Below are 144,179 nucleotides of genomic sequence, written 5' to 3' on the forward strand. Positions count from 1 at the left end.
TGCCATGTCTGGCACACTCGCCCCTCTAGCCCAATTCGCCCTGCTGGGGGCCCGCAGCCGCTCCGCCCGGCCCCCGCCTTCCCCGCCCCCGCCGGTGGGTGGGAGGTCCGGGAGGCGGGGCGAGGGGCGGGGCAGAAGCCCCCGCGGGTCAGGACCCCGGCGCGCTGGCCCGCCAGGCCCCGCCCCGGCCCCGCCCCCTCACCCAGGATGCACCTGGTTGAAAACAAAGTCCCACGTGACTGGATGTGCTCTCGGGCCATCATGGCGTCTCCCAGTGGGAAGGGAGCCCGGGCGCCGGAGGCTCCCAGCTACGGCTACCGGCAGCTCGCCCGAGACTTCGAGGACTCGGTGGACGACGCGGAGGGGCTATACGTGGCCGTCGAGCGCTGTCCGCTGTGCAACACCACCCGCCGCCGGCTGACCTGCGCCAAGTGCGTCCAGAACGGCGACTTCGTCTACTTCGACGGCCGCGACCGGGAGAGGTACGGCGGCCGCCGCGGCCCCATTGTTTCTCGCTCGGGGGCTCCTCTGGCCGGGAGACCCGAGGCTGGAGCCGGAGGCACCTGTTCGGCCCCCGGATGCCGAGCGGGGAGGGGGGGGGTGGCTGCTTGCGCTGGCACTCTGCTTCCAGAGGAAGGGGCGCGGGCGGGTGGAGGAAGGTCGCGGCTTCGCCCATTGCCTCCCTGGAGGAGTCTACTCACCCCTCGGTACTTCTCGATGGTCCCGAAAAGGGAGTAGTCCTCCCAGTTGTTGTCATGAGCGGATGGCGACCAGATCTTTGCAGCTCCCTCATTCTAAAGCTTGATTTAACCTATGCCTCCGAAGGCACTCTTAGTCCTTCTAGAGGAGAGACCAGAACTAATCAGTTACGAGGGATTCCGGTCTGGCGCTTTTGTCACAGGTGTACGTGATTATCTGACAGGCTGACTAACGTGTGATGAAGTATGATCAGCCTTTTTTAACCCCCTTCGCCCTCTTGGATGTTTAGAGTCGTGTTTTGATTTCAAAGCTCAGACCGGGTACAACAGCGTAGTTCTCACTCGCTGCCATCGAGTTTGTCTTGTAGTGACGCCCCTATGCGTTTCCAAGGCTGTTACTGTGTACGGGAGTAGAAAGCCAAGGCCAGCCTTTCTCCCGCGGAACTGCAGGTGGTTTCGAACGTCCGACCATGTGGATCTCAGCCCAACGCGTAACCATTACATCACCCGGGCAAGATCTTAGCATGGAATTTAGAAACGTATTTTGAAACCCAAAGAAACATACAAACCCCTGGTATAGAGATTTGAAAGCAGTGTGGCTAGCTGCAGGGCCTCCCAACTTTTCTTTCAAGAATTCACAAGTTAATGATAGTAGGATCATATTTTTGTTTCCGCAAAAGTTCAAAGCACCTCTAGTATTCATTCATGAGCAACAACCCAGTGAGTTAGTATCCCCGGTTTACTACGAAGGAAACTGCACAGTCAGCCCCTTGCCCAAGATCAAACAGTAAGTGGGGCTACCAGAAACAATCTAGGCTTTCTGGATTCATATACCAAGGCGCGTAACCACTACACTATACAGTCTCGGTATTTGGGGATGTTTTCAGTTCTTTGTATTACTGTGATCATGGATAGGATTCATTCTTCCTTTCTCTTTTGAGATTTGTCTGATGCAATATTTTTAGTTCATTTCAGTATGACATAGAAGTGCCTAAGGAGAATTTAGCAAGGATTCCGGTCTGGCTCCTCTGCCTCTGCTAGGTTCTTTCCCACAATTTAAATTCCATCTCAGTGCCCAATTTAAGATTTCCAACCCAGACCTTTCAAAATGCAGAAAACACAAACCTACCTAACTCAATCCTAAATTTATAATGGATATCTCCAGTTTAACTTGGCTAAAAAAAGCAAAACTACTACCATCGAGTCGATGGCAACTCTGTAGGACAGGGTAGAATTGTCCCACAGAGCAGCTCAATCTACAGGAGCAGAAAGCCTCATCTTACTCTCGAAGTGGCTGGTGGTTTCGAACTGCTGACCTTGGAGTTAACAAGCCAACGGGTAACCACTGTGCCACCAGGGCTCCTTTAACTTGGCAAAAAGAACTATTCTTTTCCTCACAGATCTCTTCATGCCAAACCCCACCTCAGGGTAGAGCACCTCCTGTGGGTGTCTGAGATGGTAAATCTTGGGAGTAAAAAGCCTCATCTTTCTCCAGCAGAGCTGATAGTTTCCAACCATTGACCTTGAGGTTATCAGCCCAAGGAGTTGCTCATGACTCCACCTACTAACTGGCTACCTCTTCCTTTGCCTCAGGTCGAAAAACCCCTCCTGGTCACTCACCCTAGAGTGCTCTTTGTTAAAAACAATTCTATCAGCTCCTCCAAAACTCATATTCCAAACTTGACTCTTGACCCGCCACTGCTAGCTTCCATCCCAGGATTATTGTCTCTGAGCTCTCAGTTTTCACCTCTGTGCATTTTTTTAGTGTACTGGTCACTCCTCCATTCTTCAGTTCTCAACTCCCCTGGGGTTTCTCTTTAGCTAAAGTCCTATAGTCTTCCAACTCAGACTATTCCCGTGCTTATTTTTCTTAATCTGTCCAGGCCTTGGTGCCTATTTGCATTTATCTAGAGTGCGGTGGCCCAAGAACCTTTGCAATTTATTAGGACTGCCCGGAACTCAGTTTCCTGTGAAATCCTCAGGGTTATCTCCTTTGTTTCTATTAGGCCTCTGTTCACACTTTAGATTCTTTGACCATTCAATTAAAATAATAACTTCCTTAAATCTGTTTTATTGCACATCAAAGCACTTATCACCATATTAATGTGTTTAATTGGCACCACCCTCCCAAGATCTAAACTCTATGAAGGCAAGACTTAGTATTTGTTTTATACTCTGCTATACCTTCACATAATAGAAGCTCAGTGAAAATTTATTGAAGGATTTAATCCATCCAACCTTTCTACCCTTAGTATTTTCCTGGACTATTTCAATATCACTCATCATGACCCACTTCTTACTAAAGCCACAAACCAAGGAATTAGCCTGGACTTTCCCCACCCCCCACCGCCACCACTGCTCCCCACCCTTATTCTCCCTATTTAAGTCATTGGCAAACCTTATTTGATCTGACCCCCAAATATTTCTTGAGTCTGCCCACTTTTAGTCCAAATTGTCATCATCTGGTAACTACATGGTCAGGCATTCAAACTAGATGAGCTGTCTGCTCACCTGGTTCACAGCCTCAGACCTTCTACTTCAGGTTGCTGTGAGTCAGTATACACTTGATGGCAATGGGTTTGTTTGCTTTTGATGATTAGACAGTTTAACTCTGAATCCAAATCTTTAATGTCCCACTCAGCAAAACAAAAGCAAGCATGTACCTGGAGGGCCCTGCCTTAGGGAAAGAGTCTTTTTTTTTTCAAGCTCACTTCCTTTTTATTTATTTATTTATTTTTTAAACAATTTATTAGGGGCTCATACAACTCCTTTTTTTTGGGGGGGCTCATACAACTCTTATCACAGTTCATACATATACATACATCAATTGTATAAAGCACATCTGTACAGTCTTTGCCCTAATCATTTTTTTCTCCTCTTTTCTTTTTTTACATTTTATTAGGGACTCATACAACTCTTATCACAATCCATACATATACATACATCAATTGTATAAAGCACATCCATACATTTCCTGTCCCAATCATTCTCAAAGCATTTGCTCTCCACTTAAGCCCCTTGCATCAGGTCCTCTTTTTTTCCCCTCCCTCCCCGCTCCCCCCTCCCTCATGTGCCCTTGGTAATCCATACATCGTTATTTTGTCATATCTTGCCCTATCCGGAGTCTCCTTTCCCCCCCTTCTCTGCCGTCCCTCTCCCAGGGAAGAGGTCACATGTGGATCCTTGTAATCAGTTCCCCCTTTCCAACCCACCCACCCTCCACTCTCCCAGCATCGCCCCTCACACCCCTGGTCCTGAAGGTATCATCCACCCTGGATTCCCTGTTTCTCCAGCCCTCATATGTACCAGTGTATAGCCTCTGCCCTATCCAGCCCTGCAAGGTAGAATTCGGATCATGGTAGTTGGGGGGAGGAAGCATCCAGGATCTGGGGGAAAGCTGTGTTCTTCATCGGTACTACCTCGCACCCTAATTAACCCATCTCCTCTCCTGAACCCCTCTATGAGGGGATCTCCATTGGCCGACACTTGGGCCTTGGGTCTCCACTCTGCACTTCCCCCTTCATTTAGGGAGTCTTATCATTATCCCGGGCCATGGCGTTAACTCCCATCCTTGTACGTAGTTTCACCCAAATGTGTGTGTAGTGGGATGGATGGATTCTACTGCTAAGCAATATCACTGTTTTCAACCAGAATTGCTGGTGATACTCTCATTGTGTTTTTCCAAATTTATAAAAGGTGTTCACATTTATATCATTTGACCGTTCTCAGAATCCCATTAGCTATTTGCATGTTGAAGAATGAAGAAACCCAGAGTAGTTGAGGCTTCTTACCCCACAGAAACTTCTTTGTTACTGACACAGAAAGAAGTACGGTGACAAAGAAAACCTTACTCACCTGAAGCACCTAAGGTCTCCCTGAGTCCAAATGGAACAGGGATGTGTCAGTTCTAATTACATTCAGCTCCAGGTCTGAATAGTATGTGTGCATTGTGTGTGTGTGTGAGGGAAGGAGTCCTGTTGGCACAATGAATAAGCGAAGATCGGCAGTCCAGACCCACCCAGGGCTCCGTAGGAGAAAGACCAGGCAATTTGCTTCCATCAGGGTTATAGTCTTAAGAAAATTCTTTGGGACATTTCCCCCCCCACACACACACACTCACTCTGTCTTTGGGACATTGAAGACCAGTATTAGAAAAGAGAAACAGCCCAGCCAGTGACCCCTGCCCTGCATACTGTCACCTTGTGAAGCCGTCCACAGCTTCGGGCTCCTGCTGTTTCCTGGTTTGTCAGATTCTACTACTAATCGCCAAACCAAAAAACCGTTGAGTCAGTACTGACTCACAGCGCCCCCCCCCCCCCCCCCCCGGCCCCCGGGGATTTCCAAGAGTATTACTATTGTGGGAGTAGAAAGTCCAGTCTTCTCCGTGGAGCTGCTGGGGGATCCAACTGCCAACTATGTGGCTCGAAGTCCAACTACACTGCCAGGGCTGCTCCTGGTAATTGCAGTGCCCACGACATCCACACCAGATGCATGCAAAGCTTGGCAGAGTCCAAAAGCTGTTACGATCTCTAAAGACTTAAATTCATGACAAAGAAAATGTCGCCATAAAAATCATGTGGCATCTGCCATTTTCTGTTGAGAAGAGAGGGTCTGCAAAGGGGCCTGCACAGCAAATGTGCAAAGCGGCTGCACGAAGACTGGGAGCAGTGGTTCTCTCGCTTCCTGAAGTTTCCAGAAAGCAGCATGATGCATTTGGAAGCAGGCCTGTGGGAAAGGTGTTCTGTGAGATTGCAATGAGAGCTCTGCTAGGGAGGGTTGATCTGGTTTCTTCCAGCAGAGCCGCAGAGCCAGGTGCAAGTCTCCAGCCCTGCTGTGGTCCTTTAAGGTAATTTTCAGATGACTGGGTAGTTGTCTTAAAAGAGAAGTTTCCTCTGAGTCATCAAAGTCTATTTGAGGCAGGTCCTTGTGAGCAGCTCTGGCACTGACCAGCTCAAGTAAACAGCTTCATCCCAGAAGCCCAGGAGGTTACTTCTGTGGGCGCTTTAGTAGGAATGCAGTAATTGTCAGTGACTATCTCTTCCTCTGAAACTTAAAATAATTTTTTTGGATATTTTTCTTTGAATAAGATAGAGTTGAATTTAAGTATTTGAATTTTTGTGTGGATGAAAACCAGATATTAAAAGAGCATTTTTTTTTTGCTCCTTAAAAATCACCGCAGTCTTTGACATCAAGATTTTAAAAGATTGGTCCAAATTCTATAGAAATGCAGAGTCTCTCACAACCTCCCCAGGGAGGTACTTCTGTTAGAGATGGAGTGTAGTTTTCAGTTATTTTTTAAAGTTACTCCAGGGTGGAAAAAGGGATTATATAACTCTTCCTTTCACTTAGGATTTGGGGGATAAGAAATGGAGTTTTCTATCTATGCATAAATTTATCCTCATATTCCTTTATTTGGTGTCTTTGTGGAGCATTCTCACTGGTGGGCTTGAACTGCGGACCTTTGGGTTATCAACCCAATACCTAATCTATTGCATTACCAGTGCTCCTTATTTTAATGTAGAGTTAGCAGTAAATTGGGATTAACTAACTGCACACTTTTCATACATACAGAAGTGGCAAATGTGAACTAAATGTCAGACCTCAGACATGTAGAGGAATGCCTTTCGGGTGTGGGGGGGGATAGAAAAGTCAAGCATAACAAATAGGGGAGGTTTTAGAACACAGCTGAATTAATTTAAGGGAATACTCTTTTAGGGGAAAAAGCAAGTAACAAATATGGAGGAATTTCACAAATAATAAAAATGCATGTTCAGATTGGGAAATATAGGAAATGGTATGGTATCATGGGGTGTGTGCTGCAAGGCGACAGGCAGATTTCTGCCCCAAAAGGACACACAAACTAGATTATTAAACAAAAATTTAGTAAATGTAAACTTGGAAAGTTCTGTAGAAGTGTGACGTAAGTAGCCAGAAAGTAAATTGAGGGAAGATAGTTGTGAGAGATATTAAAGAAGAATAGCTCATTTCCCTAATACTCCTAAATGGAGCAAAATAACCCAGCACAAAAATGGACAAAGGGCACGGCAGGTAAATAACAAAAATAAGTGGCCAGGAAAATACAAAAGTTACTATACATTTCTAATAGTGAGGGGAAGTAAAACAGTACTTGTAATAAATAATAGGGGCGTTTGGAAGTCATAGCAATGCCCTGCGGTCCGGGTGTTCTAAATTACTTGATGTCTGTCTGTTCGGTGACATGCGGTGTGCCTGTTACAGACAGTGGGCTGCATCTAAATGTTGTCATGGATGAAGATACTTTATGTGACAAACCCAATTTGCCAAATAGGGTGTAGAAAACTTTTGCTTTTGAAGATGAGGTTTTGTCTCCCTGATTCTGGTTAAATGTGCTAATGAACAGTATGGACCACCTCCCTACCTCTTGGGAATCGTACTGCAGGGGCCCGTTTCAGGGTGAGCTCTTGTCTTTGCACGAGGGGCGGCTTGGGGAATGCAGAGAAAGGCTGAGCGCGGTGCGGTTGAAATGCTGCCTCTGACACATTCCTTGACATCATCTGCTGTTTAGCGTCTTTCTTTTTTGTTTGTTTTGTTGTTGTTTAGCTTCTTTCACACCACCTATTTTTAATTTCCTTCTTGAAGAATAACTTGTCTGTGTGCTTGACTCAGTATTTCACAGGGCCTCGATAGCTTCTGTTTCAGATTCCTGCTGTATTGTTGGGGTTTGGGGTTTGGCTTTTTGAAAGCAGATCCCAACCTGCTCAATCAGCTAGATTAAACCTGGACAGAGTTGTCTCTCATCGCGATTTGTTTCAGTGTAAACTCATTTTTATAACAAATAACAAAGAGGGGGGCTTTTATAGCCTGTATAAAAGCAAAATCTTCCCCTGCACGTCGGCCCTTTGATGAGTCTCATATGTTTGCCGTTTCCTTCTTGTGATCTGAGCACACATCAACACACTGCCACTGTTAGTGGAAGTAGACACCACATTAATTTCTCATTTTCATATAATGAGATGGAAGCTGCAATTCACAACACCAAGGAGATGAAACCAACATAAGTGCAGATCAGTGGAAGAAGGGATAAAGAAACGGGTACCTACACACACTTAAGTGTTGCTAAAAGACAGTGTACCTCTTGTCAGGGACAGTCCTGGAGAACATTATGCTGAGCAAGATTAGTCACTAACAGAATATTATGGGTGGCGGGGGACTTAAAAAAAAAAACTAAAACCAACAGATGCTCATTTGATTTTTTTAATGTGAGGGTTAGTGTATTTGGAGTTCATTCCAGCAGGTCAGCCTGTTAATCAAACTTTCTATTTAGAGATTCTGAAAGATTATATAATAGTGTGTAACTAAAATGGCCTGATTTGTGGCAGACAAGGGACTGGTTTTGCCACCAAGACAAGGCACTTGCTCATGCAGCCATCTCAGTGTGACTGCCAGTTTTTGGCAAAAAGAGCATGTCTCTCTTGCCCTGTGCACCTGGTACACCTGACCTTGTTCCATGAGACTTTTTTGTTTCCGTGAATGAAGAGGGACATGGAAGATGGTGATTTGACAGTGCAGAAGAGATGAAGGAAAAAAAGATGCAGGTCAGCCATCCAAACAGTTTAAAAAAAGGTTTCCAAGAATGCAATCGCAGATTTCACAAATGTGTTCAGTGTGATGGAGAGGACTTTGAAGATGATAAGGTTGTTTTGTAAAAAAATAAAATAAATAAATAAATGTAAACACATAGCTTGGAGTGGGGGGTGAGGATTCTGGTTTCTTTTGGGTACCCCCTTGTATATGAGACCACTGTTATAAGGGAGAGAGAAAGACAAAAAACCCAAGATAATAGCTCTCACACCAAAGGGAGCAGGCTTTGTAGACTGCCAAGGATAAGGAAGGAGGAAGGTAAAGCAATAGATTAGAGTCAGCGGTTCTCAACATGTGGGTCGCGACCCCTTTGGGGAGTTTGAACCGCCCTTTCACAGGGGTCGCCTGATCCATAACATTAGCAAAATTATAGTTATAAAGTTGCAACAAAAATAATATTATGGTTGGGGGTCACCACCACATGAGGAACTGTATTAAAGGGTCACGGCACTAGGAAGGTTGAGAACCGCTGCATTAGACTGTTGACAGATGTTAACTTGGGTGGAAGATAGTCCAGAAGAGGAAGAAGGAAAGCCGAGAGTCGGTGAAGGGTAAACCAGTGGGGAGTTTGATTAGTAGTTTAAACTGTTGAATACAGAGTTGATGATCTGAAATGTAGACTCCCACCTAACTTAAATTTTACGAAGTTACTATTAAGCGGTAGATGCACACAGCTATTATGTGATGGGTTCAAGAATACTTGCGTGCTGGTTGCTGGGCTGTCTCGACCATTTCAGGCAGCTGTCATCTGGCTGGACTCTGCGACACCAGCCAGGAGATGGAGGTGCTTCTTTATCCACGCTGGCCAGCACGGCGGCCACCAGCTAAGGGGAAGGTTGAAATGGGCTTATGTGCCCGTGGAGCTGAGTGTTTAACCGAATTTAAATTTTAAGTAGTCCCGTTTTATAAGTATGTAATTGTCATATCCGATATATGTAGCCTTGCATGCATAACGATGCTAATGTCATTTTTGGCCTAAGACCCTCTTAAAGTACTTTGTCCCCCGCCTGCATTTACTCCTCCCCCCCCCCAAGTGGATTCTGACTCCTAGCCACCTTGTATCAGGTTTCATTCCCTCCCCCCCCCAAGGAGCGGTTCGTGGGTTTGAACTGCTTACCTTGTGGTTAACAGTTCAACCCTTACCTGACAGTGCTATCAGGGCTCCTTAAGCACTGTGCACTTTCCGTGACTAACCCTTAGCCGGTAAGGTCATGATAGATAACTTTATCCCTAGCTTTTCAGGATGTTTCAAACATAAGGTTATACCAACCAAATCTACTCACTACTTAGTAGATTTCAAATCATAGCAACCCTACAGGACAGAGTAGAATTGCCCCTTTGTGTTTCCAAAACTTTACATCTCTACAGGAGCACATTGCCTCATCTAAGGTGTTGCTGATGAATTCGAACTTCTGACCTTGCAGTGGCATGCCCATGGACAACCTACTATATCACCATAGGGTTGTATAAATGTATGCCTTAGGAAGACTCTTGCTTGGATTCTTTTAAGGAAAGTGTTTGTAGGGCTGTTGCGATTCTGTGAAATCATTTAGGCTAGGACATTAGGAGATTCTGGTTACTATATGAGTGTGTCTTGGTCGGGAATGCGCTCTGGTGGCATAATAGTTTATGTGCTGGGCTGCCAGCCGCTCCACAGGAGAAAGGCAGCGCTTTCTGCCCCTGTAAAGATTTACTGCCTGGGAAACCTGAGCAGGACGTTTCCATCCTGTCCTACTGGGTCACTGTGAGTGAGCGTTGACTCACTGGCAGTGAGTATTATCCATGCCCCTGTCACTCCCACCAAATGATTGGGAGGAACTATGCAAATAGGGCGTGTGCAACTCTAATAGAGGGGATTGGTCCCTTTTAGCTGCCACTCCCCTGGTTATAAGGATGAGCCATCTCAGAAGCAGGAACAGAGAACTCCTGGGCCATCAAGGAAGAAGAGCGATTGGAGGAGCAAGTTTGAGATCCCTCCCTGCTTGCAGTCGTAGTGGAGGCAGGAGAGGCTGTGGCACACTAAGTGAGACCAGAGGCTGAGGCAAGGAGAGCAGCTTTTGGACCAGCGCAGTGGTTCTCAGCCTTCCTAATGCCACGACCCTGTAATACAGTTCCTCATGTTGTGACCCTGTATGTGGGTGTATCTGCATGTGGACAGACGCGCCTGGAGACAGACAGAGGAGTAGTGTCTCGGTTGGTTCCTAAGACCATCAGAAATACGTGTTTTCTGATGGTCTTAGGCGACCCCTGTGAAAGGTTCATTCAACCCTCAAAGGAGTCGTGACACGCAGGTTGAGAACTGCTGATTTAATAAGCTTGTGAGGCAGAGCAGTGGGCAGGCTTCCTGGCCCATGGAGACTCCAGGCCAGAGAGACTTAGCTGCTGGCTGGGGAGAGGCACTGTTGTGGACCAGTGACTATCCTTACTGTTACTGGTCCTGACTTGTAACTGATTTACTTCCCTAATATACCCCATAGCTGAGTTTTGTCTGCCCATAACAATGAATTATCGAGCCCGGCAGAACAGTAGAGTGTTGCATTGGGAGCAACAGTAGGTGTCAGGTAGGGTGAAGAAGGATGCGGGGTGGAGGCATGTCTGACCTCCACCATGTAGCACTTGGCCTTGGATTTGGTGTGGAGTTAGATTTTCCTTCCTGTGTAGTTAGAGGAGGTCAGATGTGGCCTCCACAAGCCTTACATAATAGGTTAGAGACTAGGTTCTATCATATGCTAGTTTCATATGTGTGGATTTATAAAATTTTTGTGGTATTTATTTTTTAAGAATTTGGTAGCATAGTAGATACTTTTAAGATAAACAGCTCTGGCTGTTTTCACATGGCTGTGTTCACAAGAAGAGTGGTTGGAGTTTTTCGTTTTTCTTGATGTACCTAATCATTCCCCCCTTGACATCTTCAGGCGTAAACCCCGGCTTTCAGCTCCTAATTGCCTTGCTATTCACAGTCTCCTTTCTATTTGTCAGTTGGGCAAACACATTGCCATTCATATTTCTTCCAACCTAAATCTCTGCTAAATTTCATCATCTCTTAGATTGTCTACCTATGTGTATACACAGCTGTCAGCAGTCACCTCCTCTGTGCGTGGTCTGAGTGGTGGCTCGGAGGAAGGCCCCGGCTTCTTGTTTCCCTCGGGGTTTGCGTCTTCCCTTATTCACTCATGTCTCATTGCACAAATGGCGCTTGTGATGAAGGAGGAGACTTGCTTGCTAGAAGTATGAAATGGAAAGAGCCCAGCTGGTGTGGGGTTTAGAGAAAGATTTTCCCTTGAGGAAGTTACATTTGAGTTTGGTTGATGAGCATATGCAGGAATTTAACTAGGTAAAGTCTGCAGAGGGTTTATGCTGGGCTGTGGACAGAGGATAAATGAGGCTGAATTCTGGGACTGGGAGAAGGACTGGGTGCTGGGATTTAAGGATAGTGGTTTCCGTTCGTGGCACTGAGAAGAGGGTAAGCCCAGGAGACGAGTGGGAGTAGCGTGGATAAATAAGGAGAAGGCTATTTATTTCTTTGAGGCATGCAATGCATCAAGCCGCTGCTGACCACAGCGGACCTCTTGAGGGTTTCCGAAAGTAACTGTTGACAGGAGCGGAAAGCCCAGCCTTCTCCCGAGGAGCTGCTGGTGAGCTCGAGTTGCTGCCCATACGGATCGCAGTCCAATGCATAACCACTGTGCCACTAGGGCTCCTACGGAGAACTAGATGGGGAAGATAGGAAAGACGAGTAAAGGAAGACAAACTACAGGAAGCGTGTATGGAAACTTTCAGTAGCTTATGATTTTTGTTAGGTTCAACCGAGTTGTTTCTGACCCATACAACACTGCGCACTGCCAGCCCTACCCCGTGCTCACAGTTGTTAGGGTGGGGCTTCTTGTTAGGACAACTAGGCCAGTCCATGCGATGGAGCGGCGCTCTCTGATGACCCTCTGCTCTACCAAGCATGGTGTCCTTCCCAGGGACTGGTGCCTCCTGATGGCGTGTCCAAAGCACTTGAGATGAGGAGCATGCTGGCTCTACTGCTTCCATCCAGCACAGATTTGCTTGTTCTTCTGCTAGTACGTGGCGTATTTAATAGTTTCCCTATCATCACAATTTGTCCAAAATTGAAAATATAGTGACCTGGGTCACATGCACTTTAGTCTTCCACGTGCCAACTTTCCTTTTTCAGCAAAAATCATTTGCAGGTTTTCCCAAAGCAATATGTCTCTTAACTCTAGGATAACCGATAGGCATTGATTGTAGGTGCAAACAAAACGGAAATTCTTTTTAATTTCAATCCTTTCTCAGTTTATCTTTTATTGCATGTTGAGGTATAATCCATACTGAAGACTGTAGCTTTTCTATTCTTTGTTATTAAGTGTTTAATGCTTAGCATATCTGTAGAGTAGGAAATGATATCCACGCCTCTTTTACAGATGATGAAAACTGAGGCTTTACTGTCCAATAATTCAGCTTTGATAAGTTTCAGGACCTAAATGTGTCAACTCCAAAATTTGTATAGCTACATCATAAGTGCTTATGCACATAACACTATGTTTATGCATTTTATTTTGTTAAATTAATATATATCATCTTCCATAGTTCAGTCACGTCAAGCAGAATTGTACAATTGCCACCACAGTTTGAAAACATTCTTTTTCTACATGGACCCTATATACAATTTTGAGAGGCATGGACAACCCAAAGCCCCGTTGTGGTACTCTCTACCACGTACTGTTTGGCATTGCTCTTTTGTCTTGAGCACAGTGTGCGGGCATTGTTAGTGTCAATTTAGAATCGATTTTATGATGTTAGTCACCTGCTGGTGGAGCACAATTCAAAACAAGAAGAAACAGCTGCAAGCATCCATTAGTGATTGGGCCTGGAATGTGTGAAGGATGAACCTTGGAAATCTGGAAGTTGTCAGATGAAATGGAACACAACAAGATAGATATCCTTGGCATCAGAGAGCAGAAAGGGATTGGCATTGGCCATTTTGAATTGGAAAATCATGTAGTTTACTATAAAGAGAAATGGTATTGCATTCATTGTCATATAGAATGTTTCACGATCTACCTAGAACTACACTGCTGCCTGTGATAGGATAATAGGTATATCCCTACAAGAAAGTTCTGTGTTTATATAATTGTTATTCAAATTTAAGATCCAACCACAAAAACTGAAGATGAGGGGCCGGCCCTAATCCCAACTATGTAGACAGCTGCCTCTCCCCCCAGAAGAATTTATTTCAAGAGGACAGCACTGAAGTTACAGCTCAGGGAGAGGGACATGTCTGATCAGAGCACACGGGAGCAAATGAAGGGGGAGGAGGAGAGAGTGGAACTCATTCTGGCCCACCAAGCCTTGATGATGATATTCCTGCTCAGAGCACCAATCCACAGAGAAGACCATATGACCGGCCCCACTATGAGACATGACATTCATCCCTCACTGACCTATAGGGGACAACACTGGAGACACAGTGTGGGAATTGCGCCTGATCTGATCCCACCACAGCAAGACAAAACACTTAGGGCGTGCAACAGAACAGAGCAACGAAGTCCCCAGGGAATACCAAAAATAGACTGGGGCCAGAGCTTGATTGAGGCCCCATCAGACTTGACTGGAAAACACTCCGAAGGCCAACAAACTTGAACTAACTACAAGCTTTTCTTTTTTGGTGCTAGTTTTGTGTGTGTGTTTTTTGTTACTGGCTTTTTGTTGTTTTGTTTTCTTCTGTTGCTTGGTTTTGCTCTGTGTTGTTTTTGTGCATATTAGTATCTGCACAGGTCTGTCTAAATAAGATAGGCTGGGTGAACAATCTGGAGGAGAAAACAATGGAACCGACAGTTCTTGGGGGACATGGGAGAGGGGGAGGTGGGGGAAAGATAGTGGTGTTAACAAACCCAGGGACAAGGGAATAAGTGATCCAAATGGTGGTGAGAGTGTAGGAGGTCTGATCGGGCGTGATGAAGGGCAGTGTAACTGAGAGGAATTACTGTAACCCAAATGAAGGCTAAGCATGATAGTGGGACAAGAGGAAAGTCAAAGGAAATAGAGGAAGGAGCTAGGGGGCAAAGGGCATTTATAGAGGTCTAAATACAGGCATGTACATATGTAAATAAATTTTTTATCTATGAGGTGGGGGAATAGATTTGTATGCACTTAAAAGGTTTAGTGTTAAGGTAGCAGATGTACCTTGTCCCTCTACTCAAGTACTCCCTCAATGCAAGAATACTTTGTTCTGTTAAATTGGCATTCCATGATGCTCACTTTTCTGGCACGATTGCTGAAGACAAAGTGGGTGCACAAGCAAATGTGAAGAAAGCTGATGGTGCCCGGCTATCAAAAGATAATAGGGTCTGGGGTCTTAAAGACTTGAAGGTAAACAAGTGGTTATCTAGCTGAGAAGCAATAAAGCCCACATGTAAGAAGCACTCCAATCTGTGTGCTCACGAAATGTCAAAGGGATAAGGTATCAGGCATCAAAGAACAAAAAAATCATCATTGTGAATGAGGGGGAATGCGGAGTGGGGACCTGTAGGCAACTGGACATCCCCTTACAGAAGGGCTGCTGGAAGGAGACGAGCCAGTCAGGGTGCAGTGTAGCAACAATAAAACATACAACAACTTTCCTCTAGTTCCTTAATGCTTCTTCCTCCCCCCCCCCCACTATCATGTACACATAGGAACTGGAAACAGGGAATCCAGGATGGATGATCCCTTCAGGACCAGTGGTGAAAGTGGCAATACCAGGAGGGTGGAGGGAGAGTGGGGTAGAGAGGAAGAATCAATTAAGGATCTACATATAACCTCCTCCCTGGGGGACAGACAACAGAAAAGTGGGTGAAGGGAGATGTCGGACAGGGCAAGATATGACAAAGTAATAATTTATAAATTACCCATGGTTCGTGAGGGAGGGCGTAGGAGGGAGGGAAGGAGAAAAATGAGCTGATGCCAGGGTCTTAAGTGGAGAGCAAATGTTTTGAGAATGATGAGGGTAACGAATGTACAAATTGCTTTATACAATTGATGCATGTATGGATTATTATAAGAGTTGTATGAGCCCCCAATAAAATGATTTTAAAAATGAAGAGCTGGCCAACGTCAGAAATTTATCAAACATACATATTCAATATATACCATGATGATTACTGATTTGGAATATGAAAGTTGAAAATAGGAAAGATCAGTAGTTGGAAAGTACAGAAGATAACTTTTTTTTTTAAATATGGAACGCTTCACGAATTTGTGTGTCATCCTTGCGCAGGGGCCATGCTAATCTTTTCTGTATCGTTCCAATTTTAGTATATGTGCTGCCGAAGCGAGCACCAGAAGATTAAAATAATTACAGTTGTACATCAATAGGAAGCTGCCAGGCATTCAGACTGGATTCAGAATACGATGTGGCACAAAGGCTATCAATGACGATGTTAGGTGGATCTTGAGTGAAAAGCAGTAATTACCTGAGAGTTGTTTACTTGTGTGTTTTTGAGTATGAAAAGGAAATCACTGTGTTTATCATTACAAACCATGGATAACATGGAGAAGAATGGGGACTCCAGATGGCCCGGTGGTGAAAAGCAGGGGTTACTTAGATAACTAAGAAAGGTATGCTTAGCCCAAGCCTCATATACTTGTGCACGTTGGACATCGAATAAGGAAGATTGAAGAACTGTTGCATTTGAATTATGATGTTGGTGGAGAATGTTGACAGGACCATGGATTTCCAAAAGGAACAAACCAGATCTGTCTCAGAAGTACAGCCAGAATGATCAGCAGAGGCAAAGATGTCAAGGTTTTATCTCACGGAGGAGGGGAGGAAGAGGGAATTGATCAGGAGTGTGGGAGGGAAGGAAAAAAGGAGCTGATACCCTGGGATCAAGTACAAAGAAAATGTTTTGAAAATGAGGATGGCAACAAATGTACAAATGTGCTGGATACAATTGATGTATGGATTGTTATAAGAGCTCCCAATAAAATCTTTAAAAAATTTTTTTATCTCACATACTTTGGACATGTTACCAGAAGAGATCAGTCCTTGGAGCAAGATATAATGCTTGGTAATATAGATGGGCAGCAAACAAAAAAGGCTGGGGGGGCGGGGGGAAGGCCCTCACCAATGGACTGACCCAGTGGCACGCACCCTGGGTTCAAGGAGAAGACCAGTTGTGAGGGTGGCGCAGGACTGGGCGCGTCTCTGTTACTCACAGGGGCACTAGGACTAACACAGGAACAACATCTTAGAGGGAACCGTAGGACTTGATGTCAGCAAGTCAGCAGTTTAAACCCACCATTAAATCTACCCTAGAAGTACGTGGCAGTGTTTGGCGGTGAAGATTGCCTAGTGACCCAGTTGGGGCAGTGTTACTCTGTCTGATAGGGTCACTGTGAGTTAGAATCAACATGTTAGAATGGGCTTGTTTTTTACGTCTGTATTAAAAAGAAACAAAGGTTTACATTTGATCATCTATTTTTGCATTTCAAACTACAGAAGGAACAAACTAAACCCAAAATACGGAGTCCAAAAGCTTGCCACCATCAAGTCAGTTCTGGCTGAGAGGGGCCCTGTAGGACAGAGGAAGACTGCCTCTGTACATTTCCAAAGCTGTAGATCTTTAAGGGAGTAGAAAGCCTCCTACTTGATGGTCTTGAACTGCTGACCCTGAAGTTTGTAGCCCAGAGCATGACACACTACACTACCCAAAAAAAGAAACACTGGAAAGAGAAAATGATAATGGTGAGAAAGATCCCCGGGGCATCACAAAGGGTTGTGTTCAGCCACTAACAGAAACGTCTCATAGCGCCTCCAAGGCAAGGTCTGGCAACCTGCTTCTGTACAGTTTACAGCCTAGAACCCCGTGGCGCTCATCTCGACCTCAGCACCTGGGGCACCAGGAGTTGGAATAGGCTCAGCCGCCACAGATTTAAAGGGTTCACCAAGAGACCAATTGAACATCGGTATGCAGTACTCTTTGCTTTGATTTGTTTTACTAAATAATCTGCTAACACGTAATAACTAACAATAAACTTAAGAAAAAATATTTTTAAAAGACAACCAGGAACCAATTTATAGGTGAGAGCAGGATTAAATTAAGCTTAGTAATTACATTCTTTTTAATATATATAATGAGGTTTCGATTTCTTTCCCTTCAACTCTGTGTTTGCTTTCTTGTGTGCCTCTTTTAAACAATGATTCAACCTTGGGTTAAATATCTGTAGACATGTGTAAAGCCCATGAAAACATTTTAAATTGAGGATTTGAAGTTAAGCTTAAAATGATAAGCAGCTGTGTGCATCGCATTGTGAAGACAAGCATTTACTCATGACTGGTATCCAGATGAATCTGCAGAAGCGACCAACTCAAATATGTATAATCTCATTGCACTGAAAAAAGAATGAGCATTTATACATTTTTTTCTTCCTCAGGTTTATTGACAAGAAGGAAAGGTTAATCCGACTTAAGAGCAAACAAGAAGAATTTCAAAAAGAGTGAGTTGAGTTTTGTTTTTAAATATGTGGAGGTTATTTGGTTTAATTCAGAGCTGAGCCATGCAGGCAGGTGTGCAGGTCTCATTCGTTCATGGTTTCATTGACGTGGGCGAGCTGCAGAGAGCAGTGCGTTTGAGAGAAGTAGAAGAGCAACGACCATCTTGTTTCTAGAACGCATTGAGTTCATACCTGGTACTTGTCTACAGTTGGCACCCGCTGAAGGCTTGTCTGAGTGAATGGAACCCAGGGGCCTGATCACTGATTTGTGGGAAATGGGTCCTGAAGAATGGGTGTGGTTAGACAAGTTAGTGGTGCTGACTTCTCTCTTTGGATCAGTGCTTTAGAATTCATTGAGATGATGATAATGGGTCCTGAGTCGAGAATGGGCTGCACATCTACTGACAACTACAGCCAAACCAAACTCGCCGCCAGGCAGTCCACTCTGCTAGTGACCCTGTAGGTCCAGGTAGAACTGCCCCAGCGGGTTTCCTAGAGAAATTCTCCACTGGAGTAGAAAGCCTCATCTTCCTCCCATGGAACAGCTGGCGGATTTGAACTGTTGACCTTATTGTTAGCAGCCCAACATGTTTCCAACTGTGTCACCAGGACTCCTGGATAATTACAACAGTGGTTTCAAAAGCAGATTCTTGAACTTCAACCTGGATACAGTAGGTTTGGAGTGAGGCTTGAGAATCTGCATTTTAAAAAACCAAAGCCCCACCCCTCTGAGATAGACTTTAAACCTCAAATGTTCTCTGCCCTCTTAAACCAAAGTTTAGCTTAACTTGCGGGGACCACACGCCTTGAGCTCTGTGTGTGCTTCTACGAGGTGTCTCTGGGGTGAAGCCGACAATGGCATCTCTACAGATTAGACAGGAAGTTGAGCACGTTTATGTTCATGGGAATTGCTGCACAGTTTAAAGGAGGTATTCATTATCTCAGAACTCTACATGTGGAAACTGTTGAACTGGTGTCTGCCCTGTGTACATTCTCAACAACAAAAATGTAATTGATTTAAAATGAAAGTGTCCCTACACCAACCAGCCACATTTTAAGTAATCAATAGGCTTTAGCACTGGGTGCTGATAGCAGTTGTAAAATCTATTGTGGAGGCTTAGGACGTGCATTTTTAAGCCCCACCCATCTTGATGTTTCCAACAGCACTTTGCAAGAACTCATTACTTAATAAATGCCTTTTAAGAGCTTCTTTTCTCTTGTCTCTTCTTACAGAGTACTCCGAGCTTTGGAAGGAAAATGGATAACAGATCAGCTGGTAAGTTGTGAGAAGCATTGACATTAATATACCTGGTACACGCTTGAGCTCTTCCACTTGTGTGACACTTTGTCATCTGGTGGCCTGTGTGCTGCTGTGATACTGGAAACTGTGCCACAGGAACTTCAGATCCCATGGGGTCCCCCATCACGGACAGCCTCAATGCTGTTTCCATACGGAGGCAGACAGGAAGCACAACCTGGCGATGTGCTTTTGAAAAAGACTGGCCAGTGAAAATCTTAGGCTGAATGTGGAGCTATGGCTGAATTATGTAGCTCTTATTTGATATGAACTCTGTCGGAGAGGTTGCTGGACCACTATTGTTATGCGACTAGCAGAGTCTTTAGAATACTTGGTGCTGATGGGGAATCGGTGTGTTGGTAGAGAAGAGCTTATGAGCTAGGCAGTAGTCTCTCACCCCATCCTTCCACCGCATTTCCCTTTCCAGGGGGAATCACTCCAGTTGTGCGTTTCATGTTTTTTCTGGTAACAATCCTACTATTTGTCAAGTGAGCTTGTTGTGTGGCTTGTGAGTTACTGTGATGCTGGAAGCTGAGTCAGATAGTAGGCAGGTTTCAGTGGGGGCTTTCACATAGACTATGAAGAAAGACCAGGTCATCTCCTTGTTTAAGAATTAATCAATGAAAATTCTGTGATTCGCAGTGGGGTGTTGTTTGATTACTGCCACAAAACGAGCCCCTCAGGTTGGGACACAGGCAGAATTCTTTTGGGGAACAGTGATTTCAATTTAGTCCACTTTATGTGGATGGTATAAAGCTTTTGGGACCTTGATCTGCCAGTGGTGGACAACATAAAATAAGAGCTACAAAGATGTATTCGTGATTGGCGCATACAATGTACAAAGCACATTGGAAAATCAGGAGCCACTGAAAAGGAAGGGGAACACAAAGATTATTATTGTAGGGTGTTAGTGAATGCCATTTTGAATCCCTCAGGGTTAACTGCAGGGAACAACAGAGGTGGGATGAGAACCACACTCAATCATCAAAGAGTGTTTCAAGATGTATCCTGAAATGTAGCTGGCTCAGTGACCGGATAAGGTCCACAGACTTACATGGAATACCAGTTCGTATTACTGTTCTTAAAATTTATGCACCAACCACTGATACCAAAGGTGAAGAAGTGGAGGTTTTATCAATAATGAATGCAGCCTGAAATTGATTGTTCACTCAAGATTGTTGATTACTGGTGACTGGAATGTGAAAATCGGAAGTAAGAAGGTTAAGGAGGTGGAAAGTATCACCTTGGTGAAAGAAATCTAGACACTAGGAATCGAATAAGACATTTAGCAAGACTTTTTCTCAGCAACACTGGAATGGATGGGATACCAATTGAAAATCATGTTTTCCTTCAATGTGCTTGTTAATATTAGGGTATCTCAGAGGGGTCCTGTTCCTGGAGGTCACCCTCTTGAAGCTGTGTTAATTAGTTTCTCGGTACATGACACGCAGGATTGATTAACGTATAGGGACAGCCAGCATCAGGGGTTTGGTAGGAGGGGCGGAGGGTGGGGGGGGGGTGAAAGGGAGCTGACGTCAAGGAGTCCAGGTGGAAGGAGAATGTGTTTGGAGACTGATTATGGCAGCAATTACACATTCTACTTGACGCGATCGAAATGTGGAGTGGTATGATAAGCATTAAATCCCAACTAATGAAAAAAGGAAAAGTCTTGTTTTAACAAGGTGATGCTGTCTGTGCCAAGACATTGGAAGATAGCTACCTGGCCAGCTGGTAGCTGCTCATGCCGAAGAAAGATGAGCCAACAGAGTGCAGAAATTATATAAAAGTAAATCAATACCACATGCAAATAAAATTTTTCTCCGGATAATTTTGTAAGTAGTTGCAGTGGGGCATAGCCAGAAATCCCGGCAACATGTGGAATGAATGGTAGGGGATGTCCTTACTGCTGTCACATGAATCTTGGCTGGAAGCAGAGAATACTAGAAAAATGTTTGCTTGAATTTTCTGGACTATGTGGGTCAAAACAGATTAAAGATACAGGGATTGCCTGTGGGACCTGTATGTAGACCAAGAGACGGTCACGTGAAAAGAAAACTTGGGATAGTGCATGTAGTATGTAGGGAAGTACGCATTTAGAGTGTATCCCTTCAGTTTGTGGATTCCGTCTGTGTGCTAACTGATGATGTCAGGGATTTCCTTTGCTTCCCCTTGACCAGTGTCCATGGAAGCAGCTGTCAAGAAACCAAGGGATGCATTGCTGCGGGTAAATGTGATACAGCAGATCTCATGTGGTGGGCAAAGGTGACCGAGGGCGCCGTAGGATGTTAGCACATTACATTTCGAGAACTAACGTCCAGCGAAGAAGGGCTGACGAGGAATTGGTGCCTCTTAGAGTGTGACAGTGGCTAAGAATTTGGGTGGACTGTGGACTGCTGAAAGAACAAAGCAGTACAGCCACAATGCTCCTGACCAGAGGTTGGGGAAGCTTTGGCTCCTGGACATTGGATCAATTATCAGGAGAGACCAGTGCCTGGAAGCTTCACCAGGGCAGGTTGTCAGGTCTTTTAGCCTGAAGGACAAGTATTGCGAACAATATTTTCCTTATACTACGGCATCACTTCAGGAATTTTCTTGAAAAAGTTCTCTCTAGATTCCATTTTCCACCTTTTGAAGCCTCTCATAACTGACATAATGCAATGACAACAGTATCATTGCCTCTTGAGCCACCATGACCAACTGTTCAGAGCAGCTCTTCCAGAGAACCGCGGTTCCCGTTAGCCACAAGTGACCATTGATCTCCGCGTGCGCTGGTTTGCAGAACCGACTTCTTTTATTTTACGCTCTTCTCATGGAGGGCCGAGTAGACGGCAAGTTTAGAAAATATCAACAAGTTTTCTCTGAGCTCATTGACACAAAGAACTGTGTGTCATTCTCTTTCCTTCCTTTGTATGCTGATTCTGAATGATACTGAATTTTCTTCTTGTTAATCCATAGAGCTATGAAGGCTGGGGGAAGTATAATTATATTGGTCTTCATGTTTTCTAAGATGTGCCCGAGATGAGATGTAGTGATCCAAGGCAGACAGACCGTATTGTCCCCAGGCTATACGTTTTGTGATATTGATCGCATGCTTTGTTCCAGAGGTGGAAAATAATGTCCTGCAAAATGAGGATTGAACAGCTGAAACAAACAATCTGCAAAGGAAATGAAGAAATGAAAAAAAGTAAGTGATTTCCAGTCCTACCCCAAGGAGCCCAAACGAGACAATCAACAGGAGCCCCAGTAAGAGGCTCATGCTGGGGATTCAAGGAGGTCCATAGCAGGAGGAGACGAAGGAAAGGGGTGAGGTGAGCACAAAGGCAATCTCCTCATGGAGAGGAGCCTAGCTTACAGTGTCGCCAGGAGGTTTTTCTGGAAAAACAGTGAGCTTGGTTTTGAATTTGTGTTGTGTCTCCTCTTAGTTCTTAGGAGCCCTAGTGGTACAATGATTAAAGCAGGTATCTAGCCAGAAGGTTGATGGTTCCAACCCACCAGCGGCTCCATAGGAGAATGACTGCTTCTATAAACCCAGGGCGCTCAGTCCAATCAGCTCCAGGGCAGTGAGCTTGCTTGTTTTCTTTTGAAGTGGTGTGGAGATCTCTGTTGTTGCTACACTAGCTAAATTATGCTACAGCCCAATAACTAGTAGCTCCTGGGGTCCAGAACTTGAAGGATCTCCTCAGAAAAGGACCCACGTCTTTTCAGCCTTGAGTGGGTCTCTTTCCTGGTGGGTGGCGAGTCCTTGCAGTGTGGACTGCACAGCAGATGCGCACCAGGTTAAAATCCCACGGTTCTTGCCTCGTGGGCTCGTGATGGCGCTGTATGTACTGAGATCCTGCTTCTACTTAGTGGAAGGGCCTCAGCGGCCTGCACAGACTACGCATAGAGGTGATTGTTGACTGTGATTTATTCTAGATTCTGAAGGCCTCCTCAAAACCAGGGACAAGAACCAGAAGCTCTACAGTCGGGCGCAGCGGCACCAGGAGAAGAAAGAGAAGATTCAGAGGCACAATCACAAGTTGGGCGACCTGGTGGAGAAGAAAAGCATCGACTTACAAAGTCATTATGAGCGTCTGGCCAAATTCCGGCGCTCTCACGTATTCGAGCTCACCTCTGTCATTTTCCCCCTGGAGGAAGTCCGGACTGGTGGGAGGTACTGTGAGCAAACCCTTTCCCTCTGAGTGCACCGTGGCCAAGGGGCATATTCCTGTTGGCCAAAACCTCACCGATGGACGGGGCCCCTCTTCCTGGAGTTGTTTGTGTCCCTGGGAATGAACGGAAAGTTTTAGCTGCAAACAGTCCACGCAGGATTAAGGTGGGGGTGCAGCTGTGATGGAAGGCGGGCGTCTGGGGTAGGGCCCAGCTCCACGGGTGCTTACTGAACTTCTGTAGGGGAAGCTGGTGCAGGACTGCTTGGTGGTATGCTTTCAATCTGGGTTGGGTGTTTATTAGTTGTGTGAGTGGGTTGTGATCAAGGTCAGGCATGTACTAGTGTCGTGTCAGGCAGGCTGTGACCCTTGGGTCTGATTTTCGTGTCCCTTCACTGGGGATAATTATGAGCTAACGCATAAGAAACTGCTTGGGGTGGGGGAGGGAGTCTCTCCCCTGATGTGGCCTATATACGAAGGCGCACCATCACCCCCAATAGAATTTTTTCCCAAAGCTGTATATTTACATGTTTTTACAAAAAACAGTATCACTTTCAAAGCACTCCCTGTTACACATAATATATTTGTCAATCTGCAGTTCCATACTTGGAAACATTTTTCAAATTCATTTGTTTGGATGGCTTGACAGTACATCCCTCTTTTTTTTCCTTCACCTCTTCTGCGTCTTCAAATCTGTCCTTTCATGCCTCTCATTCGCAGAAACAAAAAGTCACGGAATAGGTCAGGTGAGTCAGGTGCATGGGGCAAGAGGGGCATGCTGTTTTTTTGCCAAAAAACTGACACACTGAGATGGCTAGGTGAGCAGGTGCCTTGTCTTGCTGGCAAGACCAGTCCCTATCTGCCACAAATCAGGCCATTTTAGTCACACACTGTTATATAATCTTTCAGAGCCTCTAAGTAAAAAGTTTGATGAACAGTCTGACCTGGTGGAACAAACTCCAAATGCGCTCTTGCCCTCACATCAGCAGAGCTTTGCATCCCTGGGGGATACCAACTGTAAACGTGGTTGCAATCTACCCAGGAGTGCCTGGGCCAGCTCGGCCAGCTCCCCGGCTGTTGCAAACCCTATGGGGCTCAGTTCTAGACTGACCCGCATGGGGTTGCCGAGATGAGAATCTGCTTGACCGCAATGGGAGCACTCTGGTTTGAGTTGAATCCTGTCTCCAAGAAGTGGCTTTCGAGCACCAACTACCATGACTTTGGCCGCAGTCACCTCAGGAGTCTCCGGCGACAAGTCAGTGGTTCTCTCTTAGCTGAGGAGAGAACCTTAGGAAAAAGCAAGGTCCCAGGGCCACCTGCCAGCCTTCCGTCTTGTGGCATGTGCTTTACACCTCCTCCGAGGTGTGTGAACAGGTTTGGAAACTGGCCCGGGAGGGTGGAGTTGCTTTCCCACTGCCAGCTGCTCTCCTGGGTGGCTTCCCGCCATCCTCAATTCTGGCACCTCACTGGAATCTGGCAGCCACTGGCTGGCCAGAGGTTCATTTTCTCACCATTCTTAACTACCTCCATTCAGTGTGGCCTTTGGTCTGCAACAGATTTCGCTTCCTGCAGGGAAGCCTGCCCTCTGACTCTCTGTAAGTAATCTGTCACTCGTAATAGATGCCAGCTTGAGGGCTGGAAGACAGATTCAAAACAGCAGAACAGGAAGTTGAGAAATGGATCCATTGGGAATTTCATCAACAGTAAAGGGGGCATTTTAGGTCATTAGGAAAGGTTGAATTGCCCCCAAATTGCTACTAACACAGCTGTGGTGTGCGTGGGAGGGGGACAGCTGCCCCCTAAGAAAGGCACAGTGCCAATTTTGATGGGTGACAGATGATGCCATACAGTGGATAGATGGAGGCTGAGGCAGGATTCCGGGTTAAAGCAGCCCTGGCAGTGTAGTGGATTATACATTAGGCTGCGAACCATAAAATCAAGTTTGAAACACCAATCAATCCTTGGGAGACGGATGAGGTTTTCTACACCTGTAAAGAGTTACTGCCTGGGAAACCCACAGGGGCAGTTCTACCCTGTCCTATAGGGTCTGTGTGAGTCGGAATCAACTCGGGAACAGCAAGTAACAGCTGACTGCAAATGGTGGTCCTGGTGTGACCCCTGGGTCCCACATACAACATTATCGGGACACCAGGATTATGGCTTAGACGGCTAATCACCAGGTTGGCAGTTTGGAACCACCAGCCACTTCTTGGGTGAAAGGCAAGTCTCCCGTAAAGAGAACCCACAGACAGTTGCACCCCGTTCTAGAGGGTCGCTACGAGTCAGCATTGGCAATGAGTTTGGAGTTTTTGAGTTTAGGAGTTAGGACTTCCTGTTCAGTCACCTGATTTTGATCACTGTATTTTCCTGAATCGATTTGGGGAAATGAGGTGTGAAGTATGTACTTGGCATTGTTCATCCAACTTTATTGGAAGCTGAGATTATTTTAAAGGCGGCATATTAACAAGTAAACTAGTTTGTCTAGTAAGCACACAAGGAGAGAAACATGGGGAAAAAAACTTGCTTTTCCCACCTTGATGATTTAATCACAATGTCCATGCTTTAAAGGTTGGCTGGCCTGTTTGTTTTTAGCAAGTGCTGTTGATGTGACTCTTCCACAGAGTTTCATGTTGGTTCTCGTTTCTCTAGTGTCCCGACTAGTGGACGACACTGCCCAGGAAGACGGGCCTTCAGAGCCCTGCTCCGGCTTTTTGCTGCCGACCAGTGGGCACAAGCTTACACGTGGGTCATGGCCCAGGGGAAAGGATGGAGAGCCGTGACCACGGGGGCAGGGCCCACTTGGTGTGCCCGTTTCTCCACCCCCTTCTCTAATACTGTCTCCTGCGTCCCACAGCAGGTGCACTCGCTCACACTTCTGGTGGTGAAGACCCTTCCCCTGTTCAGGCCTCAGCAGGTGCCTGACACCCTCTGCGGTTGGTGCGAGTCCTCATGCACAGTGCCCCTGCCCAACTGTCCAGCTGCTGCCCCTTCCTGTGGGTTTTCTTGGCTGCATCTTTGTGGCACTGCCCACCAGGTCATTCTCCCGTGGGGTGGTGCGGGGCTGCTGGGCCAGGCAGCGGGAAGCTGCGGCATTGTGCCACCAGAGAGCCTTCCTTTGTTGTTGGCACTGGTCTCGCAGAGGCCATGGCGTGGCAGTGCCCCACTGGCTTAGACACAGGGCAGGGCCGTGGCACCAAACTGCAGTGCTGGCCACTCCGCCCTCACCACCACACCCCACCCCACCCCCTCTAGCTAGACAACAACAGACACCTTCTCCAGTCTGTGCTGACCTGGACTGTGCAGTAAAGCAGGTCTTGGAAGTTGTCACTGTTTTCCCACAAGTGAGCTCCCTGTGTGCTGCTGCTGGAGCGCGCGGAGGCTGTGGGCAGGCCCCTGGCGACATCTGATGAAGTGGCTGCAGGTTACTAGCTAGTGGAGATAAGCAAAAATGTAGCAATCCTGTTTCCACTCTTTTCCCCGTAAAAATGTGCTTTATTAGCATGTCATAGATTTATTACTATTGAATGAAGTGGCCAGTATTTTCTTATTTCTCTCAGGTTTAGTATTTAATATAGAATGTTTCACACTAAAGTACAGGCTCTTTGGACAGTTTATATGTGTGTGTAAAGCAGTGCTGAGACCAAATAGTTGGAGAGCCTTGGGGGCCAGGTCAGCGTTGGTGGTCTGCACAGCCGTCTCCAGGAGCCTCTGCCTGTCCCGGTGAGTTGCCATGCTTCTGTGTAACTTTCTGGAAGCTCCTGGCCAGTGAGATCCCTGTGTGTCCTCTGGTTCCTAGAGATCCGGCAGATGTGTCTTCCGAGAGTGACAGCGCCATGACCTCCAGCACTGTGAGCAAGCTGGCCGAGGCCCGCAGGACGACCTACCTCTCTGGGAGATGGGTCTGTGACGACCACAACGGAGACACGAGCATCAGCATCACAGGGCCCTGGATCAGCCTCCCGAACAACGGCGACTACTCTGCCTACTACAACTGGGTGGAGGAGAAGAAGACCACACAGGGCCCGGGTGAGGCACCAGAAGGTTTAAAAGTGGCCCTTCAGGGCTTAGTTCTTTTGAATCAAGAGCTGTGGTATTTTGTCTGAGTGTAGAATGCGTTTCCAAAAAGAAGACAGTCCTCACATTGAGAATTCACTCATCACTGGGATCCGTGGTCATTGATCGGTCTCTTCAGCAAATATTGAGCTCCTGATTAATAATTAGACAAGCGGCATTGGTCTAGTCCCAGTGAGCAAACATAAAACCCCTCCCCCATGGAGGAAATGGTAAACAATAAAAAGTAGCGAAGTAGATGATGTATTAAATGTGATGGAGAAGAGTGAATGAGAATGAGGCAGCATGGTGGTGATTCCATGCCATCCTAACTAGGTTGGCTCGGGAGTCCCCAGTCAAGAGCCGTAGTTGACACTTCATTTATTTCTGAAGGGCACCATTGCTCTTAAGTGTGGGATTGAACTTCTCCAAGAATCCCTTTCCTCACACTTGAAACAGAGATTGTTCTGAGGGGCTTTGGTGAGGATTAAGTATGGAATTACACTGTAAAATGTATCCATCAGCGATGCAAATGGTAACATACATTATGGGCCCCAGGTCCATCGCTGCTGGGAGGGGTGGTGTCTGGGCGCGCAGGGGCTGACTGTGTGTCTGTGTGCGTGTAGACATGGAGCACAACAACCCCGCCTACACCATCAGCGCTGCGCTCTGCTACGCCACCCAGCTGGTCAACATCCTGTCCCACATCCTGGATGTAAACCTTCCCAAAAAACTCTGCAACAGGCAAGTAACCCAGTGTGGCCATGGCGCCTGTGCTGTGGATCACGCAGCCTTCCTCTTGTGTTCGTCGTCACGCTACTTAGACCTGTAACCAAACCCACGGGCTGCCAAGGCAGGCACAGCCCGAGGCTCGGGATCGCTGAGGTCTAGTCCCTTGCCTTACAGATGCACTCCCCACGAGCAGAAAACACAAGGGAGGGAGCCGGGCGCCTGAGTTTTATTTGGTTGTTTTTAAAAACTCATGGTTTCAAATGAATAAACTAGAAGGGTCTAGTCCAGTGGTTCTCAATCTGTGGGCCACAAACCCTTTGGGGATCGAATGGCCCTTTCACAGGGGCTGCCGGATTCATAACAGTAGCAAAATGACAGTTAAGAAGTAGCAAGGAAAATGTATTTTTTTTGGGGGGGGAAATAATGTTATGGTTGGGGGTCGCCACCACCCGAGGACCTGTCTGAAAGGGTTGCGGCCTGAGGAAGGTTGAGGACCACTGGTGGAGGCATGCCCCACAGGGCCCCTCGGCCCCCCTCCAGTTAGCCTTGCATCCCAGCTCACATACAAGGGGACTTCAAAAAGTCTGCCGGAAAGTCCTCAGCTGTTCACTCTCCTTTTCCACGAAGCCCCAGAATATAGACTAACAAGCACCCCCACCCCCGGCAGCGTATTGTACTGACGTAATGACGTGTTCTGGATTGTGTGTCCAAAATTCTATTCTGTAAGCAATATTTATTGCGCGTTTAGCTCTATGCCTGGCATTGCCCTGGCTCCTGTGGGGGCAGGGGTGAGCAGAGCCCAGTCCGTGTGCACCAGGCAGCAGTGTGTCAGTGCGAGCAAGACCATGACAGTGGGGTGAGGCAGGGAGGGCTTGCTGGGCTGCAGGGGGCAGGTGTGGGGTCCGTGACCTGAAGGGAGGAAGGGAGCAAACAGGCCAAGGCTGGGGGCGGGGGAGGGTCAGGCAAAGGGACTGGGGGAAAGGCAAAGCAGTGGGGAGGGCAAAGCAGGGCCCCAAGGGGCTGCGGGTAGCCTCATTCTGACCCTTTACCTTCGTATACCAGCATCTAACCAGTTCTTTGCTCGTGCCAAGAAGTCATTTTGCATTTCCAGCCTTTCTGTATGTGGAACAACTGCCCAGAAGGGAAGCTCTGTGGTCAAAGGGCCGCTGCCGTTGGATCTTCTGTCCCGCTGCGGAGCTGCCCTCCCCAGGGCCTGCCTTCCTGAGGGAGGTTCTGTGTGCACTTGACGGAGGCAAGGGCCGCTCGGGGGAGCGCTCCGCGGCCGCTCGGGGAAAGCACACATGCTTCAGAATGGACATGTGAACATTTCTTCCAGGAAGCGCAACTTGACACATTGTTTGTCTATTTGTTTGACAGTGAATTTTGTGGGGAAAACCTCAGCAGGCAGAGATTTACTCGAGCAGTGAAAAAATTGAATGCCAATACCCTTTACCTCTGCTTCTCTCAGGTATGGAAAGTGTGCTGTGAGTGTGGCTTTGATTTGTCAGGTGTTTGGAAATATTAACGAATTCCTTGTTTCGTAGCATGTCAATTTAGATCAGTTACAACCACTGCACACCCTCAGGAACCTGATGTACCTGGTCAGTCCTAACTCGGAGCACCTGGGCAGGTAAGATGCTCCCCTGCTGCCTTCCTCTAAATGCTGCTTCTGCGCCTACTTGTAGTTAGCGTTCAGGGGCCAGTTCCCCAGCCCTAAACGCTCGCAAAAAGAACTCGTCCCATCCAGAAAGAAGAAAACGACTGATCGTACGTTAGCTTTTCACTCCTTACATGATAAATTTCTCAGGAAATTAGACATTTTAAACACTCAGAAATCACAAAACAGCCTGTTGATTTCTATGAACCAACCTCCCATCCTTTCCAGACCTTATCTGAAACGGGCTTCACAGTGTAAGCAAGTCACAGTGTGTGTTGATTGACATCAGTGGTCCCTTGGTCCGCTGGGCCTGTGTGGTGGCGGTTTCCGCTGTAGTACAGAGGCTCTTCTGTAGAAGCAACTCAGTGGCACCCAGTCACAACAATTTCATAATTATTTTAAAACCAAACAAGAAAAGCCAACTCACTGCCATTAAGTCGAGTCTGATTCATAGTGCCCTTATAGGACAGGGTAGAACCGCGCCTGCCGCCCTTTTAGGAGTAGAAAGCTTCCTCGGAATCCCTTGGATCGGCTGGTGGTTTTGAATGGCTGGCCTTAAGGTTAGCAGCCTCGCACGTAACCACTTGGCCGCCAGGACTTCTGAAAACCGCTGATAAGCATCATAATTCAAGCATCATCTCATAGGTAGGATTTATACGATGGGGAAACTGAGGCTCAGGGTGATCAAGCAACTTGTGCCAATGACCACAAAGCTAGTTCAAGTGGTAGAGCTGGGGCCCCAACAAGGTCAGGGGGACTCCAAAGTCACAGATAGTCGTACTCATGCTGTTAATCAGTGAACATTAATTCATCACAGGAAAGGCGGTAAAAAAACACAAGTTCAAGCTTCTGCTTTCTTCATGTGTGATGACCTGACATCATTGAGAGTCAGTGCATCAGAAGTTCAGCCTAACTTCCACACGAGCATGGTTGGCCCTGCCTTGTTTCGCATTTGATGCGGAGCCGCTCCAGCCAGTGTCTTTCTTGCCCCGGTTCCAGCTGGTGAAGCCCACGCGTGTAGTCACCATTTTAAGCCATTGCAAAGGTATTTGCGATGAATTTTGTGATCTTGTGAAATTCTGTCTTGCAGTCTACAGCTCTTGTTTGTCACCAAGATCAAGTTTCCCAGCGACCAATCTTTTCCTCTTTGTTTGTAAATGTCTGCATTTGTATCACTAGTAGGTTTCAATGCATCTTGATTTCATGTCTGATCATTTCAGACGGAATTAGTTTTTAGAATTCCATAATTTCTTCATCACTGGTTTTAGTGATTGGTCTGTAAATTGGAGTCCTGGTTTTATTACCTGGAGTTCTTTGCAGGCTCACAAGTATTACCGTATCACCGACAGCATTATGCTTCGAGGTAGATCTTGATGGATTATTGTTTGACGAATTCAACACTATTCCTCTTGGCCATCTGATTGTTTGACTCAGTCTCAGCTCACTGAATACAGAATATCGATCTTCATGCAGTCCATGTCATTTTTGACATCTTCCAAATTTCCTAGATTCATATTCCGTGCACTTCGTGTTCTGATTGTTAATGAATATTTACCGCTATTCTCAATTTGAATCGTGTCCTTTCCACAAATGGAGGTGCCGAACGCTTTAATCCATCATATAGGTAGCCAGCTCTTTCCCTGGGCCGGCTTGCGTGCTTGCCCGCCCATCTGAGGGGCTCGTCTTCAGCGCACTCTCTGACAGTGTCCCGCTGCTCTTCGTAAAGTGGGCAGTCAGTCCCTCTGCCCGGTCTGTTCTTAGTCTAGAAGGCACACTGACGCGTCTCTGCCACAGTCTGCCTCGCGTAACACAAGGTAGCTCTAAAACTTATATGAAGAACTTCCCCCCCCCCCCTTAAGTCAGTGTGTATGTTTTTATGGCCTGCTACGTGCCAGGCATACAGAGTCTGATATTTTCTAAGAAGCACAGTGTGTGAGGGAGTGAGGGGGGCGGGGCTGGGTTCCTCTCAGAATTAGAAAGAGTGCTGTTATGGAAAGAGAGAGCAACAACGTCAAAAAAACAGAGCGAAGAATCTAGGCACAGACCCCGGACAAGAGGAATATAAAGTACATTGGGTGTGGTTTTGAATCTGATAATAACAACTTAATGGTATTAGGCCAGTTGGATATCCAAATAGGGGGAAGTTGGATTTATACTGCATTCCATAAGCAAAAATAAATTCCAGATGATATAAGACTTTATTAAAAAGAAACTATGAAATGACTAGAAGGGAAGACCCTTCTATAATCATGGGGTGTACAGGGATTCAGAGCCCGCCCCAGAGCCACAAGGGGTGGAGGTACACGTTTCTCTGTAAAACACGAACGCCCTGGGAAGAGGCCATAGAGCTGGTTTCACAAGACACGAGATGTTAACGTAGGCTACGTGATCTATCAAATTGAGAGACAAGCAACCTAGCAGAAAAGAAAAATGTCTATACAAAAGAAATGCCAGTAACCAGATTCCAGTGCAAAATAGGGGAGGAACATGTCCAGCCTCAGCCCAGAGTGAAGAAGACACAACAGGTTCGAGGATAACGGGATGGCAGGGAGTGCTGGTGCCCCCAGAGTTTGGGGCAGCCCACCCTGATGCCAACAGCGTGTCTTGACTTCCCTATAGCCTCTCCTCAGTCCCACTTGGACTGAAGCACTCTCTCAAGACCCTTTCATGTTAAATACCAGGTGGATTCTGCCCTGGGGACCCAAGCAGAGAACTGGGAGTTCTGAGTGGAAGGGCTGTGACCTCGCCACACCCTTGCCTGTCCCCTGGGAAAGAAAGTCCTGTGGGGATGTGGAGACAGTGGCAGCCCCATACTGAGTGGGACCCGAGAGTGGGTAGGCAGCCCCAAAGAGGAACTGATCAACAGGCCAAAGCTCCCGAGCGGGGAGGAGCGGGCTACAGAGGAGATGCCATGAGACGAGAAGGATCTGTAAAGATGGCTTGGGAGTCGACATGCTTGCTCAGGAAAAGAAAAGGGCAAGGGAGAAGAGAGATGAGACCTAAGAGCTGGCGTACAGCGCACAGTGGTCACTGGGACACTGAAGGAGAAAATTTCAAGGGAGAGGCTAGGTGGCTGGGGAGAACCCACGTCCCATCTCACCCCCTGCAAAGCCACAATTTCTGGGGAACCGGGGGCCCCTTTACTTGAAGGTACTTTGAAATAATGCTCACTTGAGACCAAGGACAAACCTGTGAAGGCCTCTGAGCAGTTGTTGCTGCCATGCTTTGAACTCGGAAATTGGACACCCTGGAGGACGAGGCCTGCTTGTCCCCAGACACAGTGTGTCAGAAGCTGAGCTCCTGTGAGGGACATATGGGGGCCCGCACTGGATTTTTATTCCAAAGGCCATAGGAATTTGGGGACATAAAAACAACAGGCTGTTGTACAGTAATTCAGATTTCTGTTTTTGGTTAATTTCTACCATCTCGGTGAAACCGTTAAAACAACCAGCTGTGTGTGGTAAGCTTGGGCACAGCAGGGAGGTCGAGGCTGCTGCAGAGCGCTGGCTCTGTAATCCCTGGAAAGATCTTGGTGTGTGTCGGCCACCGTCCACTGAAGGAAATGCAGCCTCTCTGTCCCCGCGGAAGGAGCTGGTGGGCACGCTGCCAAGGATGACAGGCGAGAAGGCCTGGGTGTGCTTTGTGCCCAGCACTGTGCAGAGCCCCAGTGAGCAGTCACGGGGCGAGGCCTCAGAAAGGGCTGGGTTTGGCAGTGAGAACATGATTAGAAACCTTAGGGAAATGAAAGTATTTCTCTTGAAATTTAAGTACAAAAATATGCACTCTTCCAGATGAATGTACTGCAGTTATTATTTCATGCAAGAAGCTTTAGAAAATGACAGTATGTGTGGGAGCCCGCTATCGGGATTCTGAGCATGCATGCTCCCATGGGCACAAACAGTACTTATCTCTGGGGGTTTAAGAGTGGGCAATTTGGGGCTTCACAAGGCAGCAGCACCTGAAGAGGTGGGGTCAAGTCCGCCCCCGGCAGCCCCCTGTCAGAGTCGGAGCAGAATGACGCTCTAGTCTAGAGTGCTTTCAGTGACCAGTGTACCCCGGGGTATCTCCTGCAGTGAACATGCTGGTAGCAGCAGTCACTGTAACCTGCTTCTGCCACCAGGACTCCACAAGGCAGGACATAGCTTTGTCTCTGTGAACTACTTACTGTTATGCTCATCCGTACACTTGAGTGTATTGAGTGGCTTTTCCTACATGCCTCATGGGAATGCGGTCTGTTTCCTCTGTCGACACTACTGCTAGGTGCTGTGGAGTTCTGGAGTTCTAACTCAGCCGCCCTGTGGACAACAGAACAGATACTGCTCAGTCCTGGGCTGGCCTCACGGTGATGTTTCTGCCCATTGATGGGTGCACTGTGTCAATCGTCTTTCTAAAAAATAAGTTGTTTTCATTTAACTCACACTGTCCTACAGCAGTGGTCATCTCAGAAAGAGGAGTGTCTAGTCATTACCATAGCTCACCTGAGAACATGTCTTTTCTTTCTTGTCCTCATGGCTGAGCTTCCCAGTCTCCTAGGAAATGGTGAATCCAGGTACGCTCTCTAGATTTCCTCTGCCGCCCGCACCCCCCACCCGTCTTATTGAGGGCTCCCTCTTTGTCTCCTACACCCCTCTCCACACGCAGGTCCGGGCCCTTCGAAGTGCGGGCTGACCTGGAAGAGTCTGTGGAATTCCTGGACCCCGGAGCTGCCGGGGAGTCGGACGAGAGCGGGGACGAGCGCGTCACCGACGACGAGACCGACCTGGGCACGGACTGGGAGAACCTGCCAAGCCCGCGGTTTTGCGACATCCCCTCGCAGCCTGTGGACGTGTCCGAGAGCCAGGGCTCCCAGGCGTCACCGCCCATCGCGAGCAGCAGTGCTGGCGGCATGATCTCCTCGGCCGCTGCCTCGGTCACCTCCTGGTTCAAAGCCTACACTGGGCACCGCTGACGGCCCCTGCCGGAGCGCCAGCAAGTCCAAGCCCGCGGAGCGGCCAGTCGGAGTGCCTCAGCAATGAAAGGGGCTCTGCTGGTTTTGACTTTTATTTTTCATTTTAAAGCCAGAGACCAGCATTTCTGTTTGGCAGATGCAGCTTCCTGGTTGTTAAATGGGCCTGGGCTCCCGGCAGTGAGGAAGGCAGGCCAAAGGTCCTTGTGCCCAGCAGCACGGGGGAGGACCACCCTGGCAGCCAGGCCCCAGCTGTGGAGGCGGCGCTTCCCGTGGGCCCCCAGGTGGCCAACACGGGGTGCCATGGGGTTTGCAAGTTGAGTCACAAGGCAGTGATTCTGGGTGGCACTTGAACGATAGACTGTTGACTGAGCTGGTGTTGCTGCCGCCGTGCTGGCTTCTTTCCTGGGGTACAGAGGCCATTTGAAGCATTGATTTGGTCGTCTTGGGTTCTTGGGATTATTTTGGCGTTGTCTGGGAGGGGCGACCAGCCCTTATTTTTTGGGGGGGTTAACTGTAAATGCCTTCATTTGCGCCGCGGTGCCCTCACGCGGCCAAGGCACCTTTGTCCCCACTCACCAAAGAGACGCAGGTCCACGGACTGAAGAAACCCAGCTGCAATAATGCCCCAGAGACCCAAACACGGCTTTCTCTATTCTGAGGGGACTCAGCTCATTCTTAACGAGGTTTTCAGTCCCTACCATCCCCACTCTGCATTGCAAACGGGATTTCAGTTGAGAAGGATCCTCCCTGGTGGAAGCTACCTGCCTGCCGGGGTGCACAGTTCACAAGCCACGGTACCGAGTGGGTGTCCAGTCTCTCCCGAGGGGTTGCGTTTGGTGGGTGGCAGGCTCTTCCAGAGGAAGACTGTCTTTTTGTTTCCCAGAAGTCCTTGCATCTGTGAAGACACCACCTTTGCCCAGAAACGCAGAGCAGATTCTAAAAGCTGGCACTGCGCTCTTACTGGACGGGAGAGTGCGGTGGTAAAGAATTTGCTCTCGCCAAGTGATCACCTCAATATGCCTGTCATTCTCCTAGTGACAATCTTACAAGAAAATTGAGGGGCATTATGTACAAATATGTAAGTAGATTTTTTTTAATAACTGAAAACAAAGCAAAACAAAATGCTATGTAACTACAAAAGCATTCTATGAAAAATCCCTAGCAGGCGTTACTCCCCTCGCTCATTAGTGTGGTTAGCATGACTGTCCCTCCGATCCGTCACTTAGAGGGTGACCTGCCCCAGCAGGCTGCTGCTCGGCTCCACAGCAGAGGCGCTAACTGGTGCGTGCTATTCCTTTCTTGGCCGCTTGGGGACACGTAGGGGAGAGGTTTATTGTCAGCAAGTACCCAATCCCCTGACCCTGACATTTTCCACTTAGGGACAAAAGAGGCTTCCCCACACCTGAGGGCATCTTCGACAGCCACTGTCTGCATCCAGCGCTCAGCTTCACAATTGTTGGGCTGGCATTTTACTACCCAGTTCCATCGTTCAGAGTGGGTGTATAAACTTGAACAAACACCGAATGAACTTGAAATCTTCCAAGAGTTGACTGACTACTTCAGGCCCTCGGAAGCATTGAGAAAATAGCCTCGTCTCCGAAGTCAGAAGACTGGGATCTGGCGCTTTGGGCATAGAGGTGGGCTTCCGCTCCTCATGGTTTTCTCAGGTAAATCTCTTAGGAAACCAAACGAGAGGCAGCTAGAGGGGTGACTCCTGACAGCAGGGAACCCTAGCTACAGTGATCCCGCAGACTGACCGAGACATGGCTAGGTTACATCACAGAGGCTGATGTCAATCTCAACTCGAGGCCCTTGGCTCAGGGTGAAGCCAGCAAGCCCTGTGGTGGTTTCTGAGCACGGCATGGTGGCACACTGCTGAGGTGTTTGGGTTCTCACGATTTTGCACTGGATCCACCCTGTAAATACTCTAAATATACATTTCAACCACTGTGTTTTCTACTCCTTTGCTGCTCATTAAAATCTTTCATGTAGGTGCCAGAACCATATGTAAAGCAATTTTTAAATCATTTTTTAAAACAAAAAGCCATAGAACTTGGTCACATTTTCCATTTTAAAATGATCTGCTGAAACATAATACTAAACAACAACTACAGGCACCAGACAGGCTGCTGAAGTCCGCTTCACACTCTTGGTAACGGACTGTAATGGAGACGTTTTGCACATTTGAGTCGGGAAAACCCAGTCTGCATGGAGACACTCATTAAGGATTCGCGTTTGGGGACTTGGGAAGAAAGTCAGTGGCGGACTGTAAAGAATTCCCAGCGAGGATCTCCTTGCAGTGTGATAGTGCAGGGATTTCCCTTTGCTCTGCAACTTCCAAACCGGTTAGTCATACAAATGTTTCTAAGCTTTTATTGTATTACTGCAATAAATCTTTTAACAGCACTTTGCTAGGATGTGTCTTTTTTTAAAGTTCGGAGCAGTCCTCTCTACTGAAGCTAGCATGTTAGCTGAGCCTTAATTATGTCTCACGAACAACACTGCTATCCAGTCAGTCCTGACTCCTAGTGGCCCCGCACTGTCTCACAACTGTCTCACGGGATTGAGTTGCACTGAGTCATTTGTACTTCTTTATAATTTAACTGTTATACATCTATCTATCTGTATAAATATATATAATTATTAGCATTGGCGACTCTGCCCCAACAACTGGGAGGTGAGATCTGCTCAGCAGGAGCATCTTATAAGAACTGGCGCTAGATGCCCATCACGGCACATTCCAGGACCTTCTACTGGGAAAAGGTCACCGAATTTCCACAAGTAAGTTCAGCTGCCTTCTTGCCCATCCATGCTAGTTCTAGACCAGTCCCACTGGGCCATTATTCCAAAGCTAAATATTTAGTAGTAGTTAACTTTTTAGTAAGTTCGCCTTGCTTACATAGAGAACTTGAGATAGCGTTCCAAATCTCATTTACTCTAAGAGTGGATGGGCCACTTTTCTTACTGGGCCATGGGGGGCAGGGGAGAAGGAGGGTTTAGCTTTGACTTTGCAGTTGAACAGCACCTCCAACAGGATTGCTATTTCAGACCCTATTCTGGTTCTTTCTCCTCCTTCCCCAGCACAAATCCATTCATTCTAGCAGTTTCTGTTCGCCTAGTAATAATGCTGAGAAACCCTAGCTAGTAGTGTAGGGGTTGCGTGTTGGGCTGCTAACTCCAAAGTCAGCAGTTTGAAACCACCAGCCGCTCCTCAGGAGAAAGACCATTCCACACCTGTCGTTAGGTTTCAGGAGCTCACAAGGGCGGCTTTACCCCATGCTATCAGGTTGCTAGGAGTTGGCATCAGCTCCATGGCTGAACTTGAGTACTAACACCAAGTTCAAACCACTGTCTACAACAAGCCACCCCTGGTTTTGCTCAAAGCAGATAAAACCACACACTGGCTGGAAGCCACCCAAGGGTGCACGGAAATGTTTCCAGTCTCCACAAGGTGGTACGGACACTAGCTAAGGTCATATACTTGGGACTCTTGGCACGCCAGTGGAAGGGACTACACGTTTTCCACGGTGGTCCTTTCAGCCAGTTCAGAGAGGGAGGGGGTGTAGCATTCGATAGGCAAGGAGGGGGTGTAGCATTCGATAGGCAAGTCCATGTGTGTTTAAACTTGGCACGATGCCCGAGACATAATGAGGGCTAGGAAAAGGTCACCTCTTATTGTGTGAAGTGAGTGGAAAGGTTTCTTGAGGCAGACAGTAAGCTGAGGAAGACGTCACAACCAGCCTGCTAGGTGATGCTGAACGCTATCTGACTCCCAAGGCCCATACACGAAACCAATGTGCGGAGTCTGTCAGAAGAAGTTGTCAGGGAGGCAGCGAGCCCTAGTTACCAGGTGTCATTAGACAGTGGTGGACCTTGAGTCCTGGCCACATCATTGTTGTCTGTTCTGACTGCAGCAGGGCAAGCAGGCTAGAGCTAGCCTGCGTTGCAGGAAAGGAGACCTGGGTGCACCGCATACACCATCCCGGCACTAGGGGGCCCTGGCGCATAGTCTTTCTCCAAAGAGGAAAGCGGACTTGGGCCCTTCTAATGCCACTTGCTAAATTCCTCCTCTGTGGCCCACAAGCAGTGAGGTACCTGCCCCACAGCTTCAAAACAGCCACCAGCACACACGGAGATAGACCAAGGCATTCTTCTGGGTCGGGCTCAGTGCACCGGCAATGGCACCTGGGAAAACCGGGGCAGGGATGGCTGGTTCAGGAGAGCCCGCTGGGGTTGGTTTGGCGAGTTCACACAGGGCAAACAAGGGACCCAGCACTAGAACGATGGTGAACGTTTCCTGGGTGCTTTATCACCAGGCTGCACTCTGAGCACACCATGTGCTTTAGATAATCACTGGCAGTGCCAGTTTAGGGCAAACCAGAGGGGATGCTAGGGCTTGAAACCAATTGCTCAGCTGGTGTGGTTCCCAGGGCAGATGCCGACCAGGAGGAGCACCGTCTTGTCTGTAGGCAGGTCTGGGCTGCTCACAAGCTAACTGGCGTTTGTACTAACATCTGTGCAAACCCTTAGCCAGAAGGCTCTTTGGGTCTTTATAGGAGGCTGGCTGCCCAGCATAGTTTGGCTCGAAAGAGCCGGCTATTAACTCCTCACTGCTCACAGGCAAAGCCACCGAGGCACACATGCCAAGCACCGTGCCTGGTGGGGCAGATTCTTCCAGCATCAGGAGGGGCCACCCTGGAGTATAGCAGCTACTTCGGAGGAAGGTTGAGTGCAGAGCGGCTTCAGGCAGATTCTGGCTCATGCCCAGCCAGCCTTAGAGGGACATGTCAACCTGGCTCTGGTCAGGTCTGACTGCCGGGCAGGCCACACCTGGGCAAAGGGCTTGCTCAGCCTTGCCCAACTTTTCCTCGGGGACTTGTACAGCCATCAGGTATCACTCAGCCCCCCCAGGGGGTGAGAGCAAAAGCAGATTCTCCCCAACTTATCGCAGATTTTCATTGCCAGCGGGGGCGCTAAGAGTTCTTCTGACGGGGCGACAGTCAAATCAGACTGGAACATAGATAACCCATTAGCCCTCTCCGAAGCCCTGCACTAGCAGCTTACACTGGCCCCTTCAGTTTATGGTGGGCAAGGTGACTTCAGCAACTCCAGAGCAATCTTCCAGGAGCACAGGGTAACCTGACAGACTTGACCAGGTCTTCAATGACTTATGAACTCTCAACTAATTATGCCTGGGAAAGCTGTCCGGACAGCCAGATCACACCTCACCCAACAGGAAGTAGTGGGTGCTGGCAGATGACAAACTCCAGGGCAGTGTCAGAGTCACAAAAGTTCAAGCTTACAGTGTTAAATGAGAGGGATGCTTCTTGGAGGCAGACGGAAAATACAATACTTCCCTACCCCCCTCCTTCACTAGCAACTCAAGAAAAAAGTTCTGAAACTATCACAACATCCTTCAGAAAGAAGGCAGGGGAAAAATCTTTGCAAAACGCAAGTCCCATTTAAGATGCATGTTTTTATTGGCGTTTAAAAAAAAAAGTAACCAGCTAGGAGAGAGGCTGTTACAACCTGACTATATAATGTTGTCCCACTCTTGGTGGATCACTAGAGAATAACAAAGGACTGTCCTCTATACTACTGTTAAGGTTGTCCAGTTAAACTGTTATTTGGTATCCTTTGCATTCGGTTAACATCTTCACTAGTTTCTTCTCAGAAACAATATATTATAAAGGAAACATTCATAGTTTATTCCGGAAACAGTCATTATTTTATACAGGATTTACAAATTTGAGACAAGACATAAAAAACACGATTCTAGCCGCCCCGCTACGCTTGCGACATTGTGGTGATCGGTGTTGAGGGAGCGGCCGTTATGTACAGCTGAGTTTGAACGGGGACTATTTACAGAGGGGCCCAAAGCACGTATCGAAAGGTAAAGGCGCTCAAGTTTAATGTGCAGTTTCACAGCCCTATGAAAACACAACAATTTATATACACTGTAAACACCACAGGGCATGAAGTCCATTTCCCACCACACACAGCAATCTCACAGATCAAGCACACGAGGTCCAGGGGCAGGAAGGGCCCAGCTTTCCCCCTCTAAGCACACGCCGCACCCCAGGGGGCTCAGACATGCTGCAGATGCCCCGGCACGAGCCCTCTCTGGAGTCCCTCTGCAAGGATTGGCTGCAGACTGTCCGTGGGCATCTTGTGAACGTCCTTGATGGTGACCCATCTTTGTCCTTCGAGGGTGGATCTGATCTAGGAAGGCAGGCATAGTTATTCATGGCTAAGTGAATCAATTTGTGTGTGCGCACGTGTGTATGTGTACACCACCCCTGGATCAAACGTGAGGGGCAGCTGGGGAACTGGCGTTTGAAACCCGCTTGAGCGATGGCAGGCTGTCCTGGTGGGTAAGTACAGATTCCCTCCGGAGACGAGTCTGGGGGCAGCGCACACTCAGCGGGGGTGCTGGGGCACGCTTGGCTGCCTCTTGCATAGACTTAATCGTCCTCCTCGAGCTCGGCCCCTTTTGCTTTTTTGTGCATTGCCCGGTTCAAGCTGTGGCAGGCAGGTACCCAGTGGTTGTCATGAAGGCCCAGCCTGCAGCCGGGGAAGCCCTTCTGAGAGCGGTGGCAGCACATCCAGTACCCCGGCCCGTAGGGCAGCGCCTGACAATAGGGCTTGGGGTGCCACCGGCACAGGGACACGTCCCCCTTCACATACTTCTTCTTGCACTGCTTGCAAGGATCCTCTCGGTAGCGCGGATCGCGAACCCAGCGGGAATCCGCCGGCCGGATGTTGTAGTACTCAATGATGAACTTAAAGTAGCAGCAGGTACATTTAAGAGCCACTAAACTCTTGGTGGGAAGCAACCTGAAGATCTTCACCATAATATGGTGGGGCAGAAAGGCCAGGTACTGCTGAGGCTCCAGCAGCTGCTGGATTTTAAACCTGGTCTCCAGAAAGTCATGAGACACCTGCTTCTTCCAGCTGGACGCCTCCACCAGCGGCAGCGCGCACTCGGCGGGGGCCACACGGGGCTCGGCTGGGGCGCATCTGTCCTCAGGTGCGCGGTCAACCTCAATGTCGGGGGCGCCTGCCGGCGGGCTGCCCTCCAGAGACTCTCGTGTGCTTTCATCTGACTGGGAACAGTGCGACTCAGGCCGGCCGGGCGGCGGGAAGAAGAGCCTTCCCGGCAGCGGGTCGCCACGGGCGCGGAGGCTAGAAAGCGGCTCCGGCGCTGCCTGCGACGGCGCGACGCTGACGCCCCCGGGTCCTCTCTGCGCAGGCTCCTGGCTAGGAAGCGGCACAAGCTCTCTCCTCGTGCAGTCAACTGCATCGGGGGGCAATTCAGTGGCTGGGGGGCAGGCGCGCGGAGGGAAGGGCGGCCCAATTAGTTCCTCGGTCATTTCCACATCCAGCCTGCTGCTGCCGTTCTTCATGGCAGCGCGCTGGCCTGCCTCTGGCTCCGCACAGTCCGCGCGGAGGCCCACACCGGCTGGCAAGGCGGGGCAGTCCGGAGGGCCATCCTGCCAGGCCGGCTCCTCCTCAGGAGGGCACTGCTCAGCCCTGGAGGGGCCGCAGTCCTCAGATGCCGACCCGACAGGAGCTCCCTGAGTGCCGGGGGCCTCCCCGGCGCCTGTGCGCGCCTTGCCCTCGCCGGCCTGCGTGCCGCTGGCCAGCAGCACCCGGCCCACATTGCGGCGGAAGCTGCTACTCCTCGACAGGCCGCCCGGCTCCCTCGGGCTCTGCCGCTTCAGGCACTCGGACTCCAGCCGGGCCACCATGTCCAGCACGCGCACCGGCTCCGTCGGGGCTTCGCCGGCCTCAGCAGTCCCGCTCTCCCCGACTGCATCACAGGCTCCCGGGACAGGGAAGGCTGGGGGCATACCGCGGGGGTGCCCGGGAAGCCTCACAGCCGTCGGGGCGCTGGTGCAGGTCTTCGTACAACTGGCCAGCAGAGCGCTGGCTCTCTGCTCGAGGAAGGCCACCATCTGGATAACGGACAGAGGCCTCCCTGCATAGACGCCATCCCCACTGTCACTCACATAGTGCACAGAGCAGTGCTCGATGCCACACGCGAAAGGTTCTGGCTGGTAGCACCTGCTGTTGACCTCGCGCATCCTTTCCAACTGGACCTTGGCTTTCCTTAGATCCCCTGACCTCTTCCTCCGTTTGGTGGCTCTCCCCTCTAGATCCCAGGAGCTTTTTATTTTCATAGAGCCGACCCGCGTGCTACCCTGGTGGGCTGCAAAGAAGGCAATTTTCTCCCTGGTGTTTCCCGGCTTCACCACGGCCCAGAGGTCGAGCGGCCCGGCCCCGTCCTCGCCCTGGTGGATTGTGGCAGACGGCACATGCTTTCTGGCTTTGATACTCAAGCTGCTCTCTGTGGGGTTCTTCCCACTCATGCTGCACACAACATTTGGAGAAATGATCCCAAAAGGCTGGCGAAACGATGCTGAAGGAAAGCCGCTTGGTGTCAGGAGGCTCAAGCTGCACACTTCATCATTCACAGCCCGGGGGTGGCGCATGGGCAGCCGCCGTGGCTCCTGGGCGATGTCCTTCTGGAGCTGCCAGTGTAGCTTTGGGTGCATAACAGAAACCCTGGAGGGTACAAAACAGACTTGATTAAGAAACCAATTTTGATGCTGGGGGTGGGGACAAGGGCGGGGATTCTTTTTCTCCTCCCAGTTTACGCCACTTCCATCGAGTCAATGCCAACTCATGAGGACCCTGTAGGAGACAGGGTAGAACTGCCCCTGTGGGTTTTCTGAACCTGTAATTCGTTATGGAAGTAGAAAGCCTCATCGTTCTCCCCCAGAGCGGCTAGTAGTTTCGAACTGCTGACCTTGCCGTTGGCAGCCTAACTTGTAACCACTATGCCACCAGGGCTTCCCCACTCACTCAGATCAAGACTGACAAAAGAACCACTTTCCACTAGGTTATAGGCCAGAAAATACACGGTTTCGACTCCATTTCAGAAACATTCTCTAAGTGTGAAGGCGTCTGAGCACAGTGAAACATCAGCTGGCAGTGCAGGGGTAACATAAAGAGAGCGCTGCCTACAATCCCACACTCAAAATCCCAACTAGCTGATTACTAGTTGCCACTCTTCTTGAGGTGATCAAGCCTAGCCTTTCACCGATGGCACAAGAGTGTACCAAAGCGGAAATATTCTCTTTTCTAAAGTATTTCTATGCTTCTAAATACTTCGATGCTTATAATTCTCCCCTACTTGCTTATGTACTTTGTCCATCTATTACTTTTTTCTAAAATACTTAATTGTATACATTCTTAATTGTCAAATTTCCTGCAAATATCTTCAGTCAAAAGTCAAACTCATAATCTGTATTAAATTTAAACTTTTATTTTTAAAAAAACTAGTTTTTAAAAAAAGTCCTCTGGCCAGGAGTGGAGATGGGTGCAATTTCAGAAATTTGATAAAAAAGGTTATGTAGTAACAGAAGTGAGTTCCTGCCATGTCATCAATTAGCTAGGCAGGGTGATTTTACTTTAGCAAATCACTTCCTCTACTCTGAGGTCAAAAGGGAACTAAGGACCTGGGTCTGGGCCCAGGTCAATCCAAAGGCAAAAGAGACTGTTGCTGGTACAGAGTCCTGCGCTGAGAATGAGTGTCTCCTCCGGGCAGGTGCCTGGTCTCCTGCAGTCCAAAACTGAACCCTAGGGCTGGACCACCTGCTTCTCGCTGTCCAAACCCCAGTCTCAGGCCTACCTTTGCTGAGTCAGCGTACTCTTTCTGTTGTAATCAACAAGAATGAAACCACCTGATCACCCAGAACAAGTAACTCTTTTCAATGTTTAACATACAATTCCTAGAGTTCAACTGCAGATCACAGAAGGATGGCTACCTAGCTAGGTCTTGGGTCATCTTACAGTTCACACACACATAAAGACACCCTTGAAATAAATCAGGTGGGATAAGGATGTGCTTTCTGGACCGTTGGCAACTTGGCTCTTGAGCATCTGCAGAGTCTCCCTGTTCTGCCCTGTAGCAGAATCTGACCTTACTCTAAACTTACTGTGACAAGACGACCCACCTGGAATGCTTCAAGAACAAAGTGACCCATAAATGAATAAGAGGAGCCCATCGACCAGCCTCTTTGTGCACCCACTCTCTCATTCCACACCCCCACAGCCTGTCTCCAAGTGAACGGAAAGGCATGTAAGTTGCTGAGTTGTACATGCAAGTAATAACTTCTCCTGAAAAATCCAATAAATTCTCAGAGAAAGATTCCATTCGAGTGCCCGTGAATAAATGTCACCCTAACTTTAGCAGTGTGTGCCGTGCTGCACTGCACAATATGTTCTCACTGTCCTCCCCCACAGAGGAAGTTCAGCTGCTTTGACAGAGAAAAGAAAGGCCCCCACCGAGAGGCGGCTTTGGTTTGCATTTAACCTGTAAAGTCAGCCAACAAATGCACTTTCTGAACACTCTCACAACAGGAGCGGGGCCCCGGGAAAAGACAGTTGGGGGGGGGAACCCGATAGGGAAGGAGAGCCAATGGGCTGTGATCGAGGTGACACGACTGCGGGAGGGTGCCTGGAGCATGAGCCTTCTGCCTCCTCTCCTGGGACAAGAAAGCCCTGCGACATCGCAGGAAGGAACTGCAGTCCTGGGCAATTGAGCAAGAGACTGTGACTTGGGGCACCAGGGGCACCAGCTGCAAAAACCCACAAGATGAAAACTTTGCAGCTTCACAGAGGACACCAGATGGTGGCGCTTTTCCCACCTCACGCCCACACCCCACAGGCACCAGCCAGGTTTCCATGGTTGCCCACCTCTTCAGCACAATTTCCTTTAAAAGTTCGCTATGAGATAGTCCTGTTTGCTTGCAACTGAATAAAATGCAGGTTCATAACACCTACACATCAATGTTCCTTAGAATGAATCTCAGAAGGGCCCTTTTATACAATGAAGATTCTTGGGCTCACTGAATCAGGGCTTCTGGGGCTGAGCCCAGAAACTGGGTGGCTTTGTGTTTTCATTTTTTTCTTCTTCTCCTTTTCTGAGGTACTTTTAAACTGAGATGAAAACCATATAACATTATCCATTTTGAAGTGAAGAATTCACCCAGGAGATGGGTTCCCCAGGAGAACTGCGGAAGACCCATCTAGCCCTGTTCTGCCCCAAACTCAAGAAAAGGACTTTTGTTTTCTACGGAGGAGTCAGCCAGCAGTGAGCTTGGAGAGATGGCCATCAGCAGGTTTCCCCAAGAGGCAGCGGCCAGCAGGAGCGTCCCACAGAAAGAGTAGCAGCTCCTGTCCCAGGAGTAGCCCAGCCAGCAGCGGACACAGCAACAAACTAACTGATCTTCCAGAACCTAACTTAACAGTTCCCAGATGAAGAAACACCATCCCAGGAGTGGCGCACAGTCACAAGGGGGAAGGGAAGAATTCCTGCCGTGCAGTTGAACACATTCACAATGTTGCCAACCACCACTATCTGGTTCCCAAGCGTTTTCATCACCCAGCAGGAAAACTGGGGCCGTGGTGCAATCCCTCCCTCTGGCAACACTGTCCCCGCTTCTTTCTCTGGGCTTATCTATTCAGGGCATCTCACGCTTCTGCTGCTTAGCAAACGGTCTTTGAGCAGTGGTTACCAGTACTGTTTTCGTGGTCGAGTATCATCCCATGGTATATAGATGCCAACCTGTTATGCACTCTGCTATCGGACGTTTGCTCTGTGCTCACCTTTTAGCTACTGTGACTAATGCGATCTATGATCAAGCACTGGATTGAGCAGTTTGCTTTTCATTCTTCCAGTGCAGGAGTAGACATGCACTCAAAGTCAGACGGTAAATTGTATTTAATACCAAAGAATCCTCAAACTGCTTTCCGCAGGGGCGCTCATTTTGCACTTGACCCTCAGCAATGCACCAGACTGCCAAACGTCCGTGCCCCCAAACACCTGCTACTTTCTATAGCTTGTTTGCTTTATATTTATTGCAGCTATCTTAGCAAATACAACGTCTCACTGAAGTCAGAATCTGTTTTCAACTTTAGGTTTAGTTTGGAAGAAACTATCACGGTCACTAAGCAATGACCACCCGGCTGGAGAAGAAGTGAATCATGGTGTTGGCAAAGAATATCCAAGTACCATGGGCTGCCAGCAAGCAAATGACCAGACAAGGGGCAGCCTGAGAGCTCCTTTGAAGCAAAGATGGCAAGCCATCCCCTGCGATCCTTTGGCTATGTGGTTAGAGGGACCCCCTCCTTGGAAAGGGACACCATGCGTGGTGAAGTGGTGGGCCAGTGAAAACCTAAAATGACTACCTTCAATGACATGGACTGACCAGGGGCTTTGGCACAGTGGGTTCACACCTGGCCATGACTGTGACGGTGACTCGGACCGGGCAGTTTCCTTCTGTTGAACATTCCGTGGGGTCCAGGACACAGCAAGGGAGCTGAAAGTGCCCAAGGCAAAGCCAGGGGAACAGCTGGATCACAGTGCCGATTCTAAGGACTGACCAAACGCAGACCCGGTTTCTTACCTTTTATTCTCGCTGTCTAAAACACCATAAAGTCGGGGGTGGGGTAAGCATTAGAACAGACTAGTGATGTACCTACCACGTTTGTTGCAAGCAGTTTACCTGTGCAAATGTATGAAGTGGATGCTATGTAAATAATCTATTAAGAAAACGATTTTTAAAAGGAAGAGAAACCAAACGTGACTTATGGTTATCATGAGTGAAGGAGGAAGAATTTTTGCTGAGGCGCGTGACGATTTGTAAATGGTCGAAGAACGGTTTGGAGAGGGGTATCAGCAATGGTTTCCCAACACAAAGAATATAAATGGCACTGAATTACACACATAGAAGTGGCTGAACTGGAGAATGTTCTGTTGTGTACATTTTTGCCACAATTGAAAAGAATATGTAACACAAAACGTTCTAAAATTGATTGTGGTAAAGACTGTACAACCCATCTTGGTATGACTGAATTGTATGATTATGTGGATAAAGTGCCAATAAAACTGCAAAATAAATAAATAAAATAAGCACGCAATAAAGGCAATGACTTTTACAGCCAAATCCCCTCTTCAACCGCCTAACTCCTCTGTTTGGTGATCCTACCTTCCCTGGTCTCTTCGTCCCTGGCCTTTAAGCACCGGCGCTCCTCAGAGTTCATTCTCCGTCTAGACTCCTCTTAGGCTGCCAGTCTGTCTGTCCAAGTGACCCCTGATGATTCCCCGACCACCACCTCCAGCGCAAAACTCTCCCAGACATCACATCCAACTGCTCGACTGGGAGTGAAAAGTAACAAATCTCTATGGCTGGTTGGCAACGGCACCAAGTACCCTGTCAGCCACACAGAAACTGAGGTCACAGGCCCTCGGATCCACCACCACGTCACCAAATGCCCCCTCCTTCACCTTTGTCACAAATCACTGCGCTCCCACGGCAGGTACAAACTCTTGTCTCCTTTGTGTGGACAGTCACAAACACATGCCACTCCCCCACATCGGTCAGCCATTCTTGAGATTAGGGCCATCCCAGTGGTTTCCAGGTGTCACCGTCTGGAAGGCCTCGCTACCCGTGCAACGCTCCGTTCTGGAGCGCACCAGTCAACCCTGGGAGCGTGTGCAGACCAGCCACCCCCCGCACCCTGCAGCCCAAAGGCAATCACACCGCTGTGGAAACTGTCAAGCAGTCGCAAAACGAACATAGCATTTCCTATTTAGTTTCAACTAAACACCGCCTGACAAATGTTCATTTCCTTATCATCAGAAGTTTGCGGAGCACGTTTTGGGCTGGATATAATTATGAATAAGACACAGGACTCTGGAACATTAGCATACCACGCTTACAAAAGTACTCACGGGGAGGGTACGGTGGGCAAACTTAGAAGGCACAAGGTACCTGCATGAAAATGTGGACCTCGATGGCCTCGAGCTCATCGGCTAATGGTTGAGCGCAGGCAGAGGAAGAACAGAAAGGACAGCGACGCTCTGAGAGTGGCATTACGAGGGGCCAATGGCAACATGCTCAGTCTTTAAGGTATAGGAGCGGGCCAGAGACACTCTAATTTTCCAAGCCTGAAAGAAGAACACAAAATTCTAAGAAGTTCCGAAGCAGATGATGCTCTTGGGAAACGAGGTGAGCAATCAGAGAAAGCCCACCTACGGCACTCTTCAGGAGAGAGGTGACAGGTGAACGGAGTCACAGTCAAAAGCGGCAGGAATGAGTGAGTTATGAGAGCGCAAGACAAGTCTTCACATGGCTTCAGAAACTGGGGGAAGAGAGGGCCCCCCTTCAGTGGGATGATGCCGAAGGTGACCGAGCACATGTGCGGCAGGAAAGGCAGAGTGAGTTGAGTTGCTTCATGAAATGGGCTCGAATCGCTGCAGAGAGAGCTCCCCAGTAAGACCATCTGCACGGGTCTGGCCAAATGGTAAAAGAAAGGAAGACGACAATTTTCACAGAACACATTTCAACTAGGAAAATGTTTCCTGGACAGATATTACCGGTTATCTTTTCTCACAATTCCTCACCATGAACACGTGTAACTTTCATCCTCAGGAAATGGTATATCCATAAAAGGAAGGAGTGGTCACTTTTAGCTACTCAACAATATGCAAGGTTCAATACGCAAATGTACCCAGTGGTGAAAAGGCGCCCTGGAGGACAAGCGGGCAGAGCTAGAATTCCCTCTGGAGGAGAGACCGGAAGGCGGGACAGTGAATAAGGTGAGAGATCACAATGAATCGGTTAACATGCAAACTCTCATCCAGTGAAAGCGAAAAGCTGGCTTCCACATACTCCCACTATCCCTTTTAAACCACTGCTGGATGTTTGCTTGCTCACCCCCGGCTCTACTGGATGTTTGCTTGCTCACCGCGGGCTCTTACAGCTCTTGTAACATTCCATACACCAACTGTATCGAGCATTTTTGTACATATGTTGCCATCATTTCCAAAACATTTTCCTCTTGAGCCCTTGGTATAAGCTCCTCTTTTTTCCCCTCTTCCCTTGTACTATGTTTTATAAGGAGAAAGCCACAAGTTTTTCTCTTTCCCCTAGGAATACACAGAAATCACTGTGTACCAAATGAATCAGACAGGTCAGATAAAAAAAGTTAGAAAAATGGACTCTCATCCAAGTGAAGACCGGGAAGAGAATTTCAATCTGCCTAGAAAAAAATGAGGAGAGCGGAGGTGGCTCATTGAGGGATCCAATGGCAGTGTGGGATTCAACAGGGGGAGGAATGAGATTGCTCTTACATCTAGCAAAGCCATGTCATCACTTTTTAATGGGTCTTAGTCCTCAGCCTTGTCTACCAAAATGACGGAGATATTTCCTGTTTCTTTCAAACCTACTACCATCAAGCAGATTCTCATTCAAAGCGACCCTACAGTGTTCCCAACACTGTGAATCAGTAATTCTCAATCTTCCTAATACCGCGATCCTTTAATACAGTTCCTCATGTTGTGGTGACCCCCCCAACCATAAGGTTATTTTCATTGCTACTTTATAAGTATAATTTTGCTATTGTTATGAATAGTCATGTAAATATCTGAATTGCAGGCTGTATGTTATGTAATTACATATTGTGAAATAGTTACTTCTAATGACAAATAAATGAAATTTCATCTTGAAGCATGGTGTAGCATGGGTAACAGTCTTCACGCCGGGTGCTCATAGGTGGGCATATCTGCGTGTGGGCAGACCCACCTGGAAATGAGAGAAGCGGTGTCTCGGTTCCTAACACCATTGGAAATATGTGCTTTCTGATGGTCTTAGGTGAGCCCTGTGCAAGGGTCGTTCGACCCACAGGTTGAGCACCACTGCTGTAAATCTTCATGGGAGCAGATAGCCTCATTTTCCCTGGGAGCAGCTGGTGAGTTCAAACTGTCAATCTTTTGGTTAGCAACCACATCCAGCCCAGTGTCACTTTCAATAAAGGCACAGAAATGCTAATTCCAAAAAAAGAGTCATTATTTATTAGCATAACAAGAATGACTCTCAATGTCCACAGAAGCAGCAATCAAGAAATCAATGTATTACGCTGGGCAAAACACTTCAAAAAAATCAAAGATGTCACTTGAGGACTAGGGTGTGTCCGACTTAAGCCAGGGTATCTTCAATCATATGACTGTGAAAGGTGAATAATGAAAAAAGACACTAGAAGGATAATTCACTGTCAAGTCCATGCCAGAACATAGCGGCCCTATAGGACAGGGTAGACGGCGCCTGTGAGTTGAGTTTTGGAGGCAGTCTTTCTCCCATTGAGAAGCTGGTGGTTTCCAACAGAGGGCTTTGTGGACAGCAGTCAGTGCTGCACCCACCACCACACGGCCGGGCCTCCTGGCTAGAAGGGAGGTGCATCTGAATTATGCTGGCAAAGAATACCGAAGGGCCGTGGGCTGCTAGAACAGATCTGTCTTGGAAGAAGTGTAAGTGAAGAGGGGAAGATTCTGCCGCATACTTCAGGCACGTCTTCAAGAGATGCCAGTTCCTGGAGAAAGCTCTCATGCTTAGTCGGCAGAAGAGAGGACAGCTCTTGAGATGGCTGGACTCAGCGGCTGCACGTCAGCTCAAAGAGAGCAGTAACAGTAGGCTGCAGGACCAGGCAATGTTTGGTTCTGTTGTACACAGGGTCATTATGAGTCAGAAATGACTCAGAAGCACCTAACAACAACAACAACAACAACAACATCCTTATGACAAAAGATTGGAGAGGAAAGGATAGTCCCCAAAAGATCCCTCATGATCTTTTTGAGGAATAAAAAAAATCAGCTTGTTTAAATTTTTCATAGCTTTCAGAGAAAATGGTACTACAGCCTTCTTCTCCAGACTACACATATAAAAAATGATCAGCAACTCCAGCAAAGTGTATTTAATGAAATCCTTGTTTTTGCAAACAAGGAAACGGAAGTAAAACTGCTTTTGAAGTCACAAAATTTCAAAAAAATAAGAGAGAGAGAAAACTTGACTACTATAGAGTAGCTTCGGACTCAGCGATCCTTTGGGGCAGAACTGGGCTGCCTGAAATCACTTAGTGCCTCGCTACTCTCGTGACGAGTTACAGTCTCAAAAACCCGCAGGGGCAGTTCTCCAAGGTCACCGTGGTCGGCATCAGTTGGTGGGTTGGCAGTGAGTTGGTGGGTTTCCCAGATAAATCAAGGGCAAGATGCCTATCTTTCTGCAGAGCACAAGTTATGAGTCTGAAATGCAGACCTTGCAGTTTCTAGACCCCACTTGTCACCCACTCCTGTCAGTTGAAGAATACAGAAATAAGATCAGAATTAGATAAGAAGCAGATCTAGACAATCTTAATGCCAAAAGGGGAAAAGGGGTGGTGGTGGTGGAGTGGGCTTTTAAAAAACCTAGGCTTAAACAACAACGAACAACAGATATCAAACACATAAAATGATATAATCCTGAGAGCTTCTACACAAAGCTTTTATCTTTCAAGTTAGGTGTTTTTCTTGAGTGCATGTAAAACCCCTAACTCTGATGAATTAAAGCAGACATATCCAGGAGGGTGTAAGGGCAGAGGCATCGGAAAATACTTCCATCCATATGCCTCTGAGCACCGACAGAATGCGTCCAACTCCCACACTGCTTTCACACAAGCAACTTCACATCAGTAAAGAATGTAGTTCTTAAAGTAGGCTTCACAAAGCTGGGGGTTTCGTGTCAAAGTCCGCTGCCAGAGTCCGTTCCAAGCCACCGTGATGGCCCTGGGCACCCTGGATGAAAGGCGGCACCAATGACAACCCTCCTCTGAAACACGTGAAGCACCAGGACTTAGAATCAATCCACTGGGAGGCAACGAACTGGCTTGCAGTGTCCCAAAGCCCAGCTTGGGGTTGAATGGAATAGGGAGCTTCACCTTTTAAAAGGAAGGTTGTCTGGAGTCATTTCAGGGACTCTTTGCATTTTGCTTCAGTAACAGCGTTGCATGGTCAGTAGTGCCATTCAGAGGAAAAATCCTTGACTGGCAGGCAGCTACTAACTACAGATAATGGCCTTTGGAAACACACCTCCGGCTTTCAAGATCTTACTGCTCCCAGGTTCCTCAGATTCACAGAGATGTTTAAATCCAGCTCCTGCTTCAAGCCAAGGCTATCTTTCTGACACAGATCCTCTCTGCTTGGCTCAAGGCCACACAGCGCGAACTTCCAGAAAATGACGGGAGCACCATGAAAAGCTTACAGAGTCTTTGTAAAAGGAATCTTACAAGCTACGAACACAACACTGTGGTCGCTGAAGATGTATCGAAGGGCAGGGGTGGGATCCAACCTGTCAATCAGCTCATGGCCTGATGCTGTCTGTGTCCTCGGGGGTGGGTTGGGGGGCAGCCTTCTCCTAAAGAGGACATGGGAACCTCTCTCGGCTACTTAGCTGTTCTGCCTGCTGGGACACTGGTGGCCACCCTGAGAGCTGCAGTGTTTCCAGTGACCTTGGGTCCACACAACTCTCTGCCTGTGATCTTGAATTCTGGATCTTTGCACGTGACTGCGTGAGTCTGAAGAGGAACTTCTGCACTAGGATCAGACTTATGCACTTGCGTTAGAACGGACTGGAATGCTTTCTTGATAATTATTTATGATCGAAAGCTTTTTCTTACACAATGCGTCACAGGATGTGTTTCTCTAGTCAACCCAGCCCAACACAAGCAAGTCATTATCTGCTCGTCTACTGTGACGAGACGCTCGCTATACCTAATCCAGTGGCACCCTCCTCCATCTTCTAGGGCTAGAGGAGGAGGTGAGGGCAGGACCTTCACGGAGGAACATTCACTCGGGTTTTGTGAATTCCAAACGAAAGTTCAGGAGGGCAAGAAAGACAGGTATTTATGAATATGTCTAAGTTAATGAATAGTGGTTGAAGTTATTCCTCTTCCTTCTATGACAGAATATCTACATACACCTCCAGCATGTCACAATTTATTCCTATCTAAACGGATGGAGGCTCTGGTTCTCCAAAGATTATGAAGTAGCCAGTTCATTTACTAACTGAAAGGTGATTCAAATCCACTCAGGAGACAACTCCAAAAGAAGGCCTTCTCTGACAGAAGACCCACACGGGTATTCTGCCATGGGAAACACGCACACACACATAAAGAACTCAAAGAACTCTTTCAAAGGTAGTTGGTTTTGCTTATTTCTTTCTAAGATAATAAACCTGCAATTTGGGAGCTCCTGCTGCTAGTATCAATTGCTAGTATGTAAATCCGGGTTATTTTTTTTAATTAAAATAAGTCAACAAAACCCAAAATACAAGCTTGAGTAGTTCACACTTGAAGCGTAAGAACATCTAGTGAATAAATTTGATTCAATGAACACTAATGAAAGAAGCCCCGATGAGCTGCGGGATGACATCACGAATATCATACATGAAGAAGTCAAAGGGACTTTATTAAAAAGACAGGAAAGAAAGATCAAAATGGATGTCAGAAGAGATTCTGAAACAGCTAAAGCAAATGGAAGAAATGATAGAGTTGAACAGAAAATTTCAAAGGGCAGCTTGAGAAGGCAATATCATTAAATACACAAAGATCTCGAGTTAGAAAAGCAAAAATGAAGAACACGCTCAGTATATATCAAGCTGAAAGAAATTACAAAAAAATTCACACTTGATTGGCAAGGTTAAAAGATTATGGGCAAAATAATGAATGATAAGGAATGATCAAAAGAGATAATACACAGTGTGACCATATCAAAAAGTAGTAGTCAACATTCAACCATGTCAGGAGACAACACATGAGTAAGCACCCAGAGCACTGAAAGACCATGTCCAAGAATTGATGGAGTACCAACTGCAATGTTTCAACAAGCTGAGGAAGCACTGGTAGCACTCACTCATCTCTGCCAAGGAACCTGGAAGACAGCAACCTGGCCAGCCGATGAGAAGAAATCCATATTTGTACTCGTTCCAGAGAAAGGTGGCCCCATGAGTAACATGCAAGCAAAATTTTGCTGAAAAGTCAACCACAGTGGCAGCAGGGCACTGCCATGTGGCTGCCAGAGGTTTGGTGTGGATTTAGATGAGGATATGGAACATGGGCGTTCATTGTTGACATCAGAAGGATTGGGGCTAAAAGCAGGAATACCAAAAAGAACTTTACTTGTGTTTTTTTGATCATGCTAAGGTATTCAACTCTGTGGAGCGTAACTATAGACAACATTGTGAAGAAAGGGAATGCCAGAACAATCCATTGTGCTCGTGAGGAACCTGTGCATGGATCAAGAGGCAGCTGTGCAAACAGAACCAGGGACTATCGCATAGTTCGGAATCGGTAAAGGTGTGCTTCAGGGTTGTACCCTCTCACCACACTTATTCAATCTGTATGTGGAGCAGATCATCAGAGAAGCTGGATTCTATGAAGAAGAAAGCAGTGTCAGGATTGGAGACAGGCTTATCAACAACCTTCAATATGCAGAGGACACAACCTTGCTTGCTGAAAGTAAGGAAGACTTGAAGCCCTTCCTGAAAAAGATCAAGGACTGCAGCGTTCAGTATGGATGACAACTCAATGTAAAACAGATCCGAATCCTCACAAACAGACCAATGAGCAACGTCATGATAAGTGAAGATTGAAGTTGTCAAGGAGTTCGCCCTCCTTAGATCCACAATCAGAACTCAGGAAAGCAGAGTCAAAATATCAAAAGACACAGTGCATCAAGTAAACGTGCTCCACAGGACCTCTTCAGAGGGCTGAAAATCAAGGGTATCCTCTGGGGACTGAGGGCCACCTGACCCAGGTCATGGTATTTTCCATACTTTACTATGTATGGGAAAGCTAGACTGAAGCAGAATGATGCGCCCGAATGACGGCGCGGGCAGAGTACTCAGAGCGCCCTAGAGCAGCAGCAGCAGCAGCAGAACAAACGACTATCTTGGAAGGGCTACAGCCAGGATGCTCCTTGGAAGGAGTCAGAAGCACAGGTTCGGGAGCTCTGACATAAAGCTATAGTTATCTAAATTAAAAGCCAAGTGTCTACAAGGGGAACAAAATATTTGAAATGGTCATTTCTTGGGGGAAAATACAGGCTCTGCAGAAACCGTATTTATATTTAGCTGCTATCCCAAAGGACTGAAAAGTAACTAGTGATCAACCCAATGCTATCAGGAGAAATGAGCCATGGCTAACAATGAGTATGTGTGCAATTACTTCAGAAAACCCATTCTATGACCTTGGAGGGCAAGATAAAAAAGGACAGTACACGCAGAATTCACACGCAGGTTTCTTGTTCATTAAACAATGACCAGCCCTTATTTTCTACAGAATAATCTCAAAGGTGATTTCAAGTCACAAACATTTTAAAAAATGGTTTGTGTTCGCTCTCTACACTAAAGCATGCTCTAAATTGCTCAAAAAGTTGTGGATATGTTCAGAAAATTGGGCAGAATAGCAACCAACAGGGGTGAGGGTGAGGGGTGCCTCCAGCTCCACCTAGGGATAATTGCAGTGAGAGGTGATCTTCCAGGAGAAGGGAGCCTTGTCAGTCTGGTTTAGCACGTTACCCCAAAGCCTCAGTCAAAAGCCATGTGCTGAACTTGGAGCAATGCTGTACCTGTGTGGATGAGACAGCTTTCCCCTGCCAACTGAGGGGGAGAGTGTGGCGTTCATCTCTGCTGCACAAACATTCCCGCCACATCTCTCCAATCACCCATGAGCCCCAGAGAGCAAAGCTGTTGGCAGGGGGGTGGAGGTGGTGGTGGTGTGTGTGATTTTCAACTTTTTATTGTGAATTATGTGAAGGTTTTACACGGAACACAACTCACACACAATCTGAGTCAACTCATCCTACTGCAATCACCCCTTGTACCATCACTTATCCAACTTCTTCCCTGTGTTTCCTGTTTCCACACGCCCTTTCTTATCCCTCTGACCTGTGTCCTTGGCTGACTGCTGCCCTTCTGTTCTTAAACAGTTGATCATTCTAACACAGGGGTGAGTTCCACTCCAAACCTGAAGGGCGACTAAGGGTCACAGTCCTGAGGGTCCTACTAGTCTCTATATGACCAGTAAACCTGGATCTTTAATGACTTTGTTATGCTTCTCATTTCTTCTCCCCCTCTATCGAGAACCTTCTATGATCCTTTCCAGAGTAATTGGCAGTGGTAGCCAGGCACAATCTAGTTCTGGTCTGAAGGAAAAGGAGGCCGATGTTGGTTGGTATGGTCTATTGGGATAAGTGGCAAGGAATTTATTATACTATTATTTCTAAAGAGTTACTTAAAAATTAACTTGCTTAAGGCCCATCTAACCAAACTGAGAACTTGGAAGTTTCATCTCTTGATCTACCACTTTAACTTGCCTTCCATGTGTATTTACATGTTCAAAAGTCCAAGTTCATTTGGAAAGCAGGTTCAGAAAATACAAAAATCACTGGATGTGAATATAAAGTACAGATATATCCAAAAAAGAAACTCAACTACATCTATGAGTTTTGGGGAGCAAGAGACTTCCGTCTGTCGGTTTGTCATACTGTGGAGGCCTGCACGCTATGAGGCCACAAACGATGCACTAGCTTTTCAAACACCAGCAGAGGCCGTTTGAACTGACAGCACCTACATATGGTTCCCAAAGCTTCTTACATCTTCCCGGGGCAGACAGCCTCATCTTTCTCCCACTGTACCCTCTAGCAGGTTCCAACTGCTGATCTTGCAGTTACCAGTCCAGTATATAACCCACTTTGCCACCAGGGCTCCGATCTGAGCAGCTACTGATTCCTAATTACATATAACTTCTAATTGGAAAATAACCATGTTAGAACGCTCAGACAACCAACTAGATGAAATTTAAGGATCTGAAATCATTCTACCCAACAAAGTATATTCCAGCAAATCATGTACTACACTACTACAAAAGTTGTACATAGAGACAATTCACACACACACACACACACACACACACACAAACACACACACACACACACACGAAATCTTGAATGTCATTTACTTATAGTTTTTGATGCAAAGTAAACAAGAGTGACAGAATTACTTATCACCATTATGCAATGAGTAGAGTGAAACACTGATTACCAGCAAGTGTTAACATCCAAAAACGAAACACAATCCCCAATTTTCAGCCTCCAAAAGCAAACCCGAACCAACAGAGTAGATCTGCCCCTTTGGGGTTCTTTCTCCTGCAGTGGCCGGTGAGTTCACACTGCCGACCTTGAAGTTAGCAGCCCAACATGTAACCCTCGACGCCCTCGGGGACCCTTATATGTCTCAGAGGAGAAAAAGTGTAACCTGATCAGAGAGGAGCAACAGATGTTATAGGCTCAGTAGCTAACCCAAAACTTGAAGGTTCAAGTCTATCCGAAGCACCTTGAGAAGAAAGCTTCCAAAAATCTGGTCATTGGAAACCCTGTGGAGCTCAGGTCTACTGTGACACATAGGGGTCGCTGTGAGTCAGAATCAGCTCAAAGAAGATTGGTTACGAGATGACTAGTGAAGTTTAGTGATGGGAGAGGGGAGCTGGGAGAGGTGGGAGGGAGAGAGAAGGGGTGGTAGAGAGAAAGAGAAGTTGTACATAATTAAACTTTTCCATAATTAATTGCTTTAACTAATGAATGGAGGTGTTTGGAAAATGCTAGATGAATGATCCTCGAAATGCTCATGATGTACAACCAGCTGCATACCTTCCAATTTGGGGTAAGTCAACTGTGGGCTGGGTCAGCTCTGCTCTTCAGGGACTCATCCTAAGTCCTTCTCCACCCCAGGTCCAGGCTATCAGAGGCCCCTCACTCCTTCCTGGTTCAAACAAGGGACACCAGCATAAATTCTTCTTGCCCGGCTCCACCCGTTACTGAAAACTGAACAGGAAGTAAATCAGAAAGCAACGAAAAAAAGGAGAGACACAAACACACAGGCAGCCAAAACAATAAAAGGGAACCGAAAAACAGTATTGGGCACAACTAATCAATCCATGTACTTAAGTAAGCATATCCAGCTCTCAATTACTCTGTAACCTAAATGAGCAATCTAGTTAGAATCTATAGGACATACTATTCACATATGAATACTGATATTTTATGTATAGTCATAACAGTCATTATGTAATGTTTACCATGTACCTGAACACGGTTATAAAGAGATTATGTTTGCATTTCATAAATGTAATCTTTGTCACAACTTTGAGAAACAATTATTACCCTATTTCACAAATGAGGAATGTGTAATGAATATACTTAATATAACCAAGTGTAATGCATATACTTAAATTTTTTTACAGTAAGACTTAGGATACCCAATAGTTTACTTAAGCAGGAGTATTTCACCTTAGACTTCCTAAGTGCTGGGTAACTTTTAAAAATAGACTTTACAGTATTCTAAACACCGTATGTGCGTATACATACATACACATACACACGAACATTTCGCAATGAATACAAAAGCCAAATGACGTCCCTAAAATTCACCAAATGAGCTGTATTAAAAGATCTCTAACTACAAGGGGTATTCATGGTCCTTGCCGGAAACCCTCCAATAAATAATCCAAGGTCACTTCAAGTTCACATGATAGAATGTTTCCCTTACCCAAGAAATGGTCAAAGACAAATAGATACCCCAAAATACAGAGGTCCAAGCGGAAAAAAGAAAGGAAAAACAGGCCAAAAGGAAAGCATTACAGACCATACCTCCCTAAGAACAGCTTCCTTGTCTGGTATTTGATGGCTCTCCCACAACGCTCAGGCACAGATATTTTAAGAGGCACTCTTACAGCCAACAAGTCTATGAGGCAGGCACATGAGTCACTTATGATCTGGAGCTAGCTCAACTGCACCCAAAACACGAGAGGCATGCCATCAAAAGTATCCACCGGCAAGGAGCTCCTCTACCACAGCATTCTAGACACCAAAGGAAGAGAAATGCTAAGAACTCACTCTTGCCTGAAAGCACCTACCCTTCACTGTCACTCAGCTCAATCTACTGCAATGGCTCACCCAACTTGCTGTGTGGGAAACCTGGTTGGATAAGGCAGCCAACCCGCTAGCCCACCACCCGCAGAGCCTCCACCAGCTGCACTCCCGGCTCTCTTCTCTAAATCCCACTCTATTTCTCACAAGGAAAGATTTGTTCTACCTCATGTGGGCTTTGTTTTTTTTTTAATTTCTCTCCAAAACCTGCCCACTCTCCCAGCCACTCAAAGTTGACAACTCATCACAACAAGTCTCGGTCTTTTTTGGAACCTGGACTCTTTTTCAGAATCGGAGGGAAGGTTTGAGTTCTCTGTCCCAGAAAGCTGTCTGAGAGCACACATACACAAATTTGCCCAAAACTTCAGGAGCCATTTCAGGGCTGGTCATTAAGAACACCTGTCATTGCAGCTCCTCTATTTTGCCCTTCCCCTTCACACTGACTGACCCTGCCTGTTAGACCTTTCTTCTCCAACCCCCTTACACAACTACACGATTCCCATACCTACTCCCACATCAACAGAAAGGAGCTCAAGTGGGATGGTGGGTTAAGTGTTGCACTGCTAACTTCAAGGCCAGTGGTTCAAACTCACTAGCTGTTCCTCTGAAGAAAAATGAGGCTTTCTATTCCTATAAAGAGTGACAACCCTGGAAACTCTAAGAGTCAAAATCAACTTGCTGGCAGTGGGTTCAGTTTTAGGTTACTCCATCAATATACCAAATGGCTACTTATATGCCTCCTTTGGTCCCCAGTTCCTGTCCTGGGGCACTTACAGTCCTCCTTGTCTCCATCTGGAGGGGAGTAGTCTGATTCCTCCCCGTGTCCTTCACAAAGCATGCAGCACGAAGTGTTGGTGTGGGGCAGAGGTTCACAGAAGTGAATATCCAGTCTAAAGACTGAAAAGAACTAGACAAGCAGTCTTCAAGAAGGGCATCCTGCTTGGGAGAGTGGAGCAGCCGTGGAAAAGAGGCGGATCCTCCGTGAAATAGACCGACACGTGGCTCCAACAGGACTGAGGCTCACACAGGGCCGGGCAGTTTCCTTCTGTTGTGCAGAGACCAGGCTCAGAGTCTGAACCATGGCAAGGGCACAAATAACAAGTCAATCAGCCAGCATCTCAACTGGAACGCTCCGACAGTGTGACTAATCAATATTTGGTCAGCTCAGGAAGTTGATGCAATTAAACAACTCCACCCTCCGTTTCCTGATCAAGCACTCTATCCTCTGAGAGGCTGTTATGTTTATTATTTTTTAAATGTTGGGTTTGTTTCTTGAATGGGGAGTGGCCACTCACATCTAGGTTACTATTCTGCAAAGAATATTTTGTGGTAAGTAGAAGCTCCCCCCCCCGCCCCCCAGGCAAGCTAAGACACTCCTGCGAAATATCCAATTTTAAAGAAAACCCTAATGACCAGTCATGGGTAAACAGACACTTCCACAATAGTTTCTTACCTTGATACTGTCAGCTTAAGGAGTGTGAAACCAACTTTCGTGTTGCTAATAACCTCCGGCACACAACAACTGAGGCATGAAGGCCTTCAGTTAGAGGTAAGGTGACCTCCCCCCAACTCTCATTTGCAAAAGCCAGACCACATCCTTTAAAATAAATACTAGAATACACAGACACTAAGTCCCAACACGAAACACTGTAGCCTGGCCTGTAATTCTTTACTACATTGAACATAGCTGCCCAGGGTCATGTGTACATAGATTAAAGGGGAATAAAAAACTGACACTAAGGACATTACTGCTAAGCAGGCCCGTCCACACCCAGACTCCAAAGCCGCCTCCATCGGGCACCGCCCAGAGGGCCCAGGTACTTCAATTACGAACAATTACAGAAAACCCCACCAAAAAGACCAGAGACCTACGATCAGATTCCAGCGTTGGGTTAACAGATGGCCGAACAGCAGAACCACGTGGGCCCAAGTCCACAAAAATGTGGTCAGTCAGAAATGACCCCAAACCTCTGGTAACTGGCCTATACTCCTTTTCCCCACTGCCAACCTCATAAACGGGACCATCAGTCCCGATAAAGTCGCATTAATCACACTTTACACAGTGCTGGAGTTTGTGACTTGTGGCTCCAACCTTTTCCTTTTAATCCACGTGTAGGGAAACCCGGCAGCCTACTAACTACTCAGCGGGTTGGTGTGTGCGCGCGCTGTGTTCGCTAAAGATGACAGCACTTTAGCTCTAAGGACTGCTTCAATCTTCAAAGTACTTTCACAAACATCTCATCAGCCTTCTTTAAGCTCCTAAACTCATGAGCCCCTTGGCCCTTTGCACCAGCTACTCCCCCTCTGCTCAAGCCTGTCCGCTGTGGTATCCCCATCTGGGCCCAAAAGGCACCAGTGTCACACCACTCAATGGTTTTGCACCTCGCCATCTCTAACCATTGTGCAGAAAAGGAGGCCACGGTTTAGAAATGAAAACCAGCTCATTAAAAAAAAAAAAAAAGGAAAACCAGCTCATGATTACAGGAAGGGAGCCCAGTGTTTCCTTTATGCGCCATAAACTCAAAACATGCCACATTTTAAATGATAGCCTCGAGGAAATAAAAAAATACCAATATTCTCTAGGAAAATTGTGAAGATGGGGCAGGACTGGGAAATGTTTCGTTCACAGAGTCAGAGCTACGGCACCACCAAGTCTATGACATGCCAAGAGCGACCAGAACCAAGAATTGTCCTTACAATCTGTCCACGGGATTCGAGCCACTGCCATTCATGTGCCTGCAGCGTCTTACCCCAGGAGCGGACCTTCATTCCCTTACCAGTAAGACTATTTTAGAAAGCAAATCAAAAGACAATCTGACAATCCCCCACCAAAAAGCCTGTTGCAATGAACTAAACAAAATCCAAGGGCAAAGTAAAACCCAAGAGGCCTAGGGTTCACATTCCAGTGGACGCTTTAAATCTGTTCATTCAGCGAGTCACACAATGCCTTTGAGGACATTAACATATCTATAATCATTTTTTTCTCTGTTGAGTGGAACATACAGGTGAGACAGATATTAAACACCCAAAGATAATCTAACAGGGCGTTCTCTAATTCCTGCCGTAACTAAGAAAACAGCAACTGTAAGTTGCTCCAATGTGCTTAAAATCGTGATGGAAGAAAAGGCAAACCAAAGTCCAAACCCCTCTCTGGGCTGCCGGTCTGTCTACAGACTATTCAAAACCTCTGTTTGGATGTCTAGCAAGTAACTTCAGCTCAACATGTGAAAAATCAAAATCCTGACTCCCTCTGCATGCTCCTCCACCAGCCGCCCCCCACAACCATCTTCCCACCTTGGTAACCGACAAGCCCATTTTCCCAAATGTGAAAGGAAAAGTGCTGGGTTATTCTCCATCTCCTCCTTTCTCCCACAAATGACACCAGCACACTCTGTTGGCTCTGCCTTCAAAACGTACTGAGACTCCAACTGCTTCTCACCAACCAACTTCTCCATGGCTGGTCCCCTGTGCAAAGCCACCACGTCCCTTGGATCGCCCCAGTGCCTCCTCTAGCCTCAGATTCCACTTTTGCTCACCATATGGTCTACACAGGCCCAGTTGGAGAAGTTCCATCTCATTTTATGTGCCATGTCCTTCAGGGGTTTCCCCGAACTGGCCACCTTTTGCCTCTTGTTTCCTATTTTTCTCTCTGGCCCTTTAAAGCTCACTGTAGCACATCAACTCTGACCACAGTCGAATTAAACCACCAGAAAAACAGACCTGCCTCAGTTTTTACACTTGCTGCTGTTCCCTTTGCTATGCCCACCCCACTGACCCCTGACATTTTTATCTGTCACTCTGCCGCCTTTCAGGCTCCACTCAACTGTCCTCCTAGACTATTCTATGCAAGTGAAAGAGTATCAAGTCCCCCTCTCTGAAAAACACCAGCTCTAAGTTCACTTTGGGATCCACTGGGCCCAAGACAGGAAGCAGGCTTCAGACAGACTTGGGGAGTCCTTTGATGGGTCTAGTCAACACAACATGTTCTAAAAGAGTGGGAGTTTTTCTCCTGCAACTCAAATTCTCTTTTGCTTCTGATAAGCATCATTAAGTTATTCATGCTTTTTAGGATCACTACCCATAAACGTTAGTTGGGTAGTCTAAAGTGAATTATCATTCTCCCCTAAATTCTTTTTTACTTTTTAAATTCCATTCCCAAACTAGAAGATTTATAGATAGCCATCTACATTTTACTAGATATCTAGAAACTATTTTTTTTTTAAGATCCTCTAAAGAAAGCAGAGTTGATGGGTTTCAGGTAACAAATCTCAAACCCTGATTCTCTTTTCTGTCCCCACCAACCTTCTCCCCAGATCTTAGTTTCAAATAAACTTGTTAGACAGCAAACCTATTAAGACAGGCCCCAAACAACCTTGTCCCAAAGCAAAGACCTAAAAAAGGGGGGGACATCAAACTCTAAACAAAGATTATCAAAGGCCCCATGTAGTCCAACGTCTGAAAATCACTTTTGCCTCATTTACTTTTCTAGTTTTCCCAACCTTCTCTACCCCAGTCTTCAGTGTGGGGGGGCGCAGGGTGGGACACAATAAACTGTAGTAGGATGCTTCCTGATCACCCTCGGGTGGAAAGCAAAGCACACCTGCATTTGTTTTGGAGCTTTGTAATGAGGTGGAACTTCGCCTGAGGGTATGATACTCCCAGGGGTGGGGGTGGGAGTTTTTTGGTTTTTTTTAACACACACCTCAGCAGACCATGCGGTCAAGTTTACCAAAGTAACCTGGATTATATTCCATCCCTCTGAAAAGCATCTGAGAGAACGATGAGGCTATTGCTTCTGTAAACAACAAATTGCCCCAACGCTCTTCTGTGATGGGGAGGTTGCTCGGATGGAGTGGAGTAGATGGCAGGAGGTTGTTTTTCGGTGTGAAAAGCATCCTGCCTCTCTTCAAGAATGAGTTAGTTGGTTACCTGTTACTATGGTGACAGGCACCCTATTAACAGATAATTTGCCACTTCACTGAGGATTCAGACATTCTTTAGCTTTTTATCTGGAAGGAGCAGTAGAACCAATTATGGAGTATATTTATAAACATGTTAAAGAAGTGGTTCTTGACAATTGCTTAGCTTATAGGGAAAAATATGAAGGGATTAAGAGAGCAGAAGAAAATAAACCTGTCAGACATGCAGAGCTTTGTACTGTCTCTGAACATAGCTCTAGATTTTTTCCAAAAACAACAGGTTTCCAGATTGGTCATGCATCAGAAAATCCATACACCCACCAAGTTCAGGTGCAGTAACTTGGCTGGGAAGTAAATTCCTCCAGGAACAGGAAGCAACCAGGGAAAGCAGTAACTCAAGCCTGAGAGGGCTAAGAACTAGCAGTGAGAGAAGGCGCATCTCCACAAATTCTGAAACAGAAACACGGAGCACTAATTCCTGACAACAAGCCTTAGTTAATTAGGGACTCAGGAAAACTTCTTTATCTTGATAAAGGCATCTATGAGTACAGCAGCAACATATGTTTAAGTTCCCACCTAAAACCAAGAACGACAACACAAAGATGCTAGTCACCAGCATATTACAAAAATCAAGATTAAAATACTGAAGAGACAAAAATCTGCCATTGTTGGGGACACTACATATCATCAGACTCTTTCAAGTTAAACATTAAAATAAAACATTATTTGGTCAAATATTAAGTTCAATAAAAGAGCCCAACAAAATACCAACATTAAAAAAAGCTGACCAATGCAACAGCACGATAATTAGAAAACGCACAGCAACGCTTTGTCTTCTCTTGGACTTCTCATCCAGACAGACCGACTGTTAGGAAAGCACAGCAAGTTTGGGGAGGGTCATGGCAACGAGGAAGGTCACCAGCAGCTCCTCAAGAGAAAGATGGGGCTTCCTACTTCCTGTCTAGAACCTTCTAAAGTGGTCATGTCAGAGCAGTCTGAAAGGCTTGCTGCTACATCTCCCTCAGAGCAGTTGGTGGGCTTGAATACCAAGCTACCATACTTTCACTTGGTAAAACTAAAAACAAACAAAAAAAAACTCACTGCCACGAGTGAGTGGTGACCCTCGAGGACTAGGCAGAACCGCTCTTATGGATTTATTTCCTATGGAAGTAGAACACCTCACTTTCTCCCTAGGAGGAGCTAAAGGACACCATAGGCTTTCATGAACAAGAATGTATAATACCAGTTCCTCAGTTCGGTACTGCACGGAAGGGAAGATGAAGATGTCAATAGAAGCAGTAATGTGAAGGGCAAGGGGGTATATGAGAAATCTGTTTTGATTAGACCAGAGCATGCACAATGCTACAGATAAGAGCCTGCAACACAGGGAGTCCAAGATAGAAAAACCTTTCAGGGCCAACAATGAGAGTGGAGATACCAGGAGGATTAGGGGAGGGTGGGGGGGCGGAAAGGGGTAATTGATAACAAGGATCAAACTAGAACCCCCTCCCAGTGGGATGAATAACGTAAAAGTGGGTGAGTGGCGACAGAGGATGATGTAAACTATGGAAAAAATAATCTATAACTTATCAAGGGTTCATAAAGGAGGGGGAGGAAATGGGGAGCTGATATTCAGGGGCTCAAGAGGGAAGAGAATGCTCTGAAAATGATGGCGGCATATGTGCAAATGTGCTTGACACATTGGAGGAATATATGGATTGTGATGAGATGTAAGAGCCCCCAATTAAAGTATTGTTTTAAAAATCTGTTTCATGCACATTTTTTTGTAAACTTAAATTCCTTTTTAATAAAAGCCTATTTAGGAAAAAAAAATCTATGTGGAGAAAAGATGCCAAAATTAAAAGACTAGCAATAGATCAAGAGGGGGAACAATCTGTAATATGCATAAGGAATTGATTTCCATGACATACAGTGCACAGACCCAATCCAAAGGCGGACACAAGGTAAAGGAGAACAATAAATTGCCATGCTATTAGTGTAAAACAGACCATGTGATTTCCAAATACAACAGACACACGGAAATATGTAGCACACCCAGCAAACTGGATATTTGGGAAGACTATGGATATATTATATGTATTTCAAGGGTTGCTTGAATTTCTGAACAAATACATATATCTTATAATTTTACAAGTCATTTTAGAAGAAAAAATTAAATGAGCCAAACTGCAGGCATCTGAGTACCACTGCAGGATTTTAGAGAATGCAGTCAGATTAGAATTTTGTTTTGTTTTACTACTTACTTTGTCTACAATATCTTATTGGCACATAATTCACATATCATACAATTTCAGCATTATTAGCATTTTTTGACAGATCTCTGGATACTAGAGGCACCAACCTGGAAGCAAGTATTGATTCCTTGCTCCATTCAACCAAGGTTTTGCACCAACTGAGACTTGGCACGAAGGTAAGCATTAAAGCCGTTTATGAATGTTGCACGTTGTCTGTACAAAAGGGGACATGCATCCATTTTAGGCTGTAGTGCAAGGGAGAAAGCGGAAGGTACCTGTCTGTTTTATCCTTCGGGGAAGGGGACTACGGTATATGGAAAACACCTGCCATTTTAAGGCCCCTGTGGACAATATCCTTCGGAGGCGTCCACTCGCACTGTTACAAAGTGCCCAGGTAATCCTGATGAAAGTATGATCCATTTTTTGGCAACTCATTGAAAAGAAGGCTAAGGCCCATATCACAACTTTGTTCTTCTGACTAACCATCTCATTTTCAATATTCTTTTACTTTGGGAAGTTCATGTCCTAACCATTTCTGAATGAAGAACTTCATCAGTGGCCCTGGGATTGCTTTCCCAGTCACATCAGCCCACAGAGGTGGAGACCAGCCCCCTGCTGATGTCAAATGTGCGCTGGGTGATAAACTCCACTCAAAACAAAGCCCGCTGCCATCAAGTTGATTCTAATTCATCACAGCCCCACAGAGTTTCTGAGGCTGTAAATCTTCCTGGGGAAGCCTCACCTTTCTCTTCAGCAGTTGCTGGGTTTGAACTGCACACCTTAGTCAGCAGTCCACCTGTTAGCAGATAGCACCACCAAAACCAAACTCACTGCCATCAGTCGATGCTGACTCGCAGGAACCCTGTATAAGAACAGGGCAGAGCTGTGCCCTGTGAGTTTCCACCACCAGTCCTGTGGAAATCTCCCTTTCTTCCCTGGTTGGTCCCAAGGCCAGATGTTCCACACAGCCCTTTCTCTTGTCCTCATCACCCAGGTGTATGTCAGTGGTACACGAGGGAGTCAAATCCGCCAGTCGATCCTCAGAGAAAGCCGAGGCTTGCCATTCCCACAGTTACCGTCCTGGAATCTCACAGGGGCAAATCTACTCAATGGGAATGAGTGTGGTTGGTTCCAGAAGTCAGTGGATGCACACCAGTCGCTCTGTCTCTGACGTCTGGCAATTTTCGAAAACTCTTGACAAACTCGAGGGGCAGAGCTAGTTTTTATCAGAAGGCAATCCCCAATTGATGGTAGAGCTCCATTCCAACAACTCTGTAAATTGATGTTAAGTTGAATACCCCACCCCCGCAGTTTTCATGATTACTGCCTTTTATTATCAATAGCAATATAAATTCAACCTTTAAAAAAAATCTTTAGAGACTGGCATAAGAATGGTATCAGCCTGTAGAACTATATGTAGAATGAGTAACTAACGAAAAGAGGGGCGGGATAAGATGTACTTGAGAAAACAAAAAAAGGTGTTTGTTCATAAACGTGGCCCCTGGTACCTGAAAAACGTTCAGTCACGGCTACCTGAACAACAGGGTGAGGTCCAGGAGGACTCTTCACAGAGCTTCCAAAGGGCAGATGCCCACGCCCCAGGCCAGCACTCCCACTGGGCCTGGGCCTGGGCCTGGGCCTCACAGACCCACCCTCATGGCCATGGGAGAGTAAGTGCACCATGGCTCCCAGGTGACCCCTCAGGGTCTGGTCAGTGCCCACTCACCGGCCGCAGGTGTGATTTTGAGCTTAGGAAATAGTAGCAAGGGTCAACTTGTTTACAGCAAGGCAGTGCCACACCTCACCCTCCAGATCCATTTTTGTTGAAAGATGAATAAAAAAGAAGTATGACAATACCTAACAGCCAGCAAAACTACTGTTTGATGAGTCATATTAAAGATATTTTTAATTATGATTTAATCCAAATTGTTTTTTTGTACTTGACACGTTCCCATTTTATCAGAGCCATCTGCTTTCCCAACAGTAACCCAGTTTCAAAGAAAAGTTTTAATAAAGACGATGTACACAAAAATTTTAAACTTTCTCAACTTAATGCGTGCAGTGGGCAATGCCATGGCAGAGGCGGACTGGCTTCTGCAGCAGGACCTGTGGCAGAGGGCACTGAGGGGTTAACTCCTCCCTGAGAGAAGCCCTGACCAGGTAGCTTCTGTCCACTGCTGGGGATCTGCTTAAATACACTACCACAGGCAATGGCATAGTTCTCGTCTTCAAAGAGTTCGCATGGGAATGAAATGAAAAACCAATGGCGAGAAAAAACAAAACAAACTCTTCCAAATTCTATATGTTTGTCCGGATCATAGAGAATAGACCTGGGCTACCTCCCACGGTCAATCCTGAGTGTGAAAAGCACTTCATTGCCAGGCAGGAGGTAATGAGATAGCTAGTTATTAGAAGTTACAACTACTCAAAGAACAACTCTCTTGAACACAAAAGAGACGGGAAAGAGACAACAAATAATAGCTGCCAAAAACCCATTTTGCACAAATATTTAATTTAGTCGGGGCATATCCGTACACATTGAAACTTTAGAAAGAAGCCATCTCACAAGAGCAGGGTCAAAAAGAAGCTGACCAGAGACCACCCAACATCCCGCTCAGCCACTGGCTCGGGGAACTCTGCAGCTTGCCCCAAGGCCGCCCGCCCTGAGGGCATGTGCGATATCGCTACAGGACGCTGAAACCTATTTCAGTCTGTAATGAACACGGTAGGTCTTTCTTGCTCTCTTTCCTCATAACCAGTTTCTTCTGAGCCCTAGCTTCCTGGAGAGGGGGAAATCCCACCCACAGCAAGTATCAATTTAAAAAACATCGGGTACTCCCAAACTTGCAGAAAAGGCAGTCAAAACCAACAGGTGACCCCAGAACAAAAGAACTTTGGTAAGGGAGCACAAACTCTTGGTCAAGAATCAGCAGCCTTCTCCAATGCGTGACCATTCCTCTGAAATCTGTTACATATTCATAATCCCCTCAATTTAGTTCCTGCTGTATGCCGATAAAACTTCAACACACATACCCCCAACTTCCCTGGTCCGTTTCAGGGGCTGGCTTGCCTTGGTGACTGTGGCCCCAGGTTGCTCCCTGCTTGATTGGCAGGGCCCCAGACTCAAGGTGACCCCAGGCACAACAGGAGGCAACACTGCCTGGTCCTGCATCATTTCCCTGATTGGTTACTGCTGAAACCAAGTGTGCTTCGTTTTAACAGGCTGCTTTTCAGAAGTAGATCACCAGGCCTTTCTTCCTCGTCTATCTTAATGAACGATCCACTGAAACTTGTTCATATCAGAGCAACATGCAAGCCTCCAGAGAAAAATGATTAGTATTTGCACATGAGGTGCATTAGCTGGGGATCGAACCAGGGCCTTCAGCATGGAAGGCAAGACTTCTATGACTCTTTATTCTGCAACTGCCTACTTATTCTAACAGGCATACTTGTTAGATTCCGTCAATTTGGCTGCAACTCAGCAACCCAATGCACATCACAACTCAACACCACAGGGTCCTGCACCGTCCTAACAATTGTTCTACGTGATCCCACTGGTGCAGCCACTCTATCAGCCCTCCCAACCAGGGGTGACTTTGTTCTTGTTGCCCTTTTGGACCAACCATGACGGCCTTACTCAGGGACTGGTTTCACCTGAGAGCATGTCCAAAATATGTGAGACAAAGTCTCACCAACCAGAGGACAGTTGGAAAGATGCTGACAAATTCTCAAACTAAATATGCCCAGGCAGGTCTTCCCACAGCGAGGTACCTCGTTGGTGCGCCCTATTTGCACACTGGCAGCTTCCAATCGCCATTTCAGCACCCTTCTCTTACATATTTGCACACAACAGACTGTTAGATCTCTCCTAGCATGAAATACAGCGACAGGAGCAAAGGGATAAGAAGTCCCAGCAAACGGTGGCATATACTAACCCTGGGCACCCAGTCCTGACGGAAGCTGATCTGCAGGATCTGAAGCTCACAACTTTCCTTACAGGAAATTTAGACAAACTGCAATTTGCACTACGTTCGCAAGATGCTGGTACAAAAGAAAACACCACTGATAACAGCCAAACATTGTACAGTAAATTCCATCATGGCCATGGACTACTACATGGCTTCACCGTGAACAGCACTTTCTCTCTTAACGGTGTCAACCCTGAAAAGGAGCTCAGCACACTCAGGAGTTAGGAGAGTCGGGGAGCAGTAAGAGGACTTGGGGCTAATCAAAGTGCTAACCACCGCACTGTCGTCATGGGAAAGCGAAGGATCATGCCAACACAGTTCTATGCAAGAAGAAATTGGGAGGGCTGGACTGTCAACTAGAAGTACAGTTTTTGCCTCTAAGAAAAGGGAGGGAGGAGATGGGGTGAGTGAAGAAGTAACTTTGCATAAACAAGTCTTAAAGAGCTATTTGACTCTATATATTTAATGCTTTGAAAAGACAAAATAAAAAAACTAGTGACAAGAGTTCAGAAAGTCTTAATTCACTATTTTAAAAAATAACATTTAGCGTTTCCCATTTTTTTCTCTTTTTATTTATTGTTGTCATGTTTTGTTTCATATTCTAAATTTGTTTATAGCCCCAAATATCTTTAGATATTTCCATGTAGCCCAGTTCAAGAAAAGAAAGCAGGCATGTTTGGAAACTGACTATGGTAGCAATTGTACAATTCTGCTTGATGTGAATGAACTATGGAATGATATTAACTCCCAATTAATAATCATTCTTAAAAAAAGAAAAAGCACACATTATCTTGCAGGAATTACCTCCAGTTTACACCAGATGACCCCGTGTCACCAGGGGGTTGCCCTTGGCAACTTTACTCTTTCCAAGAACTATACACAGACCATTGTCCCACTTCCTTGGTGAGAAACTGAAATGATCAACACAATGAACTTGAGAATGTGCACTCTGAGGCACATTCTTTCACACTTTTATAAGTGCCAACACTCAACGAAAAGTTTCCAGGGTATGTACACAATGCACACTATATTACTCGAACACGTTTTTATTTTACGTCCTTATATAGCTGTCAGCTAAATCCTATCTAGCTAAGAGTTACGGTGGTCAGAATACAAAACGTGTCCCGGAGAAGTAAACACTTTCGCATCCCTGGGTCCTTCCGAGGGATGGTCATCACTGGATGGAGAAGGAATCTGCAATTTACAGACAGACACGCCAGGCCAGCCAAGGCAGCTACACGTTTTCACTTATTCCCTTAAGAGTAATTTGATTTGTTTTGATTCAATATAGAATTATCTCTGGGCTTCGGAAAACTAAGCAAGGCTTGATGGTTTGTGGTTGGCAGGCAGGCAGGCAGGCAGGCAGCGTGGGGAAGCCCTAACCTACAAAGGGGTTCCTTTGGCACTTCAAGCAGAGGTGGTCCCGTCTACCTGAAGGCATGGTCTACATGTTCATTCTGTCTAACCCCACCCAGTAACACCTCCCTTGCTAGTTCATACACTTGGACGAGGACACACACACACACACACACACACACACACACACACACACACACATGCACTCTCTCTCTCTCTCTGAAATCTCAACTGGCAACCCAAAAAAAGCTGCTACCAAAAGAATTTTTCCTCCCTGAAAGTCAAATTATATTTTGCTAATTTACACAGAGAACATACTCCCACACTTACTGTCACTACACTCAAACCCTGTCACTAGAGCGCCTCCAGAAAACGCCACTCCATCTCTTGGGGCTCCTAGACCATGTGGATTGCCCCTGCAGAGAAGGGCCGCTGGCTTTCTTGCCATCTCACCCTCTGTTCTACCCGCCCCCAGCCACTTTTCAGCTGTTTTGAAACCGCTTGCCTTTTCCATCCGGAGCTACCTCCCCACCCCCAACAACACTATTTTAGGGTTCTGACAATTCTGTCCCTGACTAAATCTCCTCTGGGGAATCGCTACCTCATTATCACTATTAAAAACAGTCACTCCTAATACCAACTGTTAAGAATCTGGAAACTCGGTGTAACTTTGGGAATGCAAATCCCACCCTACCCAATCTAAAGACAGCTGCATTACAAATGGAATAACCCACACCCCAGGGCAGATCTCCAGCTCCCAAGTCTTTGTGCTCAATGTGAGCTACCGAATTATATTTTTAAATTGCACAAATCTGAAGAATAACTATTTCTTTCCTCCTAAGTGATTCATACATAAATTACTAAGAGCCAAGCAAGCAGAGGGGTAAAAGCTAAAAAGAAAAAAATCCACCAAGCACACACGCGCGCGCGCACACACACACACACACACACACACACACAATTAATTCTGCAGCATGCGTGCTAATCTTTTTAAGGTAATGCTGCCTTCCCACAGCTCTTCTGCTTGGACAGCCATGCGTGTACTACACGTGTTGTGTGGGCAACTTTCAGTCTTGGCGAGCTAGTACTCTTGTTTTTGAAAATCAACAGATAACCTCGAATATGAGGTTTCTTCTACATCTCCCAAACGAAACATCATATTGTTAAGAAAAGTACATCTAAAGTAGAGATGATCATAAATTTCTCTTCACCGCCATGATTTTATTTCTAGCTAACTTGCTCATTACCAGAGGAATATCATAGTCTATATCGGCAATATATTTAGTCTGTATAGGCAACACCTCTCCCAACTGTTCTCAATGTTCTTTCATTTCAGGCAGAATCAGCCTGGGGCATTTTGTTGTCGTCTCTGCACAGAACAAGGAAGCCCTGCTGGTGAGCTGCGGGTGTTAGGCTGCTGTGGGAACGGCATTCTGAAGTCATCAGCAGCTCCTCGCAGGGAAGATGAGGCCGCCTGCTGCCATGAGATTTACGGTCTCAGAAAGCCTAGGGAGTCACCTGATTCCGTCCAATAAGGTCTCTGAGTTTACATCAGCTTGACAGCAGCGGCTGTGGTCTGGATTTGGGCACAGAGCCTGCAGCTCACGGGATTTTGACATTGTGTGCTGTAAAATCCTTCAAAACTCCCGTGGCAGAACGGCAAAGGCATTACGACTACTGTGTGTGGCTAATATACACAGCTCAGAGGAAAATCATATTAAAATGGCTATACAAACAGAATACACCATATATAACAAGCTCTACTGACAAGTCCATATAAGTACCATAATTTCCAAATTGTGCCCAACATAAATTTTCAAGATGTCTGACAGCAACTGCAAATATGGTATGAATTACGTTTTCTATTGATGAGACAGTTGCAGGTACTATAGTTTGAAAGAAATGCTCAGTTTAGAGATTACTGAAAACAAAATGTCAATTTTCTAAAATCCGGATTCAAGTCTATGGACCCCTGAAGTTTTAAAATTAAAATTATCCCAGAGTTAGAAGAACTCCGGTAGTATAGTGGGTTACTCATTGACTGGGCTACTAACTACAAGGTCAACAGCTTGAAACCAACAGCTACTCTCAGGTAGGAAGCTCAGCAGTAAAACGTTACAGTCTCGGAAACCTACACGAGCAGCTCTATCCTGTCATCCAGGGCCGCTCAGTCAGAATCCATTCTATAGAGCAGTGAGTTTTGTTTTTTGAGTTTTCACTAAGCAAAAGTATGGTTGGTTGGTATTCAAGCCCATTGCTGTTCTGAGGAAAGACCTAACAGCCTGCTTCCATAAAATTAAAAACCTTTCTAACTGCTCTGAAATGGCCATTTTAAAAGGTTCTGGAAATTGGGGGAAACTTGTGAAATAAAACTCAAAATTATTTTTAAAAAATTCAAAAAAGACTTGGCTTACTGGTCAGACAGAGCCAGGTGGCCCCTCAAGAGAGGACAAGATAGCACTGAGTCACTCCAGCTCTGACACTGAACTCATCCCCAGGGCTCAAGCTTTAGACAAATGATCACCAGTTTTTTTAAGGAGAATAAATATAATCACAATTGTGAGGCTGGTGCAGGACCAAGTGTTTCATTCTGTTGCATGTGGCCCTGCTGAGTCAAACCTAACTCAGCAAGACACCTACCACCACCAGAGCTATGGACCCCACCCCCCTTAGAATAAGGAGCCATGAGAGATCAAAGGGGCAGCATTCCGAAGAGTTAAGAAAAAGTTTATAAGAGTTAAGTAGGAAGAATAATAAGAACTGTAAACATGGATAGGAAATAGGACAATGTGATGTTACTCTGTGGGGATTGCAGTCAATCTCATGAAACAAAACATATAGGAATTTTTTTAAAATTTATTTTATTTATTTTTTAATTTTAACAATTTATTAGGGGCTCATACAATTCCTATCACAGTTCATACATATACATACATCAATTGTATAAAGCACATCTGTACAGTCTTTGCCCTAATCATTTTTTTCTCCTCTTTTCTTTTTTTACATTTTATTAGGGACTCATACAACTCTTATCACCATCCATACATATACATACATCAATTGTATAAAGCACATCCATACATTCCCTGCCCCAATCATTCTCAAGGCATTTGCTCTCCACTTAAGCCCCTTGCATCAGGTCCTCTTTTTTTTTTCCCCTCCCTCCCCTTTCCCCCCTCCCTCATGTGCCCTTGGTAATTTATACCTCATTATTTTGTCATATCTTGCCCTATCCGGAGTCTCCCTTCCCCCCTTCTCTGCTGTCAATATAGGACTTTTTTAATGGCAAACTGATTTGCTCTGAAAACCTTCACCCAATTCACAATAAAATTTTCACACACAAAAAGGACTGCTGCTTTGGAAACCCTCTGGCACAGTCCTGTCCCTGCACTGTGCAGCTAAGAGTCAGAAAGGGAACCCAGGTTAGTGGTACACAAAGCAGACTTGCTCCACACTGGAGGAGATAAAGAATCGCTATCTGGCATGCCCTCCTGTCACACCCTTTTATTTGTAGTTAGAACTGCAGGCTCTTTTCAAGACAATGGGAATGGGGAGAACCGGGCTTTTGTGGCCTGCCAAAACACATATACATGGCCATTCAGTGTTCCTACTTTCCATGGGGCAAAGGTTGCAGCCAAATGAAATGGGTGGATCCCAGATTAAACAATCTTGGAATTAGATAATCGGACATAGGAAAAAATTACCCTAATGCAGATGTCAAGTTCCCTTCCTCCTTTACACAATAAAAATGTTTTTACTTTTTGGAAAGCACTAGTTAAGGAATGTTTCCATTTATTAAGATCTAGAAACCGAGCTGATTCCAGGAACCCAAGTGGAAGGTGAATTATGAGAGTGACAAGTGCAACGAATGTATAAGGGTGCTTTGCTCATTTGATGTATGCACAGATTGTGATAAGAGCCTTATGAGCCCCAATAAAAAGATTTTAAAAAAAAAGATCTAGAGACGGCCTATTTTGCCAGTACAAAAGTTTGAAAAACTGCCTATATTTTTGCATCATCTGTAAATTTAAATATATATACTGAATGCTAAATATGATGACATCATACAATTTTCAACTAGCTGCTGTGTGGGGCACTAAAGGAGATCTTTGAAAACACAAGCACTGCAACTCCAGAGGAGAAAAGCCCTCCTGTTTCAGTAACGTTTATTCAACGTGGACCAAGGAGCAACACACAGCCTACAGTTGAGCTTGCTGTAGATATACGACAGCTCGTATAAAGCATCTTCCCATGTGGTTGTCCAGACTCCATTTGCCTACTCAAATGAAGTCCAAAATATTATACAGTTTTTGGAAAGTTAGTCATCACATACATATCTCAACATCACTTTTAACACAACATTAATTTAAACGGTTTTGTAAATGATTGACGTGTAATATATACGCACGCACACACGCACACATCTTTCCTCATTGTCTTGAGCGCATGTGCATACACAGAGAAGGGGAAAGACACCTTTCAACTGGAATGTAGTTTGTTTGATAAAATGCTGACGGTCTCTACTATCAGACCACACAGGCTTAGAATATGGCATATCTGCCACTTTGGCATGAAGCCCCCAAAAGTGCCAATATATGTGCACACCTGGTTGGAAAAGACACAGTGGCAACTGATTTGATGACAAAGCGGAGGGATAAAAGTCACGTTTTCAGAGAAATTTCACCAAACACCTTCAATGAAAATTTAAATAGTGTCCACATGGAAGCAGCACACCAGCCTGTGTGATCATGAAGTGTCAGGTCAAAGACCCAGAACAAAAAAATCCGATCAATGTGAATGAGGTGGAGCATGGAGTGGAAACCCAAAGCCCATCTGTAGACAATCGGACATCCCCTTACAGAAGGGTGACAAGAGACAAGCCAGTTAGGGTACAGCATAGCACCAATGAAAACATTCAACTTTCTTCCAGTTCTTTAATGTTCCCCCCCTGGCCCCCCACTACCACGACCCCAATTCTACATTACAAATCCAGCTAGACAAAGCATGTACACGGGTACAGATAAGAGCTGGAAACACAGAGAATCCAGGACAGATAAAACCCACAGGACTAATAATTAGAGTAGGATGCCAGGAGGGGAAGGGAAGGGAAGGGTGGGGGGAGATTGTGGGTATAGATCCAATGATTTACATATAACCCCCTCCCTGGGGGACACACAACACAAAAATGGGTGAAAGGAGGCATCGGTCAGTGTAAGACATGAAAAAATAAAATGTATAAATTATTAAGAGTTCATGAGGGGGAGAAGGTGGGGGAAGGAGGAAAACAAAAAATGAGCTGGTACCAAGGGCTCAAGTAGAAAGAAAATGTTTTGAAAATGATGATGTACAAATGTAAAAATATGCTTGACAGAGGATGTATGTATGGATTGTAATAGGAACTGTACGAGCCCCCAATACAATTAAAAAAAAAAAGTTTACTTCATGCTGAGACTCCTATACTGAGGCCAGGAATCATTTATGGTTATTTGAGCCAAAAACACAAAGAAAGAAGATAAGAGCCACATTTTAAATACATATTTTATTTTAAAACATTTTTTTAAAAGTAACCAGTATCTGGTATTCCATGATGCTCACCTTCCCCACAGGATCGCTGAAGACAAAGTGGGTGCATAAGCAAACGTGAAGAAAGCTGGTGGTGCCCAGCTATCAAAAGATACAATGTCTGGGGTCTTAAAGGCTTGAAGATAAACAAGCGGCCACCTAGTTCAGAAGCAACAAAGCCCACATGGAAAAAGCACACCAGCCTGTGTGATCATGAAGTGTCGATGGAATCAGGTATCAGGCATCAAAAAACAAAAAAAATCATAACACTGTAAATGAGGGGGAGTGCAGAGTGGGGACCCAGAGCCCATCTGTAGGCAAATGGACATCCCCTTACAGAAGGGCTGCAGGGAGGAGACAAGCCAGTCAGGGTGCACTGTTGCAACGATGAAACACACAACTTTCCTCTAGTTCTTAAATGCTTCCTCCTCACCACTACCATGATCCCAATTCTACCTTACAAATCTGGCTAGACCAAAGGATGTACACCTGTACAGATAGGAACTGGAAACACAGGGAATCCAGGACAGATGATCCCTTCAGAACCAGTGGTGAGTGTGGCAATACTGGGAGGATGGAGAGAAGGTGGGGTAGAAAAGGGGAACTGATTGATTACAAAGATCTACATATAACCCCTTCCCTCCCTCCCTGGGGGACAGACAACACAGAAAAGTGGGTGAAGGGAGATGTCAGACAATGTAAAGACACGACAAAATAATAATAATTTATAAATTATCAAAGGTTCATGAGGGAGGGGGATCAGGAAGGGAGGGGAGAAAAATGAGCTGATACCAAGGGCTCAAGTAGAAAGCAAATGTTTTGAGGATGATGGCAACAAATGTACAAATGTGCTTTACATAATTGATGTATGTATGGATTGTGATAAGAGTTGTATGAGCCCCCAATGAAATGATTTAAATTTTTAAAAAGTAACCAGTTTCATAGAGTATAATCTAAATCGAAGGAGATTAACAAAGCAAATAAAATGGATTGGCCCCTAAATTACTAGCTACTTATAGTGACTTACCTTTTAACCTAAAAAAAAAAAAATCATTATTTGTAAGATTGAGGCCACTTGGATGAGAATGAGGCAAGATATTGTATACCTGCCAGAATAGTGTTGTTGTTGTGTTTGATTTTTTTTTTCAGAATAGTGTTTTTTAAAACCTGCCCAAAGCCAGATTTTGTTTACTGGTTTCTATATTTTCCTCTTTGTCTCTAAATGGACAATACAATCCTTTAGGGGAGAATCTGTTTATATATAATAAAGACACCGTAGCAAACCTTTTCTGAATCACATATTTAGAGGGATATACTTATTTCTTAAATAAACTAGTAACATCTTAAATGGACAAAACCATCCCATTTTGTTACTTAGAACATACTTATTAAAGGTCAAAAGAAAATACCAGCTAATTAAGCACTAATAAATCATTCCATCTCAATCACGCTCTCAACTCATGTTCCCTAGTTGGCACTGCATGAGCCTTGCTCTCTCTTGGTATTTGTGGAAACTACAGTTGAGGATGTTCATTTTCAATGAACTGAGTACCACGAATCAAAGAAAATTCATTTTTTAATAAAACTATTTTAGTTCACAGTAAAGTGGTTGATAACAATTGGAGATTACTTAAAAATTGATAGAACAATTCTACCCCCCTACACACACACACACACACACAAATGACATATAAGACACATTATTACTAGTACCCCGAATCATATATTCTGAAGATGTTCATGGCCAAAAACAATAGTGATGGTGTGTGTTCATGTGGTGTGTGTTCATGTCCTGAGGGACAGGGCTCCAAGTCCTGGAGCTAATCTGTTCTTCTCAACATAAAAAGGGAAGCACTCAAGGCCTGGCAGATGGTTTAAAAGTTTTTGACAGAATGAAGTTGCCATAGCAAAAGCTAGGAGTCACAAGTGGAAATACAGAGCCAGTGCCAGTTTTGTGAGAACCAAGAACACACATCACCTCATTTACCAGTAGACACATCATTGTAACTAAGCAAGGAATCCAAATGCCAGTCTCTCCTTTGTGTGCCTTTACAAGGTACCAGACTGCTTAATTTCTTCTGATGCACAATCTTGCTTACTACATACAAACACACAGCAAAACCATCTTTTCTCTAACTGAAGTCTTAATTGCCCATTCATAAAGATTTACAGCCTCAGAAAACCACAGGCACACTATCTTACAGGGTCGCTATGAGTCATAATCAACTCAAGAGCTGTGAGTTTGGTTTTAAATTGTGTGTTATTTTTAAAAGTTAAATAAAAAACAGTTATATTCCTTCAAGATTTAGTTTAATCCTTTGAGTTTTCTTGCATGATCCTGACTGAGGTCTATCCAAGTACCTACAATTGCTTATTACACTGTGAGGATACTTCTCATATTAAAATTTTCTTCTAACATCAATTTAGTAAAAACAAAAGAACATGACTCCCAGACAGGTATTTTGTCAAGAAAATAACTCACTTTTGAAGTGCCAATTTTCTCTCTTCAAAAATTGTTAAAACTTTTACTACAAATTTGGTACTAACAAAAACTGTTAGTACCAAGGGCTCAAGTACAAAGAAAATGTTTTGGAAAGGATGATGGCAACGTATGTACAAAAGTGCTTGATACAATGAATGCATAGATTGTTATATGAGCTGCAATAGCCCCCAATAAAATGATTTATAAAGTTATATATTATCTATAATCATGTTATATATATAATGTACTGCTGGGCTCATAGTAATCCTATGCACAACAGAATGAAACACCACCTGGCTCCTGAGCCATCCTCACAATTGTTCGTATGTTTGAGGGAGCCCATTGTTGCAGCCGCTGTGCCAATCCATCTTGTCAAGGTCTTCCTTTTGTCACTGCCCCTCCACTTCACCAAGACGGATCTCTCCATCCTTGCCTCTAAGGAGCAGTCTAGCTGTACTCCTTCCAAGACAGATCAGTTTGTTCTTTTGGCAGTCCAGGGTACTTTCAATATTCTTTGCACTATAATTCAAATGCGTCGATTTTTCTTCAGTATTCCTTACTCACAGTCCAACTTTTACATGCAGATGAGGTGACTGAAAATACCAAAGCTTGGTTCAGGTGCCTTAGCCTTCAAAGTAACATCCTTGTTTTTCAATCCTTTCAAGAGGTCTTGTGGAGCAGATTTACCCAAAGCAATGTTTCGGTTGATCTACTGATTGCTGCTTCCATGAGCATTGAATGTGGATCCAAGCAAGAGGAAATCCTCGACAATTTCTACCTTTCCCATTTACCATGATGTTACCTATTGGTCCTGTTGTCAGGAATTTTGCTTTCTTTTTATTGAACTGAAGGCTCCAATCCTTGATCTTCACTAGCATATCAATATGTTTCATATGGTATGACTTAATAAAGTGCTTTTGCACAGGCTTTCGAATCACGTTCTGTCAACTCCCAAGAAAGGACTGGTGGAGACCATGCAAAGCTAAGGAGAATGGCTTCCGGCCAAGGCTGAGGAGCCTCATTACCATCAGGAAGAGGGAGATAGGAGTGAGACACACCAGTCACTGCTATTATGACGGCCACAGGGCAGACAATGACTACCAGTACACACCCTGGATGTCCATCCTGCCCTGGATTCCTTCTCAGTGGTATGGGACAGGATGAAATATACAAATTCCAAGCATACAGAAACCGAGGAGAATTTAAGAGGGCACATGGTTTGTTCCAAACAAAATGTCTAAGCATGTCTCTACGCAGTGGATGGCTGCAGCTAAGTTCTCTCAGGCATGTACTTAGCTTCACCTCAATAGTGCCTTCAAAAAAAAGAGGCACTTTTTTTGCCATGGAAAACAACTTTGAGGTCGGGGTTAAGAACATTTGAAAGTAGACATATTCCCAAATGACTGACGCTTTGCAGCAAGTTCATGGAAATGGTGCCCTATGTAAATCACCGTTTTCAGATGGATTGAGTGTTTTAAAGAAGGCCAAGAAGACCTCAAAGATGAACCATGAGAAGGAAGACTGTCAACCAGGGCAAAAGAGGTGGCTAAAGTCCAAAGAGTGATGGGAGAAGACCACAGACTTCACCCTGAGGCGAAAACTGCTGAAGTTGGGATCGTATCACATTTTCACTTGTAAGCAAGAATCGCGACTGCAGCCACTCTCAGCTCACTCGGTGCCACAGGGCTTCACACTAACGCCAGCCCGCTTCACTACGCCTTCACAGAACACACGTTAATCAGGGTTATCAACACAAGCTGGAGAGCAAGGTGCAATCAAAAACAGCGGCTTTTTGAGAGGAATTACTCAAAGGTGGCAGGTAGGGTGAGGCAGGGTAAGAAGGTGACAGGAAACAGAGGAATGATCTAGGAAGCAAAGATATGGATAGAGGTATAAGCATAGGTGTGTACATATATAAATATATTAGTTCATAAAACTAGAGGTATTGGCCTATGTACATATATTTATATGTCAGCACACCGAGGAAGTGGATGGACTACAGGCCTCTGCTCATACCCTCCCACAATGCAACATTTTGTTCTAACAAACTGGCATTCAGTGATGCTCTCCCACCAGCACAATTGCTGACGAGAAAATGGGTGCAAAAGCAAATGTGAAGAAAGCAGATGGTGCCTGGCTATCAAAAGATAAAATGTTTGGAGTTTTAAAGGCTTGAAGTTAAAACAAGTGGCCTTCTAACAGAGAAGCAACAAACCCACATAGAAGAAGCACGCCAGTCTGTGCAATCATGAGGCGTCACTGGGATCGGATAACAGGCATTAAAGATCCAAAACCAACCAAGCAACCATATTGTTGAGAACAAGGGGGGTCGGAGCAGAGACCCAAAGCCCATCTGTAGACAATGAGCCATCATCCCCTTACAGAGGGGTCACAGGGAAGGGATGAGTCAATCAGGGTGCCGCAAAGCATCGATGAAACATACAATATTCCGCTGGTTCCTTGAGGCTTCCTCACCCCCCACTATCATGACCCTAGTACTGCCTTTCACTGTAGGCTAGACCGAAGCATGTGCACAGGTACAGGTAAGACATAAAAGCTCACCACACACACAGAGAGAGAGAGCTCACAACACATGGAATCCAGGAACAAGAATGGGAATAGCGATACCAGGAGGGTAGGGGGAAGGTAGAATGGGAGGAAAGGGGAACTGATTGCAATGATTGACACATAACCGCACACAACCCCACCCCCCACCAAGGGGATGAACAGAGACCATGGGGGAAGGGAGCCAGGTCGGTGTAAGATATGAAAATAATAATTTATAATTTATAATTTATCAAGGGGCCACAAGGATGGGGGAAGGAAGAGGAGCTGACACCAAGGGCTCAATGGAAAAGTAAATATCTAGAAAATAATGATGGAAACATGTACAAATGTGCTTGATACAATTGATGTATGGATCGTTACATGAGTTCTAAGAGCCCTCAATAAAATGTTAAAAGAAGAGTTGTACAATCATCAAACAAAAAAGAAAACAGAGGCTTCCACCAGGATCTGCTAGGCCAGTTAAATTCATGGCAGGTAGGTCAGTTCAGCAGCTTATAGCTACAGTTTGGGTCAATTTCAAAGGGGCATCTTGATAAATTTTTCTAAGTACACACAGGATAATCACAGGGACTTGCTATGACGAAGTTTAAGGAGAAAAGAAAATTGTATTGGTAAGAAAAAGGCCAGGAATGAGCTGAGGGCATATGGGCTGGAGGCCCTGGCAGAGCAGGGTGCCTTCAGGCAGGTATCGGTGGAACTAAAGAGCGGAGTTACTTAGTTGAGCAGAGGCCAAGAATATGGGTCAGCAGTGGGCACAGCTAAGTGAAGCCTGCCAGCCTGCAATGCATGGCTGAGTGGGAGCACCGAGGTTGGAAGCTAGCCTGCCTGAAGAAGTGTCCCCTGGCTCTTGTTACTTACAAATTAAAGCTGATGCTAAATTATAACCTGTTACTAACCGATGAACTCCACAATCCTGAGTATGTTCCTGTGGCAGCTGCAGAGAAGCAGGGAGTGTCAAGGAGAGATGGCTGGGGCGCAAATCTGGTAAAGTCCACTGCTGGACAGTGGATGTGTCTCAAATGCAACCTCCTAACAAGCAGCTTTGGGCTGATGCTAATTTCCTCATTATCCTCCTTCTCAGTTACATCCAGCCACTGAGTTTGCAGTATTTGGTGCAAGTAACACCCAGGTGGTTGAGGGGGTAGCCCCCCCACCAAAAAAAAAACCCTGGAATTTTTTTCTTTTTCAAAGCTACGTATTTAAATTTTTAAAATCATTTTATTGGGGGCTCATCACAATCCATACATCCACCATTGACAAGCACACTTGTACATTTGTTGTCCTATCATTCTCAAAACATTTGCCTTCTATTTGAGCCCTTGGTATCAACTCCTTATTTCTCTCCTCCCTCCCCGTTCCCCCTTCCCTTAAATTTTTTTGGGGGGAGGTGAGGTTTCCGGAAAAAACAAACAAAACACAACACACACACACAAACCCCCCCCCCCGAAAACCTGCTAGACAAATTCTAAAAGAGCTGTAACACTCCTTAAATTTTTTATAAAACAATCTTACCACCTTCAAAGTACTCTCCACTACACTTAATACATTTATCAAGTCTGCGATTCCATTCTTGGAAACATTTTTCAAATTCATCTGGTTGGATGGCTGACAGCACCGCCCTCGTTTTTTTCTTCACCTCTTCTACATCCTCAAATCTTCGTCCTTTCATGGCCCTCTTCATTTGAATAAACGAAAAGAGTTCTCACGGAGAGAGGCCTGCTGGTCTTTGCAAAAAACAGGTGCACCGAGATGGCTGCGTGAGCAGGCGCACTGTTGTGGTGGCAAAGAGTCCCCTGTCTGCCACAAATCAGGCCTCTTTTGGCTCACGTGGTCATGCAATCTTTTCAGAACCTCTACATAGAAAGATTGATTAACAGTCTGACCTGGTGGAACAATCTCCAAATATACTATCCCCCTCACATCAAAAAAAACAAATGAGCATTGTTATTTGGGAGGTTTTTTTTGGGGGGGTGTACCCCTTCATGTTTTTATAACCTTACCTTCTCAAGTTTTTAAAAGCATATCATTAGAAAAATTAGCATAGCTCACTTATGAAAATATTTCATGGGGGAGGTTGCAGTTGCCATCCTTCAAAATTAAAGTATGCATGCTAAGTTAAAAAAATAGTATCATGGTACTATTGAAAGAAAATCTTGGCAGGTAATTTAATATATGCCAAAGTCTCCCTCCTTTTCCAATGCTACCCTAACCCCAATCTCATATTGCCAGGATATGGAAATGCCACAAAATCCTCTCTCCTGGTAGAAATAATTAGAAAATAGGCTTTATCTTTGAAGTGATAATATAGCATCCATAACACAGTTTTTGTCTTTAATAGACATGCATGTAAATTGTCAAAATGCTAAAAGCACTCAATGTGCGGGGGTTAATCTTTATAAAACCCTCACATGTCTCTTTTGAGGTCTTTTCTGATGCTGCTTATCAGAATCAGGAACACTTCATTAAGCCATTTAACAAAAGCACAAACAAAAAGTAAATTTAAAGGAGTCCTGACAGCATAGTGGTTTACATGCTGGGCTCTACGGGGCAGGTCTGTTCTGCCCCAAAGAGTCACCAGATGGGGAAGCAACTTGATGGCAGTGAGACCAGTGAAAGTAATCTTACAAAACTTCTGTTCTAAGATATAATAATTATTTATAAACTATTAAGGGACCAGGGGGAAGGGGGGAGCGGGGAGGGAGGGGGAGGGGGAAAAGAAGGGAAACCGAGCTGATTCCAGGAACCCAAGTGGAAGGTGAATTTTGAGAATGACGAGTGCAACGAATGTATAAGGGTGCTTTGCTCAATTGATGTATGAATAAGAGTTGTATGAGCCCCAATAAAAAGATTAATAAAAAAAACTTCTGCTCAAATCCCTATTCTTTTTCTATGATCCTTGGGTATGAATTCTTATCAAGTACTTCATAAAGGGAATGGTTAATGTTGTTCAACTGGTACATTACAGCAACTCATGGATTTCTGGCTGGTATTTATTTGGTCCACAGAAAAAGACAGCACAGACCAACAGTGAGTAAAGTCTATAATTCATGAATTATTCTTTATTGGTAAGCCATTAAGTGGAAAAAAATAGAGTTTTGTGTTTAAACAAGCTAAGAGCAGAAGCCCATTATACAATACAATGTTACTTAAAAGTGTTTGCCAATGAAACATTCAACTCAGTGCTGCTATCACAGCGCCTGTGCCCACACCCTCCCTGGAACAATTTTGTATTTGAAGATTTTCAAAAGAGAGTGACGGAGATTTAAACAGCTACTATCTTCCTAAGTATCACGCTTTGTTTGTGCCTCTTGCCCAATCCTGTTAGCAGGCTGGCCGGCTTCGACTTGCAAAGATGTGCAGATATGGGCTTGGGGATGCAGCAAGTTCATGTACGGCTATAGAATCCTGCCATCTTTGCCCCAGAGCCAGTGCCGTAAAGCACACAGCAATCCCAAGTACCCACGGATGACAGAGGACCAAGGAATGAAAACCACTGCACTAACTGTCATCGAGGCGATGCTGAATAACAGCTACCAAAACTCAGGCTGACAAAAAGGGTGAGAACGTTGCTTTTTCTTAGCGGTGGTTTGTACTAACGAATGAGTACATTTGTGATATAAATAAGTTCCGATTAAAGTACATGTTCGTGAAAACATTCCAGTATCTTTTAAATTCTATCTTTTCACATATTTTTAAGGCCTCTTGTACGTAGGCATCCTAGTGGTGGTGCTCTACCTCTGTTAGAGGAGCAAATGAATCTGATGCTGAGTAAGTACAGCCAGAATGCCCCTTAGACGTGAACATGGCAAGTCCTCATCTCCTGTATGTTGGGCCTCCTATCGGGTGAAACCGTTAGTCCCTAGAAAAAGACCCTGTGCAAGATCTTCCCTGGGCAGGCCTCCCCAGGGGCTGCAGCGATGGACTCCAGAAGAACTCCACGGTGAGGCACGCACGGGAGCAGGCATGTCCTGCTGCTGGTCACTGAGCCAGCGCTCAACAGTGCACAAAACAACAATCACGTTTGAACATGCAGTTTAAAAATACACAGGATGACTTAAATTTTTCATGGGAAATGGAGCTCAAACCCTTTAGGGTCCACTTCTTAGCTCTTTGGCCTTGGGAAGGGCACTATTTCTGAATCTGGTATTTCACAGAGGATATTGTGATTCTATAGATAGAAACTGCCTACTCTGTTCAAAGAACCCAAAGCTGATGCTCTTTCCCACCCGTCGTGTGCTGCAGCCGTGCCTAACATGGCATGCAGTGAAAAGTAGCTAAAAGCACGGGTTCCTTGGAAGACCACCCTGGTGATAAGCCATTAGCCGCAGCTACAGCCTTACCACTCACTATTGTAACCTCTTTACAAGCTCTAACGACTCTTGTCACTTCTCCCACTACTTAAAAGAAAAATTACTAAAGGGAATTTCCTTGGAAGATTCCACTATCCCTGAACTTTCCAGAATGCAGAGAACACCTTGAAGTGAGCAAGGGCATTTCAGTTTCTACCCCAGTAACTAGCCTAACCAAACATGCAGAGGCAGCCTAACTGATGGGCATTCTCTCAGGTAATTCAAGATGATGGACTGGGAAAGGCTTTCATTCTTCCCTCCCCTCCTAGTTCACTCTTTCATGGCTGGGGAGACGAGGCCGCGCTCTTGGAGAAGCTCCTAAGGATCCTGGGATAGCACATGCTGCTACCAGCTCTCCCTTGCTTACTGCGGAGCCGCAGCTGCACCTTCTTCCTGTCTCCCTGGGGTCCTCTGTCACTTTGCGTTCCTGTTAATGGTTCCTCTTCTTGTAAAAGGACTCTCGTGCCCATCTTCTGAATGTCCTCCAACAGACAGGACCAGAAGAGTCAGGGAGCAAAACACTACAGACCTCACCTTTCCAGCTGTTCCACAGCCTCTGAGCGACTCGCTCTGAGAGAAACTGCTCTCAACTCCAACCACCGCTACAGGCGGCGGGCTATGGCTTCCCAGCCAGCTGAAGACAGCCACGTGCTACAATTCATTGTGGCCATGCTTAGAGAAGCCAGAACACTCCACAGTCCCTTCCATTGCGCTACCGAGCTGAAGGCTTCCACTCAGTACCTCACTCAAACCTACCAAGGCCGAGTGGACCCCGTTCCCTTCAGTGTACAGAGGAGGAAACTTTGGCCCCTTACTATCTTCATAATGGTACCAGATATTGCACCATGGTATTAAAGAGGGGTATTTTAAATGTTCCTCTTAACAAGGTTGCTTTTCCTTAATAGTCATTACATGAAGAGAGGTCTGCGGGGGGCTAAGGATATCTGGTTTACTATCACAGCACCTTACATACTCTTCTTCACCAGGGAGGAACGTTCACACATAGTATTGAAATTAAATTCAGAATTACAGGAATATTGATGCAGGTTTTCCCTGAATTACAATGGGATTCATTCAGATAACCAGAGTAAATAGATTCTGGTTTAAGCCAAAGATCTCCTTTTAAAAGTTTTCATTATTATTGCCTTTCCTCTATCAGTATCTTTCTAAATCTGGTATATTGTCTTTAGGGCAGAGGCAGGCGGGGGTGGTGGTGTCCCCGAGTTATACCACAAAGTGGACAGATTCAAAGCAAGAAAGTATTTTTGGGGGGTGAGATTACGTTCCAGTTCTACACTATATTGCTATGTGTGAAAAACACTTCTGGCATCCCAGCAGTGTAAGTAGACTGTCAGTGTGTATCTATCTGGGAACCGCAAGCTTCACTAACATCCGGCACACACATGATTTTCACCATACGTTGAGTGTATAGTTGTGAAAATAGTTTTGTTTTCATTTCCTGGTTTCTGGCTATACTTCAGGATTATCAAGTTATCAACAGTGAAAGCCTTTTCACAGGGGTTGCCTTTCAAAAAAAACGGTACGAAAAATTTACACATTCACATCTACAGAGATTTCATCCTTTTAGTAAAGATACCAAAAGAGAAAGAAAAGAGGCACAACCTTAAATGTTTTTTGCAGCTCTAGGAAAAATACACAATATAAAATTACCTCCCTCTACCAAAACTTCCATTGTAGGCACTCACCCCATACCTAACCTACATCATCACTGTTATTGGTAGGGTAGGTCATACTTCCTAAAAGCTCACTATAGAGCCATATAAAATTTGCTTTAACGAGCTTAATCCTTTAAGTAACAACTCTAAGAGGTTGGTAGGGAGAGCTACGGTGTAAATGTTACTGACGGAAAAACCGAGGCACAGAAGGAAGGAAGGGTCAGGGGGGCACTAACCAGTAAGTGGCGGAATCAGAATTTGAGAACAGACCATCTGGGCTGTTCTGTGCTACCTTCTTCCCTCTGAAACATTTCATTCTAAAATACAGGAAACGTGACTATTCAAGCATTTCTAGACCTTGGATCATGGACACACCCCCTTCACAGTCGTCAAGGAAAAAAATTGAAATTGAAATTAAACAGAAAAAGGTCAGCACCACTATCATAGGCATTCACCCACTTAACAAAAATAATGGGGGGGGGGGGTAGGGAGGGGAGGTCCCTAACTGCCCTTGTGCAAAGCTTACAAATGGACACATTCTGTGCTCGTGAAAAAGTCCACTCGTTTTTATATACTGCCTCATTCCTAAATTTTATTAGTCAAATCAGAACCAAGCATTTATGAATATAAAAGACACGGAAACAAAGAGGCACAAATCTGACCAAACACCTCCCCCAACCCCACCCCCATCCCCATTAAAAAAAAACACCTCACCACCATCTAGTGGGCTCCTACTCACAGTGACCCGACAGGGCACAGCAGACTGCCCTTTGGGGTTTTGGAGGCTGTCAAGCTTTCTGGGAGTAAAAAGCCTTCTCTTTCTCCCCCCCCTCCCCCGGCAGCTGTTGGGTTCAAACTACTGACTCTGCAGGACTCTAACCCACTGTGCCACCAGGGCGCCTTCAGGGCAGTCCAGAACTTGTTAACAGGCTCTGAGATCCCGAGAAGCACTCAAGATGAACACGCTATGAAAAGGAAAGAGAGTGACTCAGGGATCCTGGGAACAAAACAGCTGATTTTCAAGGGGGAGATGAAGTCTTTCTAAAGAGCAGGCAAAAACAGACAAAAGCTATCATAAGGAGGGAAAAAAGCAGCGGTCCAACTAACAGGAATCCCAAAATTAACAGAAAAAAACAGTAAAAATTTCAAAAAAACCAGGAATTTTCAAAGCTAAATGTTACAAGTCTTTTTTTTTTTTTAACATTTTATTAGGGGCTCATACCACTCATCACAATCCATACATATACATACATCAATTGTATAAAGCACATCTGCACATTCCCTGCCCCATTACAAGTCTTTTATAGATTAAATGAGAGCACTGAATAGAGAGACCCACACAAAACGGATCACAGGAAAATTTCCCAACAAAGATGAAAAACAACAATACTAAAATCGCCTACCAAGGAACCAGAATGGAACCAAATCAACCTAAGCTTCCTCATCCAAGAAGAAGGCCATCAGCCAGCAACGAAGCGATGCCCTAAGTGGTTTTCAAGCTAGAGTCCTACTCCCAGAGTACGAACACAGGAAAACCAACTTGAACATGGAGTCACTCAAAATTCACCTTCCTAGCCTGCAACCCCCCCACCCCCACCCCAGCGGCAGGACTGGCCCCACAGGTTCCTGCACTGTGGTAGCTTGACGCTATTGTGATGCTGAGTGCTCTATCACTGGGACTGCCAATACCTGCAGGGTCACCTCAAAAACCAAAACCCCAAAAAAAGCGCAAGTTTTCAGTGGAGCTTCCGGACTAAGAACAGACTGCAAAGAAGGGATACACTGAACACTTCAGAGGCATTAGCCACTGAAAGCCCTATGGGCAATTACCGATAACCTAATGGCTAGAAGCAGCAGCAGTCAATAAGAGATGGAGCCATGCATTGCATCAGCTAATTCTGCTGCCCATGACCTCGTTCATGAGGTGAGAAGCAAGGACACTGCTTTGAGGAGGAAGGTACTGGGGCCCACGCATGGGGTTTTCCAGCGCCGCATGTGCATGTGAGCACGAGCGCCGAGTGAGGCAGGCCGCAGAAGAACCAACCGCTGCCCTTCAACTGTGGTGCTGAGGAGGACCACTGAGGACCAGAAGACAGAGCCCTCTTTCCTGGAGGAAGTACAGCCGGGATGTTCCTCAGACGCAAGGAGGATGGCACTTCTGTCTCTCAGACTTCGGACTTGTTTCCAGGAGAAACCAGTCCTGGAGAAGAACCTCATGTTTGGTGTGACACACGATCCTCACGTCAGTTTAGCTGAAGTTTTTCTCAATAAAGTGTGCAGAGTGAAATAACAAGATTTGAAAAGGCAATGCTACAATTTTGAGACATTTTTTCTTTTTAAAAGGTTTAACGTTGGGGCAGGGAATGTATGGATGTGCTTTAAACAATTGATGTATGTATATGTATGAATTGTGATAAGAATTGTATGAGCCCCAATAAATTGTTAAAAAAAAAAAAAGGTTTAACGTTTTCAGGTGGTTATGTAAGAAAAACCAAGGCCACTGGTAATTGGGAGGGGGGGGGTGGGCAAAGGCAACATCACCATGTTTTATCTTTGGGGAACTATCTTCTATACTCCCCAGGGTCTTCAATGTGACTCTGGCACAAGAGTGACTTGTTCAGCTCAGAGGGCAGCCTGGAGTCTGTTCTGGCTGGGGGTTGGAGGGTAAAGCCAAAAAGAGGAGACAGCTGGGACAGAGAGAGACCAACTCCTCATAATGAACAGTCTGACATAGCCCAAAGCGCTCACTGGCCCCTGGCCCCGGGTCTCCACTACCCAAGACCAGGAGGGGCCAGTGCACAGCCACCACTACTGCGCCATCAGGACTAGAATACAAGGTCGGGGCAGGAGAGAGGAAACTGCAGAACAAAACTCAACGTCAAGAGACCAGGGCTTAGTGCTGACTGACACCATCCAGCCTGGAGCTGAACACCCATCCCCCACCCTGGGGTAGCAACTTCCCGCCAAGCAACAAGCCTATACAGGAAGCAATAACCAAGGGAGAAATGTAGTCCTCAGTACAGTCAACTACAGGAGACCAGCAAAGGAGCATTCCCCACAGAGCTCAAAAAGCAGGAACGGGAAGGAACGACAGGTGAATGGAAACAGTAAACCCAAGCTCCACTGAGAGGTTAGCAACCAGTCATGAAACAGCATGGATATAAACTGTTGAATGGAACGCAATTTACTATGTAAATTTTCATCCAAACTATGCCAAAACAAAACAATCACTGCTTGAGCACCTGGATCTCAACCCACTCTACCCCTCCTAGACTTTCAGTTCTGGGAACCAGATTATTTACATTGGTTCTGCAAGGCGCACTGGAAAGGATCTGGATATTAAATACTCATCTTACATGGCGGGGAGTCAAAAGAAAACATTATTAATGAAACAAAAACCTCAATGTTACCAAAGGGATCAGAAAGCTAAAATATAACAACACTAAGCAGACACAACGTTAAGGAGAGGGCAGTAGTGCTGGAAAATGAGTTTTCATGATTCCTGGGCCTCTCATGCTTCTGCCTGTCTTGCAAACAAGGTATGGTTGGCTCTCTATCCTGTACTATCTTTTCAAGGATGTTCGGAGAGTGAACAGCCTTGGAAAACAGCTGCAGCATTTCCCTCCAGAGCAAAGGGCAGGCAGAATTCCTGTCACTCTCTGGAGCAAAGGGCAAGTATGCTTATTGCCCGTTATAAAATATTCAAACCCAACTCAGGGCTTTTTTCCCTGGAATAAAACAGGCACACGTCCTAGTGTTACTGGCCCTCAATAGGGATTCTCTGCAGGAATGGGACCAAAGAGACTGGTACATATACGCTAACACTGTCCTTCATCTCCAACCCACAAGTCTCATGTCCTTCAGCATTCATGAAACTGAGGTGCGCTAACTTGTTAGCTTGCAAATGGGGTACAGTCTCATGCTCTCAAAATCCCTGACACATGGTAGGAAAATTTCCACTATCACTATAGAAACTGAGCATCTAATGCCTAAAACTGACAAACCAAAAATGGGAGTACCACCATAGTAATCAGAGGATTGTCACTAGTAAAACCCAAAGCACAAACCACCGAAGTGTTTGCGCGCATGCACGCACACACGCACCCCCCCCCCTCAGGGAGAGAGAAATGAGGTGTGGAGGCATGGGGTGAGGAGCCTACTACCTTCAATCATAAGCTCTTCTTTAACCAATACACTTCTCCATCCCCAAGCTCCTCAGTAATAACTGCGTCTTACTTTAAAATTTTAAAAATTGTGGGGGGGGGGGGGATGAGGAGCTGATACCAAGGGCACAAGTAGAAAGAAAGTGTTTTTTAAAAGGATGATGGCAACATGTACAAATGTGCTCGACACAACATCATATGAATTGATATAAGAGTTTTAAGAGCCCTCAATAAAATGTTTTTTTTTATTTTTAATTCAAAAGAAAAGCCTACCAGCTGTCTACCCTCCCTCTCCCTTCTCCCCCAAATTACACTTCCTAGGTAACCACCTTGTGGAGGAGCCCTGGTGAATTGTGTTAGGAAGGTCGGCAGTTCAAACACACCAGCTACCCCTCAGAGAGCGATGAAGCTGTCTGCTTCTGGAGAGCGCTGGTGGCACAGTGGATTACAAATTAGGTTGCTAATCACAGGGTTAGCAGTTTGAACACAACAGCTGCTCCTCAGAACAAAGATAAGGCTGCCTACTGCTATAAAGATTTACCGCCTCAGAAATCCTAAGGAGCATTTCTACTTTGCCCTTTAGGATCCACTCTGTCGTTATGAGCCTTAATAGATCTGATGGCAAGTTAGTTGATTTGGGGTTTGAGTTTTTATGAGTTGGAATTGACTCAGTGGCAGTACATCAGTTGGTTTCTTATAACTTTTGCCTTCCTGTGGAATCAAATTGGGGCGAAGATGAAAGAAGAGCTTAAGTATGCCTAAGAGAGAGAGGCTAAAGGACACTTGAGCTAAACCAAGTCTACTAAGTGGTACATCTGGGTAGGACCCAGCTTTGGCTTTATTTAACTATTCTTTATTATAAACTGCAATGGCCAACTTGAACATAATACTTCAAACATAAATACCTCAATTCTTAAAGAATGCTAGAATAAATCAAAGATCAAGGTCTTTTTGTGACATGAGTAGTGAACTAAGCTGCTCCTAATTTCCTTTACCTTTTTCCAACAGTTTTGTTGGCATGCAATTCACATATCATACAACTCACCAGTTCAACCACATCGAGAAGAGTTGTCCATCCTGCCCATAATCTGCTTCCTAATCTCTTTTCCTGTCAAGTGTTCTTCACTACGACAGCACAGTTCCTCCCCGACGCACACAGAGCTACACTGAGCAGCAATCAGTCCAGCCACACTGATGTTTTTGTTTAGTTTTTTTTCAGTGTGGCACAAGTGTGCCTGCTTTGGTGCTGTCTAGGAAGACTGAAACAGTCACCATCAAGTCAATTCCAACTCAGAGTGACCTACCGAGTAGAAACACCCACAGGGCCTCCAAGGCTGACATGGTTACAGGTACCAACCACCACCCCTGGAGCCCCAGGGGCAATTCAGAGTTTACACTGCAGACCTTTGGTTAGCAGCTTCTTCCCTGCATCGTCAGGGTCATTTTAAGGAGAAAGCACAGCAAAATCCTTATATGACAGAACACTTTTAAGTATCAATTATTTGAATGTAAACTATGTTACAGCCATCTTTCCCATGTTACATTCCTTCCTGCCTTCATCCATGCAACAAATAATGAATAGGCAATGCGTAGATTATAATAAATCAGTAAGGTCCTCCAGGAACTAACATTCTGATGGGAATTAAATAACGAAATAATAGGCTGGGGTAGGAAAGTTTGCAATGCTAGAGGTTCGCAGAGGCCTCCTCGGGAAGGTAATATACGAGAAAAGACTTGAAGGCGGTGAAGAAGTTGAACAAGAGGTTTTATCTGAAGGAATGGTGTTCCAGGTACAGGAAACAGCCAAGACAGAATCCTTATGACAAATTCTTGCCTCCTTGCAACAAAGCACGCATGTAAGAAGCACACCAGCCTGTGTGATCACAAAGTGTCGAAGGGATCAGGTATCAGGCATCAAAGAACAAAAAACTCCTACTATTGTATGCTCACCTTCCCAATACGATCGCTGAAGACAAGTGGGTGCATAAGCAAATGTGGTGAAAAAAAGCTGATGGTGCTCAGCTATCAAAAAATATAGTGTCTGGGGTCTTAAAGGCTTGAAGGTGAACAAGCGGCCACCTTGCTCAGAAGCAACAAAGTCCACATGGGAAAAGCACACCTGCCTGTGTGATACACAAGGTATTGATGGGATCAGGTATCAAACAACAAAAAATCAAATAATTGTGAATAAGGGGGGAGTGCAGAGTGGGGACCCAAAGCCCAACTGTAGGCAACCGGACATCCCCTTAGAAAAGGATAGCAGGGAGCACACAAGCCAGTCAGGGTGCAGTGTAGCAACAATGAAACAGACAACTTTCCTCGAGTTTCTAAATGCTTCCTCTTCTCCCCCACCCCCCATTATCATGATCCCAATTCTACCTGACAAATCTAGCTAGACCAGAGGATGTACACTGGTACAGATGGGAACTAGAAACACAGGGAATCCAGGACAGATGAACCCCTCAGGACCAGTAGTAATAGTGATGATACTGGGAGGACAGAGGGAGGGTGGAGTAGAAAGGGGGAACCGATTACAAGGATCTACATATAACCTCCTCCTTGGCGGATGGACAACACAAAAGTAGGTGAAGGGAGATGTTGGACAGTGTGAGATATGATAAAATAATAATAATTTATAAATTATCAAAGGTTCATGAGGGAGGGAGTAGCAGGGAGGGAGGGAAGAAATGAGGAGCTGATACCAAAGGCTCAAGTAGAAAGCAAATGTGTTGAGAACGATGATGGCAACCAATGTACAAATGTGCTTGACACAATGGATGTATGTATGGATTGTGATGAGTTTGTACGAGCCCCCAATACATTATTTTAAAAAAATTCTTGCCTTCTTGATTGATTAAAATCACCACTACATAATAAGTAAAAATCATTACTGTTAGTCTTTTAGTAATATCCTCCTGCCCTACCCCACCCCCAAATACCTGTGGTGGCAATTTTTAAAAATTAATTTACAAATATCCACTCATTCAACAAAGGTTTGCTAAACACAAAGCAAGTTCTCTGTGCCTTGACAGCACTGAAGATACCGATAAAACAGGACAGAGAAAGGCCCTCTCCTCTAAGCTAGGCAGACTGCAAGGAAAGCATGATCAAGACTGGTGACCCCCAAAACACTGTTCTCCTGCCTCTGGCTCACTGAGCTTTCAATGCCCTTTCCAAAATAGCAGAGATTCACAGAAATGTGATCTCCAGGTAAGGACAATGATGTACTGCAAGTCTACCAATGTCTACCTTTACATCAAAGATATCTCTGCCCTGTATTAAGTCTCCCTACCTAGGGAAATGATCATTTGACCCCAAGAGGTTCAAAACATTGCTATTATGAGTCTAATAATTTTCCTACCACTTTTCCATGATTCAGTTCAATCACAAAAGAACACACCGCCTACCAAGTGTGAGCGTTGCGGTTAGGCCATGTACCCAGTACTTGTAGCTAAGCCAGCACAACGTTCTTCTCCCTCATGATGTCGCACAGAAAAAACATGTGTGTAGGCAATCATGTTTTTTCTGCTCCCAATTCCAACTTCAAAGGTGAGGCCAGCTCTTAATGCCTCCCCACAGCTCAGAAAATTACTAAGTCGCACACAGAGGTTAAAAACACATTTAAAATATTTAATATTCTATTTTTTACTTTAAAAAACTATTTTAGCAGAATCCACCTACCTTATCTCACTGAGCCTACTAAGCAAAAAAAGGCAAGAAAGTTAAGAAAAATTATAAAAGGGGCCACATGGATCACGTTTGATTAATTTTTCTCCCTTGGGTTAAAAAGGAGATGCAAGATTGGTTGAAAATGCTTCTACATGGTATGAAATATATGTGAGGGGAAACAAGAGAACTGAAAAAAATGAATTTTATTTTAGCCTATCCCCTTGTAGTGAACTGAAATGACTTGAAATGGATTTTACCCGTGTCTAGATGCATGTTTGCCCATTCACTGGGTATGTGAGCGAGCCGTCCCAGAGAAGAGCGCGAGCGCAGTGACCATTAAGAATGAAGAGCCACCAGCAGAGCACATTGAGCCCTGGCCGAGGGGCAAAAGCAGCAGAGGCCACAGTCCCAAGCTTCTGAGACAGAGCAGAGAAGCGACACCGAGACTGTGAGGTAGTGCGAAGGGCTTCCTGGATCAGAGAACAATCCAGAGGCCAAGGGACCACATGGTTGAGAGGCTGAAAACCAGAGAGAGACATGGCTCCTGCCTCAGAAGAGGCACAACTGTGGACAAAGACTGCACCTTTAATGTTTTCTGATCTTGACTTGTGGTAACGTGCTAACTTTCCTAACAAACCTGTGGAGTCCTTGGAATCCTTCAGGGAAGCCGAGTGTTTCAGGAGGAATGGGCAGTGTGACAACAGGATAAAGGAGGGTAAGGGTGAAGGCACTGTCTGACCTGTGCCTTGTGGCCCTCAGCCTGGGGCTGGGGAGGTGGACTCTCCTCCCTTCTCAGCCACAGGAGGTCAGCAATGGCCCCCCACACCCTTTGCCCGGGTTCTAATGTATTTTTTAATTAAAATAGCAACTCCTGAAAAACATTATTACTTCCCTTTCTTCCTGTCAGCAAGTTCATTTCTTAAGTATGTAAGGGTAAAGGGGTTGCTCTTCTAATGCTTCCACTAAGATGGCCTTACACAAAGTGGGGGAAGGCATCACTGTACCTCACCTACCTTAGCTTGTACAGCTAGTCCGTGTTTCCCAGGCCTACTCAGTAGGGTATGGTGACTCCCATACTGAATTATACTATCTGAATGCACTATCCGGCAAATGAGAAGTATCATCAACATTTTCTTATCTATTCAGATAAGCAAATATATGTGAACACATTATAATGAGCAGGATGCACAAAAGGAAAACAAAAAAAGCTAACGTGCTCTGACATGGAAAAAAACTGACTCAGCAACACCACTTCAAAATTTATTCCACATAACAACTCAAACCAAACCAACCCAACCTCCCTGCCATCGAGTCATGGTGGACTTATAGCAGCCCTCCATGGGTTTCCAAGACTGTAAATGTTTACGGGAAGGAGTAAGCCCAGTCTTTCTCCCAAGGAGTTGCTGGTATTCACTGACAACCATGAGGATCACGTCCCAACACTTAACCACTACACCACCAGGGTTCCTATCCCACTTAACAGAGGACACTGCATTAGCAATGCATTGCAGTATTGGTTACAACAAAAACAGCTTCAATGTCTATCAACCATAGACTGGGACTGGCTAATTAAGTTACACTACAAACATGGACTACTACGCAAATATAAAATCAAGCAAACAAAACCCCAAAAAAGAAATGAAAAGAAAACCACTATCTATGCCTGGATATTAGAAGATATACCATCTGGGTCTTAAAGGCTTGAAGTGAACAAGTGGCCGTCTAGCAGGGGAGCAACAATGCCCACATGAACGAAGCACATCAGCCTGTGTGATCATGAGGTGTTGATGGGGTCATGTATCAGAAGACCCAAACAATCATATCAATACAAACGAGGGGGCTCGGAGTGAAGACCCAGAGCCCATCTGTAGACAATTGGACATCCCCTCACAGAAGGGTCACAAAGAAAGGACAAGTCAGCCAGGGTGCAGGACAGCACAGCAAAAACACCAAACATTCCTCTAGTTCTTTAATGTTTCCTCCACCCACTATCATGGCCCGAGTCCGACCTTACAAATCCCAGCTAGATCAGAGCATACACACTGGTACAGCTAAGAGCTGGAAACACAGGGATCCAGGAGAGACAAACCCTTCAGGAACAATAATGGGAATAGCGATACCATGATGGTAGGTGGAAGGTAGAGGGGGAAGAGGAGAAAGGGGGAACAGATCGCAATGATCGGCATATGAACACACACCCACCACCCACCCCCCGCCGCTCCTGTGTCCCAGGGGAATGAACAGCAGAAACCTTGGTGAAGGGAGACAGCAGATGGTGTAAGATATGAAAATAATAATTTATAATTTATCAAGGAGTCACAAGGGTGGGAGGGTGGGGGAAGGAGAGGGAGAAGAAGAGCTGTTACCAAGGGCTCAAATAGAAAAATGCTTTGAAAAGGATGATGGCAACATACGTACAAATGTGCTTGATATAACTGATGTATGGATTGTTATAAGGGCTGTAAGGCCCCCAATAAAATGATTTATAAAAATGAAAGAAAACCACCATCTATTATTTTCATTAGTTGATTGAATGAAGCATATTCTGAAATGGTAATAAGCAATATGAGTTCAACAGTATTCATCTAATTAAAATGAAACTATATGCTCAAAAATAGATAAAGTAAACAAAATGAAATTCTCTTTGCAACAGAGATGGCTGTTCATCTTTATCCACTCTCCTCTCCCTCCTCATGTTACAAAAGGGGAAGAGGAATCAGGTTCTGGGGGAGCAGAGAAGAAGGCTGGAACGGAGCCATGGGGACAGGACACTCCTAGAGGGTCCAGTGTGGCCACAGGGGCTGAAGCCACAGCAGAGGCAGCTGGTGTTCAGAAGGTGGGCTACCCTCGGGGCCGAGGAAGCAGCAGGACCCCAGGAGTCTGGTCCCAGCTCCCATGCCCGAGTGGCACTTGGGAAGGGATGTCGGGCTGCCTGGGGCCCACACGTTCCCATGTCAGCTGACCAGCACTTGTGCAGTCCCTTACACTTCCTGGATAACCCCTCCTGGGTAGGCACAGGTGAGGGAAGGCAGACTACCTGAGTGGGGGTGGGGTCAGCGGGTGACTGCCAGCAGCTGCTGTAATGTAAGGTCAAGAGCAGAGGTCAGGCTTGGTCATCAACCTCAGAGGAAGCTCTGGACTGCTGGGTCTCATGTGGGCAGAGATAACAGGCAGCTAAGCTGCCTAATAGGAGCAAGGGGATGCTTGGGCTAGGGGGTAGGGGACCCTGCAAGCCAGCATGCACTGTCCCTGCAGCGCTCATTTCCTCCTACCCACTGTCTTAAGCTGAGTTATTTAGAGAACCAAAACCAGTGAAGATTATGTAGACAAACAGATTTGTCTTAAGGAAATGGCTCACACAGTTGTAGAGACTGGCAAGTTCCAAGTCAATGGGTCAAATGCCAGGCTGCAGGGGCTGAAAACCCAAGATGGCAAGATCATGGACTGTGGAGGCTGATGAATCCAAGATCAGGCAAGCAATATAGCGGTACAAGCTCAACTCCCAAGAACCACAGGTCAGAGGGTGATTAACTACACGGAGGATCCAGAGAGGACAAAAAGCCAGAGATTTACCAGAACGCTTATATGGATTGGCTGCAGACCACACTCCCAAGGAAACTCCCTTTCATCTAATTGGCTGCTTGTAGCAGATCTCTGTGACGAGGTGGTCACTACTGCAGGGCACGGCATTATTTAACCTAACTCTTCTAGCCATAGCCCTTGCTACTCCTACCAAACAACTTTTCTCTCATGGCTCTGGATAAGAGAAGGTCGGGAAGGCAGAGGCTTCAGATGTGACTACTGTAAATTATGATTGCCTCTTTCCGCATGTAGGGTGAGACATCTCAGAAACGGGAAGGGGGCTATCACTCCCATGAAGACAGAAGAGCTGGAAGCAGACTGTGGCCTTTAGACCTGAAATCCTCATGCACTGAGCCTCTTTAAACCAGGAGGCAGCTGTTGAGAGGACACTACAAGAGGACAAAGGAGTGACATCAGCAAAATGAAGAGCCAGAGCCTGAGACAAGAGTGGTGGACTTCCCAGCCCACAGAGCACGTCAGAGAGAGTTAGCTTCATGCAGGACGCAGGTGTGGGCTGGGGGCCTCTGGGTCCGTGCTTGGGGAAGCTAGGTTTGCTGCTCCCTGGAGCTGGAGTGGAGTGCTGCCAGCTCGAATGCCCTTGAGCTGAGGCTTACAGTAGAATGGCATGCCTTTGGGCATTCACTGGCCACCCTAAGAGACCCAGCAAGGTTCTGAGCAGGGCAGAAAAGAGGGCAAGAGGCTGAATTGGGAAGGACGGTCGGAGGCTAGAGGCATGTCTGACTCAGCAGCTGATGTTGACGATGCAGATTCTCCTCCGGCCTTGTAAAGTCTGAGGAGGCCAGATACCTCCCATGCTTTTCTTACAACCACATTATGCCAGGACTGCATCGTGAAGGATGGATGACGGCATCATTACATGACTGCCACCACTATCATAAATGCCAAACAAATGACAATCTTAACCACCCCATCCCAAACCCAGACAAAGTCACCATTTGGGGATCACTAAGGGGATGAATGAGGACAGGAGAAAGAGGGAACCCCCAGCGGTGGGGAGCAACACTTGGCCACCCAGGCTCTGACAGACTGGGCAGGTGGCGGGGGTGGAGTGTGTGAGCTCTCCTGAAGGGAATCTGTAGAGAGGACAGGGTAGTGACAGGTGGCCTAAATGTCCCTAGTGGGACATTTACAAGGAGATAAGGAAAGAGGTCATGTGGTTAACTTTCATTTTCAAATACTGATTTTCACCTGGTCCTGGAACTCTAACAAAGTTGATTAGTAAAGAGCAGGTGTATAGAAAGGAATAGTTGGGGAGGAAAAACACTGGATAGTTCTCGATTTTTTTTTTACTCTTAATCCTTTCTTTTTAAATACTTTTATTAGGGGCTCTTACAACTCCCATCACAATCCATACATTCATCCATTGTGTGAATCACATTTTTACATATGCTGCCATCATCATTTTCACAGCATTTTCTTTCTACTTGAGGCCCTTGATATTAGCTCATTTTCCTCCTCCCTCCTCACTCCCCCCCCCCGAACCCTTGATAAATTATAGATTGTTATTTTCATATCTTACGTTATCCTCTGTTGCCCTTCACCCACTTTTCTGTTGTTCGTCCCTCTGGGAGGGGGTTATATGTTGATCCCTGTGATCAATTCCATAGGTCTTGGAGAGCTTGTTATACAATATATACAATTGCTGAAACCCATTGAACTGTATTAATTGAGCCGTATCTAATTATGCATTGTGCAGAGGACATGACCTTGATTGCTAAAAGTAAACAGAACTTTTTGAAACCTCCTCATTCTCCTACGGAATGGGTGGGAGGGAGGCTTGACCCGCCAACCTTCTGGTTAAGCAGCCCAGTGCTTAAACCACTATGCCACCAGGGGAAGGTGTGTGCAGGTGACTTGTGAGTAAAGATGGAGGCTAAGGGGAATCCAACTCCCTATCTGCCCAAAGAGGACTCCTATGAGGCAGAGGTCGGACACACCTCCTCCACCCAACAACCTTTCCCAGTTCGGACACCAACTGTCCCAATGTGTAACCTTCCGGGTCACCAGGGGAAAGGGGTCTTCGGGCAAGTGGAAAGGAAGAAAACTCACTTTTTATATCTGTTGCTTTCACAGCATGTGAACCAACCAACTCAAAAATACCAATCTTATCAATGTAGCTATTTCTTAAGTGGGAAATATGGAGATTTTATTAGTTGAAAATACAACAGTTGAGTCTCAAAATTATCCCACATTGAACTAACGGAACCATGAGAACCACTAGATAACAAAAGTAACCAAATAATCAACAATGTTGGGCGAAGAGGCGAGAGTGCTCAGGACAGTCTTCTGTTGAGGGCAAGATCACACTGTGTGAACCGCTAAGAGAGACTCACTGAAGGTCACTCTGCTGCTGGAAAAATATACTATTTATCTTTTAACCTCACAGTATCTGCTCTCAGTGACAAAACGAGCAAACACAGCTCGCTGAGTCAAAAATGCAGAGTCTTTTCTCTGATTAGCAGCAAGAAGCATACACAAGCTTCTTTCTTGCTAGAAGAATACAAACCCTAAAGAGTTACAAACTGGAACATCTGAAGGTCTATAAATTAGACTCAAAATTAAAATGAGGATTTCTGAGAAATGTATCAAAATGACAGTAGGCTTCCACTCCTGAAAACACTTTCAGAATTAGAGTCTATTAACCCTACTACCTCTTTCATAACCAAAAACATTATTAAAAATCTACCCTTCACTAAGCCATGTTAATACTGCAGCAGTAGCCCCATGTCTTGGTAGATTATGTATATGCTTATGTAATTCTGAATTCCTATAATTAGTGCATATAGTTTTATAATTCCATTTTCACTTACTCATTCTGTGTAATGATAATTACATTGCACAAAACAAAATGTTCCTTTAGAAATAAATACTCAGAGTTTTTTTATTTTCTGGGGTATTTTTTTATGGTAACTAAGTAAGAAAGCCCTATTTCTCACATTGTTGGCAGAAGGTGGCTGTCCAGATCATGAGACCAAGGTAGGAGCCACCAACCATCTATTAATGCATGCCATCGCAAACATCTTGTGGAACCGAGGGATAGGCGTTCAAACCCAACAGCCAACTCCTCAAAAGAAGGATGAGCCTGCCTGCTTCCCTACCGATTTACAATCTTGAACTTCTGCAAAGGGTCGCTGTGAATTGTAATGAATTCAGTAGCAGTGGGCAGAACCCCTTAAGTGACAAATATGCACATTTGAACCCATAATATAAATGACCATTAGGTTAGCCAAAATTCCAAATCCTTTACAAATTCCTGGTACTGTTTGGAAATTTGTTTTTGGGCTTCTGTCCACCAACTCAATGCCAATTCATAGTGATCCTATAGCACATATAAACAAAGGGGGAAATTCATTAAACCCTACACAGCAAAGAAATGCTCCTGAAGGTACAGACTATACTTTCCAATACAGTTCCAGGAAGATTTTCAGTAACATCGGCGTAAAAAGGAATTCAAATGCAGAAGACTCAAAGGAGGTATAGTTCCCTGAGTGAACCGAACCAATGTTTAGAAACAAATATAATGCAGAGTAATATAGCTGAAATTAAACTTAACACCTCTAAGATACATACACTAACCAAACTATGAATCAATCAGTTGAAACAACGGTTTCAACTCCTGACAAGTCTAGGAAGGCCAGAGGACTTTCAATGGCTAATTTCTCAAATGGCAAATTGCTTAAAATTAATTCCACTGAGTTATACTGATATAGACTTGACATCGTTTTTCTTCTAAAGGAGAAAAAAAATCAGAGAAGTTTTGCCTTCCAAGAACATTAAATCCGATTCAGAAAGGCATCACTTTAACTTTCATAAGTCAGTGAGACCACATGCTTTGCAAACAGTAGTTGGAAGTTGCAGCCTTTTATTTTCCTTTAAAAAAAATTGGGAAGACAAAAGGAAGAGACTTAATTTCCTCTGAAATCCTTAGTTACCAATTGGAACGGATCAATCACTTTCATTTCATATAGTACTTTCTGTGGCCAAGCGGTAAGCATGTGCGTGAAATTAGAGCCATTAAACAGAAAAAGATTAAACAATTGTTCGGTTAAAAGGTTGCTTTGAAACACTGGGGACACATGAGAAGACCTTTTAACATAAAACTAACATTTTAGTCCAACAAATGAGTTGGCAGGCATATTTTTATCTCCAAAATTAAAGAGGAATGCTCCCTTAAAAGACAAAAGGCAAAAGAAAATCCCATGAAACTTTCATTATAGGAACAATACTTAAAAGCTGCCACTCCCATTTATCTACTAAAATAGGAGAGTTCAAATTCAAGCAGATGTATGAAGAGCCAGAAAATCACGAGCAAAAAAAGCACCTGCAGTAGGAACCAGTGTTTTTTTGGTGACATATAAAAGTATTTTAGGTAACTGAGAACACTAATAAAGAGGCTAAACCAAAACCCACTGCCGTTAAGTTGATTCCAACTCAAAGGGAGCCTAGGGGACAGAGTAGACCTGCCTCTAGGGTTTCCCAGGTAAAACGCTGCAGAAGCAGATGCCTCATCTTACCCCACTGAGTAGACTCAAGCTGCATATTCTAGTGCCAGCGACCCAAGGCTTAACCACGGTGCCTCCAGAGCGCTTTACAATGGTTCCCAATATAAGGACCGCTAACTTTTCAGATTCAGAAATATAGGAACTAACATGCTTCTGGTTTTCACGTAAGCTTCAAGACCACCAAACTGGAGAGAAGAAAAAAATGTGCCGTTTGATGTTTTATGTGGAAATTGTTAATGCAAACATATTTGTATACCACACAGTCTTAAAAATGTAAAGTTACATTTATTTTGAGGAAAAGTTATAACCTCCTGCGAGCTTGTAAAGTAAAAATGTGAATGTTCCAGTAAAGTTAACATTTATTTAGTTTTAGTAACCACTTTTACTAATAATATTTCTAAAACGGGAGAAATGGAACTAGTCAAATAGAATACCCTCAAGTGTAAAAATAAACCATAGCAATAACTAAGGATTAAAAAATATTTATTAAAAATATTTATTAAAAGCTTGCTACTAGTCAGAAGATACAAGTGATATAAAATAGTTCTAGCGCCTATAAGTGATAGAAGTTAACGAAAATACACTGTCCTCTTTTCAGTAAATGGATAATGAATAAACAGGCCTTGAAATTCCTCACGTTGAAACAGTTGCTGTGTAACTATCCAGTAATCACGCAACATTCTCAGCAAACTACACATCCAAGGAAAGATTCCTAAAGCATCAGGAGCAGCTAAAAACCTCTTTGGGCTGACTTTTATTTGCAGGCTCTATTTCCAGTTCTCTGCATGTGACGGAAAACGAGTTGCACCGCTGTGGTGGTGGAAGCGCTCTCACCCAGCAGAAACCTGGCCCTGAGGCCCAGAGGGACTGGTGTGGAAAAGGCACTGAGAACCTCCAGAGAATAACCCTGACTGATGCCTGAACTGGAAATACAATCTCTTGCCCTACTTTGGAAACAAGTTTGTCTCTATTGGTTCCTGGACAGTGAGGCAAGCATGTCCTCTGAGATTGCTGGATCAACCTCAAATTCCATCTTCAAACATTCCAGCTAATCAATAATCCCCTACCAAAGTTCCCAAAGTGGATTTATAGCTTCAAATGGACTACTTAAGAAAAAATTTACATATATTCATTTTAAGAAACAAATGAACACTTTAATGCACAGAACTCTTGCTAGTGATTCTGCCTAAAGGTATCTAAATTCACCTGCCGAGAAGAAAACCTACAACTATAAATGTACTTAAATACCCTGGTTAAATCCTGAAAGATAGGAAAAAAGCTAAGCTTTCAATTATATGGCTACAGTTTGGCGACTTAAGATATGAAGGAAGCTGGGAGACTCCGGATAGAGCAAGATATGACAAAATAACGATGTATAAATTACCAAGGGCACATGAGGGAGGGGGGAAAGGGGAGGGAGGGGGAAAAAAAGAGGACCTGATGCAAGGGGCTTAAGTGGAAAGCAAATGCCTTGAGAATGACTGGGGCAGGGAATGTATGGATGTGCTTTATACAATTGATGTATGTATATGTATGGATTGTGATAAGAGTTGTATGAGTCCCTAATAAAATGTAAAAAAAGAAAAGAGGAGAAAAAAATGATTAGGGCAAAGACTGTACAGATGTGCTTTATACAACTGATGTATGTATATGTATGAACTGTGATAAGAATTGTATGAGCCCCAATAAATTGTTAAAAAAAAAAAGATATGAAGGAAGCTTAGAATTTAGGAGGCGATAACAAGAAGGCAGATGACACAATCAGAGAGCCATGTGGGAGTGAAGTGCTAAGGTGTCAAGTGGCTGAGTAGTCATGTAAACCCTGTAGGAGAGGAGAGTTGGGAAGTGGAAAGACTATAGGACAGGGAGCCCAGGGAGGTGTATGGAAACCATCTCCTGATACTGGATGATCCCATGTGGAGATATGGAAAAGGGGAGGCAAGGCTGAGGAACTTCCTAACTGAGCACACGTCTCAAAGAGTGAAACCGTGGTATGGAAAGTCTTAAAAGTGCCTGTTAAAACTGGTGCCACCAAACCCGGGAGCAGCAGGTTCTGATGCAGAGGCGTCACACCGCCCCAGTGGAATTCTAGTCAAATTCACCTGGTACCTGTGCAAAGAGAGACTGAAGACAAGTAGAGAGAGAGAAGAGCCATCACAGGCGATCCCAGGAATCTAAATTCAGAATGGACACTGACTGGTCTAGGCCGAGTGTTGACAGCCGCTGCGCAAGAGGCTGCATGTGAGATATCCCTAGTCTGAAATAAGATGTCAGGTAAATGTAACGTAACATACACCGGTCTCAAAGTTTGCCATGGCCCACATGGGGCTCCAAAAGGTTTGGGGAAAATTCCATTATGTTTTAATTCCATTTTCTCAATAATTAATCATTTTATTGGGGGCTCTTACAGCTCTTATAACGTTCCATACATCAATTGTATCAAGCAGATTTGTACATATGCTGCCATCATTTTCTAAATTTACTTTCTATTTGAGCCCTTGGGATCAGCTCCTCTGTTTCCCCCTCCCTCCCTCCCACCCTCGGGTTTCCCGGTCATTGGGTGACGCGCTCTCACGTATGTGCTGTCACGTGAGTGCCCGCTCACAGAAACCCTCTGTGCAACCGAACAGCGCATGCCCGGTCCTGACTGTCACAACCCTGCTGACGTCTGAGCCACGGTTGCAGTCACTGTGCCGACCCGTCTCCTTGAGGGTTTGCTTATTTTTCATTGACCCTCTCTCTACTTTAACCTTGATGCCCTTCTCCTGGGATGAGGTTCTCCTGACAACATGGCCAAAGTATGACAAAGTCTCCCCATCATTGCTTCTAAGAAGCATCCTGGCTGCACTTCTTCCAAAACAGATGGTTGTTCCTCTTGCAGTCCCATGGCATATTTGATATTCTTGGTCAACCCTAATTCAAATGCATCCAATTCCACAACAATGTCCTCGTTTTGTCACAGATGATTTTGAGAGTTCAACAGAGCTTACAAAATGAGGACAGTCCACTTGCTGCTGCTCTGGGCAGACACATCAAAGTTAGAAAATGCTTACCTCTGCCAGGTGAAGGAAGCCTAGAAGGGGAGTTTCACTTTTCTCAAACGCCGTGCACTGTTGACTCACTCAGCACCCACTCAAGCCCCTTCGTGCATGTTTCCTGTTTCATAGCTACTGACGCTCTGAACACACTATTAGCCAGACCCAGGTTTCTGCACAGGAGACTGCAACTTCTGCCAAGCATGGCGGTGCCACCTTCCTGATCCAACAGCATGCTTAAGGGCTTGCGGTGGCTTAGCCCCTGTAGAGCAGGAGAGCTCTGCAATATCATTCTGTGGCTGGTTCCTCCACTCTCAGTCGCTCATTGCGCTCAAGGAATCTTGTACGCCTCAGTTACTTAGAGCAAATGCTCTTCTCGCAAATTCTTGACCGATCAGCATGAGTGCTGAGATAAACAAATACAAGCACCCCATTGTTAGAAATCTACTGAGAATTAGCAGCTTTGGGTATAGCTCTTAAGCATGCCCTGGCAGAATTATAACTGAGACATGTTAAGAGTTGAAGGTAAGAGTATGAGGCGAGCAATAAAAGGGCAAAGGGAAAGCTTTGGGTAGTTTGCATTTGGAAAATAAAGAACTGCCGACAAAGCTATGAAAAAGAGAAGTCAGTGGTAGGCAAAGAACAAGCGGAGAGAACACAGAGAGGCGTTTTACACCAATGCGTATCAAAGACAGCAAACAGGATGAGAATCGCACTAACAGATCTGGTTTGCACTTCTTTCCTCAAAAACATAACAAACTCCCTAGAAATCTGGTCCCAACCACCAATATATGCCGCTGTCCCGATACATCATAATTTCTAATCTCAGTCTCAAATTAAAGAAATTATCCATATCCTACGTCAAGCACAATTCAATATCCACCCCAAAGGAGCTTTCCTAGCTGTACCCACTGTTTCCTCTGAATTCATAGTGTTTCACTAATCTCTCTGTGACATCCAGTTAGAAGGGAAAATTACATAGGTGCCATATTCGTCATTTCTTACAGCCTGGATGCCTAGCGTTAAGTGGCTTCAAATGTGCTGCAACAAACTGGGCCCTCTGAAGAGGGAATTTCAGAATAAATGGATGGAAGAAAGATTGGAGGTAAGCTAGTTCAAACAGCTTTAATGATGCAGGAGGAAAAGCCTTTGGTGGCAATGGTAATGTTCAACAGAGGGTGTGGTTACACAAACTTAATTTTAAACATAACCTCTATAAAATTTTACCTACCACCCCTCAAAAAAGAAAACAGACCAATATTGAAATCTCGTTAATAACAGGCATGGTGAAGGTCTTTAGGGGTCAAATACAATGACGTTGGCAACATACTTTGACACAGAACAGAAATATATGATGGACTGGGCTCCTCAAACTTTTTAAACAGGGGGCCAGTTCCCTGTCCCTCAGACCCATTGGAGGGCCGAACGATAGTGTAAAAATAAACTATGAACAAATTCCTATGCACACTGCACAGATCTTACTTTGAAGTATAAAAAACTGGGCAAAAACACCTGGCGGGCCAGATAAATGTCCTCGGCGGGCTGCATGTGGCACGAGGACCGTAGTTTGAGGACACCTGCGATGGACTCATGAACATACACAAGAATGGACCACCAGACCCAAAGGCCCTGCCATTAAACTGAATCCAACTCAAAGAAAACTTACAGGGCAGAGAATACTGGCCACGCCGTTTCCAAGGCCATAACTTCAAACCACCGACCTTTGGGTTAGTGGCGCAGCCTTGAGTCCACTGTTTCACCTGGGCGTCTAAGGGAGGGGTGGAAAGTGGAAAAGCAACTGTTACGGTACTTGCTGTGAAGTTGGTCCCAACTCAGGGTGACCCCAGGCGGAGAAGAACAAAACGCTGCTCAGTCCTGCACTAGCTCCATGATCTGGTGTGGAGCAGGCCACTGTGGCCCATAGAGGCTTCCTGGTCTGATGGTCGGACCATGCTGGTGTAACAAAGTATTAATAACAGAATCTAGGTGGACAAATATAGGTATTCAAAGTACAACTCCTTCAACTTTTCTGTATGTTTAAATTTTTGTTCACAATAAAATGTTTGGGAAAGGAACAAATACTAGTCATGAAGGCTGTGCGAAGCTCATGCCTTTCAAAGTCTGCCAATTAAAGAAAAGGAAAACTTAGGGCAGCAGGTGGAACAAGCTCAACAATACAAACAAACCCCAAGGAAGTCCCTTTAAAAACAAACTGTGTGAGTCTGCCTGAAAGCCCAACAAAAAAAGCAGGCCGAAGGTAAGGACCAGTGATTATAGAGACAGGCTGTGGGCACACGTCCAGGAGGGAGTGGATGTGGAACAACAGGGGTCAAGGGCTGCCTTTGGTGAAAAGAGAGGTCCATACTTGTACATACCTCTGAAAGTGAGAAAAGAACAGGTGTTTGGACTGTCCCTGACTCGACCTCTAATTTTAGACTGCCTACACAGGAGAGCTCTGGCCTGTGCACATATGAATTCCTGTCTCACAGAAAGCATCAGTAAACTCCATTCAAACAACTCCCTGAACTCTAGACCCTCTGTCTGTCTAGAGCTCCTGATCCTTTTCACCGCAGTTTCTAACATCTCCTTGGGCTGACCTTTAGGTGAGAGCTCTGGCCCACCTGCTATGATGTAAAATAGGCTACCCCCTTGACCCAATGCTGGGCCGTCCATGGCAAGGGAACATTAACACACGGGTCAAGTGTCCTTGCCCACTGTCGTCAATTCCAGCTCGTAGCGACCCCAGAGGGCAGAGCAGACCTGCTCCAGGGTTTCCCAGGCTGAAATCTTTGCAGAAGCATGCTGGCATCTTCCTTCCTCAAAGGTGGCTAGTGTGTTCAAATCACTGAGCTTCCGGTGAAAACAGATCACTTCATCACTGCGCCACCAGGCACCTCACAGGTCCTTTCAAGAAGGGTAATTCATCCAAGTCCCCGGTCCTGCCTGAGTACCTACCTGGCACAGTGACACTCAAATTGTTTGCTGGGTGAATGGCAAAGCAATGCATTTGTACGGAGGAACCCAAGCCTGATAACAATGTGATACAAGCACTTGAATCCCTGGATGGCACAAACGGCAACCCAGCCAGAGGCACTGACTTCTGACAGACCTGGTAATATGGTTCTGAAAGTTCACAGCCTAGAAAATCTTACTGAACGTAGCTCTATTCTGCATACGTGGGCTCCCCCAGGCATCCGAATCCACGCAAAGGCACAACCACCGCCAGCACAGCTCAGTGCCACACTGACACCTTCACTGTGCTGAGGGTTTCTGAAGCTTATTCGTTCCGAAGGGAAGATCTGATGCCTCTTCTGCAGAGAGCAACCTAGAAGATGGTGCAGTTGGGAATAAAAGGGTGATGGGCTCTTTGAACGCTGTGATATGCCTACATTTTCATCATGAACGCTTGCAGGGATAATATGGTAACTCCTTCCACTTCAAAATCCTGCAAGCATGAACTAAGGGAGAGGCGATAAATTATGCAAAGATGATAATTGATGAGGCGTTCAATTTTCAGATGACCTGAATACATTTGGCATTAAACTATTCTTTTTTGTTGTTGCTGCTTCCAAAGTACTGCAAATTGTGCACTTGCTGAATTTCGTCTTTGTCCCACATGACCTAACAAGGAAGGCATTCATTATACCATAGTAGCTTCCCCAAAGTATCTGGTTCTAAACAGCTGCAAATTTTGGAAGATAACGCCAAGTGATGTCTCTAAAGAGAAGTATGATCTTTCCATAACAAATATTAAAACAAGATTAATGTTCATCAGACAATCCAAAGCTGACCAAATTAAACTGACTTAACATAAGTTTAAATTTAGAAAGCTTCTATTAGAATTTAAATTCTAAGTGGACCACATCAACACTATTAATTGATGCAAATAAGCAAGTCCTAAAGAATAGATACCCGAGAAGCTCTGATGGTGCAGCGGTTAAGTGTTCTGGCACTAACTACAAGGCCGCATTTGAGCCCGCCAGCCACTCAGGGGAAAAACACGCGCAGCTGCTTCTGTGAGGACCACAGCCGCGCAAGCCCTAGGCGGCAGTTCTTCTCTGTCTTACAGGGTCAGTGAGTCAGGATTGACGTCAATGGGTGTTCTTTGTTTTCTTCAAGAATTTGTAAATGCTCATATTTCATGACATTTGCTTTCATCCTTCAAAAGAGGCTGGTTAAGTCCCTTTCAACTTAATATCTGAATAAAATGGCAAAATGTTTTGCATATATATACGTATATATATGTATGTATGTATGTATGTATATATGCCCTATTTCAAATAAATTTTCCCAGATCATTCATAAGAATTAAAAGTCTGTTCCTAAATGAACAGCTACAGGCTATGGGTACCAAAAAAAATTTTTTTAATTCTGCTAGAGGGATAAAATAGACTCTTAAAAAATGTTTCAAAGAGTTATGGCTTGTAAACAGCTATACAACTATATAAAAAGCCAGTTTTTACACCTGAATCACTGTTCTTCGGTCACCTCAGAACACACATTTATTCTCTAAATAATATCTTATTTTCCACAAGGGGGTAGAGGGGACTGAAAAACTGCTCATCAAAAGAGGGAGAAAGTGTATTTCTTTCAACTCACATTTGGTTCGACTTTTCATCCCTTCCCATTTACACAAGGCCACGTGGTCTCCCTCAGAAAACTCACTGCCATTCTGTTCAATTTTGACTCATAGCAGCCTTTTATGACACAGAACTGCCCGTGTGAGTTTCTGAGACTATCAATCTTTACAGGAGCAAAAAGTCTTCCACAGAGCAGCTGATGGATTTGAACCTCTGATCTTGAAGTTAGGAGCCCAACTTGTAAGCAGGACTCCTTTGCCCCAGAAAGGCTACCTGGAAAATGAAAAGGTCATTTTTGTACTTCCTTTATTCAGTAGTTCAGAGCCACCCAACGTTCTAAGGGAGAAAAGTAAGGCTGTATGCGTCCATGAAGATTTACAGTCTGGGAAACCATAAGAAGCAGTTCTACTATGTTGTACGGAGTTATTATGAGTCAATTCTGTGGGTTTGGTTTTGGGATTTTACCCAAAAACCATCCTGGCCACACCTTCAAACTCAACAGTTGGAAAGAGCCTGATGGGATAGGTTACAAATTGGGGCTGCTACCCCCAAAGGTCAGTAGTTCAAATCCAACAGTTTTCTGCTCAGATACAGATTTGCAGCCTCAGAAACCCACAAGAGCATTCCGACCCTATCCCATAGGATAGAGCTGGAATCAACTCTAGGCAGTAGGGAGTCTCTAGGTTTCCAAAGGCTCCAATAGTGGCATCTTAACTGCTTTCGCTACATTGTCATTATACATTCCATGTTTCTGGAAAAAACAAAAACTAACAACATTCAGGTAGCACACACAACGCAATCGATCCACCCGCCCCGCCACCCCCAGGCTGTGTGGAAAATCAAATGGGACTTAAAGGAAAGCAATTAACAGGGTTTGAAAAGCCATGCTTTCACTTCCTGTGCTATTAACAGGCACAGCAAAACTTCCACCAGCATTCTGGTACAAAGTCCAGGAGACAGTATCTTATCCATCACTTTTAATGAGTAAATGGAAAGGAGGAAGTAAGTACTCCTATACTTACAAATAAGCCACCTACCATTAGAAGTCAAGGTCAGTGAGAAAGAACTGAGGACTCCTACCCAAGCTTCCTGCTGAAGACACTGAAGCATAATTATGTCTCAGTTTTAAGTCATCTACCTTTTGATCTAGATCCTGCTCAGATGACTAGGAGGAGGAAATGATACGCTGGAATACTGACAGGGGTCAGTACCTGAGGGACTAGCGTCAATTCCAGTATGATTGCTTTTGAAAACTCTAAAAGAAAAGCAATATTCATAGAGACAAAATGCTATTTTTAAATTCTGTAGTTTCGTATTTGAAAGTATTCCAGACAAAAATTTTGTTACTTGTCCTGACATGCAATCCTGAGCTATGTTACTATTAAGTTACAGCCCAGTCTTAGTAAGAAAGCAAAAAAAAAAAAATCTTGTTAGTGAGCTATAACCAAACTAAAGGAAACCTTCAATTACCCAGGGTAGGGCAGGAAGGGGCAGTGAAAACCTGGATACGTAAAATCCTCCACTATTTATTATTTATGAAGAATGATGGGTTAATTCTAACCCCCTTTACAATAGGAAGTCCATTTGCAATCCACTCTCCCTAAAAAAGTTCATTTAAGATGCACTGGGGCTAGCAAAAATGCTAACAAGCAAAAACCAAAATGCACAGCCATTGAGAGGACTCCGACTCACTGTGGCCCAGCAGGGAGGGTGGACCTTCCAGGGTGTAAATCTTTACCGGAACAGAAAGCCTCACCTTTCTCTCACTGTGTTGCGGTCAAACTGTCAGCCTGGCAGTTAGCAGCCCACCATGAAACCTACGATGCCACCAGGTCTCCTGAACAGCAAAAAGTTGACCTCAAAATGGTTTAGCAAAAATGGAAAAGTGATGTCAAACTGGGTCTATTCCGTCAACAATTTCAATTACAAGCCATCAAACTATGAGCTTAGCTTCTTGAATAATTTCATAATAAAACATCCTGACCCGTCTCCCCCCACCCCCACGCAAACCTCCTATCCTGATTTAGGTTCAGCTACCTCCACTCATGTCATATTGAACTATACTAATGCCTGTCTGAAATTCAGTTAAAGAACCTAAGGGCCATTACATTAAAATGATAAAATGCTGATCTCGACCAACTTTCGATTCAAAACGACAATTCAAGGAACAAGAGCGAACTTCTTTTCTTCTCCCCTCCAAGTCCTCGCGGCCCTACCGCGCGCCAAGGTCCCCAAGGTGCCCGCCTGGGGCCTGCAGTGACATCACAACCTCTCTCCTGGGAATCCCTGACGTCACAGACACGAGGTCCCACAGCACTATGACTTCATCCAGGACCGGGACGAGCCGCAGTCGACTTGCGCCAGCCCAGAGGCGAGGGGTCACCTGAGCCCATGGGAAGGTTAAGGGCAGCGCCGCGCCAGCTCACCTGCGCTGGGACAGGGAAGGGCAGGGTGGCCGAGCCCCGGCGGACGCGCCTGCAGGGACGCGACCCCCAGCCAGGCCGGGCTTGCTCGCCGCCCGCGGGTCCCGTCCGCCCCACGGCCTATGCGTGATCTCCCCAGCTTCGGTTCCAAGCGCGGACCCCGCGCTCGCCCGCCCGCCCGCCCGCCGGCCCGAGCCTCCGGGGCCCGCGGGGGCGGCCCGGCGTCCGCCCGCGCGCCGGCGAGAGAGCCACCCCGGGAGTCCGCGCCGGCCGCCCACGTCCCCGGGGCCCCTGCCGAGACCCGCCACGCCGGGGGCCCGCGGGCGGCGCCCCTGCCCCCACCCGACCCGCGCCCCGGGAGCGCAGGCGGGCGGCGGGAGGGGGCGGGGAGCGGCCACGGTGGCCGCCGCCGGACCCCGACCGCGCTTCTCCGGCGCCAAGCGCTCCCCGAGCCCTGACCCACCTGCGCTCCGGCCCCGAGCGGGTCCTGGCCCGGGGCTGCGCGCCCCCGAGGCGGCGGTGGCGGCGGGAGGCCTGGCTCGCTCCCACCGAGGCGGACCGAGCGCCCAGCGCGGCGCGGCGGAACCCAACGCTCGCCCCGAAACCCATTTGTTTGGCTAAAACTGCGTGACGTCACACGCCGGCCCAATCGACGGTTGGCTGGGGGTGGGGCTTCGGGGCCGGGGTGCCGCCGCGCCCCCTGCCGGACACCAGGCGGTCCTGTAGGCGCTAGGAGAGGGGAGAGCGGAGGACCTGAAAGGGAGAGCAGGGTGGAGCATCCTCGGCCCTGGGGCCTTCGGGCCCCCGTGTGGTGGAGGAGAGCGAGCGCTTATGCACAACCTGTGGGGCCAGGAACCAAACTCTCAGGCTACCCAGAATGGTAGGAACGCCAGTGTTCCCTCGGTAACATGACAAGGCTGTTATTGCTCATGGGTGGATCGGAGCTGTAAATAATAGTAGAAATTTGGTTCTGCTCCCAGCTGGAAAGCCTGAGCTTCCAAGAGCTCTTTTGTAAATTGAAGAGCTTGAGAGAACACATTTTACCTTTGTCATCTCTTTAATACAAATTATGGCAGGAATATTGAAATTACCACGAACTGATAAAGGACAAACCTATCTCTCCTGGAAGAAGTACAGCCAGAGTTCTTGTCTGTAGAGGCAAAGATGGCAAGACTTCGTCTTACATGCTTTGAACATGTTGTCAGGGCTGCCCGATTCCCGGAGAAAGACATCATACTTGGTAGAGGGACAGCAAAAAATGAGTTGGGTTGAGACACTGGCTGCACAATGGGCTCAAGCGTAGGAACAATTGTGAGAATGAATGGCGCAGGACCACCGGGCAGTGTTTTGCTCTGTTGTGTATAGGGTCACTATAGGTCAAAAGCAACTCCATGGCACCTAACAACAATGGCAGGGAGACCTAAGAGAAAGTCGTAGATCAATTTTGAGGTAGACAATCCCAATCTGTAAAGTCTATGGAAGTTCAAGGAATTGTTAATGATGAAAATAGTGTATTAGACCTTAAATTCTGATACCTGAATTTGCAGAAGGCTGTAGTTTTCAGTTGGAGCCCCAAATTCAGTTTGAGTCTGCACATAAATTCAACCTCTATTGAGTTCATTCTGACAGGCAATGTAAAAAACTCTGCTCTCAGGCAAAGCATTTGCTGCGGCTCCACTGGCCAGCCTCAGGGAATTATCTGGGTATGCCCTTAATGGAAATATGGGTGCCAAGGTCACACAGTTATGAGTCATGCCATGAACAAGAGGCCTCAGAACCAATTCCAAAAATGTTTCTAATTCACTAGAATATTCATACCAGTGTGGTCTCTTTCCTGCTTCAATACTGCCACCTGTGAATGTGATGCATTAATTTGCTGATTATCATGATTTTGTGACAACTTCTGTTTTCCATATTCTCTGTAGCTATTTGGCTGTGACTCCTTTGAACATCATTATAGCCTCAGGCTGATGATCTCTCTCCTCTGAATGATTTTTTTTCCTGCTGTGTCCTGCTTTGAACTTAATGAAGGGCTCTCTCATTGAGCCTCTACTCAACTACTCCCTCAACGCAAGAACACTTTGTTCTATTAAACGGGCATTCCATGATGCTCACCTTCCCGACAAGATTGCTGAAGACAAAGTGGGTGCGTAAGCAAACATGGTGAACAAGACTGATGGTGCCCGGCTATCAAAAGATATAGTGTCTGGGGTCTTAAAGACTTGAAGATAAACAAGCAGCCATCTAGCTCAGAAGCAACCAAGCCCACATGGAAGAAGACCAGCCTGTATGATCACGAGGTGCTAAAGTGATCAGGTAGCAGGCATCAAAGAACAAAAAAATCATATCATTGTGAATGAGGGGGAGAGTGGAATGGGGACCCAAAGTCCATCTGTAGGCAACTGGACATCCCCTTACAGAAGGGTCGCCTGGAGGAGACAAGACAGTTGGTGCAATGTAGCAAAGATGAAACGTACAACTTTCCTCTACTTCTTAAATGCTTCCTCCTCCCCCTGCCCCCCACTATCATGATCCAAATTCTACCTTACAAATCCGGCTAGACCAGAGGATGTACACTGGTACAGATAGGAACTGGAAAAACAGGGAATCTACGACAGATGAACCCCTCAGGACCAGTGGTGAGAGAGGCGATACCCGGAAGGTGGAGGGAAAGTAGGATAGAAAGGTGGAACCGATCACAAGGATCTACGTATAACCCCCTCCCTCGGGGACAGACACCAGAAAGTGGATGAAGGGAGATGTCGGACAGTGTAAGACATGACCAAATAATTTATAAATCATCAAGGGTTCATGAGGGAGGGAAGTAGGGAGGGAGGGGGGAAATGAGCTGATACCAAGGGCTCAAGTAGAAAGCAAATGTTTTGAGAATGATGATGGCAACAAATGTACAAATGTGCTTGACATAATGGATGGATGTATGGATTGTGATAAGAGTTGTATGAGCCCCCAATAAAATGATTTTTAAATAAATAAATAAAATAAAGAGGTTAAATAAATAAATAAAAATAAAGAGGTCTCTATAACATATAACACATTGCTTGACTAACCACAAGGTCAGCAGTTTGAACCCACTGGCTGCTCTTTAGGAGGAAAGTGTGGCTTTCTGGAATAAAGAAACCCTAGGGAGTAGTCGTCCTCTGCTGCGTCGGGTGACTATGAAGCAGAATTGACTAGATCAGGGGTCCTCAAACTTTTTTAACGGGGCCAGTTCACTGTCCCTCAGACCCATTGGAAGGCCAGACTATAGTTTTTTTTAAAAAAACACTATGAATATAGTGTTCTTCTACACACTGCACATATCTTATTTTGAAGTAAAAAAACGGCAAAAACACCCGGCGGGCCGGATAAATATCCTCAGTGGACCACATGTGGCCCATGGGCTGTAGTTTTTTTGTTTTTGTTTTTTAAACATTTTATTAGGGGCTCATACAACTCTTATCACAATCCATGCATGGGCTGTAGTTTAAGGACCCCTGGACTAGATAGTAGTGGGTTAGGGGTTATAAAATACACTTGAATGTGGGGTCTTTTTTCCTCTACCAAAAAAAAAAATAGAAAAGGTTTTTAATACTTTATTTTCAATGAGGAAACTCTATAACCTTTAATTCTGTTCATTTTAAATAATTTTTGCCACATCAGGGGGAAGGAACAAAGAAAAAAATCCCCATCCCAAAACAATCTCTTAGCATATTGCTTGCTGTATTTTCTGTTAAGTTTTCCATGCATGCATATTTCATTTACAATGTTGTAATCATCATGTGCACCCAATTGTCCTAATAACTTTAGAAGCATTTTATTTCTACATATGCTTCATCACTGCTTTCTTGACTGAGTAAAATTATATTAAAAGTTTGCATAAAACTTACTGAATTCCATAATCTTGAGCATAATTTGCCTTCTCTCTGTTTGCCATTATAAAGAAATCAAAGAACATCGTTATACATGTAGATTTTCAAGATAGTTACCTAGAAATGAAAAGTACTGTCTTAAGGTGCCTAGTGCTGCTATAACAGATACCACAAATGGATACCTTTCACAAATGGTTTCTCTGTTTTAGGAGGCTAGAAGCCCTCGGAAAGGCTTACTCTGTCAGCTCTGAGGGAAGGTCCTAGACGCCTTTCAGCATCTGTAGGCCCGGTTTCTGTTGGAGACCTCAATGTAGCCTAACATCAATCTTCCCCTGGCTCTACAAGGGTCTCAGAAGGAACCCTGGGTCCAAAGGATGCACTCTGCTCCCTGTTCTTTGTGGTAGTCAGGTCTTTCCCTCTGCTGACCTTTCTCTCGTTTTCTCATAAGATACAAGCCAAGCCCTAGGGAAATGACCTTGACCATGGCTATGACCATTATATGGCATCCCACTCTTATATCCTTACTACTGATTGGCTGATCACCTCCTGTGAGATAATTATAGTACACATTGACACCATATATATATTCCATTACATAACTGCCAAGTCACTGCGAATCGTGGTCCAGCCAAGAACGGGCTTATTTGGGAACAGGAGAGAGAATGAAATCCATGACAAAGTTCAATGCTTTCATAATTCCTAATACCAAACCCACTGAATCGATTCCTACTCATAGTGACCCTATATAGATTATCTGAGTCCGTGAATCTTCTCAGGCACAGATCTGAATCTCTCAGGGATGAGTCTGAACCACAACCACCAACAAGAAACCCACAGTTCCACCAGGACTAGTGCAGTTATTAGCAGACACCCCCAAAGTGGTATTTAAAGGACTGTATCAACTTCAACTTAAATCGGCCACTTTTTTCTGCTTTTTAAAATAATTTTGTCTAATTATAAAATTGACCTTTTATTATATATAGTTTCTAATTGAAAAAAAAGTGAAGCAAAGAAGAAAAAATAATTGTCTTCCTCTGTGTTAGGCAGGGTTCTCTAGAGAAACAAACCAGGACACTTATGATTATATATATATATGAGGATAGGTTTATACAGCAAGAAGGAATATAACAGCTAATTAGTCCACACAGCAGTACAGAGGGCTCAGTTCAACTCACTTTCATGGAACAGTTAATAAACTGGAAGTCCTTCAACTCACATGGGCTGCCAGGTCCAAGGTCAAGGAAGCAGACAGCAGATTCTTCTTTCAGGCAATGCAGGCAGACTCACCCACAGGCAGCAGACAGCAGGGTGGGTCGGCAAGTCAGTAGCACAGATGCTTAGCAAAGCAGGCCTGATGGGATCTCAAACTCAGGGGCTGCACAGGGACAGGATCTACCAGCCTCAAGCTCAACGATGTACACACCAGTAATGTGGAGACAGCGTGGCAAAGCAGGTCTCGAAGAAGCCTCAAGCTCTAGCAACACGATTTATGGGTTGGCTTGGCGTAGTGTAGCACACAGGTTGAGGCAGAGAACTAACTAAAGCAGTAGCATGCTGGTTCGATCACCAGCGAGCAAAAGAGATATGGGATGCCAGCCATCTTCATGTATCTCTGTCACCCTCCAATCAAGCTGTGATCTGATCAAACTCTGACCACATGTTCCTATTGGCCTCGTTGGCACAATAAACCTATCACACCCACTGTCTCACCACCAAGAAATAGCTGACATCTCCATCTAGACTTTCATCCACATAGATGTTTTGAAAGAAGCTTTTATAGATATAAATGCTTTCAAACTCATTGCCATCGAGTTGCTTCTGACCCACAGCCACCCTGTAGGACAGGGCAGAACTGGCCCTCGCGTATCCACAACTGTAACTCTGCACAGAGTAAAGAGCCTCCTCTTTCCCCCTCAAAGTGGCTGATGACTTCAAACCGTGGACCTGTGGTTAGCAGGCCACTGTGTAACCCCTACAGCGCTATCTACACTTATATTTTAAAATAAATGGTTGAGGTTGTTTTAGTTGCTAGTCACTTTCCAACCAGCCCCCAAATTAGGGCAACCCCATTCGGGTGTTACAGGATAGAGCTCCCTCATAGACTCTCCTTGTGGACAATCTTTACAGAAAGAGTCAACAGGTCATTCTTCTAATGAGATGGTGAGCTACCAAATTTTAGATTAGCAGCTGATCTCAAAGTGCGTGTATCCTCCAGACTCATCTTAATAAAAATGAGGGAATCATATTGTAGATACTAGTGTCAAACTGGAGTATTACTAAATATTTGATTAATATTAGATCAATATTACTTGAAAGATTTTTATATCATATTCAACTCAAAGCTCTCAAAATTTATCCACCATCTAAGATTCATTGCAGACACTGTTGTCCTTATGATTTCTCCTGATTCTGTAAGGCAAAGATTAGTTTCCTTTTATGACCCTTAACTTTTACCACACACATCTTTCTTTTGTGCATTAATACCTCTTGCAAGAATCTAAACCACTGACAAAGATTCTATCCTAGTACTCACCAAAGGGCCTTGCATTTGATGTTGCTTAAATGTGTAATGAATAAATACCATCTTTCATCTAGTTCCTAAATGCTTCCCTCTACCTCCCCCCCACTATCATGATTCCAATTCTACCTTACAAATCTGGCTAGGCAGGAGGATGTACACTGGTACAGATAGGAACTGGAAACACAGGGAATCCAGGACAGATGAACCCTTCAGAACCAGTGGTGAGAGTGGCAATACTGGGAGGGTGGAGGGAAGGTGGGCTAGAAAGGGGAGGAACCAATCACAAGAATCTATAACCTCCTCCCTGGGGGACGGACAACAGAAAAGAGGGTGAAGAGAGACATCAGACAGTGAAAGTTATGACAAAATAATAATTTATACATTATCAAGGGTTCATGAGGGAGAGGGAAAGGAGAGGGAGGGGGGAAATGAGGAGCTGATGCCAGGGGCTTAAGTGGAGAGCAAATGTTTTGAGAATGATAAAGGTAATGAATGTAGAAATGTGCTTTACACAATTTATGTATGTATGGATTGTGATAAGAATTGTATGAGCCCCCAATAAAAAGATTTTAAAAACCCACTTTGAACAAATGAATAAAGCCAACCATCTTAGGGGTCTGCACTGTTCTTATGAGTGGAGTCTCCGTTTCACAACAGTGTATACTGCAATGTGCTAATGTCAAGTGCTGTCAAGTCCGTTTGGGCTCATTGGCCACCCGATGTGCAACAGAACCAAACACTGCCCGGCTCTATATCAATCTCACAATGGTTATGTTGGAGCGCACTGTGGCAGGTACTGTGTCCATCCATCTGTTTGAGGGCCATGCCACGCTACGTACACAAGCATGAGGTCCTTTTTCAGAGACTGGGGTGTCCTGATAGCATGTCCAAAGTAAGTGAAACGCAGTCGTGCCAGCCTCGCTTCCAACGAGCCTTCTGCTGTAGTTCCAAGTCAGGTGAGTGGGTTCTTCTGGCCGTCCATGGTATTTTTAATATTCTTTGCCAGCACCATAATTCAAATGCATTGATTTTTCTCCAGCATTCCTCTTTCAGTGACCAAATTTCCCATGCATGTGAGGTTATTTAAAATACCCTGGCTAGCATCAGCTATACCCTAGTCTTCAACAGGACATCTTTATTTTTTAGACGATATTTTTAAAGTCACTCTATTGGGGGCTTGTACAACTCATCACACTCCATCCATCCACCCATCCATTGTGTCAAACACATTTTTACATTTGTTGCCATCATCATTTTCAAACGATGATGACTCATATTTGACAACATGAATGTATGTATGGATTGTGATAAGAGCTGTAAGAGCCCCCAATAAAATGATTTTTTAGAGAAACAAAAAAAACTTCAAGGAGAATGTGGGCTTTTAAATTTACTTGGGGGTGGGGTGGGGAGGGAAGAGTTGAAAGCCTCATCTTTCTCCCATAGAGCAGCTGGTGGTTTCGAACTGTTGACCCTGTATTTAGCAGCCCAACTTATAACCCACTACACCACCAGGGATCCTTTTATCTTAGACATTAGTGAACTGAAGTGGATTTCTGTTGGTCATTTTGACTCAGACAAAAATACTCTCTACTATGCCAGAAAGCCAAATTAAAGAGGAATAGTGACACATTCCTCATGAAAAAGAAGTCCAAATCCACACACCTAAATTGATGTGCAGGGGCATGGACGTAGTGGAGACCCAAAACCCACCTGTAAGGCAATTGGGAAGTCCCTCTCCAAAGGGCTACATGGAATGGATGGTAAATTCAGGGTGTGGTATAGCACTGATGAACCACATAATTATCCTCTAGTTCCTAAATATTTCCTTCCCTTACTATTATCATTTTATTTGTTTTACATCATTAATCATATTACATTGGCATATGTTCATTGCATATTTAAGATCATGCAGTACATGAAAGTCAAGACAGATAACCCTTCAGAAATACTTATAGGAATAAGGATTCCCTGTGGGTATGGAGAGAGGGGTGGGAAACGGGGAGAAAAAGTAGCTGATAGCATTGGTAAATGAATAACCTGAACAACAGAATTGTATGTGAATGGATATATGGGACTGTATAAGCTATGGCAACTAAACAATTTTTTTTTAAAGGAGAAGCATTTTTGAGACAAGCCCTGAACTACAATGCTGCAGTGAGAGGGTTTTCAGAACCAGTTAGCCTGGGCATACTGATGACGGCATTAGGAAATTGAAGATTCTCAATACTTTCGACAGTCTGAAATTGATCAAACATGCAGCCAAAATGCACGGATAATTAGTACTGATTGGAATATGAACATTCGAAACAAATTTTTAAGTTAGAAACAAAGAGGAAAGGTCAGTACTTGGAAATATGACCTTATGTGAACAATGCTAGAGATCACATGACAGAATTTTGCAAGACCAATGACTTAATCATCCCCCAAATTTTTTCAACAACATAATTGGTGACTATTCCCATGAATCGTGCCAGATGGATGACACAGCAATCAAATTGGATACATCTGTGGGGAGAAACAATGAAGAAGCTCAATATCAATATCAAAACAAGGCCAACAGCTGACTGTGGAACAGACCATCAGCTGCTCATCTACAAATCAATTTGAAACTGAAGACAATTAAATCATAATTGATCACCGTGGTTGATTTGGCTGATCTAGCTAGCTAGGCAGGTGTTTCTTACTGCATGTGTGTCCTTCCCAAAGCTGTGTGTTTGGCTGAAAAAGATGACTTTCCCAATAGGAAGAGACTCATCCTTATTGTCAAGGGTGTACGAGTAGTTTTTCTCTCCCGCTACAACTTCCAAATACGCTCTCAGTAAAATTAAAATACATTCACAAGAGCCAACGCATGACTGAGTGTAGGGACCTGAGTCTAGGGACCATCTCAAGAAGAGGTTGGATGCGATGACAGTAATAACTAAAGACCAGGTACATTTTAGAATAACATCAAAGACATCATTCATGAAGAAAGCAAAAGGTCATAAAGAAAAGGTTAAAAAGAAAACGGGTGTCAGAGAGACTCTGAAGTTTCCTCTTAAAAGTGGAGTAGCTGCATACCGTGAACGGAAGAGTATGTCCTCCTGCTGATGTTCTCCCGCATCCAGATAGTTCATTTTTTGCCTTTGTCCTGGTTAAGTTTTAATAAAGGGGTTTTCATAAAATAAGATTAAAAACAAAACACAGTGATTGGATGAAATGATGACATGAAAGAGCTAAACAGAAGATTTCCGGGTCTGCGGGGCCAGCCCCAATCCCAACTATGTGGAAACCCCCTCTCTCCCCTCAGAAAAATGTACTTCAGAGGATAGCACTGGGGCTACAGCTTGGGGAGAAGGGTGCGTGAGATTAGAGCACACGGGAGAAATGAAAAGGAATGGAGAGGGAGGGGAGGCCATCCTGGCCCACCAAGCCCCGAGGACGATATTCCTGCTCAGCAGACAATGCACAGAGAGGACCATAGGGCCAGCCCCACCACAAGACACGGCATGCGGGGGGAACAACACTGGGAACACAGTGTGGGAATAGTGCACAATCTGACCCCATCACTAAGGACATGCAACAGAGCAACAAGGAGAGCAAAGTGATGAAATCCCTGGGGGAATACCAAAAATAGACTTTGGAGGCAAAGTGTCTTTATCTAGATCTCTATAAATGCCGTCTGCCTCCCAGCTCTTTCCTCTATTTCCTTTGACTTCCCTCCTGTCCCACTATCATGCTCAGTCACCACCAGGGTTTCAGCAATTCCTCTTAGTTACATTACCCTTGATCATGACCTACCAGGCCTCCCACACCCTCCTCACCACTGATTGGATCACTTGTTGTTCCCTTGTCCCTGGATGTATTAACACCACTACCTTTCCCCCCACCTTCCTGTCTCCCATGTCCCCATGGAACTATCAGTCCCGTTGTTTTCTTCTCCAATTGTTCATCCAGCCTATCTTATTTAGACAGACCTGCAGAGATAATAACATGCTCAAAAACAAGACAGAGCACAACCAAGCAACAATATACAACAAAACAACAACAAACCAAAGACAAAAACAAAACAAAACAAGAAAGAAAAGCTTGTAGTTAGTTCAAGGATTGTTTGTTGGCCGTTAGGAGTGTTTTCCAGTCCAGACTGTTGGGGCACCACGCCCTGGCCCCAAAGCCCACCTTCAGCATTCCCTGGGGACCTCGCTGCTCCATTCCCTTTCTGTTCTGTTGCACCCCCTTAACGTTGTGCCTCATTGCAGCGGGATCCGATCAGGTCCAATTCCAACACTGTGTCTCCGGTGTTGTCCCCTGTAGGGCTATGGGTCAGTGAGGTACGTCATGTCTCATAGTGGGGCCGGCCATATGGTCCTCTCTGTCGACTGGCTGCTCTAATTGGGAACACCGACCACCTGGCCTGGTGGGCCATGATGTGCTCCACTCTCTCCTCCTCCCCCTTCATCTGCTCCCGTGTGCTCCGATCAGAGATGTCCCTCTTTTAGAGCTGTAGCTTCAGTGCTGGAGCTGTAGATTCAGTGCCGTCCTTTGAAATAAATTCTTCTGAGGGGAGGGGCAGGTGTCCACTTAATAGTTGTTGTTGGGGCCGGCCCCCCAGACCTCTCCACTGGTTCTCTACTCCACACCAGCATGTTGCATTCACATCTTGGAGCACCGGGTTGAAGTCTAGTCCCTCTTTCCCTGTGGATACACAAACAATACCCTCCCCTTGGGTGGGTTAGTTCCCTGTGCCCCCACTACCCTTTACTTTTTTATTACTTTTTTCCTTTCCCTACCTGCTTTTTCGTTGTCTACCATGTGTATCCCTGTATTTGGCCTGGTCCCTGCCATATTACCTGGTCCTCAGCCCAGGAGTGTTTGTATACTGTAGCTTTTTCCCTATGCCCCTTTTGCATTTTTTTTTTAAACTTAACTCAGCAGCCTTTGAATTCTTTCCATCTTTAAGTCAATTCTGTCTTGAGATCTGTTTTCTCTTTTTTGCCCTCTGGGTGAGGTTGTTCTATGTGGTGGTCTCTTATTTATGCTTGGTGAGTGTTGTTCTTCTGCCCGTACTGGGTCGGCAAGGATCTTTTGTAGGGCTGGGCTTCTTCTAACGTATTCTTTGAATTTTTCCTTGTCTGGGAAGACTCTTACTTCTCCATCTATCTTGATTGATAATTTGGCTGGGTAGAGTATTCTTGGGTTTGCATTGTTTTTCTTCAATTTTTGGAATATGTTACTCCACTCTCTCCTCTTCTTCATAGTTTCTGCTGATAGGTCTGAGCATATTCTTATTTGGGAAACTTTATATGTGACTGCTTGTTTTTCCCTAGCTGCTCTCATGATTTTCTCCTATTCCTCAAAGTTGGATAATTTAACTATATGTGCCTTGGTGAATTCTTCTTGGAATTCAGTCTTTTTCGTTTTCTTTCAGCCTCCAGAATGGTTGCTTGGTTTTCATTCATTAAGCTGGGGAAGCTTTCCTCCAAGAATTCTCTCACTATGGTTGCAGATGACTTCTTTGTTGTGTCTTCCTCCAGTAAGCCAATAATTCAAATGTTGTTCCGCGTCATAGCATCAGACATAGCTCTTAAGTTTTCTTCAGCTTCTCTGATGATCTTATTAGATTTTTGTTCGCATTTGTTAAAGTCTGCTTGGCTGTCTTACAAGTCACTGATGTGATGCGGTTCTCTGATTCCTCCAGTCGCTTCTCGAGGTCCGTGAGTGTGCTACTGGTTTTTGTTATCTCCTCCCTAAGCTCCTGTATTTCTCTTTGGTTTATGGCTTTTACCTCTTCTAGCATTTCACCCTTTTTCTATATTGTTTCCCTCATATCCTGTATGATTCCAAGTAGCATTCTGAACATTTTTTTCTGTGGCAGCTCAATGTCTGCTTCCTGTATGCATGTCATTATGTTCAGGACATCTTCTGGCATTGCCTTTTGTTTCTCCTGTTTTTTCATTGAGGTCGTTGGAGCTGATGGCTGTTTGCATTGCATTGTGTTGGAGGAGCCAGGTGCCATTTTCCAGGGAGTCAAAGAACACTGGCTCTCTCTGGAGACTTGTAGGAGTGCTTCTTGGAACTGCCTACAGCTTATTTCACTATGGAATTAACCTGCCACTTTATCCTCCTGTGGCTTCCTCTCAGGGGAGTGACCCAGAAGGGTTGCCTGCTTTGGTGTTGCAGAGGTTCCTGCAGCAGCCTGGAGCATTGAGGAGTGTTGGCTGAGCTACCTTATGCCCCCAGGCACACAGGATATAGTCCCTGCTCCGAGGTGGCAGCGGCAAGCTGTGGCTGTGTTGAGAAAAAGCCCCTGCGCAGCCCTCCAAGACCGGGGGGAGGGAGGGACAGAGAGAAGCTGCAAGGGTCCAGTGCCTGTCCCCAGGCGGGTGGTGACAAACTGTGGCTGTGTTGAGACCAAGCCGCCCTACAGGCTCCAAATGGTCCCGGCTCTGGCAGAGACAGTGGTGGGGCCAAGGTCAAGCCCCAACGGGCCTCACCTGAAATAAGCCAAAAGCCCCACGCCCCTCAAAACCCTGTGAGTCTGTGCCTACTTATCTTTATGATGCTCCTCCTGCATTCCAGCAGTGTTGAATTTCCCTCTAAGCAACTCTCCTGGGCTGGATTCTGCAGAGTCCCTCTGGTATGTTACTCCATTGCCATCTTGCCGGAAGTCCGGCTCATCTTGTATAGACTTGATTTCAACACTACTAGGGCTAAAATCTCTTCTCAGGAAAATATCAAACAAACAACAAACCAATAACCAAGTGTAAGTTCTGCTAGGTATGCATTGTAACTGATATGTGACTGGTGAAGGACATCAAGCTGAATAAGTATTAAAACCAGAACATCATAATCTTATCCTTCTTTTGGGACCTTGTGAAAATCTGACAAAAGCTGAGTCTCTCAATAAATGCACATATGGATCTGTACACAAGCAATTCCAACACCTAGTGACTGTATAGGATAATATAGGACTGGCCTGGTGGGTTTCTGAGGCTGTAGATCTGACATTCTCATTTTTCTTCTGTGGTACAGCTGGTGGGTTCAGACAAATGATCTTGTACTTAACAGGTCAACCTTGGTGACAAGGGTTCTTCGAAACAATAAGAAGATAACAAAACCCCAGAGGAAAAAAAACCAAATCTACACCAGACATAACTCTAGCTACCCAGTGACCAGAAGAACTAGATGGTGCCCAGTCACCACTACTGACAGTTATAATGATGTATCACCCCCATGATTTGATTTGATGTGGTGTGATCAAATGCAACAACTCCCTTACTTGGGTTATAACTCTGAGTTTCCCTAGGGTGTGGATCGCCTTTTGTTTTCCACAGGACGAAAGGAGAGAGCTGCAGCAGCGAAGGAAGGTCCTTAGTAAAACCAAGAAAGAAGAGTCAAGAGCCTTCCGTCCATTGGACCTCACTCCCTGTGTTAGGCTGCGTTGTCTACAGCAACGAATCCAGTGACACTCATCTATGTACAAGACAGAACTTTATATCAAGAAGTATTTATATATCAAGAAGTCCCAGCCCAGCCCAATTCAAGTCCCTAAGTCTGGTGCTAGTTCTGAACCCCTCTTAAGACTCACACAGCAGCAGGTCAGTGACGCAGACAGGTGAACTGCAAGCAGGAAGATCACAGGGCAGTGAGTGAAGAGTCACGTGGATCCAAGGTCAGTGGAAACATGGTAGAATCGCAACAAGCAGAGAGGCAACAGGGCAGAGAGAGAGAGATAATTTCTGTTCATCTTGCTCTTAAACAAATGGGTATGACATCAAGGAGGTATCATCAGACTTCCCCTTGATTGATTGGTTTGCCTCCACTCCTAACCAGGAGTGTCTAGTGGACATAACCCCTAACTACCACAGTCCCTGGCTTGAGAACTTCCTAGATTCAGGGACGATTGCTATCAAGACATACATAGAACACCAGCTCCAAGGAATGCTGGGTCCACACATGTTGACAGGAAACAAGAACCTTCCTTCAAAACCGTGTGCCAAAAGAGCGACACCTTTCCCCTAGAACTGGTGCCCTGGATTCAGACTTGTAGCCCCTCAATTGTGAGAGGATAGATATATGTGTGATAAAGCCATCTGCTCGTGGTATTTCCTACTCTAGTGGCACTAAATTACGAAGCCACTGGGCATCTGATTGCTATGCCTGCTTCCAGGATGCTCTGGTTTCTTATCTCAGCTGGCATTTTTACACTCAGAGGATACTCAGATACTCAGAGCTGTCCCATTGCTCCTGTAGCTTCTGGTACTTCTATTGTGGTGACATTTTCTGTATTTTTTGTTTTTCTCTCTTCTGCCTTGATCCCTGCTCTATCTTCTATATTTCATGACTTTCTTACCAATTAGATTGACTTTTATAGTCATCAATAGTCAAGGAGAAGACTCCCTCTGAGATACTCTTACCTGCATATTGCACATAGGTGTTGCATGCCCCCCACACCCACAATCCCACCCCTTTCATTTCCAGGTGCCTGCTAATCAGGAACTGTGTTAAGAATCCTTGTTACATTCACCAGATGCCCTAAATATGGTTTCACATATGTGCTCTTCTGCATTCTGCATCCCTGACTCTTCATGTCTTACCTTCAGGAAATGTTGTGCTCTGATAACACCAACTCTGTTCGGAACATCCCAGAAACCAACAACAACAACAACCATTTTTCTAAGATCCAAAACTACTGATTTGTTGGGCTACACAGTTGACCGGTTCACCGCAAGGTCAGCAGTTCAAAACCACCAGCCAGTCTGGAGGAAGATGTGGCATGCTGCTCCCATAAAGAGTTACAGCTTCAGAAACCCTAAGAGGCAGTTTTTTAGGGTCACTATGACTCAATGGCAGTGAGCTTTTGAGTGAGAAACCACCCTTCCCTCAAGAGGCAATAACGGGATAAAATGAACCAAGTTCATCTTCACGGTCTTACACAGCGTCCTTCCACTTGGGTGTCCAGCACTGGCGCTCACACAAACAGGTTCTCATCCGCTGGCCAGGCTACGTTCCACTCTGGGATGCTGTTCCTAAACAAAATTGGTCATTTCCAAGAGTGACCGTCTCCTGGTGCTCTGTTTCCATGTTTGCTGTCTTCATGTAAAACATTTCAATGGCTCTCTATCTGCACGCCCTTGAAGGATGCAAAGGGCAGGTTTGTTGAATGACCAAATTCAACAAATTTGACTAATGAGAACAATTCATTTACTCTGTAAAGATTTTCAGAGGTCAAAGTATCTTTTCATTAAGTGCAATGATACTTAACTTCCCCAGTTGATGCATTTTACACAAAAATGAGGCCCAAATGGAAGAGCCGGACATTGCCAATGGCAACAGCTTTGTGATCATTTCCTGAGTAGCCAACGGTTCCTCCCTCACTGCTGCTGGCGGTGAACACGCTTGGCTTTTCCAAAGACTCGTGTTTCCCTCGGTGTCTTTTCAACGGTAAAACGGCTCTCACCTTCTCTCCAGAGAGCTGGGCCTCACTCTGGATAGGATTGTAATTTGTACCTACATACCTTTGGCAAAGATAAATCATGTGAGTCTTTTTAACAAGAAAGATAGAATTTCCTTTTAATGAGTTTGTGGCAAGGAGTGGTTTCCTGTTTTAAACCACAATGTAATTTTTATCAAGGCAGTAATTGAACCTCTATTTTAAATTTTCGTTAAGTCTGAGCCTCACCCCTGTATTTCCTCACCCAGCCTCACCTCCACCCCTGTCATTCTCCTCATCGAGTTTCAACCCAGAGCAAGACTAAACACAGACCTCGCTAACAACAAACTGTTTGCAAATACTTTAAAAAAGAAAGAAAACTATATTCCCTATACATAATATTACTTACCCATGCTTTTTCAGTCAGCCATAAAAAGCGAGAATCTGGACCAGTAGGAGCAAGATGACAGCCTGGGGGCAGAGTCATCTGATGGAATAAGAAATGGCCATCGAAATCCATGGATCCGCATGGATAAAGCTCAAAAACAATGGCCTCAGCAATAAAAGCTAATTGCAGAAGGATATATATGATATGTTGTCATTTATATAAATCAGAAAAGCACACAAGCTTATATCCACCCACCACTATCAGGTTGAGGCTACAGGGCAGAGCAGAATTGCTTCTTTGGGTGTCTGAGATGTTGCAGCTTCATGAGAGCAGAAAGGCTCAGCTTTTCTCCTCACATGGGTCGGTAGGTTCAAACGGCTGACCTATGTGGTTAGCAGCCCAAGAGACATGGGTGTGAATGGTTCCCAACAACTGAGGGATAATGGATACCTCTGGGAAGAAAGGCGAGGGAAGGGACTGGAGAGGGGTGCACAGGAGATTTCCATCACATCTGTAACATTTGACTGAGAGAGAAAATATCTAGACCCAACACGGATGATTAACTGTTAACCCATTTAAAACTCCAAGTGATGGATACTTTGCAAAATTACTCTCTGCAAAGTAATTTGCCTATTAGATATACAGGGAGCTCACAATTCAACAACGTTTCCAAGTTACCACAAACCCCACTGATGTTCATCATTATTGGTTTTTTTTTAATGCTGTGTGCATTCTAGTAAAACTTTCTTGACCAAACTGCTGTCAGGCCAGCTTTGATCTGAGAGCTTGTTGGTTGCTGACCCCTAGACCAACGTATCCTTGAAAAATAACTTTAATTTTTTAAGTGAATTCTTTTTAAAATTAATTAAGTAATTAATTTTTTGTTCTTTGAATTTCTTTCTTTCTTTTTTGTATTACTGGGGGCTCTTACATCTCTTAACACAATCCATACATTCATCCAGTGTCTCAAGCACATTTGTACCTATGCCGCCATCATCATTTTCAAAGCATTCTCTTCCCACTTGAGCCCCTAACATCAACTCCCTATTTCCTCCCCTCCCTTTCCTCACTGCCCTCCCTCATGAAACTTTGGTTAGTTATAGATCACTATGTTCAAATCTTACATCATCCTCGTTGCCCCTCACTCATTTTTTCTGTTGTTCGCCCCTCAGAGGGGGTTCTAGGTTGATCCTTGTGATCAATTCCCCCTTTCTCCCCTCTCCTTCCCCTAATCCTCCTGGTATCTCTACTCTCACTGTTGGCCCTGGGGAGCTTATCTATCCCAGATTCCCTGGGTTTCGGGCTCTTATGTGTAGCAGTGTGCATGCTCTGGTCTAATCAGATTTGTAAGGTGGAAGTGAGGTCATGATAGGGGAAGGAAACACCAAAGAACTAGAGGAAAGCTGTATGTTTCATTGGTGCTATACTGCACCCTGACTGGCTCATTTCTTCCCTGTGTGTGAGAAACAGAAGGATTTCTCTCAAGCTGTCTCACCCAAATATATGCCAAACTTAGCTGCTTGCGAGTGACTATACACTTGGAGGTCATCAGAAGTAGATCAAGGGTCATTCTCCCTAAGAGCTATCAGCCATCTAGAGTGAGCAGACACTATTTATCTCACAAGTAGGGTCCACGCCCTTCTGATAAGGATAGTAGTTGTCCGTTTCCTTGTAGGAGACCCCAGAGAGGTCAAATTCGCCCAAGGATGACCAAGGTTAGGCTGCCATCCTAAATCTAGAACCCGCCCATCTTGTCACATGCATACCCCCAATCCCTCCTCTTCCTATTGCATGTATTTCCCTAGACCATCCTTATAGCACAGCTCCTTCCTGTGACGTGGGTCCTCACCTGTAATTAGGGGCTTGCATGTCCCCGGAGAATATAAAAGACTGGGCTAGCATTAAATCTCTCTCCCTCCCTCCATGTGTATCACCAAGCGGGGCCGAGGTGAGCATGCTATCATGAATTGTGTCTGACTCCATTTATTTCAATATTTCTCTTCTATCTCTCATGCTCTCTGTAACTTTACTATGATCTTTACTTATTATTGCTGCACAATTGTGCCTACAGGACCTGCAATGATGTGTTAGGGGCTTGCTTCCCCTGACACCTGTGACCCTTCTGTGGGGCGATGTCTAATTGTCTACAGATGGGCATTGGGTCTCCACTCAATTGTCCCCCCCATCCCCATTCACATTGGGTATGATTTTGTTCTGGGTCTTAGATGCCTAGTGCCTGATCCCATCGACACCTCATGATCACTCAGGCTGGTGTGCTTCTTCCATGTGGGCTTTGTTGCTTCTCAGCTAGATGGTCGCTTGTTTATCTTCAAGCCTTTAAGACCCCAGACACCATATCTTTTGATAGCAGGGCACCATCAGTTTTCTTTACCACATTTACTTATGTACCCATTTTGTCTTCAGCAATCATATAGGGAAGGTGAGCATCACAGAATGCAGGATTGTTAGAACAAAGTGTTCTTGTGTTAGGCAGTTCTTGAGTAGAGGTCCAATGTCCATCTGCAACCTAATTTTTTAACATATAGGTATGAGTACATAGTTCTAATCCCCTCTCATATATATATTTACATATGTTCACTGCTGTATTTAGACCTCTATAAATGTCCTTTGCTTCCTGGTTCTTTCCTCTATTTCCTTTTACTTTCCTCTTGTCCCACCAACACGTTTGACCTTCATTCAGGTTTAGTAATTCCTCGCTGCTACACTGCCCTTGATTAAACCTGACTAGGCATCTTATGCCCTTCTCTCCTTTGATTTTAGTTCACTTGTTGTTCACTTGTTCCTGGGTTGGTCCTCCCCCCAACCCCTGCCCACTCCTTTCTCCCACCTTCTCTTCTCCCATATCCCTCCAGAACCATTGGTCCCATTCTTTTTATCTCTGAATTATTTATCCCGCCTATCTTATCTAGATAGACATTTGTTTTATTTTGTGTGTGTTGTCATCAATAATTGTGGTAGTTATATAATCTTTTTCAATTTGAGAGGATTAAGATTGAAAGGGTGGAGTCTAGCCTATCAATCAGGTTATAGCCAATGAGGCCTCTGTGTGGGTATGGTCTTCTCAGGAGGATTCTGGGAACTTCTGTATTCCTCCTTGTAGGTAAGAGACACTCTCTAGCTCAGCTCACTCCCTGGGAGACATTGCAGCTGACAAGCCATGTGGACACCCCTGCCAGCGCTGAAATATTTATAATACCTCTGGATCCACAAGCCTTCCCACCCACTGGCCTGTGATCGTCCTGAATTCGGCATCATTGCATGTGTTTCATGAGTCTGAAGAGGACTTTATAGATTGGTATTGGACATATAGGTTAATATCAGACTTATGGATTTGATATGGACTAGGCTGAGATGTTTTCTCAATATTCAACTGCTCTTGTATATGAAGCTCTTTCTTATATAAACATGAATGTCTATGAATTTGTTTCTCTAGTCTACCCGGATTAACACAGTAATATGTCAGTAATATGCAGGCAGATTTGCAGCATATATTGGCTGCTATTACCATTCTTATGCCATTCCCAGAAGACAAGTAAAGATTGGATTGATAAAGATGCTGGCAATAAAAGGCAATAAGAATGAAAACAAAAAGAAAAAAACCCTAAAAGAGATTTTTGACTTACATTATACCCAATTCATGGTGGAAGGAGTCATCAAAATGGAACCCCTAGGTAGCCAGGATAACCAGGAATTCACAAATGCAACAAAAGTAAATGCAAGTTTTTCACTTGGGGAAATCTGAAGAGGTTGTAAGGTGAAGAATACCTTGGGGAAGGAAACCCATCAACTTGTTAATTCCTGCAGGTAATTTTGCACCAAGCCAAAAGTCTTAGCTTTGTTCCTCTTTTAATTATGGCATTGGCTACTTAGCCCCGGTGTCCCTAGGAATGAAATAGATGGGAAGCCTACTAAATATTTACGTGATCTGTACAGGCGAAAGAATGGTAGATCAGGTGAACAGCAGAATAGACAGTCACGATCGCCCAATCAATTCCCAGACCTGAGCCAGTTTATAGACCCACAACCCCTTGAATGAAGGGGAGGCCAGGTCCCTTGTAAGGAGGACCCTGCTACATCACTGAAGGTTTATACTGTTAGTCTTTCTTCTAGCCTTCCCCAAAGGGACCTGCGGCCTTTCACAAGAGTGACTGTTCACTGGGGGAAAGGAAAAAAATCAAACTTTTCGGGGATTATTAGACACCGGCTCAGAACTGACACTAATTCCAGGAGACCCAAAATGTTTCGAAGGCCCACCAATCAGAGTGGGGGCTTATGGAGGCCAAGTTATCAATGGAGTTTTAGCTCAAGTACGCCTCACTGTGGGTCCAGTGGGCCCCGGGACCCATCCTGTGGTTATGTCCCCAGTTCCAGAATGCATCATTGGAATAGACATACTTAGTAACTGGCAGAACCCCCATATCGGATCCCTAAAATGTGGAATAAGGGCTATCATGTTAGGAAAGGCCAAGTGGACACCATTAGAATTGCCATTACCTAGGAAAACAGTAAACCAAAAGCAGTACCGCATTCCTGGAGGGATTGCAGAGATCAGTGCCACCATCAAAGACTTGAAAGATGCAGGGGTGGTGATTCCTACTACATCCCCATTTAATTCACCAATTTGGCCTGTAAAGAAGACAGATGGATCCTGGAGAATGACAGTGGATTACCATAAACAACCAGGTGGTGACTCCAATTGCAGCTGCTGTCCCAGATGTGATTACATTGCTTGAGAAAATTAATACTTCTCCTGGTACATGGCATGCAGCTACTGACCTGGCTAATGCCTTCTTCTCAATACCAGTCTCAAAGGACCACCAGAAGCAGTTTGCCTTCACCTGGCAGGGGCAACAATATACTTTCACAACCCTCCCCCAGGGGTACATCAACTCTTCTGCCCTGTGCCATAATTTAGTCCGAAGGGACCTTGACCACCTGTCTATTCCACAAAACGTCACACTGGTCTATTATATTGATGACATTATGCTGACTGGACCCACTAAGGAGGATGTATCAAAGACTCTAGATTCATTGGTACAATATCTGCATACAAGGGGTTGGGAAATTAACCCAACAAAGATTCAGGTACCCTCCACATCAGTAAAATTTCTAGGGGTCCAGTGGTGTGGGGCATGTCGAGATATTCCTACTAAAGTGAAGGATAAGCTATTACATTTAGCTCCCCCAACGACTGAAAAAGAGGCACAATGCCTAGTGGGCCTCTTCAGATTTTGGAGGCAACATATTCCTCACTTGGGTGTTCTACTTCGACCTATTTATCAAGTGACATGAAAAGCCTCCATTTTTGAGTGGGGCCCAGAACAAGAAAGGGGTCTTCAACAAGTTCAGGATGCCGTGCAAGCTGCTTTGCCACTGCGACCATATGATCCAGCTGACCCAATGGTGTTAGAAGTGTCAGTTGTAGATAAAGATGCAGTGTGGAGTCTTTGGCAGACCCCTATTGGTGAATCGCAGCGTAGACCATTGGGATTTTGGAGTAAAGTCTTGCCATCCTCTGCAAACAACTACTCCCCCTTTGAAAAAACAGCTGTTGGCCTGTTACTGGGCCTTGGTGGAGACTGAACACCTCACCATGGGCCGCCCAGTCACCATGAGGCCTGAATTACCTATCATGAACTGGGTATTGTCTGACCCACGTAATCATAAAGTTGGACGTGCGCAGCAACACTCCATTGTTAAATGGAAGTGGTATATACGATATTGGGCCCAAGCAGGACCTGAAGGAACAAGTAAGCTGCATGAAGAAGTGGCCCAAATGCCAACAGTTTCCACTCCTGTCACATTGCTTCCTTTTTCCCAGTCTGCATCTATGGCCTCCTGGGGAGTTCCTTACCATACTTTAAGTGAAGACCAAAAAAGTCATGCTTGGTTTACGGATGGCTCTGCACGATATGCAGGTGCCACTCTTAAGTGGACAGCAGCAGCACTACAGCCCCTTTCTGGGATCTCCCTAAAGGACAGTGGTGAAGGGAAATCTTCCCAATGGGCAGAACTTCGAGCAGTGCACCTGGCCATTCAGTTTGCATATAAGGAAAAATGGCCAGATGTGAGACTATATATTGATTCATGGGCTGTGGCTAATGGCTTGGCTGGATGGTCAGGGAATTGGAAAGCCCATGATTGGAAAATTGGTGACAAGGAGGTGTGGGGAAGAGGTATGTGGATAGACCTCTCTGAATGGGCCAAGAAAGTAAAGTTAATTGTATCTCACATGAACGCTCACCAAAGGATTACCTCTGAAGAGGAGGACTTTAATAATCAAGTGGATAAGATGACACGCGCTATGGAGACTGGTCCTCTTCTTTCCTCTGCCACTCCTGTTATCGCCCAATGGGCACATGAACAAAGTGTACATGGTGGCAGGGATGGAGGTTATGCTTGGGCACAGCAACATGGACTTCAACTCACCAAGGCTGACTTGGCCACTGCCACTGCTGAGTGTCCCATTTGCCAGCAACAGAAACCAACATTAAGTCCAAGATATGGGACAATTCCTTGGGGAGATCAACCAGCAACTTGGTGGCAGATTGATTACATAGGACCACTTCCATCATGGAGGGGACAGCGTTTTGTTCTTACTGGAATAGACACCTACTCTGGATATGGATTTGCATTCCCTGCACGTGATGCTTCTGCCAAAACTACTATTCGTGGACTTACAAAATGCCTCATCCACCGGCATGGCATCCCACATAGCATTGCTTCAGATCAAGGAACTCACTTTACAGCAAATACAGTGCGGCAATGAGCCCATTCCCATGGAATCCACTGGTCATATCATGTTCCTCATCATCCTGAAGCTGCCGGCTTGATAGGACGATGGAATGGGCTCCTAAAGACACAATTACAGGGCCTACTAGGTGGCAACAACTTGCGGGGCTGGGGCAATGTTCTCCAGGAAGCTGTATACGCTCTAAACCAGCGGCCAATATATGGTGCTGTGTCTCCAATAACCAGAATTCATGGGTCCAAGAACCAAGGGGTGGAAGCTGGAGTGGCACCACTCACTATTACTCCTAGTGATCCCCTTGCAGCATTTTTGCTTCCTGTCCCAGCAACCCTGTGTTCCTCAGGCCTGGAGGTCCTGGTCCAGAAGAAAGGAACTCTCCCACCTGGAAACACAGCACAGATTCCACTGAACTGGCAGCTGAGAATGCCCCCTGGGCACTTTGGACTTCTCATGCCTTTGGATCAACAGGTCAGGAAGAGTGTCACCGTACTAAGTGGTGTGATTGATCCTGATTACCAAGGAGAAATTGGACTGGTGTTACATAATGGAGGTGAAGAAGAATATGTCTGGAATCCAGGAGATCCCATAGGCCGACTCTTAGTGTTGCCATGCCCTGTTATTAAAGTAAATGGTAAGTTACAGAACCCAATCCTAACAGGACTTATAATGACCCAGACCCCTCAGAAATGAAGGTCTGGGGTCACCCCGCCAGGCCAAAAACCACAGCCAGCTGAGGTGCTTGCTGAGGGCAAAGATAATACAGAATGGGTAGCAGTAGACGGTAGTTCTACCTATCAATTATGACCACGTGATCAATTGCAAAAGCAAGGCTTGTAATTGTCAATGTATTTTATTTTTATGTGCTTATTTCATATCTTTCCTTTGTTCAGGTATGATATATCAGATATAATTGGACTCAGTGTGTTTTCATTTATATGTATGATTGATGATAAGTATAAGTGTGATTTCATTAATATCTGAAAATTATATAAGTATGTATGTGTAAAGAATTGTGTACAGGTGCCAGGTTGGCAAGGGGTGGATTGCGATAGTTTATTGTGCCAGCCTGGTCGTTGAACACAAGTAGGATCAATTGAAGGGCGGAGGGATAAATGGCTCGGTGAGCCTCGCCTTGCTTGTTCTGTGCCTCAATTTAAAGGGGTACACTACCTGTGGGATGCCTAGCCTGTGAACTGTCTCACTGTAAGTTGAGGTCCCTCCAATCCCACAGGATTGGAATGTTCATCTCTGGAGTTGGGGACCAACAGTTGGTGACCTTCCTTGCTGTTTGCTGCCTGGGTATATATAGCCCAGCTCTCTCCACAGAAGGGGACTGGCAACTGGTGGCTCTCAAGCCTTAAAAGACTGCTAGTGTCTCACTGCTTTATAATTTAACTGCTAATTTCTTGTATCATCTATCTGTATATAATTTAATGGTTCATTTCTTGTATTATAGATCTATCTTTATAAATATATTTATACATAATTACTAGCAATCTGGTTTGTCTCTCTAGAGAACCCTGTCCAACACATAAAGTATTTAGGAAACATAGAAACTATTAACTAAACATATAAAAGTCATCCAGTACAAAATTGAGAATTCTTTGTTTAATGGGAAATGGAAGCTACGGCTTTTGTCTTCTTACCTGGTATTATTACTGCTCTATTTTTCCCATGAGAAGGTTAATAGCAAACCCCAGGCATGAATAAACCACCTGCATTTTTCATTCAGGAGGCGCACGCTCCTGAGAAGCTGCTAACAGAAAATTGGGAGACAGAATGCCAAAGTTCTTCTCCCCTCTGAGTCATCCTCTTTATCAACTTCGTTTATGATTGTGTCCGAGACCTCAACTCTATCTGCAGATACAGAGTAGAAACAGGTAGCTTGCCTGCTAGAAAGACAGTAGCTACCACTCAACGAATAAACGGGAGGGAGGACCCAGAGAACCAAGAAATATATGAGAAGTGGACAGAGGAGAAAGCACATCTTTTCTGGAGCTATGGCAGAAGCATGAAGGAGCCCTGGTGGGGTGGTGTAGCGGTCTGTGCAGTGAGCTGCGAATCACAAAGACATTGGTCTGAACTCAATTGCTCCGTGGGAGAAAGGCGAGGCTGTGTGCTCCTCTGAAAACCCCAAGGAACAATTCTACTCAAGGTTCTTGCTTTGAGTGATTCCAGAAGCATCTTCTGTAACCACTCCACCAGTAGTCCAAATCCTTGACCCTTATGTTTCAAGCCAAGTTCATTTCACACACATGTCTGGGGTGAACACAGCATCAGCAAGCCCTAAACAAAATAGTACACCATCGTTAAATCATTTTTCTTCTGGTTTAAAAGTCTATGAAACAAAAGACACCCTTTCTTTGAAGGGTGGTGGTGCCAGAGACCTACTATGTCAAAAGCAGCCTCCAATGTGAGCAAAAGCCTTCTGAGACTATGCGATACTGGATGGGAAGGCGAGCTAGCATCCCCGGGTATCTCAGGAGGGAGGGAGATCCCGCTGAGACAAGGCTGTGGCTCTGTGCCAGGCACCTTTGCACATGCTGGTCTCCACCGATCACGGGGAGGAAGGTCCCAGTGGGTGAGCACTCAGAAGTGGAGAATGTAAATTGGCTTTTCCATCAAGAAAGATCTAAAGGTCTTTCCCAGCATACACACACCAAAGCCTGGTTGCGAGGACGCACAGGCAGGGCTTCTCGACCTTGGCAGTGATTCAGAATCTCCTGGGGAGCTTTTGAAAGAGTAGAGGCCTAGGTGCCACCCTTGACCAGTTGAGTCAGAGTCTGGGAGAAGTAGCCCCAGCCCCTGTGATTCTGGTGCACAAGGAAGGTTAACAACTACTGTATCGGGGCAGGGCTGTGCTGGTAAGTTGGCTCTCAAGTGTGGGATGGAGGAACTCTGATGGACAGCATTTGCTGAAGCCGTGATGTAAATACTTGTTCTGTGGCCAGTTTCAGGTCCCTGGTGGCATAGAGGGTTGATGTGGGACTGCTAACCACCAGCCACTCTGCCATCAAAAGACAGGACTTTCTACTCCTGTATACAGTTCCAGTCTTAGAAACCCACAGTGGTCGCTCTAGTCTGTCTCCTGGAGCCACTATAAGTTGGTATTGAGTCCTTGGCAGTGAAGCTGAACTGCATGGGAACACATTGAACATGGACATGTGAAGAAACATGAATCATTGTCCTCACTAGTCCCTGGGAGGGGACTAGTAGGGGCTACTGTTGGTTGTTGTAAGTGTGTGCCTTTGAGCTTCTTCTAACACATAGCGACCTACAACAGAATGAAACACTGCAACCTCAAAATTGTTCTTATGTTTGAGCGACTTTGGGGGGCTAGTAAGCCATATATGGGTCCTTGGGAGGACTTTTTCTTTTTTTGTATTGAAAAAATTTATATTTAGCCTTAGCTAGCTGGGCTCAGTTTAGAATGATTCCGATTCTGTTGGCAACATCTAAAGCATCATAGTCAGGAGTCAGTCGAATAGCCTTCTTCTTCTGACCATCAGGCCAGATCAAGGTGTTGACCTTGGCTATGCCAATGTCACAGAGCTTCTTCACAGCCTGTTTGATCTGGTGCTTGCTGGCCTTGATGTCCAAGATGAGCACAAGTGTGTTGTTATCTTTGATCTTCTTGGTGCGAGGTCAGAGGGAAATTGACAGTGACCCAGCGGGTTTCCAGGGCGTGGGGTGGGGGCTGCTCGTCCCAGACTTTTCGGGCTGTCTTCCTAGCCTCAGAGGCTTGGGCTGGAGAAACCACATGCGGATCTTCTTTTTGTTGTTGTTGTGGTTGTTGCTGCGGATGCCTTTAAGCAAGGCCGCCCTGGACTTCAACAAAGCCTTTGCTTCGGCTTCTGTTTTGGGAGGGCGGGAGCTTCTTTCTTTGCCTTCTGTGCCATCTTCATAAAGAGGGGCCTTTTCTACATACGACAGAATTCAAGTTTTCTCTTTTAAAGGGTAAAAGCAAGAACCTCACATTAACTTGCTGTTGGATGCCAACACATGAACATTACATTCACTCTCTGCTGTCAACTTGATTCCAATCATAGTGACCCCTAGGCCAGAATAGAAATGCCCCCAGGAGTTTCTAAGACTCTCAGTCTTGATGATATTAAAAGCCTCGTCTTCCTCTCATGGGACAGCTGGGGGTTTCAAACTGCTGACTTTGATTAGCAGCCCACTACACTTCCAGGGCTCCTCAAACATGCAATGGAGCAGTGATTAGTCTATCGTGAGGAGTTCTTGAGATGACTCGCCAAAAAGTGGGCGTCTAGAATCCAACCAGAGGTACCTTGGAAGACAGGCCTAGTGATGTGTTTCTGAAAGGTCATCGCCCTAAAACCTCCACGGAGCAATTCTACTCCACCCACAACTCACCCGGAATCAGAATCAACCCAATAGCAACTCACAACAATCCACCATTTCATCAGACCATTTTTGACTTATTTCATGTTATTAGGAATTCGTATTTGACATTAGCTATTTTTCACAACCGAAAGTTATTTAGTTAAATGTATCAATCCTCTAGCTACCATCTTGGAGCCCTGGTATAGTGGGCTGTGTACTGAGCTGTCAGCCACTAGGTCATCAGTTTGAACCCACCAGCTACTTTTCTGAAGAAAACTGAGGCTGTCTTCTCCCATAAAGATTTAAATCAGGTCACTATGAGTTGCAATATAATCAATGGCAGTGAACTTTGTTTTTATAACTACAGTAAGTTCCTTTTATGAACATTTCAAGGTATGTACTTGTCCTTTTTAAGTTATCAAGGTTTCTCTAGGTCAACAGAATTTTTAACCCATGATTATGAGCTTTTCTCTCATGCACGAATCCAGCTGTGCTGGGATCATTTTATAGGATTTTGGCTCTTTTATAGATGTACAAAACTCTTCACGTGTATCAATGATCTTAATCACTGCTTTAGAATCTTCTCAATCTTTGCATGGCACATTTTCTCTAAGTTGGTTATTTGGTGAAAATCATTTCTTTTTCTGAAGTTTCCTCCATAAGTATCTTTTCTCCAACTGCAATGGCATCTATAAGTACATCAATTAATGTATCTTCTTCAGTTAATTTAGTGCACATTTGTTTTGTTTTTTCCTTTAAGAAATCTTAAGTAAAAAATTAAGTGTTTAATTTAGTCATATCAACCTACGCCTTCAAACTTTTAAATTTATCTTCCAGGAAGTCACCATTGTCTGATGTATTTGATCCAATCCTAAGTGCTCACCATCTGGGTTGTCTTCCCCAAGAACAGTAGTCTAATCTCTCATCTTGGGCATACGTGTGTGTCCAGGGGCTTGTTTGTCCAGGAATTTGTTGCATGTACTCCTAAGAGTTTCCTAACTACTTTTTGTTATTGTTAGCAAGTTTATTCTCTCTTCTATTATTCAGGTTTTGTGAAAACAGTTGAATGTTTCCCTTTTTTAAAAAAGTCAGAATTTTGACCCCAGACATCTTTAAGCATTTGTGGTATGATGTTTCATTCTCCTCGTGTATTCTGAAGACTGTGTTGCTTGCAGCTACTTAAAATTGGATGTGTTTTGATGCATCATAAGATTGAATTTTTCATATAATGCCAAGGAGGCTCAATTTGTTCTAAAGGTTTAGGTTTTTCATCTCTCTTTAGGAAAACACTTTATTTTAATCCCAAGTAAAGAGTTGAAACTTTCCAACTCTTTAGTAATGGCCTCGAGTTTTTGTATTTTTGATCATTTGTCCTCAAATCTGGCTTCCATTAAAGTTGACTCAAGGCTTCCAAATTCTTTTTGAATGAGACTAAGCTTGTCAAAATCCTGATGTCTTTTCCTCCAGAAAGGCACAAAGTCCAGTAGCCGGTCCATTGTCTCTACTTGCATAAAGGCAACTTTTAATAAGTGAAAAGACAAGTATGAATCTAAATAGATGTGGCTCTTTTCCATCGCAATCTACGAGGATCTGGACCTGGTCTACGGTCCCTGCCATAGGTTCACTGTCTCCCTGGCTTCTGGGATATAGAGCTTCATGGCCATCATTCTGAACCCCTCAAGTTGCCAAGACCCCTGAAAGTTACATCATGCTACAGAGAACACCAGTGGGAATTCTGACCAGAATCAAACCAGTGCCTGCCAAGCAGTGCAGCCCTCAGCAGGAGAGAGAGAGAGTATGCAATAAAGTCCTAAGCATCTGACCTGCCTTTGAATGCACACCAGGAGGAGTGTCGACAAAGTTTGGAAGGGCTCTGTAAAGAATTTTCACTTACTTCACTACTTAAAAAACTTACGTTTGAAACTTAGAAATAAGCAACTTTTTCTACCACAAGAATGTGCAGTCCAATGTGAGCAAAGAGAGTGACATTTTCCAAGTATTCTAAATGTGATGGTGAATGTTTGATGACAGGATTCCTGCGGCTCAGAGTATTAACCTTAGGAGGTAGGGACAGGTGCTGCTGGATGGTGCTCTCCTTGCAGTGGCAGGAGCATTGAACCAGTGTGGAGCCTGATCCCAGGTCCATCCATCTCTTATGTTTCAATAAGCCACCGGATCTTATTGAAAACAAAACTGTGGGCCAATTGGGATTGCCTGGCTTCAGTTAGGGTGTGCAGTCTAGATCTGTTGACCTCTGTTGGCTTC

General features: G+C 45.4%; 2 protein-coding genes, 1 non-coding gene and 1 pseudogene across 6 annotated transcripts; 1 reads left to right on the top strand and 3 right to left on the bottom strand.

Annotated features, from left to right (window-relative positions):
* The first annotated feature begins 251 nt into the window (after positions 1 to 251).
* ATG14 (autophagy related 14) lies at positions 252 to 37,025 on the top strand. The gene is made up of 10 exons (XM_075530988.1): positions 252 to 482; positions 17,739 to 17,801; positions 19,032 to 19,074; positions 22,198 to 22,279; positions 23,011 to 23,248; positions 27,040 to 27,269; positions 27,920 to 28,037; positions 29,403 to 29,493; positions 29,570 to 29,655; positions 34,324 to 37,025. Exons 1-10 carry the CDS (start codon positions 262 to 264, stop codon positions 34,628 to 34,630), a joined length of 1,479 nt encoding a protein of 492 aa, XP_075387103.1. The 5' UTR covers positions 252 to 261; the 3' UTR covers positions 34,631 to 37,025.
* LOC142426989 (U6 spliceosomal RNA) lies at positions 15,535 to 15,641 on the bottom strand. Its single transcript, XR_012779838.1, has one exon. It is a non-coding gene; the product is annotated as a U6 spliceosomal RNA (small nuclear RNA).
* Positions 37,026 to 40,086: 3,061 nt separating the features above from the next.
* FBXO34 (F-box protein 34) lies at positions 40,087 to 115,209 on the bottom strand. Of its 4 annotated transcripts, none has more exons than XM_075531122.1 (3): positions 115,069 to 115,204; positions 58,218 to 58,391; positions 40,087 to 43,198 (listed from the first exon to the last, which is right to left on the bottom strand). In XM_075531122.1, the coding sequence occupies exon 3, from the start codon at positions 43,186 to 43,188 to the stop codon at positions 41,095 to 41,097; it is 2,094 nt and encodes a 697-aa protein (XP_075387237.1). In that variant the 5' UTR covers positions 43,189 to 43,198; positions 58,218 to 58,391; positions 115,069 to 115,204; the 3' UTR covers positions 40,087 to 41,094. The 4 variants fall into 4 exon arrangements, with proteins under 4 accessions (XP_075387237.1, XP_075387238.1, XP_075387236.1 ...); XM_075531123.1 differs by having other exon boundaries at positions 58,218 to 58,384; positions 115,069 to 115,191; XM_075531121.1 differs by lacking the exon at positions 115,069 to 115,204 and adding an exon at positions 59,217 to 59,345.
* Positions 83,994 to 84,090, bottom strand: LOC142427062 (U7 small nuclear RNA; annotated as a pseudogene).
* Positions 115,210 to 144,179: the final 28,970 nt, after the last annotated feature.

The sequence above is a fragment of the Tenrec ecaudatus genome, chromosome 14, assembly GCF_050624435.1.
Source record: "Tenrec ecaudatus isolate mTenEca1 chromosome 14, mTenEca1.hap1, whole genome shotgun sequence".
NCBI classification, from domain to species: Eukaryota; Metazoa; Chordata; class Mammalia; order Afrosoricida; family Tenrecidae; genus Tenrec; species Tenrec ecaudatus.

What these genes read in the sequence shown, in the direction of transcription:
- ATG14 (XM_075530988.1), top strand. Translation starts at nt 262, where the DNA reads ATGGCGTCTCCCAGTGGGAAGGGAGCCCGGGCGCCGGAGGCTCCCAGC. An exon ending in AATGGATAACAGATCAGCTG is followed by an intron (nt 19,075 to 22,197) that starts GTAAGTTGTGAG and finishes GCTTTGTTCCAG; the next exon opens with AGGTGGAAAATAATGTCCTG. An exon ending in CCCAAAAAACTCTGCAACAG is followed by an intron (nt 28,038 to 29,402) that starts GCAAGTAACCCA and finishes TTTGTTTGACAG; the next exon opens with TGAATTTTGTGGGGAAAACC.
- FBXO34 (XM_075531125.1), bottom strand. Translation starts at nt 43,188, where the DNA reads ATGCACCCAAAGCTACACTGGCAGCTCCAGAAGGACATCGCCCAGGAG.